Source organism: Macaca fascicularis, chromosome 10 (assembly GCF_037993035.2).
Source record: "Macaca fascicularis isolate 582-1 chromosome 10, T2T-MFA8v1.1".
NCBI classification, from domain to species: Eukaryota; Metazoa; Chordata; class Mammalia; order Primates; family Cercopithecidae; genus Macaca; species Macaca fascicularis.
In genome coordinates, this window is record NC_088384.1 from 13,078,967 (window position 1) to 13,196,391 (window position 117,425).

The 117,425-nt window shown below is 45.1% G+C and overlaps 3 protein-coding genes across 13 annotated transcripts; 2 read left to right on the forward strand and 1 right to left on the reverse strand.

Annotated features, from left to right (window-relative positions):
• The first annotated feature begins 1,965 nt into the window (after window positions 1–1,965).
• On the forward strand, window positions 1,966–54,689 carry DMC1 (DNA meiotic recombinase 1). 7 transcript variants are annotated; one of them, XM_005567289.5, is made up of 14 exons: window positions 1,966–2,142; window positions 4,216–4,299; window positions 4,882–4,926; window positions 6,111–6,257; window positions 10,488–10,570; window positions 18,016–18,068; window positions 20,348–20,389; window positions 22,714–22,786; window positions 33,414–33,505; window positions 34,854–34,927; window positions 35,057–35,171; window positions 36,477–36,537; window positions 48,664–48,780; window positions 53,551–54,195. In XM_005567289.5, exons 2-14 carry the CDS (start codon window positions 4,249–4,251, stop codon window positions 53,618–53,620), a joined length of 1,023 nt encoding a protein of 340 aa, XP_005567346.1. In that variant the 5' UTR covers window positions 1,966–2,142; window positions 4,216–4,248; the 3' UTR covers window positions 53,621–54,195. The 7 variants fall into 7 exon arrangements, with proteins under 7 accessions (XP_005567346.1, XP_005567347.1, XP_065378193.1 ...); XM_005567290.5 differs by having other exon boundaries at window positions 1,966–2,080; XM_065522121.2 differs by lacking the exon at window positions 48,664–48,780 and having other exon boundaries at window positions 53,551–53,768.
• A 12,039-nt stretch (window positions 54,690–66,728) lies between these two features.
• Window positions 66,729–89,720, forward strand: DDX17 (DEAD-box helicase 17). 4 transcript variants are annotated; one of them, XR_012418732.1, is made up of 14 exons: window positions 66,729–67,089; window positions 71,911–72,061; window positions 73,970–74,069; window positions 74,890–75,023; window positions 75,325–75,390; window positions 77,636–77,777; window positions 78,222–78,382; window positions 78,466–78,638; window positions 79,159–79,269; window positions 79,519–79,580; window positions 81,181–81,240; window positions 83,833–84,068; window positions 85,164–85,406; window positions 86,710–87,269. XR_012418732.1 is itself a non-coding variant. In XM_005567295.5 (13 exons), the coding sequence occupies exons 1-13, from the start codon at window positions 67,040–67,042 to the stop codon at window positions 87,213–87,215; spliced, it is 1,959 nt and encodes a 652-aa protein (XP_005567352.1). In that variant the 5' UTR covers window positions 66,729–67,039; the 3' UTR covers window positions 87,216–89,720. The 4 variants fall into 4 exon arrangements, 2 of the variants coding, with proteins under 2 accessions (XP_005567352.1, XP_005567353.1); XR_012418731.1 differs by having other exon boundaries at window positions 85,164–85,400; XM_005567295.5 differs by lacking the exon at window positions 83,833–84,068 and having other exon boundaries at window positions 86,710–89,720.
• KDELR3 (KDEL endoplasmic reticulum protein retention receptor 3) lies at window positions 89,721–105,765 on the reverse strand. 2 transcript variants are annotated; one of them, XM_005567293.4, is made up of 5 exons: window positions 105,514–105,765; window positions 99,243–99,343; window positions 93,652–93,810; window positions 91,647–91,899; window positions 89,721–90,677 (listed from the first exon to the last, which is right to left on the reverse strand). In XM_005567293.4, the coding sequence occupies exons 1-5, from the start codon at window positions 105,602–105,604 to the stop codon at window positions 90,637–90,639; spliced, it is 645 nt and encodes a 214-aa protein (XP_005567350.1). In that variant the 5' UTR covers window positions 105,605–105,765; the 3' UTR covers window positions 89,721–90,636. The 2 variants fall into 2 exon arrangements, with proteins under 2 accessions (XP_005567350.1, XP_073859868.1); XM_074003767.1 differs by lacking the exon at window positions 91,647–91,899.
• Window positions 105,766–117,425: the final 11,660 nt, after the last annotated feature.

Below are 117,425 nucleotides of genomic sequence, written 5' to 3' on the forward strand. Positions count from 1 at the left end.
TCGTGATCCACCTGCCTTGGACTCCCAAAGTGTTGGGATTACAGGCGTGAGCCTCCGCACCCAGCCACTTATTATCAGTCTTTCATGGCTTCTGAGTTTTGTATCATACTTAAAAAGATGTTCCTTATTACAAAGTAATTTTGAATGTCCCATATTTTCTTCTAGTACTTTTATTATTTTATTGTTCAGATTTAATTTTTTTATCTGTCTGGAATTTATTTTGGTATAATGTGTAAAGTGTGGTTCCAATTTTATTTTTCTTCCAGATGGTTACCTAGTTGTTCTAACACTATTCACTGAATTCATCATTTCTCCACTGATTTGAAATGCCACCTTCATGATATTCAGAGTTTTTGTATGATACGAAAGACTAATTTTTTTTGGTTCCGATTTGAGTGGAAAGGTCTTCATGTGCACTTTTTAACTGCCCCAGAGTTTGTTGTTGTTTTAAACATTTTAAAAGTTGTCTCTAACCATCAATATGATACCCAAATAAGATCTTTCTCCTCCCTTCATGAATTTGTCATTACCCAGCTCATTTTAGTTTCTTTAAGTGTACTGCACACAACCTTCAAATATTATGAACATTTCTCTCTCCCAGCTGTCACTACACCAAACTACATATGTTATATTTCCCTAAATCATCTTGCTGTGCTCTTTGCAGCTCTTCTGTAGACTGTTGATGTCTTCACCTAACGAGTTGCTCAAAAGTTCCCATAATTATTTAGGTGAGGCCTCAGAGTGAAAGCCTTTCATCACTATCCAGTTCCTTCCCCAAATGGGCATTCATTTCCATATAACAGGGACGGCTATGTTTGGGCGAAAATAACAGATTTGGAAGCACAATGGCAGTTATTTGTTGGATCTTGAAACGATCCACCTGTTGGGGGCGGGGGAGCGTCCTACACAAAAATGCCAACTGCTATTGTGGGAATGTTTTGCTATTTATTCCAGCAAAATGATTCAGACAGAAAAAACAAAAAAGGATCGCCCTGTACTAGGTCTTGAACCCAAAGAACTGTTTGCACAGAGATTCATCCAAGATACATCACAGCCTCCACCTCGGCAGCTGCTCTCTCAAATGTTTCCTGACTCTCCTCAAGTCAGTCTCCGCGTGAGGGGAGGAGGAGGACGCTGCCAGCGATGGCGCTGCTGGCACGAAGGCTGGCCTGCGACTTCTATTTAAAAGCCGAACCAAAATATACTTGGCGTCTGTGGTCTATTTAAAACTTCAAGTTAAGACAGAGAAAAAAATTACTCTCCATCCTGAATGGGCCTTGGGTATCTCAATCACAGACAAGAGTGGCAAATGGTGAGAGTCAGAAAGTGGGAAATTAGGAACGCTGAGGGAGCACGGCCAAACTCTGAAGCCAGGCATGAAAACCCGGAGGCGAAAGACAAGTCATGGGCAGCGGCGGCGGGGGGAAAGGGGCCCGGATTCGACCTTCTAACCCAAGGCTCCATCTGCGACCCTCGCGACCAAGACCTATTGCCAACGTCAGCCACCTCTGCTCAGCGCCCCTCCCCCGACTCAAGGCGTCCTCCTCAGAACCCTTGCCTCAGGGTCCTCTCCCGGACTTTAGCGAGGTGCTCAGTTCGAGGGACGCCCCAACTCAACGGTCTCCTCCCTTCAAGGCCCCGCTCCTCAGGGCGCTCCCTCCACAGCGCCCCTCCCTCACTCCCTCACCTCAGCGCGCCACGCGCCGGAGGCTCCTCTTGGTTTCCCGCCCCTCAGTCCTCGCCCCGCCCCCTCGCCCTGCGCCCTGCCCCGACTCTCCCCTCGCTACGCCCCCTGCAGGCCACGCCCTCTGGTTCCCCCAACTGTGAGCCCGCTCTTCCCCCGCCCCTCCTTCTTCGCCCCGCCCCCATAGCTCCCCTCCCCGCGTCGCCCCCTGTGGGCCCGCCCGCTCCCCGCCCTTCCACCCTCACCTCGCCTCCTCACCCTGCGCCCCGCCCCGGCCCCTTGGTCCTCGCCCCGCCTTCCTCATTTGGCGCCAAACCCTGTGGTCAACGGCGCGCGGGTTTCCAGGCTCCGCGTTCTGGGCCCGAGTTAGAATCCTGTCAGCTGAGGACTGGAAAGGTCGGGCGGGGGCAGAGGGGCTTCACCTTGAAAATCTCGGGGAGACTGTGGGTACGAGGGGGGTAAGTGGCATAAACGGACAGCGTGCGAAGACTGAGCGGACGCTCGTTTTGAGAAGGCGCGCTTCCCTTTCTCGCTCTTTTTTTTGGGGTTCCCGGGCTAGCGACTCTGAGCGTTCCGCTCCGACCCCTGGGGAGGAATTTTAGTGACCTTGAGGGATTTCCAACCTCCTTATTTTCAATCTAATCGGACCTAAGTCTAGGAGAGCCCGCCTCATCCTCCTGACCAGGGAATCCCCTGTCAGGAAAATGTCCGGCGGCCGCACGGGGTCTGCCCAGGCCTCCTGCTGAGGGAGGCGTCGAGGGCGACCCGACCGCGCTGCTGCCCCCACCAGAGGGGACAGCTGGGTGGTCTTAAACCGGGGGATTGGGGAGCCCTGCCTTCAAGCCAACCGTTCAGTCCATCGACGGCTCTTTGAGAGATGGGGGACAATCTTTTCATTTCATCACGGGGAGAAGAAATGGATGTTTTTTTCTTTGATGGGGACAGTAAATGTGGAATTGGGGTACTCATAGCTAGCCATCTGAAGGACAGTGTCCCCGAAGATCCCATCCGAACGGTCTCGGTTGCCTTCCATCCTTTGCGGTTTGAGGTGCTGGGTGGTAGGACCCTGCTCCTGCCTTCGTATTAATAGTTCGTTCCCTTTGTTCTAAGGTCCAACCCCTGACTTTGGTATCAAATGAGGAAATGGAATCGACCAAGAAAAATGATTATTTGTACCGCATTTTATTGTAATAAACACAATCACGCCTTGTGGATTCCTGAGATTTCTCTTTGGGTCTACAATGTTAAAAACTTTAACTGCTTATCAGCCTTACTATAATATTATGATCCACCAATTTTTTTTTTTTTTTTTTTTTTTTTGAGACTGAGCCTCTCACTGTCGCCCAGGCTGGAGTGCAGTGGCGCAATCTCGGCTCACCGCAACCTCCGCCTCCCAGGTTCAAGCGATTCTCCTGCCTCAGCCTCCCAAGTAGGTGGGATTACAGGCGCCCACCACCATGCCCGGCTAATTTTTTTTGTATTTTTAGTAGAGTGGGGGTTTGGCCAGGCTGGTCTCGAACTCCTGACCTTGTGATCTGCCCTTTTTGGCCTTCCAAAGTGCTGGGATTACAGGCAGTGAGCCGCCGCGCCCGGCCCACCATATTTTTAAATCTTAAAAAAAATCATGAAACTAGTAAATACTGTGAAAGAAAGTATAGCTAATGTTCTATGAAACAAAAAGGTAGGTGTTACAGGAGTACCCATTCATAATCAGCAGACAGGAAGGCATTCATCATAGATGAGAAAAATAAAATCCATTTATTGAGGACAAAGTTGGAGGTGCCAGGGAGGACACAAGGAAGAATGATATATTGTCAAGGTTCTTAGGGTTTTGTTGTTAAACATAAACAAGAAAGATTAAAAGCAATAAGCAATTTTAAATAACTTTTTTTTTTTTTTGAGACGGAGTCTCGCTCTGTCGCCCAGGCTGGAGTGCAGTGGCCGGATCTCAGCTCACTGCAAGCTCCGCCTCCGGGGTTTACGCCATTCTCCTGCCTCAGCCTCCCGAGTAGCTGGGACTACAGGCACCCGCCACCTCGCCTGGCTAGTTTTTTTGTATTTTTAGTAGAGACGGGGTTTCACCGTGTTAGCCAGGATGGTCTCGATCTCCTGACCTTGTGATCCGCCCGTCTCGGCCTCCCAAAGTGCTGGGATTACAGGCTTGAGCCACCGCGCCCGGCCTTAAATAACGTTTCAAGGCAGTAATAAAGTCATGATTAGCTGTGCAATGGAAACCAGATGATAAGTGATCACTATTGGGGAAAGAGACGAAACTAATCACCCCCCAATTTGCCCCTCAGGCACCTGTGTGCATGTGGGGACACGCACACACACACATGCACACACACACACACACAAACACACACACAAGAAATAATGCCACATGCCTCGCAGAAAGAAGATAGACTGGCCTAGTCTTTCCAAGTTAAATGCTTCTCTTATTGTCCTTCTAGTCCTTGGTGACTTTGAAATGAAATCAGAGGCCCCTGGACAAAGGACTACTTCTTACATAATACTTCTTTTTTTCCCAGAAGTGATTATTTTTCTTTTGCTCACCTTTCAACATGAAGGAGGATCAAGTTGTGGCGGAAGAACCAGGATTCCAAGATGAAGAGGTATGACTAGAATGTTGAAAGATACATAGATATTCGGTCATTCCACAAAAATCAAGTTCCTTCTCTGTTAGCTACTATTTTTAGAAACTGAAAGTAGAAATAACACATAGTTATATATTGCAAATATGCAACAACTTGTTTGGCAAGGATGCTAAGATTAGCTACTTAGCAACTGGTATGAAAGTATTTTAATAACTTAACAGCTGGTATGGCCATACTGATACCTGTATACACTGGTACCGAATAGCAGCCTGGTCCTAGAGGAAGGAGTTTAGGATCTGGAGGGGAAGAGGGTTGAGAAAACATATTTAAAATAGGTCAAATGTTGTTCCAGTCCTTTGGGTAAAGGTTTCAAAATTTTAGGGAGGACATGACAAAGGTAACTGGTTTCCCGGCCCTTTCAATGTTGGTGCTTCTAAGTATGTGTTTGAAAAACAGTATTGATCTTTCCTCAATCTCTAGAGAAGTGGAATTTGAGGCATTTTGGAGTGACTCATAGTATTGAATTACCTCTTTAAAAGATGTGAAATAGCTGGATATGAAGAATCAAAGCTTCATTTTTTTCTGTTTCATCTCCTTTAGGAATCTTTGTTTCAAGATATTGACCTGTTACAAAAACATGGAATTGTAAGTAGTTTTTCAATGCTGTGTTAAATTATCTGATTCAGGATTTCTCAGCATCAACCTTACGGACATTTGGGCCTGGATAATTCTTTGTTGCAAGGGGCCGTCCTGTACATTGTAGGGTGTTTGCAACATCCTTGGCCTCTACTTACTCACTGCATGCCAGTAGCACCCCTGCAGCTGTGACAATCAAAATGTCTCCAGACATTATCAAGTGTACCCAGAGGACAAAATTAAGTTCTATACGTCAGATGACTGGAATAAATGATGTTGGCAGAAATCCAGCCTTTGAATAATGAACTGGGTGGATTTCCTTTTTTTTTTTTTTTTTTTTTTTTAATTTTTTTTTTTTGAGACGGAGTCTCGCTCTGTCTCCCAGGCTGGAGTGCAGTGGCACGATCTCCACTCACTGCAAGCTCCGCCTCCTGGGTTCACGCCATTCTCCTGCCTCAGCCTCCCGTGTGGCTGGGACTACAGGCGCCCGCCACCGCGCCCGGCTAATTTTTGTATTTTTTTTTAGTAGAGACGGGGTTTCACCGTGTTAGTCAGGATGGTCTCGATCTCCTGACCTCGTGATCCGCCCATCTCGGCCTCCCAAAGTGCTGGGATTACAGGCGTGAGCCACCGCGCCCGACCGAACTGGGTGGATTTCAACAGCAATCAGTTGATAGAACTGTGCTGACATTATCTGTTGTAGCCCTAACATTTAATCTCTTTCAGTGGTTTTAGAAAATAGAAGCAAGAGAAAATCCTGGTCCTTTGGTGATGTAGTTATTTGCATTCTCCAGGGGCAGAAGAAAAAAAAAAAGTCTTTAAAAATTTAAAAGAACATGTTGGTAATGAAGTTCTGTAGAAGGAAGGAGCTGAACTGAGGGGGTGAATGTGTGATAAATTTGTTAGCTTTTCCACCAACAGACTTTTCTTTTGAATTCCTTGTTACATTGCCATGGTCTCACTAACATTCGTGGGAAATCAGGGCGCAGTCAGAACATTTGGCAGCCTGCTGAGTATGTTCTACTCAGATATTTCCAGAACATTTGGCTACATGGTGGGTGGGTTCCACCTGGCAGCTTGTATAAAATTGGCATCATGGTGGAAGGAGATGGACACAGAAACACATGACATAGTATGGGAGCCTTTCAGGCTGGCATCTTAGCAATCTGCTGTGCCCATTCTTTAATTTACAGAACGTGGCTGACATTAAGAAACTGAAATCAGTAGGAATCTGTACCATCAAAGGTATACAGATGACAACAAGAAGAGCTCTATGCAATGTCAAAGGACTCTCAGAAGCCAAAGTAGACAAGATTAAAGAGGCAGCGAACAAACTAATTGTAAGCAAAATCCATTCTTTGCTGTTTTAGCTTAGAAGGGCCTTGTGAATCTTTATAGGCTTTCTCATGAAAACTAGAAATTATTGTGGGAACTGAGTTCCTGTAGATCACAATATGTTATACTCCCAATGTTAACTTTTTATCAATTCAGTTTCAAAGCAAGAGCAATTGATTTCTGAAAGATGAAGGTAGGGATTAAGAGACCTGGAACACTAATGAAGGTAATTATTTTTGCCAAAACTTTTTTGTCTCCCTTTATATTCCTTTTTCTGGCTGTCTCTGCCTTTCCTTCTCCTTTCCCTTTTTTTTTTTTTTTTTTTGAGACAGAGTCTCGCTCTGTCGCCAGGCCTGAGTGCAGTGGCGTGATCTCGGCTCACTGCAACCTCTACCTCTGGGGTTCAAGCAATTCTCCTGCCTCAGCCTCGTGAGTAGCTGGGACTACAGGCACACACCACCACGCCTAGCTAATTTTTGTATTTTTAGTAGAGACGAGGTTTTACCATGTTGGCCAAGATGGTCTCGATCTCCTGACCTTGTGATCTGTCTGCCCCGGCCTCCCAAAGTGCTGGGATTATAGGCATGAGCCACTGCGCTTGGCCTTCATTTTTATTTTTTACCTTCCTCCTCCTCAGTTTTGTCTTGTCTCCTCAAATATCATACCTATGGCTGTTGTGAAGCACTCAGTACCAAAGAAGCTGCTCTCTCCTGGTATAGGAGATTGATATCTAGCCAATTGATAAGAGAGCATTGGGTTAGAAAAAGACCAACGGTGGTTGGATCTATATATGTGCAGTTGAGATAGATATGAATGTGCTCACTGAAGCAGCTGAGCTAAGCTAACCCGTACTGATATAGGGCAGGTGAGCCCCCAAACTGGGGCTTAACCTGGGAGGGTTCTTGGCTTTGCCCAAAAGTGAGCCAGTGGTGTTGGACAGTAACTTTTGTTGAAGTAGCCCAGTACAGCACAGCAGAGATACTGCTCCTTGCAGAGCAGGGCGACCCCATAGGCAGTGTGCCCAGAAGTAGCAGCTCAGAGGCAGTTTTGCCATTATAGTTATACCCACTTTTAATTACATGCAAATTAAGGGGCAGTCTATGCATAAGTTTCTAGGAAAAGAGTGGTAATTTCTGGGCCATTGGGTCATTGCCATGGAAAGGGGCAGTAACTTCCAGGTGTTGCCATAGCAATGGTAAACTGACATGGCACATTGGTGGGCATGTCTTATGGAAAGCTGCTTCTGCCCTGGACCTTGTTTTAGCTAGTTCTCAATTTGGTCTGGTGTCTGAGCCCCACCTCTGGAGTCAAATCCCACCTCCTACCTTACTACTTTCTAGCAGGGCTCACTGGCTGTGAGGGGCCTTTGCAACTGCCAGGCTACCAGACAAAAACATATATATACCTTTGACCCAAGCTTTTATGTAGAGCTTTTGGAAACCACTAGAGGTACCAGCTCTTGAAATAGGAAAGCAAAGAAAGGTAGTCACTAAGTCTTCCTCTTCATTTAAGAGCAGGCCTCTCCATTTCTCTATTGGTATATGAGGGTCTCATTCCCAGCGAGTCTGAGAAGCTCTCTTCACCAACAGCCATTTGGTTTCCTCTTCAGAGGCAGTCAAGGCAGGAGAGTGATGCAACTGGCAGTGTGATCCTGAACTTGGAGAGGACCCAACCGAACTGAATTACTCTGAACCCAGCTCAGTTGCTCTAGCTTCTGAGTACACTCAGGCAGTGTACCCACAAGTGAATTCCACAACTGCCAGGGTGTTTAAGAAAGCCCTGGAGCAGTACCCAGGGTTTGGGAAACTGCTCTATGAAATTAGAGTTGTTTTTTTTGGAAATTAAATCTTATTACCAAAGAAAAGAACCTCTCTCCTTCTCAAGCACCCACTACTGCACCAAGAATCTTCTCCTTTCTTAGCTTAAACTATTTGTCCTTTTTTATTTTTATTTTTTAAGAGAAGGGATTGGGCCAGGTACAGTGGCTTACACCTGTAATCCCAGCACTTTGGGAGGCCGAGGCAGGTGGATCATGAGGTCAGGAGTTCAAGACTAACATAGTGGTCAACATAGTGAAACCCTATCTTTACTAAAAATACAAAAATTAGTCGGGAAACATAGTGAAACCCCATCTCTCCTGAAAATACAAAAATTAGCCAGGCATGATGGCAGTTGCCTGTAGTCCCAGCTACTTGGGAGGCTGAGACAGGAGAATTGCTTGAAACCGAGAGGCAGAGGTTGCAGTGAGCCAAGATTGTACCACTACACTCCAGCCTGAGCAACACAGCGAGACTGTCCCAAAAAGAAAAAAAAAAGAGAAAGAGAAGGGTATCTCACTCTGTTGCCCAGTCTGGGCTTGAACTCCTGGGTTCAAGTGATCTTCCTGCCTCTGCTTCTGAAGTACATGGGACTACAGGAATATGCCACTGTGCCCAGCTTTATTTATTCATTTATTCATTTATTTTTGAGACAAGGTCTCACTCTGTCGCCCAGGCTGGAGTACAGTTTCTCAATCACAGTTCACTGAGGCCTTGACCTCCCAGGCTCAAGCGATCCTCCCACGTCAGCCTCCTGAGTAGCTGGGACTACAGGCACATGCTACCATGTCCAGCTAATTTTTTAAAATTTTTGTGGAGATGGGATCTTGCTATGTTGCCCAGGCTGGTCTTGAACTGCTGGCATCAAGCAGTTCCCGCCTCAGTGTCTCATAGTGCTGGGATTACAGGTGTGAGCCACTGCACCCAGTTGTTTATTCTTAGAGATAGAGAAAGAGATTTAGAGAGAGAGACAGAGAGAGAGGAGAGAAAGGAAGGAAGTTAATTTCATAGTACAGTGGTTCTAAACATTGATGTGTATCAGAATCACCTGGTGTGGCTAATAAAGAAAACAGAAGCCCAGACTTGGCTCACTGAAGTAGGATAGGACCTGGGCTTGGCTGTCCCCATTCTCCTAGTTCTCCAAAGTTTGAGAACCACAGTCATAGTATAAAACAACAAAGAGGGACACCCATTAGACTACATAGGTACCCATTTTCACTAGTCCTCCACTGCATCAGCTATACCTTTTTAATCAGTCAATAAGTAGTATATCTACCATGTGAAAAATGTTGTCTCAAGAATAATGAAAACTGGAATTTCTGTGCCCCTTGAAACTTCTACAGCTGGAAAAAAATGATTCTGTTGAATGAAAAAAAAAAGTGAATTGTTAGTAAAATACCCTCTGCTTTATGCCATAATTATATCTCATTTGGCTGGGCATGGTGGCTCATGCCTGTAATCCCAGCACTTTAGGAGGCCGAGGCGGGTGGATCACCTGAGGTCAGGAGTTTGAGACCGCCCTGGCCAACATTGTGAAACCCCATCTCTACTAAAAATACAAAAAATTAGCCGGGCATGGTGGCAAGTGCCTGTAATCCCAGCTACTTGGGAGGCTGAGGCAGGAGAATTACTTGAACCTGGGAGGTGGTGGTTGTAGTGAGCTGAGATCGCACCATTGCACTCCAGCCTGGGCAACAAGAGTGAAACTCCGTCTCAAAAAAAAAAAAAAAAAAAAAAAAAAAAAATATATATATATATATATATGTATAAAACTTAAGGGCGGGTGCAGTGGCTCATGCCTGTAATCCCAGCACTTTGGGAGGCTGAGGCGGGTGGATCACCTGAGGTCAGGAGTTCGAGACCAGCCTGGCCAACATGGTGAAACCCTGGCTCTACTAAAAATATAAAAATTAGCTGGGTGTGATGGCGGGCGCCTGTAATCTCAGCTACTCGGCAGGCTGAGGCAGGAGAATTGCTTGAACCTGGGAGGCAGAGATTGCAGTGATCCAAGACAGTGCCACTGTACTCCAGCCTGGGCAATAGAGCGAGACTCAGTCCCCCCCCCCAGAAAAAGAAGAAAAAAATATATATATATATAAAATTTAATTTTCACAGCTACTCTTTGAAGAAACACTGTTATCTGTTTGACTCAAAAGAAGAAGCTGAAGTACAGCAAGATTAAGTAGTTTACTCCATATCATACAACTAATAACTATTAGAGACATGATTTGAACCTAGAAAGGGCAGCTCTAAAGCCTGTGTTCCTAACCATAATCTTGTACTGCCTTCAAGGACAAGTGAACTGCAGCTTATACCAAATGATATCTTAATAATTGAGTATATCATTTTGGGCAACATTTGAAAATAAAACCATCATCTTTAAACCCTTTTTGAACATTTCGTTTTATCTTTCTGTAGGAACCAGGATTCTTGACTGCATTTGAGTATAGTGAAAAGAGGAAAATGGTTTTCCATATCACCACCGGGAGCCAGGAATTTGAGTGTGTATCTTACATTTTTTATAACCACTAAGCATAGTCTTTGGAATACCATGTTTCTTTTCCTCTTTCTGGTTATTTCTACTATAAGTAGTAGAAGTAGCTTCTTCATTTGAAGTTTGGGGGTGTGTGTGTGGTTTTTTTTTTTTTTCTAAATGCTATCAAAAAATTCCAGACTGCTTGGAGGAGCAAGATTAAATGTCTTACAAGAAATTCAGACCCAAAATCTAGTTTCTGAATCAGCCAATATTAATCTCAAACCACTTTTAAAAAATCAGTTTTTCATTTACTTTCCTTCTCCATTGATGAAGGAGGTTTCATTGCAAATTTTGATTTTACTCAAAAAGCAGTTGTTAGATTAAATATTTAAGAAATAATGCAGTTATTTTTGCTCTTCTGCAGAAGTTTTAATATCCCTTTTTATTTACTGTTTTATGATTCCCAAGACATATCATCATCTTCTCAATGCAAGTTTACTAAAATGTGGGGTTTTTTTCTCCCTCCCTTACTAGAAAGAATTAGCGTTTCATATGTTATAGCCGTGCCCAAGAGCAATTAGAACAAAAGCAGTATTTCCTCTAAGTATTCATCAAAACCCTGGACTCACAAGATACATTAAGAAAAAAAGGATTTCATAGTCAAATATACCTCCACTTGAATATCTAATTGATAGCTCAGACTTCACAGGTCCAAAAATCAAACTTCTGACCTTTGCCCCAAATCTACTTCTCCCAAAGGTTCCCTCATCTTAGATCTATCTCTTTCCTGATCCTCTGACCTAAAACCTGGGTGTCATTCTTGACATCTTTTTTCTCTCACACACCCTAACTCTAACCCATTAACAAATCATGTCTGTTCTACTTTCAAAATATATTTAGTCAGAACAAACCTCTTAGTTTCCTCAACAAATAAATTACAAGGAGGAAAAAAGAGATGGAGTCAGGGAGAAGACCTATAGATTAAAGAGATTTAAAAGACATATCACCTGGCCGGGTGCAGTTGGTGACACCTGTAATCCCTGCACCTTGGGAGGCCAAGGCTGGAGGTGGGGAGGGGATCTCTTGAGATCATCCTAGCAACAAAGTGAGAGCTTGTCTCTACAAAAAGAAAAAAAAAGTTCACACCTGTAGTTCTAACTGCTCAGGAGTCTTAGATGGAAGGCTTGCTTGAGCCCAGGAGGTAGAGGTTGAGGCTCTAGTAAGCCACGATCTTGCCAGTGCACTCTAGCCTTGGTGATGCACAGAGAAACCTTGTCTGGAAAAAAAAAATCAAGGAATTACTAAATTTTTAAGTGTGATAGTGGGAATATGGTTGTTAAAGATGAGAGTCTTCATCTCTTAGGGATACATACTGAAATATTTATAAAGAAATGATATGTTACTTAGTATATGCTTAAAATAATATGGGAAGGGAGGTAAATGGTTAGCCGTCTATATGAAAAAAGATTTACCCTGAGTTCATAGTTGACAATTGTTGAAGCTGAGTGATAGACATGATAGTTCATTATATTGTTTTTGTCTACATTTGTTTATGCTTAATATTTTCTATAATAAAAGATTAATATATAATATATATTATTTTATGTGTATATGTGTGTGTGTACACAGATAGAGTGAGAATATAATTCAACTATTTCTTACCACCTCTACTGTTACCTCATTGGACTAAACGACCACCTATTAATATCTCCCCTGGATTATTTTTTTTTATTTTTTTATTTTTTGAGATGGAGTCTCGCTCTGTCGCCCAGGCTGGGGTGCAGTGGCCAGATCTCAGCTCACTGCAAGCTCCGCCTCCCCAGTTTACACCATTCTCCTGCCTCAGCCTCCCGAGTAGCTGGGACTACAGGCACCCGCCACCTCGCCCGGCTAGTTTTTTTGTATTTTTTAGTAGAGACAGGGTTTCACCGTGTTAGCCAGGATGGTCTCAATCTCCTGACCTCGTGATCCGCCCGTCTCGGCCTCCCAAAGTGCTGGGATTACAGGCTTGAGCCACCGCACCCGGCCTCCCCTGGATTATTATAATAACCTCTAATTAACCTCCCTCCTTGAGACCTTGCCCCTACTGTTTTTTTTAATTCACAAAAGAGCCAGAATGGTCATTTTAAAACATACGTTAGGCTGGAGTGCAGTGGCTCATAACACCCTAATGATTCCCCCTCTCAGAAAAAAAGCTGAAGTCCTCTCCAATCTCTAATATTTCACTTTTCTGGTTTTCTACGTACCAGCCATAGTGACTTCTTTGCTATTCCCAGAACATGTCAGATACACTTCTGCATCAGGGCCTTTGCACTTTGTGTTGCCTCTGCCTACCATACTCTTTCCTCTTGGATCTACATGGCTTGCTGTCATCTCTTTCAGGTCTTTGCAAAAATGTCCACGTCTCAATGAGAACTTCTCTGATCACTTTATTTGACAATATAACCTCCTCACTTTCATACTCTGTCTTCCTTATCCCCTTTCCTGGCCTTATTTTTATCCATACCATTTAATAACATCTGACGTACCACATATTTTACATTTTTGTGTTTATTTTTTATTTTTTATTTAATTTTTTTTTTTGAGATGAAGTCTTGCTCTGTCACCCAGGCTGGAGTGCAGTGGTGCAATCTCAGCTCACTGCAACCTCCGCTGCCCAGGTTCAAGCGATTCTCCTGCCTCAGCCTCCCGAGTAGCTGGGATTACAGGTGCCCACCACCATGCCCAGCCAATTTTTGTACTTTTAGTAGAGACAGGGTTTCAGCATCTTGGCCAGGCTGGTCTTGAACTCCTGATCCCGTGATCCACCGCTTCAGCCTCCCAAAGTGCTGGGATTACAGGTGTGAGCTAACGGCGCCTGGCCTATTTGTGTTTATTATCTCATCTCCCACTAGATTGTAAACTTCGTGAGAGAAAAAATTTCGTCTCTTTTGTTCTCTACTTTATCCCAAGTGCACAAAACAGTCTCTGGCATAAACTAGGTGTGCAATAAATATTTGTTGAATGACTAAATGAATGAATAAACAAATAGTGAATAAGTTTGAGAAGTACTGTATACTATATATTCTTCTTGAAGATTCGCAGTGCACACTAGCCTGTGAAATCCTGCAGTGATACAAAACAGCTGTTTGGGCAGGGCACGGTGGCCCACGCCTGTAATCTCAGCACTTTGGGAGGCCAAGATGGGCAAATCATCTTAGGTCAGGAGTTCTAGACTAGCCTGGCCAACATGGTGAAACCCTGTCTCTACTAAAAATACAAAAAAAAAATGGCTGGGCGCAGTGGCTCACACCTTTAATCCCAGCAGTTTGGGAGGCCGAGGCGGGTGGATCACCTGAGGTCAGGAGTTCGAGACCAGCCTGATCAACATGGAGAAACCCCGTCTCTACTAAAAATACAAAAAATTAGCCAGGCATGGTGGTGCACGCCTGTAATCCCAGCCACTCAGGAGGCTAAGGCAGGAGAATTGCTTGAAACCAGGAGGCAGAGGTTGTGGTGAGCCAAGATTGCACCATTGCACTCTAGTCTGGGCAACAAGAGCGAAACTCTATCTCAAAAAAAAAAAAAAGAAAAGAAAAGAAAATTAGCCAAGCGTGGTGGCTTGTGCCTGTGGTTGCAGCTACTCGGGAGGCTGAGGCAGGAAAATCGCTTGAACCCGGGAGAAGGAGATTGTAGTGAGCCAAGATCATGCCACTGCACTCCAGCCTGGGCAATAGAGTGAGACTCAGTCTCAAAAAGAAAAAGAAAAAGAAAAAGAAAACATCTGTTTAACCCGGCATCGTCCCAGACTTTTAAAATCACAGACCCTTTTTTCAAGTAAAGTTAAGGAATAGTCTTGGGGAAATCCTACCCCTAGGCAAATTGGTCAAAATGAGGTTGATCAACAAAACACTTGATTCAAATGACAACTTGATTTTCTCTAGTCACTCTACCACATGGTGGTCTAAGAACCACTGGGCTAAAGAAATAATTACTGTCATTGTGAGTTTTCTGGTGCCCTTGATGTTTGCTCTTGAGAACAGAAAAGATCATTCAGGAGCTAGGTTTTTTTTGTTGTATGTTTGTTTTTGAGACAGAGTCTTGCTCTCTCGCCCAGGCTGGAGTGCAGTGGTGCGATCTCAGCTCACTGCAACCTCTGCCTCCCGGGTTTCCCCGGGAGAATCCCTCCTGGGATTCTTCTGCCTCAGCCTCCTGAGTAGCTGGGACTACAGGCGTGTGCCACCACACCCAGCTAATTTTTGTATTTTTAGTAGAGACGGAGTTTCACCATGTTGGCCAGGCAGGCCTCGAACTCCTGACCCAGATGATCCACCCACCTTGGCCTCCCAAACTACTGGGATTACAGGTGTAAGACACCAGGCCCAGCCAGGAGCTAGGTTTTTTAAAATTAATATTTAATTAATTAAAATATTACACATTTTTCCTTAAGCTTTAAGTCCCTTTATAAATCTATCACATTTTAAGGGAGCTTTTATAACAAGATTAACTAAATTATCTTAGACATTTTAATTATGTTCATACATTTAGTGTATTGTATTTTCTCTAAGAACTTTATTTGTCGGCCAGGTGTGGTTGCTCACGCCTGTAATCCCAGCACTTTGGGAGGCTGAGGCGGGTGGATCACAAGGTCAGGAGTTCAAGACCAGCCTGGCCAAGATGGCAAAACCCCGTCTCTACTAAAAATACAAAAATCAGCCGGGCATGGTGGTGGGTGCCTGTAATCCCAGCTATTCGGGAGGCTGATGCAGAGAATTGCTTGAACCCAGGAGGCAGAGGTTGCAGTGAGCCAAGATTGCGCCACTGCACTCCAGCCTGGGCCACAAAGCGAGACTCTGTCTCAAAAGAAAAAAGGAAAAAAAAAAAGAACTTTGTCTAATTATTAACAGCAAAATCTTCCCAATTACCTAAATATCTTTTGTAACTCAAATAAATTTAGAAGTATAGTGAGTTGTAGGCACCCTTAAACGTTCAAATACTGTTTATAAAATTAGTAATCCACTTGAAAATTGCAGGAATGTACCATTTAATCAGTCAGAAGCCAATCCATTACAAAAAGGTCAAATTATCTTAAATGTTAAAAGGTCTCAAATAGCAAATATGCACAGGTTATTACCAAATTTATTTATTTATTTATTTATTTATTTATATTCTATTTTATTTTTTGAGACAAGGTCTCACTCTGTCACCCAGGCTAAAATGCAGTGGCTCCATCACGGCTCACTGCAGCCTTGACCTCTCTGGGCTCCACGTGAGGTCTCCCACTTCAGTTTCCTGAGTAGCTGGGACTGCAGGCACAGGCCACCATGCCTGGCTAATTTTTGTATTTTTTGTAGAGACTGGATTTCGCCATGTTATCCAGGCTAGTCTTGAACTCTCCGGCTCAAGCGATCCACCTGCCTCGGCCTCCCAAAGTGCTGAGATTACAGACATGAGCCACCATGCCCATAGTGCCAAATTTAATATGAAAATAGTAATCTGTGTGTTTGATTTGTGTCTCTATTTTTAAATCTCCCTGTATTTAAAAAACAATATTTCTATACTTAATTCTAATTTTTCCTGAGTCTCAAAAAGGAAACAGTTGTGTTATCCCAAATAATTTGGGTTATCCTCACAGGTAAATTTTGGGGTTACCTTTTCAGCTGATTGAGATTACATATCAACAAGAAATTATGTCTGGGGTTTTCCAGAGCTTTTCCATAGCTTTCCAGGGTAATTTTTCTCAATAGTTGCTAGCCCCACCACCGTGGCACAAGTTTACCTATGTAATAAACCTGCACATCTGGCACATGTACCCCTGAATTTAAAGTCAAAGTTGAAGAAAAAAAAATAGTTGCTGGGCCTGTGAGATCTTCAAGTGTATTCCCTCCAAATGGGTTGATCGCTTAGCCCATGTCCTTTAGATTTAAGTTGTGCAGGTCACTATCTAGATTTTTCTTTTCCTCATTGAAGTCTGCAGCCCTCACTAAATTTGTGGATAACTTCCAACATTGTTTAAATTTACATTTAAATTGCTCTCTTAAACTATGTAAATGTAAATCTATTGGATTATCTATATATCTTAAATTTTTGTCTGACCTGTGATCATATCCCAAAAAGTCATACTAATAGAGACTACGTACAAGGTTTTTAAAGTGCCCCTACCAGGTCTTAGCACAATTAACACAATTGATATGTGTTGCATTTAATGAATGAATGTGATCATGACTTAAATTTAGGCCTTTTCATATTCAGAACTTTAAATGCACTACAACATTGGGTTACCAATTAAATATATGCTGTCAAAATCCGACAGTTATTCTTCTAACTGCTAGCATTACCTACAACATTTTTGAACATTTACTATTCTGACAGTTTCTCCATAAAATTTAGTTTATGTGAGATAACCTGACCATAATGACAATCACTGGATTTTCCTAATACCTGTTTTTCATATGTTTTCCAGTATATTAAAAATTGAAGCTGGGCATGATGGCTCATGTCTATAATCCCAGTACTTTGGAAGGCCAAGGTGGGCAGATCTCTTGAGCCTCAGGAGTTTGAGACCAGCCTGGGCAACATAGCAAGACCCCAGCCATACAAAAAATAAAAAATTAGCCCTGTGTCAGGCTACAGAACAAGATCCTGTCTCAAAAAAGAAAAAGAAAAAACACTGAAAATTCAATTGACTTTAGAAACATAGTTCCAGCACAATATTAAATACCCAATTAATAACTAAGATGGGCCAGACATGGTGGCTTATGCCTGTAATCCCAGCACTTTGGGAGGCCAAGGCAGGTGGATCACCTGAGGTCAGGACTTCGAGACCAACCTGGCCAATATGGTGAAACCCGTTTCTACTAAAAATACAAAAATTAGCCGGGCATGGTGGCAGGCACCTGTAATCCCAGCTACTTGTAAGGCTGAGGCAGGAGAATCTCTTGAATCTGGTAGGCGGAGGCTGCAGTGAGCCAAGATCATGCCACTGCACTCCAGCCTCGGTGACAGAGCAAGACTCCGTCTCAAAAAATAATAGTAATAATAAATAATAATAATAACTAAGATGATCTGTAACTCAATTCGATTCTAAAGACTAGTAAGACACAAAGCCTTGCTAACACATTTACTATTTTTAAATTTTTTTCTTAAAAGAATTTTTTTATTATTATTTGTTAAGCCTACAGCATGCAGTATTCCCAGGCCCCATTCACTATTGAAGTAAGAACAATAGGGTTTATCATTTGTTTTGCTGATCCACTTGCCCGTACACAATAGAACCTGTGATCTGAGCAAGTGGCATGCTATTTGTTCAGCCAAGAATTGCTGTTCATGTTCTGTAGATAGATAGGTAGATGATAGAATAGATAGATAGATAGATAGATAGATAGATAGATAGATAGATAGATAGGAAGGATACTAATGATATGAATACTTTCTCCTCCCTTAATATTTCTATTTCTGTTCCTGTTACTAATGCTTTCTTTCTATTTCTAGTAAGTTGCTAGGAGGTGGAATTGAAAGCATGGCAATTACAGAAGCTTTTGGAGGTAGGTAGAACCAAATATTTTGTTAAATGAAATTTTATACACACACACACATCTATGTGTATACATACACATATAATTAAATAAACAACCAACAATAAATTGTAACTATTTTGGAAATTATAAAATCTCAATTATCATAATGTGAGATCATTCTGTACTGCAACGAAAATATATACCAACATTAACAGATGGTTCTTATCGACATTTTTCATCTTTTGTGATTCTTATAGAAGATAATAGATTTTTTTTTTTTTTTTTTTTTGATGGCATCTCGCTCTGTCGCCCAGGCCCAGGCTGGAGTATAGTGGTGCGATCTTGGCTCACTGCAAGCTCCGCCTCCTGGGTTCATGCCATTCTCCTGCCTCAGCCTCCCGAGTAGCTGGGACTACAGGCGCCCACCACCACGCCCGGCTAATTTTTTTGTGTTTTTAGTAGAGATGGGGTTTCACTGTGTTAGTCAGGATGGTCTTGATCTCCTGACCTCGTGATCCACCCGCCTTGGCCTCCCAAAGTGCTGGGATTACAGGCGTGAGCCACTGAGCCAATAATAGATTTTTTTCACTTATTTGTTTAAAAGGTAATTGAATAATGAGGCTGATTTTATTTATAGGCAATAATGTTCCATGAACATAGAGACTAGATTCTCTCTTCCCCGATTATATCTTCTATCTTTTTAAAAAAATAATAGATACAAGGTCTCGTTATGTTGCCCAAGATGCTCTTGAACTCCTGGACTCAAGCATTCCTTCCAATTACAGGCATGAGCCACTGCACCTATCCTATTGTCTATTTTTAAAAAGCAATTCACGCATAGCTACACTGTGTGTCACATCTGGGAATTCCAGTATTTGCTATCCTTGGATAAGTAAATCTGTTTTTTGTTGTTTTTTTCTGTTGACTTGGGCATTAAATCTGGTTTTCATTATTTCTGTTGACTCATCTTAGTGGCTTACCTTCTTCTGTATTTATTGGTGTTTCTGAGCTTATTGTTTGATTTTAATCTATGAGAGTTCAATGGACCTGGACTGGTAAGTAGGAAAGTTTTCCTCCAGAAAGAATTTGCTTTTGCTGGTAACTAGGGGATGGCACCAATTTGAGACTACTTCAGCTCCCCTTTGAGGACCTCAGTTCAGTAGGGGAGCCCCAGGCTTTCTTTCCTGTGGTAGGGTATTTTACTTTATTTATTTATTTATTTGGAGATGGAGTCTTGCTCTGTCTCCCAGGCTGGAGTGCAGTGGTGCCATTTTGACTCACTGCAACCTCTGCCTCCTGGGTTCAAGCAATTCTGCCTCAGCTTCCTGAGTAACTGGGATTACAGGCACCTGCCACCATGCCTGGCTAAATTTTTTTTTTTTTTTTTTTTGGAGGTGGACTCTCGCTCTGTCGCCCAGGCTGGAGTGCAGTGGCCTGATCTCAGCTCACTGCAACCTCTGCCTCCTAGGTTCAAGCAGTTCTCCTGCCTCAGCCTCCCAAGTAGCTGGGACTACAGGTGCACGCCACCACACCCAGGTAATTATTTATGTTTTACTAGAGATGGCGTTTTACCATGTTGCCCAGGCTGGTCTCAAACTCCTGAGTTCATGCAGTCTGCCCGCCTTGGCCTCCCAAAGTGCTAGGATTACAGGCATGAGCCACCATGCCCAGCTAATTGTTTTATATTTGGTAGAGATGGGGTTTGCCAGGCTGGTCTCGAATTCCTGACCCCAAGTAATCCATTCATCTCATCCTCCCAAAGTGCTGGGATTACAGGTGTGAGTCACTGCACTTTACCCCATGTGGTAGGGTCTTAAACTTTAATTTATACAACTAAGGAAAACTTGGTTTAAATTAATTTATATTAAACAAATACAGGCTCACGCCTGTAATCCCAGCACTTTGGGAGGCTGAGGTGGGCGGATCACCTGAGTTCAGGAGTTTGAGACCAGCCTGGCCAATATGGTGAAACCCCATCTCTACTAAAAATACAAAAACTAGCCAGGCGTGGTGGCAGGCACCTGTAATCCCAGCTACTCAGGAGGCTGAGTCAGGAGAATCGCTTGAACCCGGGAGGCGGAGGTTGCAGTGAGCCAAGATCGTGCCACTGCACTCCAGCCTGAGTGACAGAGCGAGACTCTGTCTCAAAAAAAAAATAAAAAATAACACCCGAGATACTTTATAAGTAAGATGTGTCAGTTGGAAAAGAAAAAGAAAACAGTAATACTCTGAGGCCATGTTTTATTCTTTATGAAAATATCTAGAAATTACGCATTTTTTAAATCTTTTTTTTCTGTATTTCACAGAATTTCGTACTGGAAAAACCCAGCTCTCTCATACCCTCTGTGGTAAGGATATATAACAACAATAACAATAATAATCATAGCTATTATTTCTCAAACATCTACTATGTGCCTGATACTCTAAATAATCTCATATAATCTGAACATACTTGCAAGGAAACTAAAACATAGGCAGATTAAGTAAACTGCCCGTGGTTATACAGCTGGTCTTTGAATGTGTGATCCTTGAGGTGATGTATTTGCTACACTATGGACACCTGAGTAGAAATAGAGAGACGTTGAATGGGTATATGAATGTGTTGGTGAGGAATACACTGTCTCAATTTTTCCCATTCCATCTTTTCTATATCTTTTTTAGAAGAGTGACACAAAATCTATTGAGTCCTAGAATCTTTCACTTTCCATGGTGTAAAGTTGGCCCTAAGAGAGACTTAAAAACAAAATTGTTTTAAACAAAATAACCAAAGGTATCTCCTTTTCCACAAATACACTACTGTGCATTTCTTTGGGCTATGGAGAAGGAACTTGGCAAAGTGGTTAAGAAAGGAGTTCTGGAATCAAAATGCCTGACTTCAGTCCTGGCTCTATCACTAGTAGCTGTGTGACCTTGGGCAAGTTACTCTACTTCTCTAATTTCCCCCACCAATAAAATTCAAATGATAGTGCCAAATCTTAGGATTGTTTTGAAAAGTAAATGAAATAATGTATATACCTGGTATAAAGTAGCTCCTTAATGTTAACTACTACTACATAAAAAGTGATTGCAGTTGAGCATGGTGGCTCACACCTGTAATCCCAGCACTTTGGGAAGCCAAGGCAGGAGGATCTCCTGAAGTCAGGAGTTTGAGGCTGAGGCAGTAGGATCTCCCGAAGTCAGGAGTTTGAGAACAGGCTGGTCAACATGGTGAAACCCCGTCTCTACCAAAAAATAAAAAAATTAGCTAGGCCTGGTTGCACGTGCCTGTAATCCCAGCTACTGGGGAGGCTGAGGTGGGAGAATCACTTGAACCTGGGAGGTGGAGGGTGCAGTGGGCCAAGATCGTGCCACTGCATTCCAGCCTGGGTGACAAAGTGAGATCTGTCTCAAAAAAAAAAAGTAAATTCATTTTTAAAATTTGACATACAGTAATTGAAAGGTAACTTAATTTAGTTATATAGCATAAATTATATTTGTGACTATTTCTTTTTTTTTTTTTTTTTTGAGACAGAGTCTCGCTCTGTCACCCAGGCTGGAGTGCAGTGGCGTGATCTCGGCTCACTGCAACCTCTGCCTCCCGGGTTCAAGCTTTTCTCCTGCCTTAGCCTCCTGAGCAGCTGGGATTACAGGCATGCACCACCATACCCGGCTTTTTAAAATTTTTTTGTATTTTCAGTAGAGACGGGGTTTCACCATGCCTATTTGTGACTATTTCTTTCTTTTTTTTTTTTTTTTTTTTTGAGACGGAGTCTTGCTCTGTCACCCAGGCTAGAGTGCAGTGGCATGATCTCAGCTCACTGCAACCTCTGCCTCCCGGGTTCAAGCAATTCTCCTGCCTCAGCCTCCAGAGTAGCTGGGATTACAGGCATGCACCACCACACCCGGCTAATTTTTGTATTTTTAGTAGAGACAGGGTCTCACCATGTTGGTCAGGCTGGTCTCGAACCCTTGACCTCAAATGATCCACCCACCTTGGCCTCCCAAAGTGCTGGAATTACAGTCACGAGCCACCACGCCCGGCCATATTTGTGACTATTTCTTGTAGAAAGAAAGTTAGTAGGTTGGGCATGGTGGCTCAAGCCTGTAATACCAGCACTTTGGGAGGCAAAGGTGGGCAGATCATGAGGTCAGAAGATTGAGACCATACTGGCCAACATGGTGAAACCCCATCTCTACTAAAAGTACAAAAATTAGCTGGGCGTGGCAGCGCGTACCTGTAGACCCAGCTGCTTGGGAAGCTGAGGCAGGAGAATTGCTTGAACCTGGGAGGCGGAGATTGCAGTGAGCTGAGATTGCGCCACTGCACTCCAACCTGGCAACAGAGCTAGACTCCATCTCAAAAATAAATAAATAAATAAAAGAAAAAGAAAAAAAGAAAGTTAGTAATATTTAAATTTTATTTCCATTCTGTGGGAGAACTAACTTTCACGAATATCTTCCATTGTGAAAGATAGTGAAATTATTTGTAGAATTATGGCTATGCTGGCAGAATACTTATAATTTCACCACTGGTTAAGTAATATGAAAATATAACATGTTTAGAAACGAAAGGATCATGACTCTTTGTAAAATGTACTAAAGAGTTGCAACAGCAGATTCCATGTGTATTTATATAGTCATTTGTACAAAGTTTATTCACTCTTATTAATATAAATTTTTAATTGCTTCCTAGTGACAGCTCAACTTCCAGGAGCTGGTGGCTACCCAGGAGGAAAGATTATCTTCATTGATACAGAAAATACTTTGTAACCTTTTTATTTAAAGTTGCTAACATAATATTGTGATATAGGAATATTACCACTAAAGAGTTTGTCTGAGATATACCATCTTTGTAGTCATCCAGTAAACCAGTAGTAATGAGACAAACTAAAGGGAAAACAATTACTGGTTAAGTTCTCAAATCACTTTTTATTTAATGAGGTTTCACTTCTTCATATGGGTTTATGAGACAAAACAAATACATGAGAGGAAATTATGTCATCTTCATTTTGAATTCTCTTACTTCTCTAAAGATTTTGCTCAATAGTTAGAAGTTTTTTGTTTTTTTTGTTTTGAGACGTAGTCTCTCTCTGTCGCCTAGGCTGGGGTCCAGTGGGGCGATCTCGGCTCACTGCAACCTCCATCTCTCGGGTTTAAGCAATTCTCCTGCCTCAGCCTACCGAGTAGCTGGGATTACAGGTATGTGTCACCACACCTGGCTAATTTTTTTGTATTTTTAGTAGAGATGGGGTTTTGCCATGTTGGCCAGGCTGGTCTGGAACCCCTGACCTCAGGTGATCTGCCCGCCTTGGCCTCCCACAGTGCTGGGATTACAGGGGTGAGCCACTGCGCCTGGCTGAAAGATTATTGACTCACTGAAAGTCATGGTCCCAAATGAAGGGAAAGGTGTGAAGGGGGTGAAAGTTCATAGGGAAAACAGGCAGAACCTGTTTGGGTTACAGAAAGAATTGCAGTTTAATTAAAGTATAAGGTATTCCAGGATATGGGCTAGAAAGATGATTGGGATCTTAGACATGAAAGGCTTTGAAACAAGATGGTAGGTGTAAATTGGATACTTTAGCAATATTCTAGGCAAGTAATGAGAACTTGATCTAGGTTGGAAGTGGTAAGAATAAAAAGAAAAGTAAAAGAAGTATTAGAGAGGAAAATTGATAGGACTTGATGGCTATAGGTGGTAGACAAAGGAAAGAGAGGTTTGAGAAATCGCTCAGGTTTTTTGTCTAGATACTGGGAGAATAGTTATGCAATGCTAACAATAGAACTGGAAAGATCATGTTTCAGAGAAAAGGTGATGTTTCATTTTAATATACTAATTTTACTTTTTTTTTTTGAGACAGAGTCTTTCTCCATCACCCAGGCTGAAATGCAGTGGTGCAGTCTCGACTCACTGCAACCTCAGCTTCCCAAGTAGCTAAGTTTACAAATGTGCACCTCCACACCTGGCTAATTTTTGTGTTTTTAGTAGAGATGGAGTTTCGCCATGTTGGCCAGGATGGTTTCAAACTCCTGACCTCAAGTGATCCACCCACCTTGGCCTCCCAAAGTGCTGGAATTACAGGTGTGAACCATCACACCGGGCCTGATTTTTTTTCTTTTTTTGAGACAAGGTCTTGCTCTGTTCCCCAGACTGGAGTGCAGTGACCCAATTACACTCATTGCAGACTCGAACTCCCAGGGTCAAGTGATCCTCCCACTTCAGCCTTCTGAGTAGCTGGAACTACAGACACACACCACCACACCTGGCTAATTTTTTTTTTTTTTTTTTTTTTGAGACGGAGTCTTGCTCTGTCGCCCAAGCTGGAGTGCAGTGGCGCGATCCTGGCTCACTGCAAGCTCCGCCTCCTGGGTTCACGCCATTCTCCTGCCCCAGCCTCCCGAGTAGCTGGGACTACAGGCGCCCGCCACTGCGCCGGGCTCATTTTTTGTATTTTTAGTAGAGACGGGGTTTCACCGTGGTCTCGATCTCCTGACCTTGTGATCCGCCCGCCTCGGCCTCCCAAAGTGCTGGGATTACAGGCGTGAGCCACCGCGCCCGGCCGCTAATTTTTTTTTTTAATCTTTTGTAGAGACCAGGTTCCACCAGATTGCCCAGGGTGATCTCCAACTCCTGGGCTCAAGCGATCTGCCTACCTTGGCCTCCCAAAGTACTGAGATTACAGGCATGAGCCACTGCACCCAGCCGTCATTTTAATGTATTGAATATGATGTACATGAGGATATCCAGATGGCAGCTGGAAATATTGAATTCAGCTTGAGAAAGGGGTAGGCCCAGAGATATGGACGAATTAACCAAGTGGGAAAGAGAACTTATAGAGAGAGAAGAGAGGAGAATGGAGAACATAACTTTGAGGTATGTTTATATTTAGGAAGAGGACTAAAATGAGGAATCCAGAGACAGAGGAAGTAGAAGGAAATCTGGTTGTAAAAGTCAAGCAAAAGGAAAGTTTCAAGACGAAAAGAGTTGTCAGCAATGTTACACACACATGGATTTTAAGGATACAGCCTGAGAAAGATCACTGAAGTTCAAAATTAGGAGTTCAAGCAAACATTTGCCGTAGGGTGAGGTGATAGAAGCTTTATGTAAATAAACAATAAGGGAAGGAGGCAGTATGAAATTGACCAATGAAAGGAAGACGGCTTGGCACAGTGGCTCACGCCTGTAATCCCAGCACTTTGGGAGGCCGAGGCAGGTGAATCACCTGAGGTCAGGAGTTCGAGACCAACCTGATCAACATGGAGAAACCCCGTCTCTACTAAAAATACAAAATTAGCCAGGCGTGGTGGCACATGCCTGTAATCCCAGCTACTCAGGAGGCTGAGGCAGGAGAATCACTTGAACCGGGAGGCGGAGGTTGTGGTGAGCCGAGATCGTGCCATTGCACTCCAGCCTGGGCAACAAGAGCAAAACTCCATCTCAATAAAAAAAGAAAGGAAGAAAAAACATACTAGTTTGAGGAGGTATTCAGAGGAAATTATTTTTAATAACAAAGAAGACCTATGCACGTTTGTAAGGCCATTCACAGTGAAGCCCCAGCCTGCCTCTCCAAGCTCGTTACTCACCATTGTCACTATTAGAGGCAAAGAGATGAATCCGTTTTAGTCCATCCCATTGCCTGTAAACATGCTTTGTTATCAAAATTTGCACATATGTCTGGTCTTTCTCCAGTAATCCCAGAACTTCAGGAGGCCAAGGCAGGAGGATCACTTGAGGCCAGGAATTCACAGACCAGCCTGGGCAACATAGTGTCTCTATGAAAAAAATTTTAAATTAGCCGGGTGTGGTGGCTATAAATCCCAGCTACTTGGAAGGCTGAGGCAGGAGGATCATTTGAGGCCAGGAGTTCATGATTCACCTGGGCAACATAGCAAGACTCTGTCTCTACCAAAAGAAAAAAAAATCTAAAAACATTGTACATCAGCAGTTATTTAGATTTAACTATAAAGATTTTTGTTTTCTTTGTTCATTATGGTTTCTTGCATCCCAAATGTTATTCTTTCCTGTATTTTTGTTTTGCTATAATACTTAAGTATTTCTTTCAGAAATATAATCCAGGTGGTAAACTTTGAACCTTAATATGTCTGAAAGTGCCTTTATTTTGCTCTTACTTTTGGCTGTTAATTTGGCTGGTCACAGAGAACTTTGCATGGTATATTTCTATCTTCTTGGGTATTTGCTCCTTGCATCCCCATCTCACAGTCTTTCTGAATCATACAAATCATTTAAGGCTCTCATTTCAAGGTCTGCTTTTTCTAATCTTCCCTAATAACTCAATTTAGAAAATATTGTCCTTCTTGACCTATTATAGAATTTACTATCTAAAATACTCACTTCGAAAACAAAACAGAGAACTGTTTGCAGAAGTCCCTTTTCAGAAATGCCAGGCATGAGAAGACTCTGAAAGAGCCTTTTAACTTGGGGAAGGAAGGTGAAATGTTGTACAGGGCTTTAATATGGGGCTCAGCTGGAGTTCAGCCGGTTTCAGAAACAATTGATTAAGGATGATTCTCCTCTCAGAGAGGAAAGAATTGTTCTTGCAGATTAGCAGCCACTGTTTGGGCAATTTGGATTTTTTTTTTTCCCAAGACGGAGTTTCACTCTTGTTGCCCAGGCCAATGGCACGATCTTGGCTCACCACAACCTCCACCTCCCGGGTTCAAGCGATTCTCCTGCCTCAGCCTCCCGAGTAGCTGCAATTGCAGGTGCATGCTACCACGCCCTGCTAATTTTGTATTTTTAGTAGAGACAGGGTTTCTCCATGTTGGTCAGGCTGGTATAGAACTCCCGACTTCAGGTGATCCGCCCACCTCAGCCTCCCAAAGTGCTGGGATTACAGGCGTGAGTCGCCATGCCTGACCTGCAATTGGATTTTATTAAGAACAATAGGAATAGTTAGGAGTTAAGTCATATGCAAGAGAGAGTGGAGAAGAACAGCTGCATGGGGGTGCAGGGCACTGTGGCAAGGGCCATATCGGAATGTTCTCATTCTTTGGGTGTCTCATACTTACACTGCTGTCTCTTGATATTTTTCTTTTTATATGTTTATATTTTGCCTCCTTAATTATGTTTTAAATTTACCTAGGGCATAGGTTGTCTTAGGACTCCTTATATCCTCCATAATGCTTTACCTTGGTAATTGGTTAATATGGTAATTAATTCCATATGATAATTGGTTAATAAATATTTATAAACGATCTGAACTTCCCTTCAGCATAAGCCCAAGTTTTTTCATTTTAAATTGTTTTGTTTTGTTTTGTTTTTGAGACAGGGACTTGCTCTGTCGCCCAGGCTGGAGTGCAGTGACATGATCATGGATCACTGCTGCCCTCGACATCCAGGACTCAAGTGATCCTCCCACCTCAGCCTCCCAAGTAACTGGGACTACAGGCATGTGCCACCATGCCCAGCTAATTTTTGTATCTTTTTGGTAGAGACAGGGTCTCATCATGTTGCCCAGGTTTGTCTCCAACTCCTGAGCTCTAGTGATCCTCTCACCTGGGCTTCCCAAAGTGCTGGGATTATAGGCATAACCCACCATGCCTGGTTTTGTTTTTCCCTGTCTTTTTTATAAAAGCCATATTAACTGGGGTGAGATGATGTTTCATTGTAGTTTTGATTTGCATTTCTCTGATGATCAATGACATCGAGTACCTTTTCATATAGCTATTTGCCGTTTGTATGTCTTCTGTGAACCCAGAAAATCTGAGACAGGTCTCAGATAGTTTAGAAAGTTTATTTTGTGGCCGGGTGCAGTGGCTCACACCTGTAATCCCAGCACTTTGGGAGGCCAAGGTGGGCAGATCACAAGGTCAGGAGATCGAGACCATCCTGGCCACCATGGTGAAACCTTGTCTCTACTAAAATAAAAAAAAAAAAAAAATTAGCCGGGAATGGTGGCATGTGCCTGTAGTCCCAGCTACTCAGGAGGCTGAGGCAGGATTTTGTAATCACTTGATCCCAGGAGAGGGAGGTTGCAGTGAGCCGAGATTGTGCCACTGGACTTCAGCCTGGCAACAGAGCAAGAATCCATCTCAAAAAAAAAAAAGAAAGTTTATTTTGCCAAGGTTGAGGATGCACCCATGACACAGCCTCAGGAAGTCCTGACGACATGTGCCCGAGGTGGTTGGGGCACAGCTTGGTTCTACACATTTTAGGGAGACATGAGACATCTATCAGTATATGTAAGAAGAACAATGGTTCAGTCTGGAAAGGTGGGACAACTTGAAGCAAAGACAGGAAGACTCTAAGCAAAGTGGGGAGTGGGCTTCCATGTCACAGATAGGTGAGACACAAATGGTTGCATTCTTTTGAGTTTCTGATTAGCCTTTCCAAAGGAGGCAATCAGATATGCATCTATCTCAGTGAGCAGAGGAGTGACTTTGAATAGAATGAAAGGCAGGTTTGCCATAAGCAGTTTCCAGTTTGAGTTTTCCTTAGTGATTTTGGGGACCCAAGATATTTTCCTTTCACACTTCTTTTGAGAAATGCTTTTCAGATATTTTGCCCATTTTTAAATAAGATTATTAAATTTTTTTTCCCTATAGAGAGTTGTTTGAACTTTTTATATATTCTGGTTATTAATCCCTTGTCAGATGGATAGTTTGGAAATATTTTCTCAGCAAGGCAATTTTACTTCTATAAAAGGGTGTGACTCACTGATGAAGCAATGGTGAGAGCACACCTGAACAAGGGAGGGGAAGGGGTTTTTATTCCTGACTCAGATAGCCCCTACTGCTGTGTCATGCCCCTGTTGGCTAAGATTGGACTGCACAGTCTAAGTGAATTCCTATTGGCTATTGTTTTTTTGTTTTGTTTTGTTTTGAGACGGAGTCTCGCTCTGTTGCCCAGGCTGGAGTGCAGTGGCACGATCTCCACTCAGTGCAAGCTCTGCCTCCTGGGTTCACTCCATTCTCCTGCCTCAGCCTCCTGTGTAGCTGGGACTACAGGCGCCCGCCATCACGCCCGGCTAATTTTTGTATTTTTAGTAGAGACAGGGTTTCACTGTGTTAGCCAGGATGGTCTCGATCTCCTGACCTCGTGATCCGCCCGTCTCGGCCTCCCAAAGTGCTGGGATTACAGGCGTGAGCCACCATGCCCGGCCCCAATTGGCTATTCTAAAGAGCAGGGGTATGAGTCGGAGTGGTGGAGTGAGTAGTTTGGCGGGAAGGATGGTTAGGAACAGGTGACTAAAGGTGATTCACGCCAGAGCAGGTGACCAGGGGTGACTCAGGACAGAGCAGGTGACCAGGGGAACTGATGTGAACTACTGATTAGAACTGGTGGAAAAGGTTGTTTACTGAAACTAGGAGCAAGAAAGCAAGAAGAACAAGGCAGTTAAACTTTAAAATGGAGAACAAAGAACAGGGGAGCTGAACATACTGATACATCGGTTCCTTGGAGAGGATCTCAAAGCTCATTGTACTTAACAATTTACAGGCTAAAACCTTTCAAGAGGAATTTTTTATATCCACAGTTGCCTGTGCTTGTGTAGTATTACTCAAGAAATCTTTCTTTACCCAGTCCAATGTCCTATAGAGTTTCCCCAATGCTTCCTTTTAGTAGTTTCGTAGTTCAAGGTCTTAGATTTAAGTCTTTAATCCATTTTTATTTGATTTTTGTATATGATGAGAGATAGATGTCTAATTTCATTCATCTGCATATGAATATCCCATTTTCCCAGCACCATTTACTGAAGAGACTGTCCTTTCTCCAATGTTATTGGCACCTTTGTCGAAAATGAGTTCACTGTAGGTGTTTGGATTTGTTTCTGGGTGTTATCCTCTGTTCCATTGGTCTATGTGTCCGTTTTTATGCCCATACCTTGCTGTTTTGGATACTATAGCTCTATAGTATAATTTGAAGTCAAGTTATGTGATTCCTTTAGTTTTGTTCTTTTTGCTCAAGATAGCTTTGGCTATTCTGGGTCTTTTGCGATTCCATATAAATTTTGGGATTGTTTTTCTATTTCGCTGAAGAATGTCATTGGTATTTTGATAGGAATTGCATTGACTCTGTAGATTGCTTTGCGTAGTATGGACAGTTTAACAGTATTGATTCTTCCAACTCATGAACATGGAATATCTTTCTGGTTTTTGTGTGTCCTCTTCAATTTGTTTCATTAATGTTTTATAGTTTTCATTGTAGAGATCCTTCACTTCTTTGGTTAAGTTAATTTCTAGGTATTTAATTTTATTCATAGCTATTGTAAATGGGATTAATTTTTAAATTTCTTTTTCAGATTGTTCCCTGTTGGTATTTAGAAATTCTAATGATTTTTGTATGTTGATTTTGTATCCTGCAACTTTACTAAATTTGTTTATCAGTTCTAACAGTTTTTTGGTGAAGTCTGGATTTTTCCAAATATAAGATCTTATTATAGGCAAACAAGGATAATTTGACTTCTTCCTTTTCGATCTGGATGCCCTTTATTTATTTCTCTTGTCTGATTGCTCTAGCTAGGACTTCAAGTACTATGTTGAATAACAGTGGTGAAAGTGGGCATACTTGTTCCAGATCTTAGAGGAAAGACTTTCAGTTTTTTCCCATCCAGTATGATACTAGCTGTGGGTCTCTTGTATATGGCTTTTATGTTCAGTTATGTTCCTTCTATGCCCAATTTTTTGAGGTTTTTTTTTTAATCATAAAGGAATGTTGAATTTTATCAAATGCTTTTTTCAGCATCAATTGAAATGATCATATGTTTTTTGTCCATTCTGTTGATATGATATATCACATTGATTTGTGTATGTTGAACCATCTTTGCATCCCTGAGATGAATCCCAATTGGTCATGATGAATGATCTGTTTAATGTATTGTTGAATTGGTTTGCTAGTATTTTGTTGAGGATTTAAGCCCAATTTTTATACCCCTGTTCACATTGTTCTCAGACCAAACCGAGGATCAGGCTGCTTATTCTTGTGGCCCGATGATGAGATGCAGATGAACTGGGAAAGGAGGGAGTTTTTGTTTCTGTAACTGTTTACAGGGAGAAGACCTGGAAAATAACATCAGACCAACTCAAAATTACAAAGTCTTCCCGAGCTTATATACCTTCTCAGCTATATATTTACTTGTGAGTGTACATTCATCTAAAGACATAAGTCACTTTGGGAGGCCAAGGTGGGCGGATCACTTGAAGTCAGGAGTTGAAGACCATCCTGGCCAACATGGCGAAACCTTGTCTCTACTAAAAATACAAAAATAAGCCGGGCATTGTGGCACACGCCTATAGTCCCAGCTAGTCAGGATGCTGAGGCAAGAGAATCACTTGAACCTGGGAGGCAGAGGTTGCAGTTAGCCGAGATTGTGCCACTAGACTCCAGCCTGAGCAACAGAGCGAGACTCTATCTCAAAAAAATAAAATAAAATTTGTAAAAAAGATATAAGTGATTAACTTCTTTTAATCTATAACTAAGATCTGAATCCTAAAGACCTTCCTCTGGAGCCTCAGTAAATTTACTTAATCTAAATGGGTCCAGGTGCTGGAGTGATTGCCCTTATCTTGTCTCCTGCTAAATCATGGAGGTTTGGGGAGTTCCTTCAGACCCCCAATAACTTGTTTGTGGAGACCTGGGGAGTTCTTCAGACCCCCAATAAAACTCGTTTAATCCTAAACAGGTACTGTTAAGAATTCCTTCGTTAACTTGTCATGCTTCAAGACCCAGGAAAGGCCTGGGCCAAACTCTTGGTGGGCTTTTGTTACATTCCAGCCTTTGTATAAGGGCACTTTGAACTTTTAGTATTTAACTTAACCACTCAGTCAGTGCTGAAACAGTTGTTATGGAGGCCTGCATTAGTAAGACCTGGCCTGCCACAACATAGTGTCTGGGATTTGTAGAAGCTGACATGATAAAAATGTTTTTATTGACTCTTCCAATTCCCTGTCTTTAACTTGTCCACCAAAAACATCTACTGGGTATACTCAATAGCAATGGAAGATTTTTGTGGCCGTTACCAAAGCTCTAACAACAAGAACATATCTAGTGCATTAGGCTATAAATGACTGGGAAATCCTAACGACAATTCAACTAAACAGTTATTAAATTAATTGCAAACATCACAAATAAGATTATAAATAGTCCTTGATTTACAGTTACTTATACTAGGATCAGTGTTATGTAAACTCTATAAACAAAGTGAAATAAGGGCACAAACATGCATTTAATTTTACCTCATTTTACTTCAGACATATTGTTGGGATCACCAAAGACCTAAAAAAAAATGTTTATTACTCCTTTATAGTTTATAGATAGAAGTGATTATTAGCTTCTTCCAAAATACCTTTGCAGGTGCACTTAGTTTGCTTCCCTATGAATTTGCTAATTTCAGAAAGCTAACAACTCCTGGCTAGGCATGGTGGCTCATGCCTGTAATCCTAGCACTTTGGAAGGCCGAGGCAGGCAGATCGCTTGAGGTCAGGAGTTCGAAACCAGCCTGGCCAACATGGCAAAACCCCGTCTCCACTAAAAATACAAAAATTAGCTAGATATGATGGCTTACGCCTGTAATCACAGCTACTCAGGAGACTGAAGGAGGAGAATTGCTTGAACCCAGGAGGCAGAGGTTACCGTGAGCCGACATCATGCTACTGCACTCCAGCCTGGGCAACGGAGTGAGACTTCATCTCAAAAAAAAAAAAAAAGCTAACAATTCCTTTAGAAGAAAGTAGATTTTAAACTCTGTATACTTTCCAAGTAAGATTTGAAAAGAAAAAGAAAACCTGTGCAAACAAAAAAACCTTTGGTCTATATTTCTCTTCTGGACCCTTGAAGTTACCTTTTTGACCCTTTGGTTCATGTAGTCACATTTATCATTTAATAACACGTGATTAATGATATAGTAAACTATTTCATATTGAGCAAATGAGGGTTTTGAAGAGAGTGAATTAATCTACTTTGCAGTTACTGAATTATAATTCAGTGATATTATCTATTATAGGTCTATTATCTATTGTAGATCTGAGAACAAAAAGACTCACAAAGCTTAGTTTCCAGTTTTTCTCTTGTAACCGATTTGCTGCATAAGCTCAAGTCATTTGCCTAATCTCTGTTTCCCAGTGTCCTATGTTGTAAAATGTAAAATAGGCCATAAAAACTAGCTTCCAAGGTTATTGTAAAGATTTGATCATTTAATAGTTAAATTCATTACTGCCCCACATTTCTATGACCATTATCACTACCTATGGTAAGTTGAGGCACTTATGAAAAAACAAATCTTGTATAGACTTTAAATGGTTGCTAGCATCCTCTAGAATACCTTCACAGGTACATTGTTTGGCTTCTCTGTTAATTTATGTAAGATACTATGTTTTGTAGTGGTTGTCTAAGCTTTTTTATAATTGATTTATTGGATCCTTAATCTTGGCATACTCCAGCCGTCCAGATCGCCTTCGGGACATTGCTGATCGCTTCAATGTAGACCATGATGCAGTACTGGACAACGTACTTTATGCACGTGCATATACTAGTAAGAGCCCCATGCAGTTGGATGCTTGGGTCAATGTAAGGTTGGCAGCACTGATTTACTACTTGAGTGATATAACATTTTGATACTTTTTTTCTATTTTAATTTTCTCTAAATTAATTTACTCAGTCTATAAATTTTATCATCTGGTAGGTCCTTAGATAATAAAGTGCCCTTAAATTATTTATTATTCTTAGTCTTTGAAATGAAGAGTAACATTCTTTTTGGATAATGTAGCATTTGGTATATATGCTAAGGCAGAATATGCAATAATTTTTTTTTTTTTGAGATGGAGTCTCACTCTGTCACTCAGGCTGAAGTGCAGTGGTGCAGTCTCGGCTCACTGCAACCTCCACTTCCCGGCTTCAAGCGATTCTCCTACCTTAACCTCCCAAGTCGCTGGGATTACAGACACGTGCCACCACACCCAGCTAATTTTTGTATATTTTATATATATATATATATTTTTTTTTTTTTTTTTTTTTTTTGAGACGGAGTCTCGCTCTGTCGCCCAGGCTGGAGTGCAGTGGCCGGATCTCAGCTCACTGCAAGCTCCGCCTCCCGGGTTTACGCCATTCTCCTGCCTCAGCCTCCCGAGTAGCTGGGACTACAGGCGCCCGCCACCTCGCCCGGCTAGTTTTTTCTATTTTTTAGTAGAGACGGGGTTTCACCGTGTCAGCCAGGATGGTCTCAATCTCCTGACCTCGTGATCTGCCTGACTCGGCCTCCCAAAGTGCTGGGATTACAGGCTTGAGCCACCGCACCCGGCCATTATATATATTTTTTAAACGAGATAGAGTCTTGCTCTGTCGCCCAGGCTGGAGCATAGTGGTGCAATCACTGCTCACTGCAGCCTCAGCCTCCCAGGTTCAAGCGATTCTCCTGCCTCAGCCTCCCGAGTAGCTGGGATCACTGGCGCCCACCACCGTGCCCAGCTAATTTTTGTATTTTTCTTTTTTTAGTAGAGACAGGGTTTCACCATGTTGCCAGGCTGGTCTTGGACTCCTGACCTAATGATCCGCCTGCCTCGGCTTCCCAAAGTGCTGGGATTACAGGTATGAGCCACCGCGCCTGGCCTAATTTTCGTATTTTTTTAGTAGAGTCAAGGTTTCACCATGTTGGCCAGGCTGGTCTTGAACTCCTGACCTCAAGAAATCCACCCGCCTCGGCCTCCCAAAGTGTTGGGATTACAGGCATGAGCCACCATGCCAGGCTGCGATAATATTTAATAAAGTAATAAATAAGAGAATTCTTCAAGGACTTTCTTTTGCCTGGCTCCCAAGAATATGAATGATCTTAGCCTCTGCTTCTTTCAACTTTTATAACATTTTCTCACTGCATTTCCCACCAGGTGAACATCAGATGGAGCTACTTGATTATGTAGCAGCAAAGTTCCATGAAGAAGCTGGCATCTTCAAACTATTGGTACAAGCTTTTAAATACTGCTTTCACAGAGCTATTTAGCATAATATTTTTATTCTATTGATCTCTATTCAAATAACGTTTTCCTTCAATTTCCAAATGCATGTTTATTTTTACCTTAATCCTGTGTAGATTATCGATTCAATAATGGCACTTTTTCGAGTGGATTTCAGTGGCCGTGGAGAGTTGGCCGAACGGCAGCAAAAATTGGCCCAGATGTTGTCACGACTCCAAAAAATCTCAGAAGGTATATCTTTAAAATAAAATGGCATCTGTGACTATGTTTGTCAAGTATACTTTGCAGAGAAGCTTGGAATATAATGTCAGGAGGCAGTGGTTTGTTTTTTTTTTTTTTTTTTTAATAAAATTACCTTCATGAGAATACAACTCTTTTTTTTTTTTTTTTCTTTTTGAGGCAGTGTCTCGCACTGTTGCCCAGGCTGGAGTGCAGTGGCACGATCTCGGCTCACTGCAACCTCCGCCTCCCAGGTTCAAGCGATTCTTACTCCTTAGCCTCCTGAGTAGTTGGGATTATAGGCACCTGCCATCATGTCTGGCCAATTTTTTGTATTTTTAGTAGAGATGGGGTTTCACCACGTTGGCCAGGCTGGTCTCAAATTCCTGACCTCATGATCTGCCCACCTCAACCTCCAAAGTGCTGAGATTACAGGCATGAGCCACTGCACCCAGCTTTACAACTGTTTTTTTAAACCAAAAATATTTATTCTTTATTTTTATTTATTTATTTATTTATTTTTTGTCGCCGGGGCTGGAGTACAGTGGCCGGATCTCAGCTCACTGCAAGCTCCGCCTCCCGGGTTTACGCCATTCTCCTGCCTCAGCCTCCCAAGTAGCTGGGACTACAGGCGCCCGTCACCTCGCCCGGCTAGTTTTTTGTATTTTTTTAGTAGAGACGGGGTTTCACCGTGTTAGCCAGGATGGTCTCGATCTCCTGACCTCGTGATCCGCCCGTCTCGGCCTCCCAAAGTGCTGGGATTACAGGCTTGAGCCACCGTGCCCGGCCCAAAAATATTTATTCTAACCTTAATAATAATAATAACAAATAATTTTTGTTGTCAATGAAAAATAGGAATATGATGTTATTTATAAAATAAATTCATGATGCAATATTTCTAAACTCTAAAATCTAAACGATGAACTTTTAAATATCTATATTGCCTTTCTTGGCTCGCGCCTGTAATCCCAGCACTTTGGGAGGCCGAGGCGAGCGGATCACTTGAGGTCGGGAGTTCGGGAGTTCGAGACCAGCCTGACCAACATGGAGAAACCCCGTCTCTACTAAAAAATATAAAATTAGCCTGGTGTGGTGGCGCATGCCTCTAATCCCAGCTACTCGGGAGGCTGAAGCAGGAGAATCACTTGAACCCAGGAGGCGGAGGTTGTGGTGAGCCGAGATCACGCCATTGCACTACAGCCTAGGCAACAAGAGTGAAACTCCGTCTCCAAAAATAAATAAATAAATAATAAATAAATAAATATATATATATATATAGCCTTTCTCATAGTTTTAAAATTTTATCTCTTGATACAGAATATAATGTGGCTGTTTTTGTCACCAATCAAATGACTGCCGATCCAGGAGCAACTATGACGTAAGCCCCAATATTCTACTTTTTATTTCACAGAGGTTAACATAAAGAGGGTTAAGGGTAAAACAGAAAATAATTTCAAGGCTGGGCACAGTGGCTCATGCCTGTAATCCCAGCACTTTAGCACGCCAAGGCAGGCAGATCACGGGGTCAGGAGATTGAGACCAGCCTGACTAACATAATGAAACCATGTCTCTACTAAAAATACAAAAATTAGCCGGGTGTGGTGGCGCACACCTGTAATCCCAGCTACTCAGGAGGCTGAGGCAGAAGAATCACTTGAACGTGGGAGGCGGAGGTTGCAGTGAGCCGAGATCGTGCCATTGAACTCCTGCCTGGGCAACAGAGCAAGACTCCATCTCAAAAAAAAAAAAAAAGAAAGAAAGAAAAGAATTTCAAAATCATTAGTCTTTATGTGGACACAAATATATCACAAATCACTTTATTGCCGGGCGCAGTGGCTCACGCCTGTAATCGCAACACTTTGGGAGGCCGAGATGGGTGGATTACCTGAGGTCAGGAGTTCGAGACCAGCCTGGCCAACATGGTGAAGCCTCATCTCTACTAAAAATACAAAAATTAGCTGGGCGTGGTGGCATGCACCTGTAATCCCAGGTATTCGGGAGGCTGAGGTGGGAGAATCACTTGAACCCAGGAGGCAGAGGTTGCAGTGAGCCAAGATCACGCCATTGCACTCCAGCTTGGGCAACAAGAGCAAAACTCCATCTCAAAAAAAAAAAAATCACTGTATTGCACAGCGTATATTACTTCATAATTGTAAATATCACTTGATATCCAGAATCTATTTTTCTCTAGTTCTTTATAGAATAAAGCGATACTTTAATCATTTTCAGCAGTACTTTGGGCTTCTCTTTGGTCTAGGGCTAAAGGGGTATGGGAGGACGATAAGAAATAGATCCTAGGGAAATAAAAACTAATATTGCAGCTTATCAGTGCAATAAAAACCATACATAAAAACAAAAAAGTCATCATTCTACAGGATATATATGAGATATATTTATCAGAGGCCCTATGGGAGAAGTCTCCTGTTTGAAGAAAAAGAACTTCAGTTCACATTAGGCATATTCAGAATTTGTTGAAGTGTTGTGCACATGACATAACCATCGATGGCTCTGAAACACGGCAGTGAATAGAAAGACACAGAGAGCTAAAGTAGGATAATAAAAATAGAAAAATCAAAGAAAGGTTTGTTGCCACCATAACAAATTTTGAGCATTATGTGTCTGAATAAGCAATCAAAATAATCCTAAATTCACACCACTGCACTCCAGCCTGGGAGACAGAGCAAGACTGTCTCAAACAAAGCAAAACAAATCTAAATTCATGATAATGCTTTTTAAAAATGTTTTCTTTTTCTTTTTTCTTTTTTTTTTTTATGAGACAAAGTTTCACTCTGTCACCCAAGCTGCAATGCAGTGGCACCATCTCTGCTCACTGCAACCTCTGCCTCCCAGGCTCAGGTGATGCTCCTGCCTCAGCCTCCCGAGTAGCTGGAGGGTCACCACGCCTGGCTAATTTTTTAATTTTTAATAGAGACAGGGTTTCACCATGTTGGCCAGGCTGGTCTTGAACTCCTGACCTCAGGTGGTTCACCCACCTCAGCCTCCCAAAGTGCTGGGATTACAGGTGTGAGCCACCACGCCCAGCCTGTATATGTATTTTTTGTTGAGTCATTTGAGAAGTTTCTTCTGAACCACTGGAAATTATTGGCAGACATTATGACACTTCACCTCTTAATACTTCAGCATATCTCTTCTAAGAATGATGTTCTTCTACATAGCCACAATACAATTATCACATTCAGAAATTCTAGGCCGGGCGCGGTGGCTCAAGCCTGTAATCCCAGCACTTTGGGAGGCCAAGACGGGCGGATCACGAGGTCAGGAGATCGAGACCATCCTGGCTAACACGGTGAAACCCCGTCTCTACTAAAAAAAATACAAAAAACTAGCCGGGCGAGGTGGCGGGCGCCTGTAGTCCCAGCTACTCGGGAGGCTGAGGCAGGAGAATGGCGTGAACCCAGGAGGCGGAGCTTGCAGTGAGCTGAGATCCGGCCACTGCACTCCAGCCTGGGCGACAGAGCGAGACTCCGTCTCAAAAAAAAAAAACCAAAAAAAAAAAAAAAAAAAACAGAAATTCTAACATTGGCATAATAATGTTATCTAATATACAATTGTATTCAAGTGTCTCCAATTGCTCCAATAATGTCCTTTATAGTTGTTGGGGTTTTTTTGTTTTGCATTCAATTCAGGATCAATTAAAGAACATGCACTGCGTGTAACTGTCATGTCTCTTTAGTCTCCTTTAATCAGAACAGCTCTTCAAACTTTGTTAGACTTTTTTTTTTTTTGAGATGGAGTCTCACTCTGTTGCCCAGGCTGGAGTGCAGTGGCCAGATCTCAGCTCACTGCAAGCTCCGCCTCCCGGGTTTACGCCATTCTCCTGCCTCAGCCTCCCGAGTAGCTGGGACTACAGATGCCCACCACCTCGCCCGGCTAGTTTTTTGTATTTTTTAGTAGAGACGGGGTTTCACCATGTTAGCCAGGATGGCCTCGATCTCCTGACCTCGTGATCCGCCCGTCTCGGCCTCCCAAAGTGCTGGGATTACAGGCTTGAGCCACCGCGCCCGGCCACTTTGTTAGACTTTTGTGGCACTGACATTTTTGTAGAACACAGGCTGTTTTGCAATGTCCCTCAATTTGAAGTTGATTTTTTTCTTCATTATTTAAAATGTTAAACATTTTGACAGGAAAACTACATAAGCAATATTAAGCCCTTCTCAGTATATCATATCAGGAGGCACATGATGGCAGTTTGTCCCATTATTAGTGATATTAATTCTGATCATATGATTAAAATGATATTCACATGAGGTCTCCATTGTAAAAGAAAATTACAAAAATTCCGTTTTGCATTTAATTAGTAATTTGTGGGGTGATAATTTGAGACTGTGTAAATATCTTCCTCTGCAATCAGCTTTCATGTATTTATATTCGCATCCATTGAAGATTCTTGCCTAAATTAGAATAAATTAATTATTACTCTGATGGTTGCAATACAAAGTGCTATTACTTTAAAACAGAAGCAATACATCGTGTGGTAGCAGATTAAATGAATCATTGACATATATATATATAAAAAGATATTTGATATGCTGGAGTAAATTCTGTAAATTGTATTGAAATTAATGTGTCTCTCTTTAGGCATTTTCCAAACTTACCCTTAACCTTTTGCTTAATCTTTTGCAGTTTGATATCTATCTATCACTTTTCAAGGCCCCCTTTTCTTTTTTTTTTTTTTTGAGACGGAGTCTCGCTCTGTCACTCAGGCTGGAGTGCAATGGCACGATCTCGGCTCACTGCAAGCTCCGCCTCCCGGGTTCACGCCATTCTCTCACCTCAGCCTCCCTAGTAGCTGGAACTACAGGTGCCTGCCACCACGCCAGGCTAATTTTTTGTGTTTTTAGTAGAGATGGGGTTTCACCGAGTTAGCCAGGATAGTCTCAATCTCCTGACCTCGTGATCCGTCCGCCTTAGCCTCCCAAAGTGCTGGGATTACAAGCATGAGCCACCGCGCTTGGCCTCAAGACCATTTTATAAGTATTTTCTACTTAGTTACAAGAGATTCTTATGAAAAATATTAACTACTCAAATGGTATTAAGCAATTTAAAAGATTGAGGAGGGGAAATCAATCATTTATTCACTCAATGAATATTTATTGAAAATCTACTATGTAACAATATTCTGAGAATTCACTAGTGAACAAAAAAGACAAAAATCCTGGCCTCGGCCAAGCATGGTAGCTCACACCTGTAATCCCAGCACTTTGGGAGGCTGAGGCAGAAGGACTGCTTGAGCCCAGGAGCCTGGGCAACATAGAGAGACCTTATCTCTACAAAAAATAAAAAAATTAGCCAAGCATGGTGGCAAATGCCTGTAGTCCTAGCTACTTGCGAGGAGGCTGAGGCAGGAGGATTGCTTGAGCCTGGGAGGTCAAGGCTGCAGTGAGCCATGTTTGCACCACTACACTCCAGCCTGGGCAAGAGCGTGAGAAGCTGTCTCAAAAAAAAAATTATTGTGGCTGGGTGCGGTGGCTCACTCCTGTAATCCAGCACTTTGGGAGACCAAGGCAGGTAGATCACGAGGTCAGGAGATCGAGACCAGCCTGGCCAACATGGCGAAACCCCATCTCTACTAAAAACATAAAAATTAGCCGGGTGTAAAGACGTGTGCCTGTAATCCCAGCTGCTCAGGAGGCTGAGGCATAAGAATGGTTTGAACCCGGCAGGGGAGGTTACAGTGAGCTGAGATCTCACCCCTGCACTTCAGCCTGGGTGACAGAGTGAGACTCTGTCTCAAAAATAAAAAAAAGAAAGAAGGAAAATAAATGATGTCCGTTCAACTCAAAAGTTTAGTCTTGGTAAGTCACACATTGTCTATAGTGTCTATAGTATAGTCGTTGAGTGGTTAAGGCAATCATCTGTTTTATGGGGTGACTTTCATACACAGGACATGAAGTGCTTCACAAAGAGAATAATTTTAAACCGAAGAGAAATGGAAGATTTTTAAGGCTGACTTTAAAAAGAGAAAATGACTCATTGGCTCAGAGGGAGGAAGTGGGTTGCATTCAAATAAAACAGTACAAGTTAAAGAGCAATGTTCTTTCTTCAGGTGTCGGGAGGGAGCATTGAAGAGGCCAAAACTGTCACTCTAGAGTTAGAAGGCAAAGGAAATCAGTGGAAATTAGATCAGATAGGGGTTATTTTTCTTATATTTGTAGAAAGTTTCAAAAAGAGTAAAACAATTTTGAATTAATTCCAATAAGACAATGAAAGAAATGGAGAGGTGACAGATAATTGAAGAGGGAGTTGGAATGGGGAGGAGACTGAAAATGAAGAAGCTAAGTAAAGTGCTAGACAAAGTAACAAAGGCTAGTATTTTTACTGGGTAAGTCAACTCTGAAACATCATCTCCTCCACGTAGCTGAATTGTTAGGAAACAAGGTTCACTATAATTGGTATGTTAATAAAGTATATTAAATTATAACAATACAAATTAAATGCTTGTCTTTATATAAAGCATAAAAGTTGCCACAGCTAAATGGGGGAAAAAAAGGACAATTTTAAACTAAAAGATTTTAAATGCTATTAGGAAACCTCCCATAAAGAAAATATCTTTGTTTCTCAGTGTTGGGAAACTCCAAGCTGCAGCTCCTCTGGGGCCTGTCAGGGAAATATCACTATAATTGGTATGAGTCCGCAAGTACCCTGACAGTAATTGAGGGTTATATCCCATGTATTATACTTGATCGCACATTGTATTAAAAAGGAACGAAGTTATAGAGGCAAGGAGCTGCCATACAATACAGCAAGAGGAGTAGCTCCTAGATGAGGCTTACAAATACAGACTTTAGAACTGTAATGATCTAGTTGATGAAGACTTGGAGATAAAAAGTCAAAGTATCAGCCCATAAGGTCTCACACTGGGGCAAATAACAAGATGAACAACAAATAAGACCGTGATGTTGCCACCTACTTCATTTGTGTATTTGTTTTAGGAAAACAAAAAGTCACCTTAGAACACTGGCAGTCTTATAAATGTACAGTCAGTTTATTCTCTTAAGGATGTCACCTTCTTTTTTTTTGTTTGTTGTTGCCCAGGCTGGAGTGCAGTGGCATGATCTTGGCTCACTGCAACCTCCACCTCCCAGGTTCAAGAGATTCTCCTGCCTCAGCCTCCTGAGTAACTGGGATTACAGGAGCACTCCACCACACCTGGCTAATTTTTGTATTTTTAGTAGAGACAGGGTTTCACCATGTTGGCCAGGCTGGTCTTGAACTCCTGACCTCAGGCGATCCGCCTGCCTTGGCCTCCCAAAGTGCTGGGATTAGAGGTGTGAGCCACCACACCTGTCCTAAGGATGTCACCTTCTGATCCAACATCATTAGCATAAATTAGAGGCAACATGATTAGAGAAAAAACATTAAACCAGGGTCACTAGCATGGTGACCTTGTACAAGTGATTTGAACTATTGGAACTTCATTTTCCTCCCTCTCAAAATTAATTTATATTTATTGATTACTTACCATGTGCCAGGTGCTTTTATGCATCATCTTATCTAATTATCATGTGACCCAATGTAACTCACAGCCTCCTTGGAGGCTCCCTGTTGTTTTTGTGAAACCAATCTCAGTATGTTGTTGAATCCCTCCCCATCTCACCTCCCCACCAAAAAAAGAACCCAGAATTCCATCTTTAAAATGTTGAAAAAAGTATATATTTTCATGCATATTTTGGAAGAAGACAGAGGGGAGAATTACTTAATAAAACTTCTTAAGCATGTCCTTTTTTTTTTTAACCATCTCTTCTCTTTCCTCAAAATTCTTCTCCTTTGGCGGTACTCCCCTTTCCCCCGTCTTCCCAAAATCTCAAAGCCTCCCCTGCCAGGCATGGCTCACAACTGTAATCCCAGCACTTTGGGAGGCTGAGGCAGGTGGATCACCTGAGGTCAGGAGTTCGACACCAGCCTGGCCAACATGGCGAAACTGCATCTTTACTAAAAATACAAAAATTAGCCTGGTGCGGTGGCGGGTTCCTGTAATCCAGCTACTTGGGAGGCTAAGGCAGGGAGAATTGCTTGAACCCAGGAGGCAGAGGTTGCAGTGAGCCAAGATCCTGCCACTGCACTCTAGCCTGGGTGACAGAGCAAGGCTCCATCTCAAAAAAAAGCCTCCTCATTCTTGGGCAAGTTCAATCTTTCTCTCCTCAATGGACCACTTCTCGAAAATGCCATTTGTAACCTCACTCCTTAGCAAGTGAAAAGTACCAGGAGTACTTATTGTCCCTCAAGCTTGCCCTTGCTCATGCCCCTCAAGATCCACACTCCAATCAGTATTTAAGGTAGGCATAATGATTATTCCTAATTTATAAAGGTGGAAACAGAGGCTCAGAATACTTAGTGCTTGCCCAATCCCAGAATTTAAGAATGTGGGAGACAGGATTTGAACCCAGGTATCTTTGACATCAAAGTTAATGCTACTTGAACCTCACTGTACCATCCTCCCCATCCTATACCATAACTCTATATGTTTCATGACTCCAGCATCCTAATTTGACATTGCCAGGTCAGGCTGTTTTGGGTCTTACCCTCAACAAGGTAATATGCCATATCCTGTTCAACCAGAGGGGGAGAAATGAAATATTCTCATCCCCTCTTTATTACTAATATCCACCTCCATCTCTTCCCCCTCCTCGCCATACTCCCCAGTTCCCTGACAAAAGGAAGAGAGAAGAAGAGAAGAAAATATAAAAGTAGAGGAAATAAGACGATAGGCTCAAGGAGGGTTGTGGGTGGTTTTCTGAAGCTGTTTTTGCTTGGTCAGAAATAGAAGAAAATTAAAGCCCTCTAAAAGAATGTGGAATGCTATTACACCTTCTTGTACTTCACCTCAAGACTTGGTTATAACTGCTGTAATAGTCAGGAAGTTCAAAGAAACTTAAAGAAAAGTTTCCTGGTCTACTTTTCACTGACAGAGTGACTGTTTTAGCTGAATTGTTTAGTTAAATAATAGTTATCCTATGTATTATTTTAGTTTAGTTTAGTTTAGTTTAATTTTTGAGACAGCGTCTCTGTTGCCCAGGCTGGAGTGCAGTGGCATGATCTTAGCTCACTGCAGCCTTGGACTCCCAGGCTCAAGCGATCCTCCCACCTCAGCCTCCAAGACAGCACAGAACCAGGCACATGCCACCACACCGAGCTCATTTTTTGTATTTTTTGTACAGACAGGGTTTCACCCTGTTGCCAGCCTAGTCTCAAACTCGTGGGCCTCCAAGGGATCAAACAGGCGATCTGCCCACCTTGGCCTCCCAACATGCTGGGATTACAAGTGTGAGCCACTGTGCCCAGCCAATAATTATCCTTTATCGAGGATCTCTTATGTGCCAAGATTGCCGTAAGGATAGAACAAACGTATGTAAGTGAACAGGTATAGTTCCTGGCACATAGGAGGCTTTTATGTATGCTATTCGAGATTCAGGCCGGGTGCAGTGGCTCACACCTGTAATCCCAGCACTTTGGGAGGCTAAGGCAGGCGGATCATTTAAGGTCAGGAGTTTGAGACCATCCTGGCCAACATGGTGAAACTCCACATCCTAAAAATACAAAAAAATTAGCTCAGTGTGGTGGCACACACCTGCAATCCCAGCTACTCAGGAGGCTGAGGCAGGAGAATCACTTCAGCCTGGGTAGTGGAGTTTGCAATGAGCCAAGATCATGACACTGCACTCTAGCCTGGGTGACAGAGTGGACTCTGTCTCAAAAAAAAAAAAAAGATTCAATATATCTTGAATCCTCACAATGCCCTAAGAGGTAAAGTCTTTTTACTCTCATTTTATAGTGAAAGAAACTGAGGTTCATAAAGGTAGCCCAAGGTAATATAGGTAATAAATGTTTAAGTCAGGATTAGGAAAGCAGGTAAATAATTGTAGTCACTGAACTTATGCCTTACCCGAATTATTTCATTTTATTTTACAACTATTACAGTTATTATCCCCCATTAAAAATGAAGAAATAAGGCCAGGCATGGTGACTCACACCTGTAATCCCAGCACTTTGGGAGGCTGAGGCAGGCAGATCACCTGAGGTCAGGAGTTCAAGACCAGCCTGACTAACATGGCAAAATCCCAGCTACTTGGGAGGCTGAGGCAGGGATAATTGCCTGAACCCAGGAGGCAGAGTTTGCAGTGAACTGAGATTGTGCCACTGCACTCCAGCCTGGGTGACACAGCAAGACTCCGTCTCAAAAAAAAAAAAAAAGGAGAAGGAGGTCCAGTGCAGTGGCTCACACCTCTAATCCCAACACTTTGGGAGGCCGAGGTGGGTGGATCACTTGAGGTCAGGAGTTCAAAACCAGCCTGGCCAACATTGTGAATCTCTGTCTCTACTGAAAACACATAAATTAGCCGGGCATGATGGCAGGTGCCTGTAGTCCCAGCTACTCCAGAGGCTGAGGCAGGAGAATCGCTTGAACTTGGGAGGCTGAGGCTGCAGTGAGCTGAGATCCTGGCACTGAACTCTAGCCTGGGCAGCAGAGAAAGATGCCGTCTAAAAAAAAAAATAACAAAAGAAGAAACAGAGATTTAGAATGGTTAAACAATTTTCTTCAAGTCATATGGCTAAAAAGCCAGAATTTGAACCCAGGTCTAACTCCAGTGCTCATATCAGGGCTGCTTCTGCCTCGGGAATGGCTGGTATGCTGTCACCTGAGAGGTTTTGCAGGGATGTATCCATTTTTCCAGTGAATTGACCATAGTCCAGAGCCCTCAGCCTTGCAGGCAGAGGTTTGATTTGGTCAGCCTACTAAGAACCAATCTGTTTCTTGGGAGCAGACACACATTAATCAAGCTCATGAGACTGAATGAAGAACCAGGGGGCCAGTTTATTGATAATGAAAATGTAACTACATTCGAGATTCATGTGACCAGCACATTCTCTCCCTGTAAGTAGACCTCAATAGGAATCCAAATTTTGATCTGAAATTATTTACTAGATATGGAATTCAAGCAAAGGGAAAAATGTGATGACTTAGAAGAATGTCTGCCACGTAGCAAGGACTCAGTAAATCTTAGTTATTATTATTATTATTATTATTATTAATACCCATGTACACCAGAGAAGGGGTTATGAATTTCCTAGACTTACACAAAAATTTTTGTGTGTGTGTATATGTGCCTTTTTTTGGGGGGGGGAATGTTTTTATTAAATTATCAAAGTGTTAGTGACCTACAAGAAAGGTTAAGAGCCATAAATTTGGCCAGGCGTGGTCGTGGCTCATGCCTGTAATCCCAGCACTTTGGGAGGCTGAGGCGGGCAGATCATGAGGTCAGGTAGTTCAAGACCAGCCTGACTAACATGGTGAAACCCCATCTCTACTAAAAATACAAAAATTAGCCGGGCGTGGTGGCATGCGCCTGTAATCTACTACTAGCTACTCAGGAGGCTAAGCCAGGAGAATCACTTGAACCTGGGAGGTGGCGATTGCAGTGAGCTGCGATCACGGCACTGCACTCCAGCCTGGGCAACAGAGTAAGACTCCGTCTCAAAAAAAAAAAAAAAATCCATAAATTTGACACAAAATCCCGAACATCTTAGTGGAACAAACAAAATTTGTTTGTTTTCCTTTCTTTTTAACCTATGGATTATATCAAACAAACAAAATTTGAATTGGCTTGATATTCTCCTGGAGCTAAGGCTGCTATGTCACAGCCTATTTTGATTAAGTATAACTTCTTAGTTTATGAATCATTTGTTAAGACTTTTTTATCCCCATAATATCTTTCTTTTTCTTTTTTTTTTTTTATTTTGTATATTTTATTTTACTTTTGGGACAGGGTCTTGCTCTGTCACCCAGGCTGGAGTGACTGGAGTGCAGTGGCACAATCACGACTCACCGCAGCCTCAACTTCCTGGACTCGAGAGATCTTCCTGCGTCAGCCTCCTGAGTAGTCAGGACTACAGGCACGCACCACCCTGCCCAGCTAATTTTTGTATTTTTTTGTAGAGATGGGGTTTTACCATGTTGTCCAGATTGGTCTTGAACTCCTGGGCTCAAGGGATCCACCTGCCGCAGCCTCCCAAAGGGCTGGGATTACAGGCGTGAGCCACTGTGCCCAGCCTCATTCCTATATGTTTTCTTTGCCCTTTTGCAAATGCTATAATTTATTTCCCCATTCGGGTGATTCAAAATCATCTCCTTTTGGAAATAGTGTTCTTAACATTCAGGCTCTTCACCTACAGTAATGACAAACAATTGTCTCTATTCTTTTTTGCACATCGGGTACCACACTAGTAACAGCGAACAATAGTTTGCTAAGAAGAAAAATCATGACTACACATCTAGAAGCTCTAGCTTCCCAGTCTTGTTTAGGTTATCTATAATGGCATGGGAGGCATGGTGCTTCAACTGGGGGAATCTATCTTCTTTTATATTTGCCTCTGTCAGAACACTCTTCAAAAGTTCCCTGAATTGCAGTTTTGAAGATATGACACAAATCTGTGTCCAAGAAGGACCTAGACTAGGGAGTCCCAAATTGTCATCTCTGTATTTATTCCACAATATTTATGGAGTGCCCTGTATAGTATAGGCACTTTTCCAGGCACTGGAGTTTCAAAGATGAACAGAGATTTAGAGTATAGTTGGGGAATAAGACCCATACATTTAAAATTACCATGTAGTGTGCTTTATTATTTATTTATTTATTTATTTATTTATTTTTTGAGACGGAGTCTCGCTTTTGTTACCCAGGCTGGAATGCAATGGCGCCATCTCGGCTCACCACAACCTCCACCTCCCAGGTTCAAGCGATTCTCCTGCCTCAGCCTCCTGAGTAGCTGGGATTACAGGCATGTGCCACCACACCCAGCTAATTTTGTATTTTTGGTAGAGACAGGGTTTCTCCATGTTGGTCAAGCTGATCTTGAACTCCCAACCTCAGGTGATCCGCCCGCCTCGGCCTCCCAAAGTGGTGGGGTTACAGGCGTGAGCCACCTCACCCGGCCAGTAATCTCATTTTTAAAAGTCAGGCTGGGCGTGGTGGCTTGCGCTTGTAACCCCAGCACTTTGGGAGGCCGAGGCAGGCAGATCATGAGGTCAGGAGTTCAAGACCAGCCTGGCCAACACAGTGAAACCTTGGCTCTACTAAAAATGCAAAAAATTAGCTGGGCATGGTGGTGGGCGCCTGTAATCCCAGCTACCTGGGAGGCTGAGGCAGGAGAATTTCTTGAACCCAGGAGGCAGAGGTTGCAGTGAGCGAGAGCACACCACTGCACTCCAGCCTGGGCGACAGAGCTAGACTCCATCTCAAAAAAAAAGGAAAAAGTCAAACAAAATATAAACTATCATAGGAATCTCAGAAGCCTAGACTAGATGAGGTATATAGCAGCTCCAAAACTCACCCCACTCCTTAGTTTATGAACAAGCCTCTGCTTGTTTAGAATATACACTTACTCCAACTCCTGACATCCACCACAGAAAGGTTGCCTTGTAATGGCAGATATTGCCATATATAGTCCATATGATGAAACCTGAAAAGGTATTTTATTAATTCAGCTTTCAGGCAGATCCCAAAAAACCCATTGGGGGACACATTCTGGCTCATGCTTCAACAACAAGAATAAGCTTGCGAAAGGGAAGAGGAGAGCTCAGAATTGCCAAGATTTATGATAGGTAATTTTTTTTTTATTCTTTGTGTGTGTGTGTGTGTGTGTGTGTGTGTGTGTGTGTGTAGAGACGGGGTTTTGCCATGTTGCCCAAGCTGGTCTCAAACTCCTAGGCTCAAGCAGTTCTCCCACCTTGGCCACCCAAAGTGTTGTGACTATAGGTGTGAGCCACCGCAAGGCTATAATTATTACTGGCAGATGCTGTGTATTTGAATTTCCTTATAAAAAAAAGTATTCAATTTATTGGGAAGTCCCTACTGTGTGCTAGGTACTAGGGATTGAGGAATTCTGTTGACACGTTGACTTGCTCCCTGACCTTTCAAAGCATACACCTAGATAATGAAATCATCAATTCCAATTAAAGTGTAGTAAGTGCAAGGTAAGTATCAAGTATTTTTGCCAAGTTAACTCCATTTGTTTTTCAGGTTTCAGTTTAAACATCACTTTCTCGGGGAACCTTTCCCTAACCCTTACAGTCTAGGTTACTCAGTATATTATATGCTATATTCTTTCTCAGCACTTTATGTGTTTAATTAAGAATTACAGATTTTGGCCCGGCACAGTGGCTCACACCTGTAATCCTAGTACTTTGGGAGGCCAAGGTGGGCGGATCACCTGAGGCCAGGAGTTTGAGACCAGCCTGGCCAACACGGTGGAACACCATCTCTACTAAAACTACAAAAATTAGCCGGACGTGGTGGCAGGCGCCTGTAATCCCAACTACTCAGTAGGCTGAGGCAGGAGAATTGCTTGAACCCGGGAGGCGGAGGTTGCAGTGAGCCAAGATCGTGGCACTGCACTCCAGCCTGGGCAACAGAGCAAAACTCTGTCTTAAAAAAATAAAAAATACAAAATTTAAAAAAATAAAGAATTACAGATTTAATAAATTTTTACAGAGAAAAACTACTACATGTTAACTGTTCTAGGTTCTTGGGATAAAGCAGTGAACAAAACAAAAAGACTAGTTCATGCCCTCAAGGAACGTACTTTCATTTTATTGGTAATGATTTGTATAACATATGTCATCCCCTCTAGATAGTAATCCTAAGGGTTTGCTTCCTCACCGGTGTATTCCCAGTTCCTGGGACATGGTAGATGTGTCATATTTGTGACTGACTGATCAACCCCAAGCCACAAAGCAAAGATTTGCAGTAACTCTAGGGTAGCCTAGAGAGGGAAAAGCTGCTCCCTGAAGATCAGATGAGCTCTTAATCTGGTGTTTGCTATGAATCACAATAGTACTTATTATGTATTATTATTGAATAAATATTAAATAATCAGTTCCCCCATCTATCTAAGATGGTTTTTGTTCCAACCATTTTGTTTTTCACCATCTGTCTCTGTTAAAGATTATAATACATAAATGTTACATTTTTGTTGTTGTTGCTGTTGTTGTTGTTTTGTTTGTTTGTTTGGAGATGGAGTCTCGCTCTGTCGCCCAGGCTGGAGTGCAGTGGTGCGATCTCGGCTCACTGCAAGCTCTGCCTCCCAGTTCATGCCATTCTCCTGCCTCAGCCTCCCAAGTAGCTGGGACTACAGGCACCCACCACCACGCCCAGCTAATTTTTTTGTATTTTTAGTAGAGAAGGGGTTTCACTGTGTTAGCCAGGATAGTCTTGATCGCTTGACCTCGTGATCTGCCCGCCTCAGCCTCCCAAAGTGCTGGGATTACAGGTATGAGCCACCGCGCCTGGCCTGTTGTTGATTTTGTTTTTGAGAAGGAGTTTCGCTCTTGTTGTCCAGACTGGAGTGCAATGGAGTGATCTTGGCTCACTGCAATAGATTCTCCTGCCTCAGCCTCCCGAGTAGCTGGAATTGCTGGCATGCACTACCACATCTGCTAATTTTGTATTTTTAATAGAGACAGGGTTTCTCCATGTTGGTCAGGCTGGTCTTGAACTCCCGACCTCAGGTGATTCTCCCACCTTGGCCTCCCAAAGTGCTGGGATTACAGGCGTGAGCCACCGCACCCGGCCCATAAATGCTATGTTTTTTGTTTTTTGAGACGGAGTCTCGCTCTGTAGCCCAGGCTGGAGTGCATTGGCGCAATCTCTGCTCACTGCAAGCTCTGCCTCCCGTGTTCACACCATTCTCCTGCCTCAGTCTCCCGGGTAGCTGGGATTACAGGCGCCCACCACCAAAATGCTGTTTTATGGAGCTTTGGCAAGCTCTAGAAATTTGTGACAAATGTACTTCATTGGGCCAGGCGCAATGGCTCATGCCTGTAATCTCAGCACTTTGGGAGGCCGATGCAGGTAGATCACCTGAGGTCAGGAGCTCAAGACCAGCCTGGCCAACATGGTGAAACTCCGTCTCTATTAAAAATACAAAAATTAGCCGGGCGTGGTGGTGGGTGCCTGTAATCCCAGCTACTCAGGAGGCTGAGGCAGGAGAATCGCTTGAACCCAATAGGGGGAAGTTACAGTGAGCCGAGATTCTGCCACTGCACTCCAGCCTGGGCAACAGAGACTTTGTCTCAAAAAAACACCCCAAAAAACAAATGTACTTCGTCGAACTAAATGGTTTCATCTAGTCATATGTCTTAGCTCACCTGTTAGACACCTTAAAAGTAAAGATTCTGTCTCTTTTGTACAATCTATAGGGTCCAGTAACTGCTAAAATATGATTTTTAAAAAAATTAAAAACTTGACTTTCTTGCAAATAAATATAAAATGAACATGTATCAAAGATTTTATTCAACCCTTGAATTAAGGAGGAAACCAGTGATTCAAATGAACATTGTAGTCAATCAAAGGAATACTGAAATAATCTTTTTTTTTTTTTTTTTTGAGATGGAGCCTCCCTCTTTTGCCCAGGCTAGAGTGCAGTGGCACGATCTCAGCTCACTGCAACCTCCCCCTCCTGGGTTCAAGCAATTCTTCTGCCTCAGCCTCCTGAATAACTGGGATCACAGGCACCCACCACCATGCCCAGCTAATTTTTGTATTTTTAATAGAGAGGGGGTTTCACCATGTTGGCCAGGCTGGTCTCGAACTCCTGATGTCAAGTGATCCGCCCACCTCAGCCTCCCAAAGTGCTGGGATTACAGGCGTGAGCCACCACACCCAGCCTATTATTTTAAAGAGACAGTTTAACAACCACCTGACCATCACCTGATGGTTGCATTACATTCCTGGTGGGGTAGGGGGGCTCTCCTTCCCTGCTCATGTCTGCCTAACTACCTACTCTAACAAAATGAAATATAAATTGATGAAAAATGAGTCAATATCTATAGGAAAATAATCAATTGCATTTCACTTTACACGATTTACATCTCTCTGGACAAAACAATTTGCACTGCTCATAGTTCTCTACAACTTACGGAGTTATAAAATAGATCAAAGACAATGGAAGGCATACAGCCCTCACAGAATTGGATAACATGGGGGCCGAGCGCGGTGGCTCATACCTGTAATCCCCCAGCACTTTGGGAGGCCGAGGCAGGAAGGTCAGGAGTTCGAAACCAGGCTGACCAACATGGTGAAACCCCGTCTCTACTAAAAATACAAAAATTTGCCAGGTGTGGTGGTGGGCTCCTGTAGTCCCAGCTACTCAGGAGGCTGAGGCAGGAGAATCGCTTGAACCCGTGAGGCGGAGGTTGCAGTGAGCCAAGATCGCGCCACTGCACTCCAGCCTGGGCGACAGAGCGAGACTCTGTCTCAAAAAAAAAAAAAAAAGAGAATTGGATAACCTGGGAGGATATGCTAGACAACCTATGTTTCCACGGAAGGTACTCAGTAATCTTTTAATTTATTTCAAAGTCTTTTACAGCCGGGTGCGGTGGCTCACGCCTGTAATCCCTGCACTTTGGGAGGCCGAGGCGGGCGGATCACGAGGTCAGGAGATCGAGACCATCCTGGCTAACACGGTGAAACCCCGTCTCTACTAAAATACAAAAAATTAGCCGGGCGCGGTGGCGGGCGCCTGTAGTCCCAGCTACTCCGGAGGCTGAGGCAGGAGAATGGCGCGAACCCGGGAGGCGGAGCTTGCAGTGAGCCGAGATGGTGCCACTGCACTCCAGCCTGGGCGACAGAGTGAAGACTCCGCCTCAAAAAAAAAAAAAAAAAAACAAAGTCTTTTACAGTTTGCTCCTACATTAGTCCAGTCATGAGAAAGGTGCATACCCCTATAGAATCAGATAAACCCCGAAGGGGCTGCTATACAATACCTGACACTATACTAAAAGAATACCCAGTTGGCTAGATGCAGTGGTTTACACCTGTAATCCCAGCACTTTGGGAGGCCGAGGCAGGCAGATCACCTAAGGTCAGGAGTTCGAGACCAGCCTGGTCAACATGGTGAAACCCCGTCTCTACTAAAAATATGAAAATTAGGCGGGCGTGATGGCAGATGCCTGTAATCCCAGCTACTCGGGAGGCTGAGGCAGGAGAATTGTTTGAACCCAGGAGGCAGAGGTTGCAGTGAGCCGAGATCTCGCCATTGCACTCCAGCCTGGGGGACAAGAGCAAGACTTCATCTCAAAAAAAAAAAAAAAAAATTAAAATAAATAAATAAACACCCAGTTATCCTTTCATCTGTTTCCAAGTTTGGGGTAATTTTTCTTGACATTCAGAACTTTATATATAGAAGTTGCTCAATAAATGTTTGTGAGGGTTAATAATACTTGTGGGTAGGTTCTGTAGGCCACATTTGGTTGTACCAACTCTCAGATGTCTCTGGAGACTCAGACTGATGGGAGCATAATGCCTGTGACTTGAATACAGTATTTATAGAAATAGAGCTTTTTATAAACTTCTGTTCCCTTGTATTCTGTTAGTCCTGAGATGCCTGAAAATGAAGCCACCTTCGCAATAACTGCTGGAGGAATTGGGGATGCCAAGGAGTAGGTGGTGAATTGATGCAAATCGCTTCTTAGTGCTTATTAGGAGCTGAAGAAATGGAAAAGCAGTCTCCAATTTCACATCTTGAAATAGAGGTTTTTTCCCACATGTTACTAAAGGAAAGTCAGCAAAAGATATTTAAATCTTATATTTATCTTAAAAGTCCTTGATTTGTGATAACTATACATTGTATGTAAATTCAGGGATATGTATATATGTGTGTGTGCGTGCGTGTGTGTGTATACCTGACATATATAGTAGATATATGTACCTATTGAAATTCTCTCATTCTGTGTATGTATATATACCTATGTAAAACTAGTTGTTGGGAAAGGCGTACGTGATTCCCTCCCTTTCACTTTTCAAAGTGAGCCACTAAGCAAATGGAAAGTCTAAGAGTTCAGAAATGCCCCATTCTCCTAAGGACTTTGCCTTCACCATTTTTCTAGGGTATAGTGCCACTGACTTACAGAGCTGGATGTTTTTCCACAAGAAAAAAGCTCTTTCTATTTATAATACCAAACTGCATATTCACCTTTATAGCAACAGAAAACAAACATTAAAGTAAGCCAAATTTTAAATCATTTGACTTTGACAAGCAGAAATTACTTTTTAAAAATGTATTTATGGCTGGGCGTGGTGGCTCACACCTGTAATCCCATCACTTTGGGAGGCCGAGGCAGGTGGATCACTTGAGGTCAGGAGTTCAAGACCAGCCTGGCCAATATGGAGAAACCCTGTCTCTACTAAAAATACAAAAATTAGCCAAGCGCAGTGGCATGTGCCTGTAATCCCAGCTACTCTGCAGGCTGAGGTAAGAGTATCGCTTGAACTTGGGAGGCAGAGATTGCGCGAGCCAAGATGGTGCCACTGCACTCTAGCCTAGGTGACGGAGTGAGACTCCGTCTCAAAAATACATATCTTTTTTAATGTTAAAATTAATTTAAATGTAAAATTTCCAAATACTAGTCTTAGAAATGTGTAAAAGATTTTTTTTTGATTGTTAAACAAAAATAAAATCTTGTTTTCAAAATGCATGCATGGTGAAAATATGTAAAAATTAAAATACTAATGACAATATACAATGAAAAGTTTTATAGACTTCAATCTTTATAGACTTTAATGTTGCATTAACTTACATGAAAATTCCAGGGCTGAGCGTGGTGGCTCACACCTATAATCCCAGCACTTTGGGAGGCCAAGGAGAATGAATTGCTTGAGCCCAGGAGTTTGAAGACCAGCCTGGGCAATATGGCAAAACCCCATCTCTACAAAAAGTACAAAAAAATTAGCCAGGCATGGTGGTGTGTGCCTGTGGTCCCAGCTACTCAGGAAGCTGAAGTGGGAGGATCGCTGGAGCCCGGGAGGCGGAGGTTGCATTGAGCCAAGACAGAGCCACTGCACTCCAGCCTGGGTCACAGAGTGACACCCTGTCTCAAAAAAAAAAAAAAAAAAGAAGGAAAAAGAAGAAAATTGAAGTATTCAAAGTACCATTTGTTACAAAAGGTATTTGATTATTCATGAAATTATTCAGTCACTAATTATTATTAATGTTAAGGGCTAAAGAATAAACGAGGAAAATGTGGTTCCTACTCATAAAGAATGTATACATTAGTTAAGAGAAAAGACTAATAGTTAGGAAAACAAGAGAGCAAATGGTTATATCATTAATTCATAAGCAATGTAATCTTGGATTGACCCTTAAAGAAAGTAAAATTCTGCTGGGTGTGGTAGCTCACGCCTATAATCCCAGCACTTTGAGAGGCCGAGGTGGGTGGATCACTTGAGGTCAGAAATTCAAGACCAGGCTGGCCAACATAGTGAAACCCCATCTCCACTAAAAATATGAAATTAGCTGGGCGTGGTGACACACGTCTGTAATCCCAGCTACTCAGGAGGCTGAGGCAGGAAAATCGCATGAACCCGGGAGGCGGAGGTTGCAGTGAGCTGAGATTGTGCCACTGCACTCCAGCCTGGGCGACAGAGCGAGACTCCATCTCAAAAATAAATACATAAATAAGTAAAATTCCAAAAATGGGAGAGGAAAGGTTAAGCTGAGAGACTGCATATGCAAAGGTATAGGAGCTGGGATATGGAAAGAAAATGGAGACTAACTTGGCAAGCAGAAATTGTTCACAATGCAGGATACTGGGAAATAAGAGCTTTTTTTCTTCCTTTTACCTTTTGAAAACCACAGAAGCTACTTCTCTGAATAAGCAGAGATAAAGTCATCTAGGAGCAGATTTTCTGCATTCTGCAAAATCACTTAAATGGCGTATTTTCGTATGCAAATATAAAGGCATACTTTTGTCCTAGGGAAAGGAAGGCTTTGTTACTTGATTCATTGTGTATATTTTAAATTTTCTGTGTATTATGCTGTTTTAACTTTTTTTTTTTTTTTTTTTTTGAGAGACAGTTTCACTCTTGTTGCCCAGGCTGGAGTGCAATGGCGCAATCTCGGCTCACTGCAACCTCCTCCTCCCGGGTTCAAGCAATTCTCCTGCCTTAGCCTCCCGAGTAGCTGGGATTACAGTTGCCCACCACAATGCCCAGCTAATTTTTTGTATTTTCAGTAGAGATGGGGTTTCACCATGTTGGCCAGGCTGGTCTCGAACTCCTGACCTCAGGTGATCCACCTGCCTCAGCCTCCCAAAATGCTAGGATTACAGGCGTGAGCCACTGCACCCAGCCTGTTTTAACATCTTGAAAAATCTTTCCAGCTGGGGAGAGACTGCCCTTATCAGGGATAGCCAATATTAGAGATAGCAAAGGGACCAGCCAGGAGCATGCCTTTGATGCACAGACTAACTAATCTACAGCCATCCTAGCTCTATCTGGCCCTTATACTCCAGAAGAGAATATTCCTTTGCCTTAATCATCCCAGGCCCTGCTACCAGGCAACTAGGGGCCACCCATCTAACTTAGAGCCTATCAAAATTTCAGCCTGGGCAACATGGTGAAACCTGGTCTCAAAAAACAAACAAAAGTTAGCCAAGTGTGGTGGCACGTCTGTAGTCCCAGCTACTCAGAGGCTGAGATGGGAGAATCACTTAAACCCAGGAAATTGAGGCTACAATGAGCCGTGATGGCACCACTGTACTCCAGCGTGGGCAACAGTGAGACCCTGTCTCAAGAAAAAAAAAAAAAGAAAGAGAAAAAAATTACTCAATTCGCCACTCCTCAACTGTTTAACCTGCCCTGTCTCAGAAACTTCAATAAAGGCCATGGCCCAAGCTCTCTCCCATCCAGTGTTCTGCCTCCAGACCACCCCCGCATATTCCCCAGTGACCTCCGCATGGTGTGTGGTGACCCCCTCTTTAGGACCTGTGAGTATAGTAAACTTTCTTCTACAAGCCTCTCCTATCTTTCCTCCTGTGGCCACACCTGACTATCCTATAAATGTACAATTTAAATAGCTTTCACAACATCCTTGATAAAAACTGAGCATCTCCTAGAGATTCCCTGGTATGAGGAGCCCTGGAGAGGGGGTGGACCAATTTGCATAGCAGCCCAGAGCATTTTAGTAGAGACAGAAATAAAACTCCCAAGACTTGAAATTCAGAGAATTTGTCTGGGTTAAGCAGAATACCCCTGACAAAGGACAATTTAACAAGAAGTGGGCATTCGGGTTGGAAAACAGGGCCCAAAACAAAGGCCTAGAGTTCAGTGGAGAAGCTGGTTTCAATATGGCATCTGGCTAAGGCTGGAAATCTCTCTGGGTCCAGCCAGTCTTACATGTCCTGCTTTGGAGAACAGTGGCTGAGTGTGAGAATGTGAACTACTAAAAAGCTGTAACTTGGGGCCCAACTTTGGATAGCACTACGGATTGTGCAGGTATCTGGGCCAGCAGGAAAATCACCAGTGCCCACTGAGCTTTTCTAGGCCAGGGTTCAATTTTGTTACCTGTGAGCAAAGGACCATGGTTTTCCAGTACTCCACTCTCCATTTGCGTGCAGAAATAGGTCTGGTCTATTTCTGGCCTATATAGGGGAGATGAGCACTCAAAAAGGAGGGTTTATTGGTTAGGACTCTTGGTTGCAAGCCGTAGAAACATACGGTTACCAGAAAAGGGTCCTAATCCAGAGAGAGTTCTTGGACCTCACTCAAGAAAGAATTTGGGGTAAGTCCGCAGAGTAAAGCAAAAGCAAGTTTGTTTATTGATTGACTTATTTTGAGACGGCGTCTTCCTCTGCTACCCAGGCTGGGGTGCAGTGGCACAATCTTGGCTCACTGCAACCTCCACTACCAGGTTCAAGCGATTCTCCTACCTCAGCCTCCCAAGTAGCTGGGATTACAGGTGCCCGCCACTATACCTGGCTCAAACCTATAATACCAACACTTTGGGAGAACATGGCAGGAAGATCACTTGAGGCCTGGAGTTTAAGACCAGCCTGGGCAACACAGGGAAATCTTGTCTCTACAAAAATTTAAAAATAAGCCGGCAGTGGTGGTGCATGCCTGTAGTCCCAGATACTCAGGAGGCTGAGGTGGGAGTTTTGCTTGAGCCCAGGGGTTTGTGGTTGCAGTGAGCTATGACTGTGCCATTGCACTCCAGCGTGCGTGACAGAGCAAGGTCCTGTATCAAACAAACAAACACCTCATGAAGTAAAACATTACCAACACAACTGAAGACTCCTGAATAGCCCTAGGAGTAAATCTCTTTCCTCCCCATCAAATTCTTCATTTTGCTGAATTTGTTGTCAAATGATCCCATACATTTCTTTATTCTTACATTACATAGATATGTGGCCCTAAACAATAAAGCATACTGTCTTGCATTCAGCCAAAACTGAGACATCAGTGAGGTGCCAGCTGCAATGGATAGAGAAGTGACTAATCAAGAGAGTCCCTGGAGCCAGGTGCAGTGGCTCACGCCTGTAATCCCAGCACTTTGGGAGGCCGAGGCGGGCCGATCATGAGGTCAGGAGATCGAGACGATCCTGGCTAACACGGTGAAACCCCATCTCTACTAAAAATACAAAAAATTAGCCGGGCATGGTGGCAGGCGCCTGTAGTCCCAGCTACTCGGGAGGCTGAGGCAGGAGAATCTCTGCCAGGAGGCAGAGATTGCAGTGAGCCGAGATTGCACCACTGCACTCCAGCCTGGCTGACAGCGTGAGACTCCGTCTCAAAAAAAAAAAAAAAATTCCCTGGGACATGGAGTTGCAGGAATAATCACCTGAATAACCAATTACAATTGGGGTTAAGTCTACAAAGCAAAAGCACCGGCAGTTCTGAGAGTCCCCACTGAGAGAGCTGCCTAGTCTGGGGGTTAGCCTGACCCAGGTTTAGGGATGGTACAAAGGCACCAGGGACATTCACATTGTCTTGACAAGGCACCCTCTACCCTGGGTATCTCAGATGGCTGCATTGCCAACCTCCCCTCCACCATACTTCAATAAGTCCCTTCCTCCAAGGGATTTCACCCCTCTTTGGCAGAGAGCAAAAAGCCTGTCCTGAACACTACCATCCCAATTCAATTCACAAGTACTGCCAAGGGAGTCAACTTCTTCATTTTCCAATCTTAGAAATGGTCTTTGCAGTGATTCCAACGGTAAAGAAGGCATAGACAAAGCCACATGGATCTGCTCACACTGACTTATTTACTCTGAGCAGTAGCCAGTTGGGGAGGGGGTAATGGCCTGCAGAACCCCCATAACTTCTCAAACATACATGCCTGTAATTACATATTTATACAAAAGCAAAAGTCCTTCCTTTTGACTCCACCCAGTACCAATCTGAACCACCCTCAGATTAGGTAGGGGTGTGTGTGTGTGTGGGTGTGTGTGGGTGGGTGTGTATGGGTGTAGGCTTGGTGGTGTATTTATTTGGCACAGTCCTTCCTGGAGATGACTCTAATGCTAGTTACTTTTCCTCCAAATATGTGCACACTATATTTTGCCTCTATTATCAAAATTATGTAAATACCAGCACTTTTTTCATTATATCTTAGAGACACCAGTTGATGTTTAACTGACCTATTGCTGTTTTCACTTTGTCCTTATGTTCTGATTTTTGATGCCAGCCTGTTGTTCTTCACATTATTAAGTCTATGAGTCTATGTACTTCTTTTTTTTTTTTGAGACAGAGTCTTGCTCCGTCGCCAGGCTGGAGTGCAGTGGCACGATCTCGGCTCACTGCAACCTCTGCTGCCTGGATTCAAGCAATTCTCCTGCCTCAGCCTCCCGAGTAGCTGGGACTACAAGGCACCTGCCACCATGAGCAGCTAATTTTTGTATTTTTAGTAGAGATGGGGTTTCACTATGTTGGCCAGGATGGTCTCCATCTCTTGACCTCGTGATCCGCCCGCCTTGGCCTCCCAAAGTGCTAGGATTACAGGACTGAGCCACCATGCCCAGCAAGTCTATGTACTTCTAAAGTACAATAGACTGTAACATCATTACATTAATTACATACATTGTGGTCAGTTCACTTACTACTTTATTTCTCAGCAGGATGCTGCCAGATTTGCTCTCTGACTCTCTCAGCTCCATGTCTGATCAACAACCCTGTATCTGTCTGGGGAACACAAAGGAATCTATTTCTAAAAAGATGAAACTACTCTTAACTCCTGTTCAGAGGCTAGGCACAGTAGCTCATGGCTGTAATCTCAGCACTTTGGGAGGCTGAGGCAGGAGAATTGCTTGAGACCAAGAGTTCAAGGCCAATCTGGCCAACATAGAGAGACCCTGTCTCTAAAAAAAAAAAAAAAAAAAAGTGGGCCGGGTACGGTGGCTCATGCCTGTAATCCCAGCACTTTGGCAGGCAGATCGTCTGAGCTCAGGAGTTCGACACCAGCTTGGGCAACACGGTGAAACCTGATCTCTACTACAGCTACAAAAAAATTAGCTGGGCATAGCGGCGTGTGCCTGTAGTCCCAGGTACTCAGGAGGCTGAGGCAGCAGCATCATTTGAACCTGGGAGGCAGAGGTTGCAGTGAGCCGAGATCATGCCACTGCACTCCAGCCTGGGCGACAGAGCTGAAAGAAAAAAAAAAAAAGAAAAAAAATTTTTTTTGGCCAAGCAAGGTGGCTCATACCTGTAATCCCAGCAATTTGGGAGGCAGAGGCAGGAGGATCACTTGAGGTCAGGAGTTCGAGACCGGCCTGGCCAACATAGTGAAACCCTATCTCTCCTAAAAATAGAAAAATTAGCTGGGCATGGTGGCGCATGCCTGCAGCTACTCAGGAGGCTGAGGCAAGATAATTGCTTGAATTGGGGAGATTCAAGATTGCGCCACTGCATCCAGCCTAGGCAACAGAGTGAGATTTTGTCTCTAAAAATAAAAATAAAACTCTTGTTCAGCTACTATGAAATTTGGTCTGCAGTTTGGCATATACCTACTCCCTCCCCTCCAGCCTAAGAGGGCTGAATTTCCTGTTTGTGTTTGTCAAAAGCCAAACAAGAATCCCAATCATCTGTTCTTCTGAAAAGATGAAAGAACTGTTTGTGTCCACGTCAAAGACAAGGGCCTGCAGCAATTCAGGAGACTGTCAGGGCCTCCCGAGCACCAGCAGGCCTAGCCACACAGTCCTGGCAGGTCTGACCTTTAATGCTTGAGCCCCAACAAGAATGAGTGAATGCTCAGAGACGGGGCCCTGTAAGCGACAGAGCCGATGGTCTCTGGCCAAAGTGACCCAGTAGTTCTTTTGGGTCAGTGTTACGGCTTCTCCAGAACTGAAAAGCCGCCACTGAAGTGGCCTTGGTCCCTTAGTCTTTGGTCAGTCCAAGCCTGTGATACAGTCTTTAAATTCATTTATATCTAACAGGCCAAAGAGCTTTTATCTACTAGGATCCCCATGAGTTAGAAGGCTGCTAGAGTATTATAACAATTTTTTGTTACCAAAAAAATGTTTTCTTCGGCCGGATGCAGTGGCTCATGCCTGTAATCCCAGCACTTTAGGAGGCTGAGGTGGGTGGATCACGAGGTCAGGAGTTCAAAATCAGCCTGGCCAAGATAGTGAAACCCCGTCTCTACTAAAAATACAAAAAAAATTAGCCAGGTGTGGTGGCAGGCACCTGTAATCCCAGCTACTCAGGAATCTGAGGCAGAGAATTGCTTGAACCTGGGAGGCAGAAGTTGCAGTGAGCTGAGATCATGCCACTACACTTTAGCCAGACTCCACCTCAAATAACAAAATTATTTTTCTAATTAGAAAGGTCCATTTGCTGAAGCAAAGGGCAGGGTGGATGTATCATCCAGTGTGTTCCAAAAGATAAATATGAAGCATTTGTGTGTGGGGTGTAGCATTTGTCACATATTGTCAATTATAAGCCCCCCTTCTGATGTACATCTTTTTTTTTTTTTTGGAAACAGAGTCTCCCTGTGTCGCCCAGGCTGGAGTGCGTGGTGTGATCTTGGCTCACTGCAAGCTCCACCTCCTGTGTTCACACCATCCTCCTGCCTCAGCCTCCCAAGTAGCTGGGACTACAGGCGCACACCATAATGCCCAGCTAATTTTTTGTATTTTTAGCAGAGACGGGGTTTCACTGTGTTAGCCAGGATGGTCTCAATCTCCTGACCTTGTGATCTGCCCTCCTCGGCCTCCCAAAGTGTTGGGATTACAGGCGTGAGCCACCACGCCCAGCACATCTTGTCAATTACAAGCCCCCCTTTCTGATTTAGATCTTTAAGATGCATTAACACAGGGCCAGGCGCGGTGGGTGACAGAGAGTCCGTCTCAAAAAAAATAAATAAAGAGATGCATTAACACTTAATCTCTAGATTTGTGAGTCATTCAATTTATTTATGTATTTATTTATTTTTGAGATGGAGTTTCGCCCAGGCTGGAGTGCAATGGCGTGGTCTCAGCTCACTGCAATCTCCACCTCCCGGGTTCAAGCAACTCTCCTACCTCAGCCTCCTGAGTAGCTGGGAATACAGGCGCATGTCACCACGCCCGGCTACTTTTCTTGTATTTTTAGTACAGATGGGGTTTCATCAGGTTAGCCAGACTATTTCTATTAGGCCCGGCCTATTTTTATTATTATTACAGCATAATATATAGTGATGGCCAGGTGTGGTGGCCATGTAATCCCAGCACTTTGGGAGGCCAAGGTGGGTGGATCACTTGAGGTCAGCAGTTTGAAACCAGCCTGGTCAGTAATGGCAAAAGCCAGTCTTTACTAAAAATATAAAAATTAACTTTGTGTCGCGTGCTTGTAATCCCAGCTACTCAGAAGGCTGAGGCAGGAGAATTGCTTGAACCCAGGAGGCGGAAGTTGCAGTGAACCGAGATCGCACCATTGCAGCCTGGGCGACAGTGAGACTGTCTCTAAAAAAAAAAAGCTACATAGGCCTCTCACAATTTGCCCACAAAGAAATTCCTTGTGGGCCTCCAAGATCTTTACACCAAAACAGTTATGTGGAATTTCACCCTGACAATGTACATGGATGGTTTATCATCACAAGCACAGGACAAAGGACAAAACTAAAAAGTCATCCCTCTGCTCGCCTGAGACAAACACATATCTGACTGCTGCCCTCTGCTCTATGATTATTTTATCTTATGTGAAAATGCAGATTAACTGAGCATGAGCAGAAAGCATCCGTGAAGACTAATCAAAGACTCAGAAGAGGATACATGGACACATGGAGCAGGGAAACAACACACACGGGAACCTGTTGGGGGTTGGGGGAGGGAGAGCATCAGGAAGAATAGCTAATGGATGCTGGGCCTAATACCTAGGCAAGGGGTTGATCTGTGCAACAAACCACCATGACACACGTTTTCTCGTGTAACAAACCTGCATATCTTGCACATGTACCCCAGAACTTAAAATAAAGGTTGATGATAAAGGCCAGGTGTGGTGGCTCAAGCCTGTAATCCCAGCACTTTGAGAGGCCGAGGCGGGTGGATCACCTGAGGTTGGGAGTTTGAGACCAGCCTGGCCAACATGCTGAAATCTCATCTCTACTAAAAATACAAAAATTAACCGGGCGTGGTGGTGGGCGCCTGTAATCCCAGGTACTCAGGAGGCTGAGGCAGGAGAATCACTTGAACCTGGGAGGCAGAGGTTGCAAGGAGCCCAGATCATGCTACTGAACTCCAGTCTGGCCAACAGAGCAAGATTTTGTCTCAAAAAAACAAAACAAAACAAACAAAACAAACAAAAAACCCATTTGATGAAAGAAATCAACAACATCAACAAAAAAGACTCGGAAGAATGCAACTGCTTGCCTCTTTTATTTACCCTCCCTATACCTGCTTTTTTTCCTTTCTTCCCTTTAAAAATTGAGGTTCCCCAGACTCTTCTCAGAAAAGAAACATGGACCGCTGCTTTTTCTGTGGTTCTGTGTTCTTTTTCTCCAAGTGCGTTCTTAACCTTGGCAAATGAACCTCTTAAAGTGATTGAGACTCGCCTGGGTCATATTCTTTTTTTTTTCTTTTTCTTTTTTTTTGGCTGGAGTGCAGTGTCACCATCTCGGCTCACTGCAACCTCTGCCGCCCGGGGTTCAAGCAATTCTCTTGCCTCAGCCTCCCGTGTAGCTGGGATCACAGGTGCTTGCTCCCGCATTTGCCTAATTTTTGTAGTTTAGATGGGGTTTCACCATCTTGGCCAGGCTGGTCTTGAACTCCTGACCTCATGATCCACCCACCTCGACCTCCCAAAATGCTGGGATTACAGGCGTGAGCCACCGCCCCCGCACTGGGTCATGTTCTTTTATTTACCCTATTAACCCTTCGCAATCCTCATCATCTCTTGCCTGGATGACTGCACTTGCCTCTTTTTAATCTGCCTGCTCCTGCCCTCCCTCACTCTGAATTTATTCACACTGCAGTCATAGGGGTCCTTTTATTATGTCACTTTGCTTAAAATTTTTCAGAGGTTTCCACCTTACTGGAAAGAAAAGACAAAGGCCTTACAGCCGCCTACAAGCCCTTCAGGATACAGTCCCCTTCAGTCTTTCCTCCTTGTCCTACTTCAGCCACACTTGGCCTCACGGCCTTCGCACTTGCTCTTTCCTCTGTCAGCAAGGCTAGATACCTCACTTTAGGTCTGTGCTTGGATGTCACTGGATCAGGGAGGCCTCCCGAGACCCCAATGCAACACTGTGTAACCTGCATACTCTGCTCCTTCACATGCACACATGCATTCTCTTTTCCCTTTTTCTTTGCTTTCATTTTAGTTAGCAACTGCTTGACATAAACACTTTTTGTCTCCCTCCTAGAGTGTAAAATCTGTGAGTGCAGGAACTTGTTCACCACCTTGACCCGGTGCCTACCTGGCACAGTGCCTGGCCTTTTACTTATTCCACCCTTGACCGGTGAGTCCGTGACTGTCTCTTTGTGTTTCCGGGGCAACTGACATCTCAACGGCTTTTGTTTTTTGAGACAGAGTCTCACTCTGTCGCCCAGGCTGGAGTGCAGTTGGCTCGCTGCAACCTCCGCCTCCCGGTTTCAAGCGATTCTCATGCCTCAGCCTCCTGAGTAGCTGGGATTACAGGCATACGCCACCACGCCTGGCTACTTTTTGCATTTTTAGTAGAAACGGGGTTTCACCGTGTTGGCCAGACTGGTCTCGAACTCCTGACTTCAGGTGATCTGCCTGTCTCGGCCTCCCTAAGTGCTGGGATTACAGGCGTGAGCCACCTTGCCTGGCCTCAAGGGCCTTTTTGAAGCTCCTTTTTTAATGCTATGTTCCCAATAATCTGGGAAATACTCAGCACCCACACTGAGAGGCCACATCTCCCCGCTTCTAGCCATCTGTTGAATTGAGACGTTAGATGGGCTCGTCTCGAGGGCCCTAACAGCTCAACAGTTGTGTGACGCCATTTGGCCAAGATTGCGGGGCTTTAAAATGCAGTTTGAGAGGACAGGAAGCAGGTAAGGAGAGGGAAGCCAGTCTGGAAGGAATTGAGCGGAGAATGTGGGCTAGCCTGGTTAAACACTTGTCCTTAGCTTTCACTTTTTACGCATCTAAAAAGACCATTACTCTGAAACCTTGTTCTCCCGAGAGTGCTGGGGTCTTCTCCGGACCTTCTGAGGAGCGCCGTTTAACGGCAGCAAAGTGCCCACGGAGTCCACTGGGGCTCCAACCAATTTTTTTTTTTTTTTTGAGACATGGTCTCGCCCCGTCTCCAGGCTGGAGTGCAGTGGCAGGATCTCGGCTCACTGCGACCTCCGACTCCCAGGTTCAAGCGATTCTCCTGCCTCAGCCTCCCAAGTATCTGGGACTACAGGCGCCCGCCACCATGCCCTGCTAATTTTTGTATTTTTCGTAGAGACAGGGTTGTGCCATTTTGGCCAGGCTGGTCTCGAACTCCGGACCTCAGGTGATCCTCCCGCCTCGGCCTCCCAAAGTGCTGGTATTACAAGCGTGAGCCACCGTGCCCGGCCTCCAAGCACATTTTGTTTCTGTATTAGCAACAGCTGTGCTCGGCCAGAGACGGTGAAAATACACGGTTCAGAAAATGCACCTCGGTGTGAACCAAGTGTAGCTGAGGACCCTTTAACCTGGAGCGGACATCGCCACCTCATAAACTCCCGAAAGAAAGGGACACGGCGCATCCATCATGGCTGCCGGAGACAGAACAGCGAGAGGCAACGGAAAGGAAATGGCGCCGGGGCCCGCCGCCATTCTCAGCGGGCCGAGGGCTGCGGGGCGAGAGGGCTGCCGGCCCCATGTAGGAAGGCCAGCCAGGGAACTTAAGACCCTCCCGACTTCTGGCACCAGGAGGCCCTGAAACTTGATAACAATATGGAGGACGGTTATTGTCTCTGCAAAGCAACTTCCACAAGCCGGCCGCGGGGTCTGTCCCGAGATCGGAATCAGGCAAAATCCTCTATTCTCTAAACAGAATGCGTTACGCATACTGCGCATCTTCGCAACAGCGGGCCGGCTAACGACGCAAAGAATGTTACGTCGCACCAGAGGCGCTTCCTCCCACCGCACCCCACGTTCTAGTTCAGGTGGCGCGAGAACTCTACGCTCGCTCCGTACTTTGTTTTTCTTGTACAGACCGCAAAATACGCCGATCGTCGCAACTGACGTAAAGCGCTTCCAAGAATACCCGTAGTTCCCCGCGGAGCCCTCGGGCTATTCCGAGACGCTGTTTACGTATCGTCTCCGGCGTACGTAGCGTTAAGTTGGAGCCGACTCAGCTGCGGCCGCCATTTTGTGCAGTCGCTGGGAAGGAAGGAGACGCCTAAACCGCGGCACTGCCCGGTTTGAGCGTAGCCAAACCTGCCCGCCGGCTTTGTAGCCCCGATTCTCTGTGTTTTGCTCCCGTCTCCGACGAGAGAGGCGGCGACGGTGGCGTCTGCGACGGGAGACAGCGCGTCGGAGCGAGAGAGCGCTGCGCCTGCCGCCGCCCCAACAGCGGAGGCGCCGCCGCCATCGGTCGTCACCAGACCGGAGCCGCAGGCCCTCCCGAGCCCGGCCATCCGTGCCCCGCTCCCAGATCTCTATCCTTTTGGGACCATGCGCGGAGGAGGCTTTGGGGACCGGGACCGGGATCGTGACCGTGGAGGGTAAGGGTGGGGGAGGAGAGGAGAGGCCTGGCGTGGGGGTGGGGGTGGGGGAGTTGCTTTCTGGGGAGGCCCAGCGGACTGCGGGCCTGGGAGTCCTGCTCCTGACCCCGGGAGGCGAGGCGACTCGAGGCCAGACAGCGGTTTCGTGCGCGGGCCTCGGCTCCAGGGTCACTCGGGACCCAAGGAGGGCGGCGGCTTGGCGACGCTGGGCCTCTCTTTGCGAAAGGCAGTCGTGGCGCGGCCCGGCCTCGTCTCAGCCCCGCGGGGGATCGGGAGGGGCGGCCTGGCCGCAGCAGCCCCGGCCCGGGCTTAGGCGCCTCGCCTGGCGTCCCGGCTCTCGGGCCTGGCCGCTTGGAGCGGGCCGTTTGATGTCTTCAGGCCTCGGCGTTCATCTGGAAAAACACGGATCTTCCTAAGAGAAGACTTCAGCCCAGGAAAGCTTTACACGAAATGGCAGCCTTGACGTTCTCTCCCCAGAGTTCACTGTTTAAGACACGAGACGAAAAGACCAGCTTCTCATTTTTAAAAATAGGTTTTAATCCTCTTCAGTCGTATTTTAAGTCGAAGGAAATGCATTGGGATGTAAAGCAATGGAGTTGCTTGCCATCTAAATGACCGTGTTTGGGGGAAGGATTTTTTTTGGGTCGTTAATTTAGTTTTAATATTTCGGCGTTTTTTCTCTAATTGGACTGCAGCATCAACTATTCTGCCTCGCTAGAAAGTTCTTGGTATTGTGGGCCGGGCGCAGGCCTCAGGCCCGTAATCCCAACACCTTGGGAGGCCGAGGCGGGCGGATCACCAGAGGTCGGGAGTTCGAGACCAGCCTGGCCAACATGGAGAAACCCTGTCTCTACTGAAAATACAAAATTAACCTGGCTTGGTGGCGCATGTCTGTAATCCCAGCTGCTCGGGAGGCTGAGGCACGAGAATCGCTTGAACTCGGGAGGCAGAGGTTGCAGTGAGTGGAGATAGCGCCACTGCACTCCAGCCTGGGCAGCAGAGCGAAACTCCGATTGCCCGCTCCCTGCTTCCAAAAAGAGTAAAGTGACGCCACTTTATATGTGTGTGTGACCTTGGTCAAGATCCGTAACTTTTGTGAGCTTGTTTCCTTTGAGGAAGGTGATAATAATTGCATTTACTTTGGTGTGTTGTCAGGAATTAAGAGATAATGGATGTAATAGTCTCGCTGTAGTAGGCACTCTATTAACCGTACTTTCCCCAAACGTTTTGTCTTTCGTGGTTCAGATGCACAACTACTGGATTTACTAGTCACAAGCACTTCAGTTACCAGTTTTTACAAAATTATTTTGATTTATACCTTATTAGGAAGGAAAATATTTGATCTCATTGTTTAAAGGACGAGAGATGGAATGTTTGCTTGTGTTTGACAGTATTGCTGAGTTTAGAAGTGAATTTCAGTACAACCACTTAGAAAAAGAATTTAAGATTATCTAGAAAAATTGAAAACAGCCCAGTAATTCCTCCCTAAGCTTTACACCCTAGACTGTAATGCCTAGAGAAATCCTTGCACACGTGCCTCAGGATCCTTGTACAGAAAAGTTTATATACCAGCATTCCTGCTAACAGGATATTGGAAATAACTCAAATGTCTCCATAAATTGTGGGTATTCGTGCAATTGAATACAATTTAATCAGCTGTGAAAAAGAGAAAAGAACTTGGATTAATGTGGATAAGTCACAGACATGTTGAGTTAAAAAGCAAGTTGTGGTAGGGTGACACATTTAAGGATATGTGCAAATATGACAGGAAAGGGAATGGTTAACAAAATTCAAGGTAGTGGTTATTAGGGTGAAAGTTGTAAACTTGAAATAGGCACATAAAGGGGATACAAGGTACTAATAGTGTTCTGTTTCTTTACCATGGCTGTTTGGTTTAGTATTTCCTTTCACCATATATATGCTTTAATAAGTTATTTGAAAGGAAAAAAGTGAATTACTGATCCATACTTTAACTCTTTGTATCAGATGACATTTTTTAAAAATTTCAAACGAACTGGCCTTCTTTCATAAGATCTTTGTCACAACTCTCCCTTTCCCAAGAAATGTTCTTGATTATTTGAATTGCTGTTTTACTCTTAAATGTATGCTACACAGTTGAAGTGGTGGTTACTTTGAAAAAGGAATAGGTGAGGTCAGTTCATGTGTTTCACGTGTGTGATGCAAAAATGATATGCATTGTACATGTGATGGTTTTTAATGTTTAATATATGAATGTTAATATGTGGTTTTTAATGTTAATATATGAATCTTCAAAGGTGAATTTTTTTTTGCAAAGCCAAATTAAACTTATTACTGACTGGATAAAAACATTTGAGCAGCATAGTGTACCAGAGAGTATGATGTGCGTATTTAAAGATGGTATGGATAAGCTCAAAAGTAAGAGATTTTCTTGAATTTTGAGGTCGTTAATTATGTCAGCATTAATTATAAACATGGAAGACGGCATATTTTCCAAGAACCCCATGTTTCAAATTAATATGTTTAGTGTAGAATAGTATGTCTTGAATAAATAGCCAGGAAAATAAGGAGAGAGGAAAAAAAAATACATAAATGATAATCATCAGTTTAAAGCCTTAACAGGAATCTTTCAAAAGTTTTAGTTTTTCCTAAATCAGTAGGGTTTGGGTAGCATTGCAGTGCAGCAGTAACAATGAAGTATTTTATAATTTGCAAGAGTGATAATCCAAAGACTTTCTACCTCTTGAAAAGTACCTTATTTATCTGCTTCATTTGCAAGTGTGTTGGGAGTGGCAATTGAGGTGGCCTTTTGGTCTGTTCAGTAATGAGCCTTAAGCTGAGGATCATATTAAAGATGTTCCTGACACGTGTGTCCCTATGCTGTGTGCTCTTCCTGTTCTGATTCTTAATTTGTCTTACTCAGTAGTGGTATAAATGGAATTAGCCAAGTTCTGCCTGTTGAGTGTAGGTATCCAGTGATCCCAATAAAATCTCCTGCCATCAATTTTTGTTACGTGTGTTTTTAGAGGAATGTCTAGCTGGTTAAACCAGACTTCTAAAGGCTTTGAATTTCAGGAAATGATGCCCTGTAGAATAATACACCTAGTTGCCTATCAATGATAAAGTGGAACTTTATATAAGATGAAGTTACAAGTGGGTTAGAGTGGGAAAAGGAAACTAAATTCAGTACAATATTTTACACGGAGTAAAGAAACTGAGTAAAGAAATGGCTATACAGTTTGTGTATGCTGAAGACCTGTACTTCACAATAAAGAAATAGGGAAAATGAAGGCCATCTTAGTGTTAAGATTCTTCTAGGAAAAGTAGCTTGTGATTTCTTAAATTTTAGCTTTGGCCAGTGGTCATATTTGTATTCCCCTTGGGCTTGTCTGTTGTGAAAGTTTTATAAAAAGCCAGAAGTTGATCTTAAGTAATTAGTTGAGTGTTAAAGCCTTAAGTAAGTCTTGTTAGTGTTTTTTTTTTTTCTGCAAAAAAGTAAGTAAAGTAAGTAAAGCCTTAAGTAAGTCTTGTTAGTGTTTTTTTTTTTTTTTTCTGCATTTGGGAACAAGAAGGAGATAGAAGGTAAAAGTAGAGACCAAAGAAGGAAGGGTCATAAATCTATGTTCAGCTCTTTTTTTTTTTTTCTTTTTTTCTTTTCTTTCTGTCTTTTTCTGTCTTCCTTTCTTTCCTGTCTTTCTGTCTGTCTGTCTTGACGGAGCCTCTCTCTGTCTACCAGGCTGGAGTGCTGTGGTGCCATCTCAGCTTACTGCAACCTCCACCTCCCGAGTTCCAGCAGTTCTCCCGCCTCAGCCTCCCAAGTAGCTAGGGATTACAGGCGTGCGCCGCGACGCCCAGCTACTTTTTTGTGTTTTTAGTAAGAGATGGGTTTTCACCATGTTGGCCAGGCTGATCTCAAGTTCCTGACCTCAAGTGATCCGCCGGCCTCCGCCTCCCAGAGTGCTGGGATTACAGGCGTGAGCCACTGACCCCGGCAGGCTCAGCTCTTTTATTAGCGTAAGCTAAATATGAAGACCAGTCTACCAAGACCTTTCCAGGACCCAGTTTTGCTTTGCAGATTAGCAGACAAGTGGAGTGCTTATCACACGGAGGAGTGGGCCCAAGAAGCTATTCTAAGATTGAGGGACTTGCTTGGAGTATATTTTCCTGCTTGTCCACAATCTTGCCTTTAATTGAAACTTAAACTAATGTCATCCTTTGCCTGCATGTCTGTTACCCAAGAGCAGAGACTTGTTTCTGTTTTATTTAGTAACTCCAGCACAGTACCACTTAAAACAGTAACTGATACACACTTGGTTCCTAATAACTTGTTACCTAATAACTATTTATTTGTTGAATGAAATGATGCTAAATTGTACTGGGTGCTGGCTATGCCAGATAGTTTTATAGCACATTGCACATTATTAGGTCATTTTCTCAGCAGCCTCTGAAATAGGTGGTATTATTTCTGCTTTGCATAGGAAACTAAGGTGTGTAGAAGTTAAATAATTAGCTTCAAATTACACAGTAAGTGGCAGAATCAAAACTCAAAACCATGTCTGGATCCAGAATCTGTGATTGTAATCCCTAGGATGTATTTCTCTCAATAAAGGAGTTTTTAATTTTTCACCTATTGTAGACATACTCATAAAACAGTATTGTTGGGTAGTAAAGGAAGTTTTACACAGTTCTCCATACCTTTAAATAGGAGTAAATAAAATGGTCTTTTTGGAGGTAGGCTGGTAGTATCCTTAGAACTCCATCCTTTTTGAATGTTTTTATGGCATGTACGATACATTGCTTTGAAAATACTGATGAACTAACTAAAAATTCTGTTGTTCCTAGATTTGGAGCAAGAGGTGGTGGTGGCCTTCCCCCGAAGAAATTTGGTAATCCTGGGGAGCGTTTGCGTAAAAAAAAGTGGGATTTGAGTGAGCTCCCCAAGTTTGAGAAAAATTTTTATGTGGAACATCCGGAAGTAGCAAGACTGACACCAGTAAGCTTACATGTGTATTTTAATGTACAGATTATTGAACCAAGTAGATACATTGGTTAGAGTTTATTCATACGCTACTGTTGCTGTTTTACATTTTATTCCAGTGTGGTGGTATTTTTCTTACAAAAAACTTGGTTAATTTTTTTTTTCCTTTTTGTAGAGACTGGGTTTTGCCATGTTCCCCGGGCTGGTCTCGAACTCCCTATCTCAAGCAAACTACCCGCCTCGGCTTTTCAAAGTGCTGGGATTACAGGCATGAGCCACTGCACCCAGATGATTTTTTTTTTTTTTTTTTTTTTGAGACAGTTTCACTCTTGTTGCCCAGGCTAGACTACAATGGCATGATCTTGGCTCACTGCAACCTCCGCCTCGTGCGTTCAGGTGATCCTGCTGCCTCACGAGTAGCTGGGATTACAGGCACCCGCCACCATGCCTGGCTAACTTTTTGTAGTTTTAGTAGAGACGGAGTTTCACTATGTTGGGCAGGCTGGTCTCGAACTCCAGACCTTGGACCTCAGGCGATTAACCTGCCATGGCCTCTCAAAGTGCTGGAATTACACACGCCCAGCCTTTTTTTTTTTTTTTTTTTTTTTTTTTGGAGACAGAATCTTGCTCTGTCACCCAGGCTGGAGTGCGAGAGACAGGGTTTCACCATATTGGTCAGACTGGTCTCCATCTCATGATCACCTAGTGATCCACCCACCTCCGCCTCCCAAAGTGCTGGGATTACAGGTGTGAGCCACTGCACCCGGCCTTTCTTACATTCTTAACTAAGACCCCAATACTCATAAAAGGGGACCAGTTTCAATATGCATTGAATTTGTTCTCATTTGTTGATAATGCTTATTAATCTGTTTATTATATATGATTGAAACTACTGTATGTTAGGTCATGTCTTTTCATCTGCTAGTGAAAAATATCATATATTGGCCTTGTCTTTTTTTTTTTGAGATGAAGTCTCGCTGTGTTCCACAGGCTAGAGTGCTGTGGCATGATCTTGGCTTGCTGCAACCTCTGCCTCCCAGGTTCAAGCAATTCCCCTGCCTTAGCCTACCGAGTAGCTGGGATTACAGACGCGTGCCCCCACGCCTGTCTAATTTTATTTTTATTTTTTTGTTTTTTTTTTCAGTAGAGGCGGGGTTTCACCATGTTGGCCAGGCTGGTCTCAAACTCCTGACCTCAAGTGATCCACCCACCTCAGCCTTCCAAAGTGCTGGGATTATAGGTGGGAGCCACCGTGCCCAGCCAACATTGTCTATTCTTGTACCTCATTATCATTGTTTTTTGGACTCTACACATGAAATGGTTACTCTTTCAGAAGAAAGTGTAATGGAAAGAGTACTTGGGTCCAAGTTCCACTTTTTTCCTCCTCGTTCTGACCTTGGGCAAGTTACTTACCTGTTTTCTCCTGTAGAAAGTGGAACTCTTGGCCGGGCGTGGTGGCTCACGCCTGTAATCCCAGCACTTTGGGAGGCCGAGGCGGGCGGATCACAAGGTCAGGAGATCGAGACCACGGTGAAACCCCGTCTCTACTAAAAATACAAAAAATTAGCCAGGCACGGTGGCGGGCGCCTGTAGTCCCAGCTACTCCGGAGGCTGAGGCAGGAGAATGGCGTGAACCCAGGAGGCGGAGCTTGCAATGAGCCGAGATTGCGCCACTGCACTCCAGCCTGGGGGGCAGTGCCAGACTCCATCTCAAAAAAAAAAAGAAAGTGGAACTCTTAATCACCTACGTCGTTAATTAACTTGCAAAATTAAAGTGATACACATAAAAGTACCATGTAAACTATTAAACATTTGCCATCGTAGCTGTGGACTGGATAATTGCTCAGCTAGCTTGGAACATAAATTCTGAATGTTTAGAGTAACTAGTTTACTAACTTGTGTTATTTAATTTTTTTTCCGTAGTATGAGGTTGATGAGCTACGCCGAAAGAAAGAGATTACAGTGAGAGGGGGAGATGTTTGTCCTAAACCTGTGTTTGCCTTCCATCATGCTAACTTCCCACGTAAGTATTCTTCAGTCTAGAGCCTTAATTTGTTAAATTGGGTTGAATGGGAGACATGGGTATTAGGTTAAACTCTTTGAGCCAGGCTTGGGGTTTTGTTGAAAGGACAAGAGATTGTTTTATGGTTTTATGGTCGTCAGTTCTTTTGTTCTTGTATTTAGACTGAGAAATTTTTTTTTAAGGTTTTTATCTTTTTCTAGGGTTTTGCCCTCTGCCTTTTAGAAAACAGCAGAATGAAATTGCTTTCTAGCTGGACATGATGTGAATTTGGTAAACAATAAATGACTACCATGTTCCCATGTCCTGTTAGATGCTTTAGGGTAACGGTTTTTCAAATTTCTGAGAGAGGTAGACTATTATAGCAGCTTTTTTTTTTTTTTTTTAAACGGAGTCACAACTTTGTCACCCAGTTTGAAGTGCAGTGGCGTGATCTCAGCTCACTGCCTCCTCCGCCTCCTGGGTTCATGCGATTCTGCTTCACCTTCCCGAGTAGCTGGGTTTACAAGCGCCCGCCACCACTCCTGGCTAATTTTTGTATTTTTAGGAGAGACAGGGTTTCACCATGTTGACCAGGCTGGTCAACTCCTGACCTCCACTGGCCTCAGCCTCCCAAAGTGCTAGGATTACAAGCGTGAGCCACCTAGCCTGGCCCAGAGCAGCTTTACGGTAAGCTAGTCGGAGATCCAGTAGATAAAGAAAACACTGTGGAGAGATGAAGCTGGGTAAATCTTACTTTAGTGAGCTTAAAAGTTTTTTTAAAAACTCTTTTGGTTTGTGCCCTTAAACACAATAAAATGTGTAAAATAAAATTCTCTTACAGAATATGTAATGGATGTGTTGATGGATCAGCACTTTACAGAACCAACTCCAATTCAGTGCCAGGGATTTCCGTTGGCTCTTAGTGGCCGGGATATGGTGGGCATTGCTCAGACTGGCTCTGGGAAGACATTGGCGGTATGTATGAGCAAGAGAAGATCCTTGATATTGTGGTAACTTATTTTGCTATTCTGATTATCATGCGTTCTCAGTTCTTCATAGAAATGCTGTTCAGATAGTGTAGGTACTATTTTAGGTATTAAATATATGAAAGCATTTTATGTTCAAATTTGCATCGCCTGCTGTATGTGGCAATGGTGAGTTCTGTTTTTCACTTTCCTATTTATGCATTAATTCAGTAATTACTAAGATAGTATTAAGTATCTTAGTAAGATTGTACTTCTAAGTATAAGGTTGTCATTCTTTCCCTCCTCCACAGTATCTCCTGCCTGCGATTGTTCATATTAACCACCAGCCATACTTGGAAAGGGGAGATGGCCCAATCGTAAGTGTGTTTCAGTTTCTTTGTAATTCTAAGAAAAACTACAATTTAGCAACTATTTAGGCATGGTGGTTTACATTATCCATTTGTACTCTTCACCACACCCTCCATATATGGAAATGGTTTCATTCTCATCTTACTTGCAGTTAAATGACTTACCCAAGATCACTCAGCAGTTGAATAGCTGAGCTTACATTTGAACCAAAGTCTTACTCCTAAAGAAACTATGCATGCTATATGGGCACTTACTGTGCAGTAAAGTCAAGTGTTTTCTGGGTGTTTTTTTGTTTGTTTGTTTGTTTGTTTGGAGTTTCGCTCTTGTTGCCCAGTTGGAGTGCAATGGCGTGATCTTGGCTCACCGCAACCTCCACCTCCTGGGTTCAAGCGATTCTCCTGCCTCAGCCTCCTGAGTAGCTGGGATTACTGGCATGTGCCACCATGCCCAGCTAATTTTGTATTTTTACTAGAGATGGGTTTCTCCATGTTGGTCAGGCTGGTCTCAAACTCCTGACCTCAGGTGATCAGCCTGCCTCAGCCTCCCAAATTGCTGGAATTATGGGCATGAGCCACTGCATCCAGCTTTTTTTTGTTTTGTTTTGTTTTTTGTTTTTTTTTTTTGGGGCGACATAATCTCACTCTGTAGCCCAGGCTGGAGTACAGTGGCAAGATCTCAGCTCACTGCAACCTCTGCCTCCCAGGTTTGAGCCATTCTCCTGCCTCAGCCTCCTGAGTAGCTGGGATTACAGTGTACACCACCACGCCCGGCTAATGTTTGTATTTTTAGTAGAGATAGGGTTTCGCCATGTTGGCCAGGCTGGTCTGGAACTGTTGACTTCAGGTGATCTACCTGCCTCGGCCTCCCCAGGGTGCTGGGAGCCACCACGCCTGGCATTGAATGTGTACTTTTTTTTTTCTTTCTTTTGAGACGGAGTTTTGCTCTTGGTTGCCCACGCTGGAGTACATTGTTGGCACAATCTCAGCTCATTGCAACCTCTGCCTCCCAGGTTCAAGCGATTATCCTGTCTCAGCTTCCCAAGTAGCTGGGATTACAGGCATGTGCCACCACACGCGGCTAATTTTTGTTTTTTTAGTAGAGACGGGGTTTCACCATGTTGGCCAGACTGGTCTCGAACTCCTGACTTCAGGTGATCCTGCCTCGGCCTCCCAAAATAATGGGATTACAGGTGTGAGCCACCACGCCCGGCCTACTTTTTAACTTTAAGAATTAAGCTTGCATTTGTCGTATGTATTTATGAACATGTACAGTATGTCTCAAGATATTCACAAAAAGAAAGAATGCAGTACTTTATATAATACATAGTATATGTCTGATAGCATTATTAATTAATATCTAATGGATCAGTATACAAAGCAAGTTTCATAATTTGGTATATGATACCTTGATTTTTGTATTATTTGGCCAGATTGTACACAGTTTTGTCAGATTACATGTAAATTTTCATTGTTTTTGCCTTATCTGCCTGGTGAAGTGCTTAAACTAGAGGTCAGGAATGTGTCCTTCTGCCAGTTTTGTGACTTCTAGTTTAAGTCAGGTTGACCATCCAAAATTTCAAATTTTAGGCCAGGCACAGTGGCTCACACCTGTAATCCCAGCACTTTGGGAGGCCAAAGTGGGCAGATCACGTGAGGTCAGGAATTCGAGACTAGCCTGGCCAACATGGGGAAACCCCATCTCTACAAAAATACAATAATTAGCTGGGCGTGGTGGCGCATGCCTTCAGTCCCAGCTACTCAGGAGACTGAGGCGCAGGAGAATCATTTGAACCCAGGAGGCAGAGGTTACAATGAGTTGACATTGCACCACTGCCCTCCAGCCTGGGCGATAGAGTGAGACAAAACAAAACAAATCCAAATTTTGAGGACCAATATGATTCTCAAAGTAATGCTGGAACATTTTGGTTTTTCGGGTTTAGGGTGCTCAACCTGTAAATGAGAATTGTATACTTAAAATCAGGTAATACAATCTGTATACGTACTTAAAAGTACATATAAACTATAATGATTTGATAATGTGTCATAGTAAAAGTGACGAGGATACCAGTATCATTCCAAATGCTAAATATGAAGTTCTAATAATTTCTTCTACATTCCATTGTACTAATATTCCCTCCTTCTGATCTTCACCCCATCACTTTTAATGTACTAGATTAGACAACAAAGATTTTTGGTTTTTTTGTTTGTTTTTAAACCTTGGGTGGGGTCTCAAATGTCTTTTTGTTGATTTCAGTGTCTAGTTCTGGCTCCTACCAGAGAGCTTGCCCAGCAAGTACAGCAGGTGGCCGATGACTATGGCAAATGTTCTAGATTGAAGAGTACTTGTATTTATGGAGGTGCTCCTAAAGGTCCCCAGATTCGAGACTTGGAAAGAGGTAATAAAATAATATCGTGTAAAAGAATTGTTAGTTTATCTTTACCAATTCCTGTGGATGAAATTGGAGAAAAAAGTGGGTTCTTGTGAAAAACTGAGAATTTCAGCAGCTTAGAAATTCTCACATGTGACCAAAATAACTATTTTGAGAGAGAAAGTTCAACATGACTGGAAACTTTGTGAGGATTTGGTGATTGTACATAAATCCCGACATCATGCTTTTGCAGGTACTTTGTTAAAATTTAGCTTCTCTGCAGCATTGAGTACAGCCACCAGGGCTGGTGCTGCTGCGTTTTTGTAGAGTCGGGGTCTTGCTATGTTGACCAGGCTGGTTGTGAACTCCCGGCCTCAAGCTATCTTCGCGCCTCCACTTCCCGAAGTGCTGGAATACAGGTGTGAGCACTGCACCTAGCTGATTTGCTGGATCATTGGTTTTGTTTTACAGGTGTTGAGATCTGCATAGCCACTCCTGGACGTCTGATAGATTTCCTGGAGTCAGGAAAGACAAATCTTCGCCGATGTACTTACCTTGTGTTGGATGAAGCTGACAGAATGCTTGATATGGGATTTGAACCCCAGATCCGTAAAATTGTTGACCAAATCAGGGTGCGTAAAACTAATAATAAGCAGTCTTTATGCCATTTGTCCAAGCTCCTTAGCCTGAAAGAAAGCCTTTCCTTTTTTGATAGCCTGATAGGCAGACGTTGATGTGGAGCGCAACCTGGCCAAAAGAAGTAAGACAGCTTGCAGAGGATTTCCTTCGTGATTACACCCAGATCAACGTAGGCAATCTGGAGTTGAGTGCCAACCACAACATCCTCCAGATAGTGGATGTCTGCATGGAAAGTGAAAAAGACCACAAGTATGAAAGAGATTTTACTCTCTGATTTGATAATACCAATAAACCTTTTCTATTAATAACCCTCCAAAATCAGTATTACAGAAACCAGTATATTTTGAGGCCTGAAAGCATTAAAAGCATTGCTAACTTTCTGATAATCCATCTTTATGTCATTTGTCAGAGCATTATGGTTAAATGCAAGGATTCTGAATTCTTGAGTTTGAATCTCAGCTCTGCTGATTACCAGCTGTATAATTTTGCACAATTTTATGTCTTGGTGCCGCAGTTTCTTCATCTGGGACATGGGAATAATACCACTCACTTGAGACTTGCTGTGAGGATGGTATGAGTGGTATGAATTAGTATTTCTTGAGCACATAGCAGAACCTGACTCAGGACTCCATATTAATGTTGGTTTAAAATTTTAAAAACGTAATGTGCAAAGAAAGTACTATAGCTTTGGGAGTTGATATTGTAGACATAATCTTCCACATAATAGATACTTTCTGTGTGATGACTGCATTGTTGGTCTTGTTTTCAGATTGATCCAACTAATGGAAGAAATAATGGCTGAAAAGGAAAACAAAACAATAATATTTGTGGAGACAAAGAGACGCTGTGATGATCTGACTCGAAGGATGCGCAGAGATGGGTGAGTATAGCACCAAGGCAGTTAACCTCTGGTTTTATAGTTAACTGGAAATTTCTAAATTGGTATTCCAAATGCTGTGTAATATTTCAATAATGCCTATCCATGCAGTTTGCTCTTTAAATGAGCACAGTCATCTATTCATGAAGCCTGACAAACCTTAAAAAAATTGCATTATAGCATTTGGCTTTAAAGTTTGATTTTCCCCATTTTAAAATATTTTTTAAATATCGGTTATTTTTCTTCTGATAGTTGGCCAGCTATGTGTATCCATGGAGACAAGAGTCAACCAGAAAGAGATTGGGTACTTAATGGTAAGTTTAAGCATTTTTTGTTGATTTTTTTTTTTTTCCCACCATAAGTGAATGTCCATGCTCTATTTCAGGGATAGGCAAACTTTCTGTAAAGGGCCAGATAGTAAGTATGCTTGGCTTTGTAAACCAAATGGTGGTCTCTGTTATAGCCACTCAGCGCTGCTGTTTTAGGACAAAAGCTGTAGGCCATAGATAATATGTAAAGAAATGGCCTAGACTGGGCACTGTTGGCGGCTCATGCCTATAATCCCAACACTTTGGGAGGCCGAGGTGCATGGATCACCTGAGCCCAGGAGTTCAAGACCAGTCTGGGCAACATAGTGAAGTACTGTCTCTTTAAAAAAAAAAAAAAAAAAAAAGGCAAAACAAAACTTAGCCAAGCTTGGTGGTGCACGCCTGTAACCCCAGCTACTCCGGAGATTGAGGTGGGAGGATTGCTTGAGTCTAGGAGACAGAGGTTGGAGTGAGCCAAAATCGTGCCACTGCACTCCAGCCTGGGTAACAGAGTGGGACCATGTCTCAGAGATAACATGGCTGTGTTCCAACAATATTTATTTGCAAAAGTGGGTGTTGTGCCAGATGTGGCCCAAAGGCCTGTTTGTCTTGCCCCTGCTGTATAGTTAATTGAATTACTGAGGGCACTTTTAGTATGTGCTCATGGTCCATGATGCTGGCTCTTTCAACTTTGTCACAACTTTCACCACCCTCCCTTTATTAATAAAGTCTTCAATTTTTTCCTTCTGATTGTAAAAATATAACTATCATTTGGGGAGAATTAAACTGTTAGTGAAATATTTTTTTTAAAATGCTTCTCAATTATTGAGTCATATTTTAGCATATTTCCTTTCAGTCCTTTTTTTCAGGACTACTCTTAAGGGAAGCCATTGAGAAATGGAAGAGGCCATATCTTATTTAAGAAATAATATGCAGCTGGGCGCGGTGGTTCACGCCTGTAATCCCAGCAGTTTGGGAGGCTGAGGTGGGCGAATCACCTGAGGTTGAGAGTTTGAGACCAGCCTGACCAACAGGGAGAAACCCCATCTCTACTAAAATACAAAATTACCCTGGTGTGGTGGCACATGGCTGTAATCCCAGCTGCTTGGGAGGCTGAGGCAGGAGAATCGCTTGAACCCGGGAGGCGGAGGTTGCTGTGAGCCGAGATTGCGCCACTGCACTCCAGCCTCGGCAATAAGAGCGAAACTCCATCTCAAAAAAAAAAAGAGAGAAAAAGAAATAATATGCATACCTCTTGGGGGGAAATTCAGTTCTTTTCATTTCGTATCTTTTAAACTTGTTTCCTACCAAACCCCAGCTTTTGATTGTGTCTCATTTGGGAAATAACTTCAAGGGGAAAAAATTCTAGCTCATATTAATTATGTAACAAATTGCCACACTATCTTAACAGTATTTCGTTATTAGTAGAGGTGACTATTGTACTGCTGAAGATGAGTGTGATAAAGGTTTTCAAAAGAATAACTGTCTGTCATTATAAGAGCCTGGGATTTTCTGACACCATTATTTGAAATTTTAACATGATGATGTAAACAGATCAGATAGCTAGGAATGCTTATTTGATGATGATTATTGTTTGTTTTTACAGAGTTCCGTTCTGGAAAGGCACCCATCCTTATTGCTACAGATGTAGCCTCCCGTGGGCTAGGTTTGTATAGATAGGCGTCTCTGTCAATGGTATATGTATCTTTTGGTTTAAAGATTTGTCATTTCAAATTCAAACTTCAAGTTTAGAAAGTTGTATATACATGTGGTTAGATAAATATTTGAAAGAAAAGAATACAAAGCGTGATTCTCCCCGTTCCCCGCCCCCCACAATTTTTTTTAAAACCTTGGTTTCCCCCACCCCCCTTTTATTTTCAGATTCTCTTCCTGCTCCTAACAAACAGGCTTTGGTCTGCAGCAAGGCCTAGGCATGACTATACAAACAGGGAGAGGAGGCAGTCAGTTGAATGGCTCAACTTCTCTCTGGTGGTGTTTTCTGGCTGGATAGAATAAGCCTGACGAAACCTAGCTATTGTAAGCTAGTTTCTTCAGTTATTCTTTTCCCTATCCCTGTCTAAGTTAGATATATACAGAGGTCCAGTTTTATGAATGCTTACTAGATGGAATGTTATAAGTCTAATGCAGTATCAGAATAGCAATCAAATTTGTATTGCCCAGTTTAATTTACTGACGTCAAATTATCATGGGCACTTGGCTATCCCCTCCTCCTACCCATACACTTATCTATAGGTGTGTTATCCAACCGATAGTTTTCTGGAGTTTTTGACCCATTACCATTTAAGATATACAGAGAATTTTATGGTAGTTTAGCCCACTATTCTGAGCTAAACAGGTCTAACTCAGAACTTTTATATTAAAAAAAGATTATCTGTATTACAAGGAAATCCTTAAATCATTGACAAGTATTTAATTTGCCCAGTAAGGTGAGAAGTACCGTATTATTCCCTTATACTATTTAATATAAAGAGAACAGGTATTCAGACTGGAATACAAACGTAATGAAGCCTTTTTATGCATTGCACTCATCATTCCCTCCTTCAGAGGTGGTGACCTGCAGCCATGATGGAAAGTTCTCTCTGCCCCTCTGCCCTCTGAGGTCATGTCTGGATCTGTGCCATTAGAACTTGGGCCTGTTGGGAGAGGAGGCGGAGGCCTGAAAGCAGTTTACATAAAGCTTTCAGTAATGGTTGGTTTTTAAACAGGCTTGCTATGTGCTGGTAGCTTCTTTGTGCATCTTGCCTAGACAATTAAAAATATTTGCTCTACGTCCCCTTGCATTTCTAAACCAAATTAATTGGCTACCATTAGAATAACTTAGACTCTTCATCCCACCCCCACTCATCCAAGTGAGGGGAGAGGGAAGGTACCCGAGTCTGTTTCTTGTTACTCAACATCAGTGCTTGTTTTGGGCCCCTTTGTTTGCTGCCTTGTAAAAAATCAAAAGAGGGAGAAAACCCACCAAAATGGCAGAATTCTGACCAATGTCCTACAAGATCCTGGAAAGTGAAGGCTTCTACCTCATAGACAGGGGTGCAATTTTCAGCTGAGTCACCAGGCCTTTTTTCACTTCCTGTCAAGCGATGGTCTCTTAAATGTTCCCTTCAGGTAAGTTCTTTGATTCCCATAATTTTATAATAGTCATCCTTAGGCTCCCACTTCCCTTTCCACTGGGATATTTTTTATTTTTCCTTTTTTGTGTTTAAACTACACACTGTTAAACTAAAAGTATTGAATTTATTTTGTTTTGTTTTTTAACAGAAGCTTTGATATCAGCTGCAGATCACTCAATACATGGCCGAGACAAATCTACATTGGCCGGAAGCAGCTCTAGATGAGCCTCTTGGCTAGACTTAGTTCCTCCTAATTAGTGATTGGAGATTCAGGCCATGTCATAGGGCCTTTCAAACAAAAAGTTCCTATCCCAGTCAGCTGACCAAAACATTAACTTTCGATTTCTTACTCTGCTACAGCATCATCTAGAAAGGCAGCAAGATAATATTGTGGCAGTGCACAGATAACATCAGGGTAGACTTGACTGGAGAAAACCAAATTCTACGCTTGCTCATATGTGCCCCCATCCAGCTGTGTGTGCACACACAGGACACCTTTCTAGTATGAAGAACTTTGCATCATGTCTGCCCTCTATTGAACACCCCCAGAAATACTTCCAAGTATTAGCATGTGAACTGTTGACTCCAGCCCCTGGTGCTTTCTGCTAGGAAAGCACACTTACGCATCCAGTGTAGTAATTGAACTTGTTCTGCTGCCATGGTCATATGCAGTGGGATTGCATAAGGAGCGTTATCTTAGCTCTGAAGATACCATGGAGTAGAATTCCCCACCCCCCTGTCTTACATCCACCCTGGCCCTGTAAATTCTTTTTTCCTTTGTTGCGTCAACGACCCTAGCCGGAGACTCAAGCTGCCCCCTGTGATAAGTGCCTTCTCGTCTTTCTGGTGTGATTCAGGACTTTAGGGGTCAGTAAAGACCGAGGAGCCTTTATTGTAATAAGAAACAGACATAATGCCCCTTCTTCACAAGCCCTGTAACAACAGCTAATTTTTTTTTTTTAATCTCCCCTTTCTCCCTTGAAATTAATCCAGTCTGGGCAATAGATGCAGTCTGACCCTTTGGATGTAACTTACATTTTTTTTATTAATTATTTTTTTCTACAATCACCCCAATTATCCTTGGGGGAGGCGTTGGAGGACCTGAAATTTTTACCCGAACCCAGGTTCTCCGGCGCTTGGCAACCAAATGGGGCTACAGAGAAGCATCTAAGCCAGTTCACAGAGCGAGCGTGTGTGGGGACTTCTCACTGCCACGGACCCTTGATGCATGCTCCCCGCGCTCCAGTGGTCCCGTGTCAGAAGGCGGAGTTTTCGAAAGGAGGCCGCCAAAAATAAAAGGCAAAGAGACGGGATCGGCTGCAGCGGTTTCCCAAAGGAGGAGGGAGTGTGCATCGGTCTGGTAACAAACAGAGAATGTTTTTTAATTATTTATATCACAAAAATCTGTGTTTTATCTAGGATATTTTCTGAATATTCTTTGTAAAATGCAGATTTTTTTCCACAAAACAGTAGGATTCTTTGTTATATTCTTAAAATTGTTTGTTTAGGTAAAAATATACATTCAGCTGAAAGCATTACACTAACATTTACATTTTAAGCCTTAGGAGGTTATTCAGCCCAATTCCCAGCAGTGGAGAGAATACTAAACTTGTGTCTCAAGGTTTCATGGTTTTCCCACATTCTTTGGCTATTTAATTTCCCAGGTCACGTAGACAATCATTGATAATTGAAACAAGTCCTGAGTTGAAATAACCTTGAGTTGAGCAAAAATATCCTCATTTTGGCAGAAGCTGGGCTTGGTAGTACAGTAAAATTTTAGTGTAATGTGCTCTTGTAATTGAAAGGGGATAGATAATCTGGATGTTTCTGCAAAGGAAAATAGGTGTGTACTTAACAGCTTTGACTCTACTCAGTTTCTTAAAAATATAAGAGCAAAAAAACAAGTTAAATGTTTTGATTAAGTTTCCTTTAAATTGTAGTAATAAAATATATGAAGCTCCTTTTTTTACTTTGCTCTGTGACTGGTTTAAAGGTAAGTTTGTTATGTTGTTGGTAGATTTTGCCAGGCTTCTCCCAACAGAGTAGAAGTGATTAGGCCTTGTAACTTAACAGTGGTTTACCACTTTGTTCTACATTCCACTTTTGTAAAGGATAGTATTGGAATTTGCGTCTGAAGACCAATCTTGATGTAACTCCTGTCAGTATATTGGTAAAATGTAGCAGAGGCAGGAGTTTGGATGTTTGGATGGGATTCCCTTAGGATTCTACAGCCAATAAAGATGCTACTTCCCATGCATGTCCTAGGAATCAGTAATCCTCTTTTACTCTGTTGGGATGAGTCTTTTTTTGTTTCTGTTCAGAGTGGTTACTAACTTCACCTTCTTTCCTCTTGCTGTCATCTGCATTCGTGCTTCCCACCTGTTGTTGGCATGTCCTTTACCTTCTCTTTCCCTGCCACATCAACCTACACACTGACTCATCATTGACGTGGAAGATGTGGAAGATGTCAAGTTTGTAATCAACTATGACTATCCAAACAGCTCAGAGGATTATGTGCACCGTATTGGCCGAACAGCCCGTAGCACCAACAAGGGTACCGCCTATACCTTCTTCACCCCAGGGAACCTAAAACAGGCCAGAGAGCTTATCAAAGTGCTGGAAGAGGCCAATCAGGCTATCAATCCAAAACTGATGCAGCTTGTGGACCACAGAGGCGGCGGCGGAGGCGGGGGTAAGGGTAAGTCCTGGAGTTTTCCAGGTACTGCCAAGGTATCCCTTTATGCTTACTGTGCCTTGCTTTAGTTGCTGTTTTTAACCATGCGAAGGCTTTAAGTGTGTTGCTTCATAACAAAGGACACTGCCTAATGCTTCTTATAACCTTTTTCAACTAAGAAAATGTGAAGTTTGTTGTGATAGTTCTATCAGTTAAGCTAAATTGTGAATTTTTTTTTCCTTAGAGACTGGTCTGTGTTTTTTGTTGTTGTGTTTTGTTTTTTGTTGTTGTTTCTTTGAGACGGAGTCTTGCTCTGTCACCCAGGCTAAAGTGCAATGGTGCGATCTCGGCTCACTGCAGCCTCCGCCTCCCAGGTTCAAGTGATTCTCCTGCCTCAGCCTCCCAAGTAGCTGGGATTACAGGCGCCTGCCACCACACCCGGCTAATTTTTGTCTTTTTAGTAGAGTTGGGGTTTCACCATGTTGGCCAGGCTGGCCTCAAACTCCTGACCTCAGATGATCCACCTGTCTCGGCCTCCCAAAGTGCTGAGATTGCAGGAGTGAGCCACCACACCCCGCCGGGACTAGTCTGAGTTTTAATGTGGTTGCTTTGGCAGGGTGGGGGCAGAGACAAGAGTCTCTGTGTCTCCCAGACTGGAGTGCAGTGGCACGATCTCGGGTCACTTCAACCTTTGCCTCCTGGGTTCAAGCGATTCTCCTGCCTCAGCCTCCTAAGTAGCTGGTATTGCAGGCGTGTGCCACCATGCCCAGCTAATTTTTGTATTTTTTGTAGAGTACTGACCTCAAGTGACCCTCCTGCCTCAGTCTCCCAAAGTGCTCGGATTACAAGAGTGAGCCAGTGTGCCCCCGGTCATGGTTGCTTTTTTTTTTAATACTTTCAAAAATGCTTAGTAGTATATTAGGTTTACAGTTTTCCATACGGAGAGATCAGTCATTTTACACTGTTTAGTGGTGGGTAGAAACTGAGACAACATAGCAGTTGGATGTATAGTTGCAGAATATCCGAGGATCTGGGCTTCCTGACTCAAGGTTTCGTATTGTAACACCGTGTTTCTTGATCATCCTCAAGTAAAGGGACTAAAAGAGTGAAAAGGTCTAGTGTCCTTTGATATTTACTGTGCTTTTGAATGTGCCCCATTAAATAATCAAATTATGAGTATATTTTTACAGTACTAACTTAGAGGCTGGCCAGCATAACTAAGTATCAAGGAAACATGCTTAATACTTTTGTACCCAATAGAATTTTTATATTGTTATGTTTAGGTCATACATCTGGCATTAAAAATTCCCTTGTATCTTCCCATTAGGTGGTCGTTCTCGTTACCGGACCACTTCTTCAGCCAACAATCCCAATCTGATGTATCAGGATGAATGTGACCGAAGGCTTCGAGGAGTCAAGGATGGTGGCCGGAGAGACTCTGCAAGCTATCGGGATCGTAGTGAAACCGATAGAGCTGGTTATGCTAATGGCAGTGGCTATGGAAGTCCAAATTCTGCCTTTGGAGCACAAGCAGGCCAATACACCTATGGTCAAGGCACCTATGGGGCAGCTGCTTATGGCACCAGTAGCTATACGGCTCAAGAATATGGTGCTGGCACTTACGGAGCTAGTAGCACCACCTCAACTGGGAGAAGTTCGCAGAGCTCTAGCCAGCAGTTTAGTGGGATAGGCCGGTCTGGGCAGCAGCCACAGCCACTGATGTCACAACAGTTTGCACAGCCTCCGGGAGCTACCAATATGATAGGTTACATGGGGCAGACTGCCTACCAATACCCTCCTCCTCCTCCCCCTCCTCCTCCTTCACGTAAATGAAACCACTCAAGTGGTAGTGACTCCAGCAGACTTAAATTACATTTTAAGGAACACTCTTTCCTTTTTTTTCCTCTTCCCCTTTTCTTTTTTTTTTTTTTTTCCTTTTTCTTTTCTCTTTTTTTTTTTTTTATTAATTTTTCTCCCCAACCATCGTGATTTGTCTTTTCATGCAGATTAGCTAGAATTCACTGCCAGGTTTCTTCTGCCCGCCAAAATGATCCAGTCTATAATAACATTTTGTAAAAAAAAAAAAAAAAAAAAAATACATATATATATATATAGCTGACTGGAAGAGATTAATTTCTTCCCCCAACTTCTTGCATGTTGAAGATATTCGAGCTATTTTTCATCTTAAAGAGTAAGGTATTAGGCCCTTTTGTGGGAGCCCATCTTTTGTTTTTTTCTGAGTTGGTGGGGAGGGAGGGAGGGAGGGGGAGGGCTGAATCGTTTTGCAGAGGAAGATGGCATCTGTGCTTTAAATTTCTCATTACTGGGTTAGAAAACAAACAGGGATTTCCCTGCACATTTTCTTTTGTGCTTTTAAATGTTTCTCAAGTTGGAACAGGTTTCCTCAGGCCTGTTTTGACTGATTGCTTGAGTGCATTTGACAGTTAAAAATCACTAATTGGTTTTATCTCCCTTTACACTCTGCCTTTCCCCCGCCCCCATTACTGAAAAATAACATTTTAGTGTCAGGTTAGAAATTGAAATGCGGAGTCTTGTGTATCCTTTAAATTAAAAACCACAAGTGTTTATTGCAGTGGTTTAACTGTAGCATCTCAGCATCTGGGTGGAAGCTGCCTATATTTCCCGGTAAAACTGGGGACCATCTGTGAAATTAATTTTCCAGCCAGACAGCTGCTGTGAGCAAATGAACATAAATGCTCACTGGAAACTAACCAGTTTTTATATTGACCTGCAGTGTAAAAAGCACATTTAATTATAAACAATATATTCAAAATGGGCAGATTTTCTTTTGAAATGCAGTGTAGAGCTAGAATAAAAACAACTCTTTGCCAGCTACTCTGCCCTTTTGGCAAAGTTACCTTGAACAAAGAATCTTCAGGGTTTATTAAGAACTCTTATTTTCTTCATACCCTGTTCTCTGCAGTGCTTTCTAACAGCTTCTGGGTGCAGATTTTCTTCGGCATCCTTTTGCACTCAGCTTATTACAGGTAGGTAGTGCTTAAGAAAAGTCATGGAGGACTAAAGCCTAAGTCCTTTTCACTTTTCCTCCATCTGAAGGTAGGTGAGTTCATCCTCTTCATAGTAATGCTGTTTTACCAAGACTTTTTATATAGCAGATGAACCCAGAAAGAATTTTCTGCTATTGTGTTCACTACAACAGGGTAGAGACATCAGACAGCCCCAGAAACCCCTTTCAGATCTGATATGGGACTATTAATTTTTATGCTGTTAATTTGTATTCATTCACAATGCAGTTTAAGGCGGAAGGCTCCACTGCATTCTTTGGCTAAGGCTTGAATGCTTGCTGATTTGTAAGATCTATGTTCGAGGTTTTTGTTTTCCTTTTAAAATTCTTTAGGGAGAGAGGGATGCTTTCTGAGGGGTTCTGAAAGTATGATTCAATGTGCAACATACAGGTAGGTCTTCAGCATAAGCTGAAATGTATGCATGTAAAAACTTTGACATCTTTTTTTTAATTTTCCACTTTCTTCTTTCTTAACTTTACTTCTCTTTTTGTCCCCCCCATCTTATAGAAGTTGAGGCCAAGGGAGGATGGTAGGCACAGACGAAACGTGGCAAACTGCTCTGTGCTTTCAAACCAAAGTGTTCCCCCCTACCCCAAATTTGTCTAAGCACTGGCCAGTCTGTTGTGGGCATTGTTTTCTACAACCAAATTCTGGGTTTTTTTCTTCTTTCTTTAAACATAGAGGTTCCACCACAAGGGATGCCCTACTCTCTCGCAGCTCTTGAAAGCATCTGTTTGAGGGAAAGGTCTCTGCAAGCAAGTGGTTATTTGGATTGCTTGCTTCCCTTTTAAACACCTGGGACATTGTAATCACAAAATAACAGTAAAACCTTAAAAGCTATTATGGCCTGAGCACAGCTGAAATCTAGCAGAGTTTAACTCTTCTGTCTCCATGTCTGTCACTCATAATTCAGGTTCTGCTGTTGGCTTCAGAACATGAGCAGAAGAATCATTTTATGCTAGTTATTGCATTCATGGTTGAAACTCAACTTAGGGAAAGGGTTTCAATGTATTAAGCAATGGGCTGCTTCTCCCCCAATCCTCCCTAACAATTCGTTGTGTGGACTTCTCATCTAAAAGGTTAGTGGCTTTTGCTTGGGATCAGTGCTCTCTATTCATGTTCTTGCTGGTCTCCAAACATTCCTGTTGCATTAAGACTTGAAAGATTTGTAGATGTGTGATGTTCAGGCACAGGATGCTGAAAGCTATGTTACTATTCTTAGTTTGTAAATTGTCCTTTTGATACCATCTTGTTTTCTTTTTGTAGGTATAAATAAAAACACTGTTGACAATAAGGTGTAAGGTTTTATTGCTTAAAAATTCTCTGAATAGTTCAATGTAGACATCTTAAAACAGTTTTTGTTTCAAGACAAAGGTGGGGAATATTGGATTGACTGATTAGCACCTAAAACTGAAAGGAAAGTAGAATTGATTAAACTTAATACAAGAGTTGGAATCGAAAACCCTAGCAGGATACCTAGTAGGTAAGGGTTTGGATGTATCTGTATCTGCTTATAAGTAAAACAGTGATTGCGCAAATGGTACTCACCTAAGTACCATTAGGTTATTGGTATTAAGGTACTAAGTGCAAGGCAGGTATCAGTCACTGGTTTGAAAAAATTCAAACCGGTAAAAGATGAGGCACAAAACTCTTCCAGCCAAACCTGGTAAATTTGGTTTGCTTCTGTCCTGAAGGCAGTATGAAAGTGAAATACGTTTCACACTTAAAACTGTCACCTTTATATCTTGACCACCTAAATTTGGTCACCTACCTGGAAAGTGGAAATTCACAAGAGCGTACTCTAATATTTTAACTGGTCTTTAGTTGGGACATTCTTAAGAGGAGGGACATTGTTCCAGATTGGAGTTGACTTCCTCATCATGAGTCTTGCCCTTGGGCCTTGGAGAGCAATCATTTATTTGATCTTTTTCGTCGGTAAGGCACCTTAAGGTTTCTTGTTGCAGTCATTTTGAGGCACCGTATTTGTGCAGTTGGCCCAGGTTTTTATGACCTTACAATGAGTCTTTAAGGGCAGTCTATTGATGAGAAGGTCTTCTGGGTGGGATGATCAAGTTTTGCTGAAATCCACACTAAGCATTTTTTCTGGTTTTAACATTTGATCCCAGATTATGGATAAGTTGCCAAAGAACATTCAAAATAGTTTCCTTCATGTGCTTGTTAAAGGTGTAGACTATCTCAGAGCGTCCTCAGATTGGCATTGGAAGACTTAACTTCTTTCCTTTAAGGACTGGAAGAAAATGGAGATGAAATGAGAATTTACCATCTGATGAAAGGACTGCTTTATAACTTGGTGCATAATCTTATTATCATCTCTTAATGGCCGGCTCACAGTATATGTTCGATTGTTAAAGCAAAGGGGGAGTCTTCATCTCCGGTTGACTATGGACCTGCTGATCCCCGACTTGGTTACTGGCACCCTTCCCCACAGCTGTAAACTTAGTAGTTGGCCTCAAATTGTCTGTTGTACATCTCAAACAGTCCATCAGCAGTACCTCTCAAGTCCCAGAACTTGTGTCCACATCTCTTTCTACCTAGAGCCTTTTCCCTGAACAACTGCAACTGCCCCATAGCTAGTCACTGTACTTGGACTGCTTTTTACCCTACATAGCAGCTAGTGGGTTGGGTTTTTTAATGACACAATAGCCGCCCTTGGCAATCAGAACATAGTGCAAACCTCTTACCCTGGCCTATGAGGTGCTAGGTCAAGCTTGTCCAACCCGTGGCCCAGGATGGCTTTATGGCCCAACACAAATTTGTAAACTCTTAAAACATTGAGGGTTTTTTTTGTTCATAAGCTATCATTAGTGTATTAGCCAAAAGTTTGGACACCCCTGCCCTATGTGAACTGGTCTTGGTTGACCTGTTATCTCCAGGTTTATAGATTTTGACAGCGCTAGCCTTTTTGTCCATCACACCAAGCTGTTGCCTTGGGGCTTGTAATAAGTTCTGGAATGTTTTTCACTACTAACCAAGTATTCTGTCAAATGTCATCTCACAGCTGTCTTGCATAGTACACATAACCTATTGACCATGTTTTGATGGCATTTCTTGAAAATATTTGTCTTGCATTAGAACACAAGCACTGTGAATGGCAGAGACTTGACTGTTCATGTCTGTATCTGCTGGAATACTTATTGAATGTATGAGTAACTCCTTAGGCCAGTGCCAGCATCAGTGCTGTTATCCCAGGACCTACCTTTGGTCACATACAAGTAGAAGAAGTCACAGTAGAAGATGGTTTGTACTACTCCAGACACCACTGCGATTTGGTCATAGAAATTCTCAGTCTGGTACCGCCTGATCCAGTTAGCCAGGTAGAGTGCCCGGTACAGACCCAGAAAGAACAGGTAGTGAGTAGTAATGGTCTCAGCCTCTCCAGTCTTGCTGATCATGAAGAGCTGGGGCAGAATAGCCACTGACTCCAGGTAGATAGAGAAAGTCCAGAGGATCTGAGCCAAAGAGAAAGCGGCCAGAGACTGAGCAAGACCAAGAAGAGGCCCATCTCCTTAAAACATAATCACTAAAACAATAGCTTGCTGGGGAAGAGGTACAGTAAGGGGGAAAAAAGTTCTCAATAAAAATTATATTTTAATCAGTTTAATGTACCATCTCTAGGTAAATATAAGGGTTTTTTTGTTTTTGTTTTTTTTTTTTTTGAGATGGAGTCTTGCTCTTTCGCCCAGGCTGGAGTGCAGTGGCCGGATCTCAGCTCACTGCAAGCTCCGCCTCCCGGGTTCACGCCATTCTCCTGCCTCAGCCTCCCGAGTAGCTGGGACTACAGGCGCCCGCCACCTCGCCCAGCTAGTTTTTTGTATTTTTTAGTAGAGATGGGGTTTCACCGTGTTAGCCAGGATGGTCTTGATCTTCTGACCTCGTGATCCGCCCGTCTCGGCCTCCCAAAGTGCTGGGATTACAGGCTTGAGCCACCGCGCCCGGCCAGGGGTTTTTTTTTTTCTAATTTTTGAAAGATCATACAGTATACTGCTTTTTTTCCACAGTGTGGCATGAGCATTTATATAAAAAACTACTTTTAATTGTTTTTTAAAGATGGGGTCTTGCTGTGTCATCCAGGCTGGAGTGCAGTGGCATGATCATGGCGTCCTGCAGCCTCGACCTCCTAGGCTCAAGCAATCTTTCCATCTCACCTTCCCTAGTAGCTGGGACTACAGGCATGTGCCACCAAACCTGGCCAAAAATTTTTTTTTTTTTGAGATGGAGTCTCCCAGGCTGGAGTGCAGTGGTGCAATCTCAGCTCACTGCAAGCCCTGCCTCCTGGGTTCACGCCATTCTCCTGTCTCAGCCTCCCGAGTAGCTGGGACTACAGGCACCCGCCACCACACCCGGCTAATTATTTGTATTTTTTAGTAGAGACGGGGTTTCACCGTGTTAGCCAGGATGGTCTCGATTTCCTGACCTTGTGAGCCACCGTGTCCAGCCAAAAAGAACTTAAAATGATAGTTATATAGTATAAAATCATAAATGAAGCCACAATTTCTTAAAATCTAGTCATGTTGCCAGGCTCACACGTATAATCCCAGAACTTTGGGAGGCCGAGGTGGGTGGATCACTTGAGGTCAGGAGTTGGAGACCAGCCTGACCAACGTGGCGAAACCTTGTCTCAACTAAAAATACAAAAATTAGCTGGGTATGGTGGCTCGCACCTGTAATCCCAGTTACTCAGGAAGCTGAGACAGAAGAATCACCTGAACCCAGGAAGCGGAGGTTGCAGTGAGCTAAGATCGTGCCACTGCACTCCGGCCTGAGCAACAGAACAAGACTCCATCTCAAAAAATAAATAAATAAAAAAGTCATGTCCATAAAAACCAGCATCAGAATCTCCCAAGATGCTTGTTGCCTGCAGATTCATGGGCCACAGTCCAAACTTACTGAGCTGAAATTTCTGAGCCTGGACTGTGCTACAGGGATTCAGGGATCTGCTAATCATCTGTTGAAGAGAAGGTCTCAACAGCCAGAAGTAGGGCTGTGATGCCTGCTTGGTTTATGGGCATCATGACTATTTAGATGTGCTCATTTCCAAGTAAAGCATTGCAAATAGCCTGTCAATTTCTTCTCAACTTACAAGTGAAGGATACATGAGTAATGGTCACAGTTGTAAGCAGAAGGCAAGCCCAGGGTCTGGAGGGAAGGATACAGGGGAACATACTTCCCTTTGAGAATTGGTACTCAGTCCCTTCCCTTACCTCCAGTGGAGTGAAACTGTAGTTTTCAAGGAAGGAAAGGCCAATGACTGGGACCAGAAGAAACTCCAGGCGGAATGTGTCATTCTCACTGTCAAAAGTTTTACGAAATTTCCCATATATCATGTACACTGTAACATAGGCGCAGAGGAGAAAAACCACCTAAAAAGGGAGAGAGACATGGGAATCTATGAAGTCATTTCCCTGCGTATTTACTAGGCTCCTAGCCTACCAAACCTAAGGGTCAGTGTTCTGCCATAATGTAACATGAAGAGGTTAAATGTGTTTGCAATTTATCTTGAGTCCAGTTGCCTAGAATTTGAAGTCAATGACCCTTTCATTAAATAACTCCATGCTTCTATACTGGGACTGACAGTGCTACCATGAAGAGTCAAAGGTGCCCTTGTCATCCCCTTCAGTTGTGGAACACTAGGCGAAACAGGATTGGTGTATTTCAGGGGATTTCCCAGAGGCATTCCAGGGCTGTTGAAACAATTTTAAAACAATTTTCTGGATATGCATCAGTGACTTCTGAGCATTATTCCATAAGGACTAGCATCTTTATTATTTTTTTTTAAGGTTGCCCAGTCTGGCCTCTAACTCCTGGGGTCGAGTGATCCTCCTGCTTCAGCCTCCCTAGAATCTGGGACTACTTATGTGCCTGCTAACATTCCTTGAATTAACTGACCATTGCTCCCTCAGAAAAGCTCTCCATCTAATCACAGTAGCTGTCCTCTAGCATATAATGATTTCATTTTGATATAGCCTCTAACCTTCCAGGCCAGCAGTTCTCAAACAAGTATGCATCAAAACAGATGCTGGCCGGGCATGGTGGCTCACACCTATAATCCCAGCACTTTGGGAGGCCGAGGCGGGCGGATCACCTGAGGTCAGGAGTTCGAGACCAGCCTGGCCAACATGGTGAAACCCCATTTCTACTAAAAATACAAAAATTAGCCAGGCGTGGTGGCAGGCACCTGTAATCCCAGCTACTCGGGAGGCTGAGGCAGGAGGATCGCTTGAACCCGGGAGGCGGAGGCTGCAGTGAGCCGAGGTCATGCCATTGCACTCCAGCCTGGGAGATAAGAGTAAGACTTTGTCTCAAAAAAAAGAAACAAAAAAACCCACAGATGCTATCTCTTCCCTTGCCCCAAGAGCTTTTGATTTCATAGGTCTGGATGGACGTGAGAGTTTGTATTTCTTTCTTTTTCTTTTTTTTTTTTCTGAGATGGAGTCTTGCTCTGTTGCCCAGGCTGGAGTGCAGTGGTGTAATCTTGGCTCACTGCAACCTCCACCTCCTGGATTCAAGCGATTTTCCTGCCTCAGCCTCCCAAGTAGCTGGGATTACAGGTGCCCGCCACCATGCCTGGCTAATTTTTGTACGTTTAGTTTCACCATGTTGGTCAGGCTGGTCTCGAACTCCTGACCTCGTGATCCACCCGCCTCGGCCTCCCAAAGTGCTGGGATTACAGGCGTGAGCCACCGCGCCCGGCCTTAAAGTTTGTATTTCTAACAAGTTCCCAAGTGACGCTCATGCTGCCGGAGCAGGACCACACTGGCCTAGAACACTCCTATTTGTAGTCCTATTTGGAGTTATTTCCTCGAAACAATCCTTTTTTCTCTAGAATGAGGCACACATTCTGTCGCCAGAGCTCCATGTGAGCATGTTCATTTTCACCCGTGATCACATGCTTTGTAAATGTCTATGTACAAGTCCATCTTCCCTCTAAGAGAGGACTCCATGGCAGGGTCCACCTCTTAATCCCCAGCTCCTAAGTCAGTCCCTGGCACAAAACAAATGCTGGAATGAGTGAAAGAGGTGATCAATTTTTCATTTCAGAAATATAGAAACTAGCCTGTTTGAGCTTCCGAGAGCTCATTCAGCTATGCCAAGGGCTGAGTCTGCCGTCTCTGCCAGGAATGCCCAAGGCTGACTTAGGCTGAGAAATGAACTAGGCAGGTGATGTTTGATACATGTGTGAACTTAAGTAGATGGTGATTTCCAGTCCTCAGATTCACATTGACTAAATCTGAATGAGTTCAACACCTCACAAGTAACAGCAACCTCCACCCTACCAACTAGTAACAACATGCCTGAAATCCCAAAGGGATGTCTCTGATATGGAAGAGAAGGACAACCCGCTTTGGTTAAATATTTTCTAGGTGCTGTATGTTATCTCACGTGATCTTCTCAATAACCCTGCAAGATAGAATTCCCCCACGGAGCCCTTCTTTCTTAGAAATAAGACTCCTAGGCCGGGCGCGGTGGCTCAAGCCTGTAATCCCAGCACTTTGGGAGGCCGAGACGGGCGGATCACGAGGTCGGGAGATCGAGACCATCCTGGCTAACACGGTGAAACCCCGTCTCTACTAAAAAATACAAAAAACTAGCCGGGCGAGGTGGCGGGCGCCTGTAGTCCCAGCTACTCGGGAGGCTGAGGCAGGAGAATGGCGTAAACCCAGGAGGCGGAGCTTGCAGTGAGCTGAGATCCGGCCACCGCACTCCAGCCCAGGCGACAGAGCGAGACTCCGTCTCAGGAAAAAAAAAAAAGAAAAGAAATAAGACTCCTAGGCTGGGCACAGTGGCTCTCACCTGTAATCCCAGTACTTTGGGAGGGCAAGGAGGGCGGATCACAAGGTCAGGAGTTTGAGACCAGCCTGGCCAACATAGTGAAACCCCGCCTCTACTGAAAATACAAAAATTAGGCATGGTGGTGCGTGCCTGTAATCCCAGCTACTCAGGAGGCTGAGGCAGGAGAATCACTTCAACCCGGGAGGCGGAGGTTGCAATGAGCTGAGATCATGCCACTGGCACTCCAGCCTGGGCGACAGAGGGAGACTCTATCTCAAAAAAAAAAAAAAAAAAAAAAAAGGCTGGGCGTGGTGGCTCATGCCTGTAATCTCAACACTTTGGGAGGCCAAGGTGAGCGGCTCACAAGGTCAGGAGACCATGCTGGCTAATACGGTGAAACCTCGTCTTTATTAAAAATACAAAAAAAAAAAAAAAATTAGCCGGGCATGGTGGCATGCGTCTGTAATCCCAGCTACTCAGGAGCTGAGGCAGGAGAATCGCTTGAACTTGGGAGGCGGAGGTTGCAGTGAGCCAAGATCATGCCATTGCACTCCAGCCTGGGCGACAGAGCTAGATTCCATTAAAAAAAAAAAAAAAAAAAAAAAAAAAAAAAAAAAAAGCCAGGCATGGTGGCAGGTACATGCCTGTAATCTACTCAGGTGGCTAAGACATGAGAATAACTCGAACCCGGGAGGTGGAGGCTGCAGTGGAGCGAAGATTTCGCCACACCGCACACCAACCTGGGTGACAGAGGGAGACTCTGTCTCAAAAAAAAAAAAAAAAAGTGGGGGCAGTGGGGGCTGGGTGTGGTGGCTGCGGTGGGGTGGCTCACGCCTGTAATCCCAGCACTTTGGAAGGCCGAGGTGGGCGGATCACGAGGTCAGGAGTTTGAGACCAGCCTGGCCAACATAGTGAAACCCTGTCTCTATTAAAAAAATACAAAAAATTAGCCAGGTGTGGTGGCAGGCGCCTGTAATCCCAGCTACTTGGGAGGCTGAGTTAGAAGAATTGCTTGAACCCGGGAGGCAGAGGTTGCAGTGAGCTGAGATTGCGCCACTGCACTCCAGCCTAAGCGACAGTGCAAGACTCCATCTCAACAACAAAAAAGACTCCTAGCTGAGCATGATAATTCCAGAACTGGGGAGGCTGACACAGGCAGATCGCTTGAGCCCAGGGGTTTGAGACCAGCCTGGGCAACATGGCGAAACCTTGTCTCTATTAAAAATACAAAACAATTAGCCAGGCATGGTGGTGTGTGACTGTAGTCCCAGCTATTCAGGAGTCTGAGGTGGGAGGATCCCTTGAGCCTGGGAAGTTGAGGCTGCAGTGAGCCATGACCATACCACTGCACAAGAAATAAGATTCCTATTAGACATTATCTAATAGGAATCAACTAAAATCTACATTTTGGCTGGACGCGGTAGCTCACACCTGTAACCCCAGCCCTTTGGGAGGTCGAGGTGGGCGCACCACTTGAGGTCAGGAGTATGAGACCAGCCTGGTCAACATGGAGAAACCCCATCTCTCCTAAAAACACAAAAATTAGCTGGGCGTGGTGGCAGGCGCCTGTAGTCCCAGCTACTTCGGAGGCTGAGGCACAAGGCAAGCTCCCGGCTTGAAACCAGGAAGTGGAGGTTGCAGTGAGCTGAGACTGCGCTGCTGCGCTCCAGCCTGGGCAACAGGCAACAGTGAGAATCTGTCTTAAAAAAAAAGAAAAAAGGGCCGGGCGCGGTGGCTCAAGCCTGTAATCCCAGCACTTTGGGAGGCCGAGGCGGGTGGATCACGAGGTCAGGAGATCGAGACCATCCTGGCTAACATGGTGAAACCCCGTCTGTACTAAAAATACAAAAAACTAGCCGGGCGTGGTGGCGGGCGCCTGTAGTACCAGCTACTCGGAGGCTGAGGCAGGAGAATGGCGTGAACCTGGGAGGCGGAGCTTGCAGTGAGCCGAGATCGCGCCACTGCACTCCAGCCTGGGTGACACAGCGCGAGACTCCGTCTCAAAAAAAAAAAAAAAAAAAAGAAAAAAGTGTGTCCTTTGATTTTTACACGGCTAGTTCCTTGTCACTAAGCTGTCAGCTTATATGTCATCTCTTTGAAGAAGCCCTGACCACACTCCCTAAAGTAGCTCTCTAATCCTTCTCTATCACCTAAACCATTTTTTTTTTTGAGACAGGGTCTCGCTCTGTTGCCCAGACTGCACTGGCATGATCGTGGCTCACTGCAGCCTTGACCTATCAGGATCAGGTGATTGTCCCACCTCAGCCTCCTCAGTAGCTGGGACCACAGATGAGCACTACGCCCAGCTAAATTTCTTAAATTTTTTGTAGAGGCAGGGTCTCACTACATTGCCCAGGCTGGTCTCAGACTCCTGAGCTCAAGCGGTCCTCTCACCTCAGCCTCCCAAAGTGCTGGGATTACAGGTGTGACCCTTTATTGAATGTTTAATATATGGCAGGGTTTTTTACATTTACATTTATTATCTCGTTTAATGTTCCCAACCAAACCCTCTGAGCTAATGGTATTGTCCTTTTATTTTATTTATTTTATTTTATTTTATTGTTTTGAGACAGAGTCTCACTCTGCCACCCAGGGTGGAATGCAGTGGTGTGATCTCAGCTCACTGCAACCTCTGCCTCCCGGGTTCAAGCAATTCTCCTGCCTCAGCCTCCCGAGTAGCTGGGACTACAGGCATGTGCCACCACACCCGGCTAATTTTTTGTATTTTCAGTAGAGACAGGGTTTCACCATGTTAGCCAGGATGGTCTCCATCCACCCGACTCGGCCTCCCAAAGTGCTGGGATTACAGGCGTGAGCCACCGTGCCCGGCTCTGTCCTCATTTTTGCATGAGGACACTGATACACAAAGAGGCCCGATATGAGGTCATGTAGCCACTAAGCAGCAAAGTCAGGATTCAAACCCTGGTCGGCCTGGCTCCACACACTGAGTTTCCAAGCAGGCCACCTCACCGTTTGTGAGGGCTTGGTGGCCTCCCCCGACCATCATCACCCAGCCGCTCACCTTCATTACTGTGTTGTAGATGGAGATGAAGTTGGTGAACAGGTCCAGGTATCTGGTGGTGAAGACGAGAGCAAAAAGGATCTGGCTCTTCCCAGAGATGCCTGTGGCCAAGGGTAGACAGGAGACAATGAGGACACAGACTCCTAAGCCTTCCCACCCTCAAGAAGTGCACAGCCTGGAGCTGGGGAGGCCTTCAGAGTGTCCACTCCCACTCAAAGACCTCCTGTCCAGGGCACTGTCGCTCTCTAAGGGCCAGGAAACTCACCCTTCCCATCAGATCACTTGAGTCCTTGTTCCTCTCATTAAGCTGTAATCTGTCTCCCAGTCTCCAAATAAAGACACGAACACCGAGTTCCCAGTCCCCCTGCGTGTGCCTGCCTGGGCTCTTGCTCTGGGGAGGATGTCGGGGGTGGTGTGAGTCGGGCTTGGTGGGGGTTGTTGAGGCTTCTCTTCACTCCACCCCCAGAGTTCCACTGACAATCCCCAAAGCTCAGTCTCAGGGAGAACAACTCACTGACTTTACAAGGTGTTGATTCACCAGGAAGACCACAGCAAGCAGAGGAAGGTTCAGGGCCAGGGGAGTATTCTATTTTATTTTTCAAACTGTAAGATTTTAAAAGCCTTTTCTTTTTTCTTTTTTTTTTTTTTTTTTTGAGATGGAGTCTCACTCCGTTGCCCAGGCTGGAGTGCAGTGACGTGATCTCGGCTCACCACAACCTCTGCCTCCCAGGTTCAAGTGATTCTCCTGCCTCAGCCTCCCAAGTAGCTGGGATTACATGCGCCCACCACCACGCCTGGCTAATTTTTGAATTTTTAGTAGAGATGGAGTTTCGCCAGGTTGGCCATGGCTGGTCTCGAACTTCTGACTTCAGGTGATCTGCCCACCTTGGCCTCCCAAAGTGCTGGGATTACAGGCATGACCCACTGCACCCGGCCAAAAAGCCTTTTTTCTAGTTACAAAAGTTATGCCTATATTTACTCTTTGCAAAACAAAAATCAGACAATATATAAAGATGCAAAGACAGAAATATCCCAAAGCCCTAGGTTCATCCTTCCAGATCTTTGTGAACATGTACACACATGACACCTATGTGTACACATATGATGCACATGGATGCACTGAGTTGACAAAAAAGGTTTCATAATCTCCATGCAGTTTCTTCCTTTTTTATTTTTTCTTTTTAGAGACAGGGTCTTACTCTGTCTCCCAGGCTGGGGTGCAGTGGTGCAATCATAGCTCACTGCAGCCTCGATCTCCTGGACTCAAACAATTCTATCTCAGCTGGGAACTATAGACACAAACCATCAGACTGGCTAATTTTGTTGTTGTTATTATTATTATTATTATTATTATTAGTGAGACGGAGTTTCACTATGTTGCCCAGCCTGGTCTCAAACTCCTGGGCCCAAGTGATCCTCCTACCTCATTCTCCCAGTGTTGGAATTATAGGTGTGAGCCACCGCGCCCAGTCTAAATGCTGTTTCTTAACCTACTTTGGTCTCTTTCTTTTTTAACTTTTTATTTTAAAAGAATGTTAGATTTACAACAGAGTTGTAAGGACAATACAGAGAGTCCCATATATCCAGCTTCCTCTAATGTTAACATCGTATTTGGGCTAGGGGTAGTGGCTCATGCCTGTAATACCAACACTTTGGAAGGCCTAGGCGGGAGGATCACCTGAGGTTGGGAGTTTGAGACCAGGCTGACCAACATGGAGAAACCCTGTCTCTACTAAAAATACAAAATTAGCTGGGCATGGTGACGCATGCCTGTAATCCCATCTACTTGGGAGGCTGAAGCAGGAGAATCGCTTGAACCCAGGAGATGGAGGTTGCAGTGAGCCGAGATTGCGCCATTGCACTCCAGCCTGGGCAACAAGAGTGAAACTCTGTCTCAAAAAAAAAAACATCGTATTTAATGACAGTACTTTATCAAAACAAATAAATCAACATCAGTAGAGCACTGTTGACTGAACTCCAGGCTTTATTCTGATTTCACCAGTTTTCCCACTGCTGCCCTTTTTCCATTCCTAGGTTCTGTCCAGGAATCCATGCTGCATTCTGTTGTCATTCATGCTCTTTAGTGTCCTTTGGCCACTTTTTTTTTTTTTTTTGAGACAGAGTCTCACTCTGTCACCCAGGCTGGAGTGCAGTGGTGTGATCTCAGCTCACTGCAATGTCTGCCTCCCGGGTTCACGCCATTCTCCTGCCTTAGCCTCCCGAGTAGCTGGGACTACAGGCACCCGCCACCATGCCCGGCTAATTTTTGTGTTTTTAGTACAGATGGGTTTTCACCACGTTGCCTAGGCTGGTCTCGAACTCCTGACCTCAAGTGATCTGCCCACCTCAGCCTCCCAAAGTGCTGGGATTACAGGTGTGAGCCACTGCGCCCAACCAGCAGTCTTGGTTATCAGATGGAAGAAACAGTATATATATAGGGTTTGGTTTAACCCGTGGTTTCAGGCATCCACTGGCAGTCTTGGAACATATCCTCTGTGGATAAGAGGCAACTACTATGGTGTCTGATTCAGGTCTGGTTCCCCTGTACCCCTGAACTGTGCCTTCTCTAACCACTCCTCTGGTTCCAGACATTTGGGGTGGGAGAACTTTTTTTTTTCTTTTTTTGTGAGACAGGGTCTCACTTTGTCACCCAGGCTGGAGTACAGTGACACAATCACAGATCACTGCAGCCTCAACCTCCCCAGGCTTGGATGACTGTCCTACCTTAGCCTCCTGAGTAGCTGGAATTACAGGCAAATGCTACCATGCCCGGTTAATTTTTATATTTTTTCTAGAGACAAGATTTTTGCCATGTTGCCCAGGCTCGTCTCAAATTCCTGGGCTCAGGTGATCCTCCTCCTTCCCAAAGTGCTGGGATTACATGCGTGAGCCACTGCACCCAGCCTGGGGGAACATTTTTAATGAGCAAGAAGGAACACCCCTGAAGTCCCTAACATTCTGGAGAATGTGCTGGCTTGAGGGCGAGCCTGGGTCTCACATTCCTCACCTGCCAAACAGCCCCTCATGCAGAGTGGCAGGACTGAGGTGAGGAATACACAACGCTCAGTGAGAATCTGAGTCCCTTTGGGGGGTCTGGCTCGCGTGCACGTGCACTTGCCAGGGTGAGGGGGACAGTGGGGCTGGCAGTGGGTAATGAACCCCACTGGGGGAGGCCATACTGACCTGAGGCCAGCTCTGGGATGGCCTGATGTTCATCTCACTGAGCCCTCACACAGACTTTGCCAGAGAAGCCCTTGGCCCCACGTAGGACAGTCTGGGAGGTAGCCCTAGTAGGGGATGCTTGGCCACCTGCATGGGCCTTCCCCTACCCCTCTTTTCTCTTCATCCTCAGCCTGCCAGCCTCTTGGGTTTCACTCACATTTTCCTTAGCACTTTGGGAACCCTGGTGATCTTTTGTTTTGTTTTGTTTTGTTTTGTTTGTTTGTTTGAGACAGAGTTTCTCTCTTGTTACCCAGACTGGAGTGCAATGGCGTGATCTCGGCTCACTGCAGCCTCTGCCTCCCAGGTTCAAGCGATTCTCCTGCCTCAGCCTCACGAGTAAGTGGGATTACAGGCACCCACCACTATACCCAGCTATTTTTTTGTATTTTTAGTAGAGACAGGGTTTGCCATGTGCCAGGATGGTCTTGAACTCCTGACCTCAGGTGATCCACCTGCCTTGGCCTCCCAAAGTGCTGGGATTACAGGTGTGAGTCACCGCGCCCAGCCTTCTGGTGATCTTCAGCACGATAGTTTTCATACTTTTGAAAACAATCATTTCCACCAGGAAGCTGCACATGGAGACCCAGGACACAGAGGACAACGTGAGCCTGGACTGGCCAGAGTCCCTCCGGGGTCCACTGAGCACAGGTGGACCCCACTGCCGGGGCAGCCCTCACTCCCATTTGACAAATGGGAAAACAGAGTCCCAGGGTCACAGAGCAAGTCAAGGAGAGGAGCAAGAGTGAAGCTCAAGTCTCTGGCCTTTGGGACTGGCTCTGTTGAGGTCACCCCAGGCCCTGCCTCCATCCAGGCACCTCACCTCTGATTTCTCTCTGCGCACGCACAGGCCCATCCCTGCCACCCAGCTGCCCCTTTTTTGTTCCCATAGTATTCACTATGGCCTCTAACAAACCATGTCATTTGCTCAGTTTCCTAGGACTATTGTTTATCGATGGCTTCCTACCACTAGAAAGTCAGCTCCACCATTTGGCCGGGCATGGTGGCTCACACCTGTAACTTGAGCCCAGGAGTTCGAGACCAGCCTGGCCAATTTTAGTAGAGAGGCGAAACCCCGTCTCTACTAAAAATACAAAAATTAGCTGAGTGTGGTGGCGGGCATCTGTAATCCCAGCTACTCGGGAGGCTGAGGCAGGAGAATAGCTTGAACCCAGGAGGCAGATGTTGCAGTGAGCCGAGATTGCGCCACTGCACTCCAGCCTAGGGGATAGAACAAAACTCGGTCTCAAAAAAAAAGGTGGGTGCAGTGGCTCACGCCTATAATCCCAGCAATCTGAGAGGCCGAGGTGGGTGAATCACCTAAGGTCAAGAGTTCAAGACCAGCCTGGCCAACATGGCGAAACCCCGTCTCTACTAAAAATACAAAAATTAGCCGGGTGTGGTGGTGGGTCCCTGTAATTCCAACTACTCAGGAGGCTGAGGCAGGAGAATCGCTTGAACCTGGGAGGTGGAGGTTGCAGTGAGCTGAGATCGTTCCACTGCACTTCAGCTTCAGGGACAAAGCAAAACTCTGTCTCAAAAAAAATAAAAATAAAAAATAAAAGAAAGTCAACTCCACCAGGGCTGGGCCTCTGCTGTCCGGGCTGTATTCCAGGTGCCCAGCAGTGTCTGGCAGACAGCAGCCAGGTACCAGTGTCCCTTCTTGGTTATGGTTGCTCACTCCGTTCGGCCCTCAGCGAAAGTGCAGGGATAGGTCAGAGCTGATTCTCCCCTCACCAGGGCCTGCTGCTCCGGGTCCCCCACTCAGCATTCCTGGCCACCTCCCCTGAGGAAGAACCTGAAGAGACACCATCTCTGTACCTGTCTCTCCAGAGACCCCAAACCCAAATGGCCTCCAGGCCTAGAACCACTTCCTCCGCACTCTACTATTGTTCATGTCTGCACCGACCCCCACCCTGCCAGACCTCCCCCAGCTCTCTGTGCCTTCTCTCTCAAAGCTTCCAAAGCGACCTGCTTCAGGCCCCCTTCCAGGCCCCTTTCCTGCTCCCAAACCATGAAGGCTCCCCAGACCCAACTCCCTGGCCTGACAGAAAAGGCCCTTTCACATCTGGACCAGCCTCCCTCCTTTACTCATCTCCCTCCAGACCACCTCAAATCTGGCTGCCCACCCTTCCGGGGGGATGCCCGGTGCTTGGTGACCTCCGTGCCTCTGCATCCCTAGAGCCCTCCACAGCACACATTTCCTGGATGGACACCTGCTCGTCCTCCAGGACCAGCACCGAGCTGCTTCTTCCACAGGGCCTTCTGGGCCCACTCTCGGCCTCCTCAGCCCCGTGAGGAGCCTGAGTTCATTCCTGCATCCGCACACCCAGTGCCAGGCACAGGGCAGGCACCACGAGGACGCCGGTGGACAAAGATGGCTGCAGGAGGCTCTGGCAGCCTTTGGTGGCTCTGAATCTGTTTGGCGACCGTGAGTCCAGCCTCAACGTTTCTCCAAAGTCCCAGCAGGGCAGCCAGAATGCAAACAGGGTACCCCTCCAGCCCTCCCCGGCTTCCGTTCAGGGGCCGCTCCACACCCACCTAAGCCAGGCTGGTGCCCTCCTACCACATCACAGCCACCGATACCACACATGCAGGCAGGAGAGGGACGAGGGCTCAGTGTGGGGGTGGGGTGGGGGGGGTCTGGGAAGGGGCAGGAAAGAGAAGACCTTGAGAATCGTGGGCCGTTTCCTGAGTGCATACCAGCTTCTCCCCTCAATCGAGGGTGGAGGGAACAATGGGTGTAACTGGTGGGAGGGAGGGGTTGTGACCTCCCTCATACCCCTCCTCTTCCAACCATCAGTGACACTGCCAACCTGAGGGGGCGTCTGTGCAGGAACAAACCCACCCTCCTCCCATCATCTCGAGGGGTCCTCCTTTGATTTTATACAACTTTACATTATTTTTGGAAGTGGAGCTCTGCAAAGTTTCAAGGATCCCCATGCCGGAGTCCCCACCCTGAGCAGACACCGTGGAGCGCCCTACCCTGCACGCAGGGGCATGAGGCTGGCCAGAGAGGGGGTCCCGCACCTCCCTGCCCGGCGTCCCTCACCCGTGCAGCACTTGGACCTCCAGATCTTCCCCAGCAGCAAGATCATGGCCAGGAGGTGGCTTAGGTCGCCGAGGATTCGGAACACGTTCATGGTCCGGCCCGTCGGTCGTGCGCCCGCGCTCAGCAAACTTCTAGGAAACTTTCTAGCGGGCAGGGCGGCTGCCACGTCCTCGGCCCTGGTCTCTAGGTGCCCTAGAGCCCTGCCTGCGCCTCACAGCTCCGCGTTCGCACCCGCCGTGCCGCCGCCCACACACTCTTGGCCGGGCGGTGACGTGGCCAGGGCGGCCGCCGGCGCAGGGTGGGGAGCCAGGAAGCGGCGCGGCCTGGAGTTCCCGCCTCCCGCCCATCCCAGCGCCCGGCTCCCGGGCGGGGCGGGGCGGGGCGGGGCGGGGCGGCCCAGTGACGCGGGGGGCTTCTGACCTGCGCCCGGCTGCCGTGTGCGCCGGGTGCCCGCCACGACCCATGCCGCCCATGCCCCAAGTGTCCTCTGCCTTCCCTCCGCAGAAACCGGAGGCCTGCCACCAAGCCCCTGTCTCTGCCTCAGTTTCCTCATCTGTACACAGGCCCCATAACACTGGTGCCAGCGCTTGGCAGGAGCCAGCACGTGGAAGTGCCCTGTGGGGCGATCCCTGCTATTGTCCTCATTTTCCCAGAGCTGGAGCTCCCTCCTTGGGAGCGTGGGGTGGGGCGGGGCGAGCCGAAGGGGAGTCCCCACTTCTGTCTGTTAATTTGGATGTCCACACAGTCGGAACCCGACCTTGCTGCAGGTGGACAATGGTAATGGCACACCACTCAGCAGCGGAATCAGGCTGACCTCAGCTGCAGCCTGGGTCGGTGGGCCTTCCCCTCTCTAGGTCTCAATTTTCTCACCTGTAAAATGGGGTTGTTGTGAGTAGGAAGGAGGTCAAGTTGGTCAGGGAGATCCAGGGCCCTCTCTTCTTGGTGTTACTAGGATATTAAACAGGGATGCACAGGCCAGGAGAGACCCGGGAGGGCTGAGCGGCAGGAAGGGTGGGGAGTGAAGGGCCCCCTGGTGGGAGGGAGTCCTCCCAGAGCTGCGTGGTCTGAGCAGGCCCACCACCTTCTCTGGACATAAGTCTCTGCATCTGAAAGAGTGGGCCAGGTGAGCTGAGGGCCCTTAGACTCCCCTCCTTGACCTGAGTAAGCCCTCCTCCCACTCAGGGCCCTCATCTCTCTCTAAATAACAGACCTCCTCCTTTCACTCCCACCTCCTGCCACAGATAACCAGAGAGGATTTTCCATGACAAATGTAGTTAAACAGAGATGGGGTCTCACTATGTTGCCCAGGCTAGTCTCAAACTCTTGTGCTCAAGTCATCTGCCTGCCTCAGCCTTCCAAAGTGCTGGGATTACAGGCATAAGCTACTATGGCCAGCCCCTTTTCTGTGATAAAAATCTGTCACTCCAGTGGTCAAGACCCTTCTATGGCCCCCTATGTCCCCTACTTTCCCTACTTTGACTCCCAGGGAAAGGCAGTCCTTTTGTTTCCTTTTTCTTTTTCTTTTTTTTTTTTTTTGAGACAGAGTCTCACTCTGTGGCCCAGGCTGGAGTGCAGTGGCACAGTCTTGGCTCACTGCAATCTCTGCCTCCCGGGTTCAGGGGATTCTCATGCCTCAGCCTCCCAGGTAGCTGGGATTACAGGTGCCCGCCACCACGCCAGGCTAATTTTGTATTTTTAGTAGAGATAGGGTTTCACCATGTTGGCCAGGCTGGTCTCGAACTCCTGACCTCAGCTGATTCGCCTGCCTCAGCCTCCCAAAGTGCTGGGATTACAGGCGTGAGCCACCGCGCCCAGCCAAGGCAGTCCTTTGAGACCCCAAATGCAGTCCAAAGACCAGTAGCATTGCTACTGTTTGTTGGGAATGCAGAATCTCAGTTCCTCCCCAGGCATTCCGGGGTGAATCGGACTCTGATGTGCACACGAATGCCCTGGGGACCTTGTTTAACTATAAAGTTCCAAAGGCACTCATCTAAGCAACACTGTGAGGAAGCCCTGGCCTCATTCTCATTTTACACATGGGGAAAGCGAGGCAGGGAGGCGAAATAACTTGCTTGAGGTCACACAGACACTAAGTAGCCCAGATTCCAACACACGGTCTGCCATGAAATCACTACCTTACACTGTGGGTTGCCATGGCAGGTGATGAACACCCTGTCACGAGAGGTGGGTGAGCAGCGGGTGGGAGCTCATTTGTCGGAGATTCAGCAGCGGGCCCTCCTGCCCTGGCAGGGAGGTGGTGATCATAATAGCCATCAAGTATTGAGCATGGGTGCCAGGCATGGGTCAGGCCTGTTACTCAGGTTCTTTCCATCAATAGGCACACGGTTCCGTGGCCTTCAGAGACTCGCTTTGCAGGGGATGGACCTTGAGGTCCAGGGAGGTGAGATGCCTGGACCAGGTCCCTCTGGGAGGAGGAGCCAGGCGCTCATCCCTGGGCTGTGGCAGGTTCCAAACGGCCCCTCTGTTCCCTGCTCCCCTCCAACCCTGCCCAGATGCCTCCCCCTCAGCCGGTGCCCAGAGAAGGCGGAGGCTATTTAAATCCCTCAGGTGTGGCTGCGGTTCTCTCTGCCCAACCAGCTGGCACTTCCTTCTCAGCGCCCACCTCCTCCCCAAGCCAGGGAAAAGCACGTGCAAGTGCCATTTGGTGAAAACATCTGTCCTCCTGGGAAGCAGCCCCCACTGTGTGTGTTGGGGGGGAGGTGCGGTTGGAATGAGGCTGGATCCTCCCTTTCCCTTTATTTCCTCAAGACCACAGGGAACCTGGCCAAGGCCAGGGACGATTTGAGGAGGGACAGTGGTGCTGGAGGGGAAGAAACCCAAGCTGGATGGCTCCAGGGGCTAGACCTTGTCCCAGGCCTGCCACTGTGGCCTTGAGCCTGCCACGTCCCCTCTCTGGGCCTCAGCTTTTTCATCTGCTAAATGGGAAAAATAAAGACAGAAGTAGGCCAGTCACTTTAGGAGGCAGAGGCAGGGGGATCACTTGAGGCCAGGAGTACAAGACCAGGCAAGGCAACACAGCAAGACTCGTCTCTACGAAAAATTTAAAAAACAGAAAATAAGGCCGGGCGCGGTGGCTCAAGCCTGTAATCCCAGCACTTTGGGAGGCCGAGACGGGTGGATCACGAGGTCAGGAGTTCAAGACCATCCGGGCTAACACGGTGAAACCCCGTCTCTACTAAAAATACAAAAAATTAGCCGGGCGTGGTGGCGGGCGCATGTAGTCCCAGCTACTCGGGAGGCTGAGGCAGGAGAATGGCGTAAACCCGGGAGGCGGAGCTTGCAGTGAGCTGAGATCCAGCCACTGTACTCCAGCCTGGGTGACAGAGCGAGACTCCGTCTCAAAAAAAAAAAAAAAAAAAAAAAAGAAAATAAAGAATAACCAGGCATGGTGACATAAACCTGTGGCTCCAGCTACTTGAGACGCTGAAGCAGGAGGATCGCTTGAGCCCAGGAGTCGAATGCTGCAGGGAGCTATGATCACATCACCGTATTCCAAACTAAGTGACAGGGCAAAACAAAAACAAAAAAACAAAAACAAAAAACTAAAAAACAAAAACAAAAAAATAAAAAGAGGGCAGGCGCAGTGGCTCATGCCTGTAATCTCAGCACTCTGGGAGACCAGGCGGGCAAATCTCTTGAACCCAGGAGTTTGAGACAAACCTGGGCGACCTGGTGAAACTCTATTGCTACAAAAAAAAAGACAAAAATTATGGCCAGGAACAGTGGCTCATGCCTGTAATCTTAGCACTTTGGGAGGCTGAGGTGAGCAGATCACCTGAGGTCAGGAGTTTGAGACCAGCCTGACCAACATGGTGAAACCCCATCTCTACTAAAAAGACAAAAATTAGCTGGACTTAGTGGCGTGCGCCTGTAATCCAAGCTACTTGGGAGGCTGAGGCAGGAGAATTGCTTGAACCCAGGAGGCAGAGGTTGCAGTGAGCCAACATCAGGCCCTGCACTCCAGCCTGGGTGACAGAGCGGGACTCCATCTCCAAAAAAAAAAAAAAGACAAAAATTAGCCAGGCGTGGTAGCACGTGCCTACAGTTCCAGCTTCTTAAGAGGCTGAGGTGGGAGGATCACCTGAGCCTGGGAGGTCAAGGCTGCAGTGAACTGAGATCACGCTACTCTACTTGAACCTGGGCGTGGGTGACACAGTGAGACCTTGTCTCAAAATGAAATGAAGTATTGCAGGTGCGTAGTCATTGCTTTTTGCATCCAGTTTTCCTGATGTCCCTACTAAATGGATACTATGTCCTCATTTTACAGACGAGGAAATTGGGGCTCAAATTTGTCTATTGCTCCCCAAAGTCCTACCGCTCTGTCCTCAGTAATTAGCCCCGCCTCTTTCGTGTCCACTCGGCTCCCAGGTGGAGACTTTTCAAAGCTTCCCATGGAGAAAAGGGGAAACCTTTACTCACGGAAAACATTTGGCTCTAGCCCCTGCCAGCACTCTGGCCACCTGCACGGTCATTCACTATCTGTGACTGCTGCTGGGTGGATCCCGGCAAGTCCCTCACGTCTCTGAGCTTCAATTTCCCAACATTCAAAAATGTGCCCTGCTGCAGAGGAAAGCAAAGAGGGAAATTTCCTTTAGCTCAAAGAGCAAGGACTGTCTTCTTCTAACAAAGCAAATTCTACGTTCAAAGTCAGATGTATGGGAGAGAGAATGGGGGACTTGCTCAAATATTTTTAAAAATAGGTATATATAATCTCTCTCGCTCGCTTTCTTTTTCTGGTCCCAGCCCTTTCTTATATTTCACCAGTTTGGAATATCCTGCAAACTGCCTCCAATTCTGTGTGGAAGGAAATAGGGGTGTAAAGTGAAAATCACTCCACTTAATCGGCTGTCTCTCACCGGGCAGGGGCCTGGAAGGAAAGCTATGTCCCGGGTTTCCGGGGCTCCCCTGGAGCTTCCTCTAGGCCGCTAAGTCTTCCTCTAGCCTAAGCGAGTGGACGCTCCCCGTAGCAGGAATGACCTCTTCCCAGGCAGCCCCTGAGGTCCCGCCCGCCCGGAGGCGCGGACGAGTCCATTTCCTAATCCAGCGCGGGGTGGGCCCAGCCTTCCTCTCCCTGCGGTTCCACCCCAGGTGTTCGGGAAGCTCTTTCCCCGGCTCAATATCTTTGGAGTGACAGGAGGCAGGGGCAGCGAGGGCTGCATTTTACTGAGACACCAAGGTTACAAACACCAAGGGTCAAAACCTCTCTTTTAGTTCCAAGCACATTTACCAGAGACCAGTTGGGCACCAGGCGCCTTGCGAGTTGAACTTAGGTGCAGCCTCCAGGAGCCTTTCTGGTGCTGTGGGAGGCGGTGCCTGTGCACGGACGGGACCGCACAGAGGAAAAAGGGCAATCTCTCTGGGTTGGAGGGAGTCCCTGGGAGGATTGCTCTTAAGGCAGGCTTTGGGGGAAATGATGCTCTAGTGGGCTTTGGAGGGTGAATAGGAGCTTGCCTCGGAGACAAAACCTGGGGGAAGAGAGGAGAGTCCCCAGTAGAAACTACTAATTGCACAAAGGCGCGGAGATAAGACAAGGCCTGCCCCCGCCCCCAGTGCTTTTTACTTGTACCATTATTTATTTATCATGATTATTATCATGATTATTATTTTCAGACGGAGTCTCACTCTATCACCGAGGTGGAGTGCATTGGCGCCATCTCAGTTGACTGCAACCTCCACCTCCCGGGTTCAAGCGATTCTCCTGCCTCAGCCTCCGGAGTAGCTGGGATTACAGGCGCCTGCCACCACGCCCGGCTAATTTTTTGATTTTTAGTAGAGGCGGTGTTTTGCCATGTTGGTCAGGCAGGTCTCTAACTCCTGACATCAGGTGATCCACCTGCCTCGGCCTCCCAAAGTGCTGGGATTACAGGCATGGGCCACTGCGCCCGGTCTGTAGAAGCCAACGAAGGGAAGAAGGAAGAGATGACCGTCAAGGTCTAGACAGATGAGTTAGACCCTCAAACTCCACCATGTAAGAGCTGTCTGAATTTAGAATCTCTCTAAGTTACAGTGTTCAAATCGTTAACCTGGGTATAAACCAACTACTGACCTCATACAACAGTTATGTGGGTTAAAGTTAGCTAAAGATCTTTTTTTTTTTTTTTTTTTTGAGACGGAGTCTTGCTCTGTCGCCCAGGCTGGAGTGTAGTGGCGCCATGTCTGCTCACTGCAAGTTCCGCCTCCCGGGTACGCGCCATTCTCCTGCCTCAGCCTCCAGAGTAGCTGAGACTACAGGCGCCTGCCACCACACCAGGCTAATTTTTTGTATTTTTAGTAGAGACGGGGTTTCACTGTGTTAGCCACGATGGTCTCGATCTCCGGATCTCGTGATCCACCCGCCTCAGCCTCCCAAAGTGCTGAGATTATGGGCGTGAGCTACCACGCCCGGCCAAAGTTAGCTAAATATGTAAAGCGATTTGCAAGATATAAACCACGCAATGCATGTCACCTCAGCTCCTTGTTTGCCTTCAGAGCCAACTGAGGCCCAAAGAGGGTCTGCCAGAGCAGAGGGGGGCAAAAACCAACAACTCCAGGGTTTCAGATGGTGACCTCTCCCTCACCGGTTTATTCCTGAAGATGTGAGACTTCTAGGGCCTGGAAGTCTTCTGTCTTGATCACGGTGGTGGTAACACGAGTTTTGAGTATGTCTGAAAAATTAATCGGGCTGTATCTTTTTTTTTTTTTTTTTTTTTGAGACGGAGTCTCGCTGTGTCTCCCAGGCTGGAGTGCAGTGGCGTGATCTCGGCTCACTGCAAGCTCCGCCTCCCGGGTTCCCGCCATTCTCCCACCTCAGCCTCCCAAGTAGCTGGGACTACAGGCGCCCGCCACCACGCCCGGCTAGTTTTTTGTATTTTTAGTAGAGACGGGGTTTCACCATGTTAGCCAGGATAGTCTCGATCTCCTGACCTCGTGATCCACCCGCCTCGGCCTCCCAAAGTGCTGAGATTACAGGCTTGAGCCACCGCGCCCGGCCTTTTTTTTCTTTTTAAGAGGCGGGGTCTGGCTTTGTTGCTCTGGCTGGAGTAGGAGTGCAGCGACAGGAATGATAGCTCACTGCAGCCTCGAACTCCTGGGCCCAAGCCATCCTCCCGGCTCGGCCTCCCGAGTTGCTGGGACTACAGGTGCTCGCCACTACACTGTTATTTTTTTCTAAAAAACAGGGTCTCGCTATGTTGCCCAGGCTGGTCTCGAACTCCTGGGCTCAAGGGAGCCTCCCGCCTCGGCCTCCCAAAGTGCTGGATTACAGGCGTGCGCCCCCGCGCCCCGCAGAGCTGTACTCTTAAGATATTCGCTGTACTGTTTGTAAGTTACACCTCAATTAAAAAGAAAAGCATAATAACCCGGGCCGCGACGCCCCTACCCCTCGCCGCTGGCGACAGGTGTCTCTCGGTGACCGAAACGCGGCTCTCAGCGCTTGGAGTCGTGCGCCGAGCGGAGGCCCTGGCGAGGTTCCTACGGCAACCGCAAGCGGCTCGCAGCGTCTCCAGAGTGACGAGGCGCGAACGAAGACCCGGAGCCCGGATTTAAGAGTCACAGAGCGAGGCTGGAGAGAGACCGCGGCTGGCCAAACGAGAAGGGAAGCGGCTGGGCCACCCTTCGTCCTTGCGCTGGCATTCCGAGGACTTCCAGCAAACACCACTCCCCAGCCCTGACGGCACAAGCCGCTGCTTGAAAACACCCCTGGGGATTCATTCTCAGCTTTCCAGGTGGGAAGATGGAGGGCCTGGCTGCCCCCCAGTAACTCGGGGCTCATCAGGGGCAGAGCTAGGCCCTGCACCCGGTGGCCTCGTTCCAAGCTCGTGCAGTGCAGCCAAGTGCAAGGCACTGGGGCTGGGTGCTGGCACCCCCTTGGGTTCCGGGTCCAGCTCTTCTAGTAACTTACTGTGTGGCCATGGAGTTCTCTCTCCTCTCTGAGACTCAGACATGGGGACACCTCCACCAGTATCTCAGAGTAGCTGTTACCAAGTGTGTGAAATAATGCAGTGTAAAAGCGGCTCACCAACTGGAAAGTGCCTTGCGCATGCCACAGACCATCACAGTTGCCACCCAATTGCCATCTTGTCCTCTTTATCACCCCAGCCCCTGGGGCTCAGAAATCTCCATGCCCAGAGGTTTCCAGTCTGCAGGTGAGAGTCCACTTCACTTTCCCCTTGGAGAAGTGGGTCCAGGGCAGCTCTCTTGAGCACCAGGCATCATCTGGTCCCCAGACGTAAAGGGGTTCACAGAGACACAACCCTCCATCCACCTGCCTGCCACCTCCTTACCTTCTGCCCTGTGGTTGGATTGTAGAAGTTCCCCACTAAGTGAGGATTTCTGGAAACCCTAAGACACAGCACCCCGGACAGAGCCTACTGGGTAACACCACTAACTGCCCTTTAGGTGCCACAGGCTGGGCATGTGTTTGGACAGTTGTGTTTATCTGTGAATATGTGTGTCCATGTGCTGTGAGGGTATATGTACACTGGTGTGTGTGTGTGCCCGTGTGCCTGGCATGCATGTATTGGTGTACGTGTGTATTTGGGATGGGTGTGTGAATATGTGGATATAAAAGCATGTCTTTGCAGCTCCATGGTGTGTGTATGCAGGTGGATGTGGTGTAGTTGTGGCATATGTTTACCCGTGCATCTAAGGCATCTTTGCTGATGTGTGTGTACCCCTCGGTGGGCATGCACGGGACTGTATTCGTGGTGTGTACAGTGGATGTGGAGAACTGTGATAATCTGTAATTGTGTATGTGTGGGAGTGTGCTGGGGGGTCCTGGGTGCCGGGAATTCTGCTCCCCTATCTCCTATCACCTGAGTGACCTTCTTCCCCAGCTGAGGACTGTGACTGAAGTCACAGGCACGCATGGGACAGCTCCTGCCCTTCCACAGACCTGTGGCTGCCCAGGTCTTGGGCCAGGGTGGGCACCAGGGGCCAGGATGGGTGGGTGAGCCTGGGGCGAGGACTCATGTGCCACCTCCTCCCTCCCTGGTCTCCTCCCCTCCCCACAGCAGGAGCAGCAGCGGGAAAGGTTGGCGGAGGGGGGCTATTTTGGGAGCGTCTCCTTAGCAACAGCTGCCACGGCCGTCTGTGGCGGTTTTTCTATAGGTGCTAAAATATTCCACCCTGGTGACTACTGAGTGCTGGGGGGTGGGCGAGGGTGGAGGTGGAGGGCAGGAGAGACCCCTACAGTCCTCTGTCCCCAGGGCACAGCCTGCTGGGATGGGTTCTGGGCCTCTGGCCCCCCAGTGTCCCTTTAATCACCTCTGGACCTCACCCCCTGGGAGCTGCTGGGACTTTAGAGTTCCGAGGCCGGCCAGCTGTGTCCTGATCTGATTTCTAATCTAAGTAGCTAGGCTACCTCAGTTTGCCTCATCCGCAGAATGGGCTGGCTGGACTTTTTTTTTTTTTTTTTGAGATGGAGTCTTGCTCTGTAGCCCAGGCTGGAGTGCAGTGGTGCAATCTCAGCTACACTGCAACCTCTGCCTCCCAGGTTCAAGCCTCAGCCTCTGGAGTAGCTGGGATTACAGGTGCGAGCCACAATGCCTGGCTAACTTTTATATTTTTAGTAGGGATTTCACCATGTTAGCCAGGCTGGCCTCAAACTCATGACCTCAAGTGATCTGCCTGCCTCGGCCTCCCAAAGTGCTGGGATTACAGGCATGAGCCACCGCGCCCAGCCCTGGCTGAACTTTAAGACACTCTAGGCCAAAAACCTCTGGACTCTGTGACTCTAGCATTTTGAAGTAGTCTTTTCCCTCTCTTCCCCAGCTGTCCACCTGCCTGGCCCAAGTTGCCCTCCCTTCCACTCCTCTCAGCCCTCTACACAGGCTCTCAGGGCCCCTGTAGGACTCAGGAGGTGTGAGCAGGCCCCCAGAGTAAATCGGTTAGTGAGTGCTCTGCTAGCCTGGAATGACCTTTCCCCAGAAAGTGGAAGTTGAGCCTGGTTCAAATCCTGGCCCAGACAGTTGCTTATTGCCTGACTGACCCCAGACAAGCCACTTCCCCTCTCTGTGTGTCAGTTCAGAGTCCTCAGCTGTGACATAAAGACAGGCATAGCCTGTACCCCACAGAGATCTTGTGAGGATCAAAGGAGAGAATGGAGAATGGAGATGGCCAGGACATTTTGCCAAAGTGTATGGATGGACAGAGGTTTTACCAGCATTCTCCTCCAAACTTCAGAGCGAACCTCATTCCTCCAGACCATTGTTCCTGGTCACCCCAGCCATGCCACTCATGGCAGTACTGTCTGTGCCTCAGTTTCCCCATTGGTAACAGGTGCCTAGAGAGATCTTGCAAGAATCAAAGGAGACAATCCCTGCAAAGGTCTGGATAGTGCTGAGCTAGGGGTACAAGCACAGGGGAAGTGGGTTGTCCTCATTCCATCCGGGGGGCACGTCTGTGCTGAATCATGACAAAGCCACTTGCCCTTGGGAGACCTAGTCCACACTGTCCCATTACAGACGAGGCCTCTGAGGTCCAGAGAGGACACGCATCTTGCCCAGGGTCACACAGGTTCTGACACCAAAGCCTTTCCTCAACTCCCTCACACTGCCCCCAGGCCTCTGCATGCCCATTTCCATCTCCACCTCCCACCTCACACAGGGCTAGAAGCTACTCATGCATAAGGTGAACAATGTGAAGTGTTCCTTTAGTCTTCGATTATCCTCAAAACAGCTGCTCGACCACGTGCGGTGGCTCACGCCTATAGTCCTAGCACGTTGGGAGGCCAAGGCAGGTGGATCGCTTGAGCTCAAGAGTTTGAGACCATCCTGGACAACATGACAAAACCCCATCTCTACAAAAAATACAACCTGGCATGGTGGCACACGCCTGTGGTCCTAGCTACTCAGGAGGCTGAGGTGGTAGGATGGCTTAAGCCTGGGAGGTGGAAGTTGCAGTGAGCCGAGATGGTGCCACTGCACTCCAGCCTGGGCCACAGAGCCAGACCCCATCTAAAAACCAAAACAAACAAACACACACACATACAGATGCTCAAAGTGGATATTAGATTTGTCACTTTACATATGAGGAAACAAAGGCCCAGAGAGGAGAGTTGAGCTGCCCAGGGTCACACAGGTCTGGAGAGGAAAGGACTCTTTCCTGGGGCTTCCGAACCTCTCCCGGCCTGGAGCTCCTCTGCTTGCCTCTCCCTACCTCCTTCCAGTCCAGTTTCCTTGCAGGATGAGCAGCTGCCCCAGGGTGCGGCCCAGGCCCGGCAAGGTGACCCTCCTTGCCCTAGAACCCCCATGCCATCTTCAAGTTTGTGCCCAGGGACTTGGCATCAGGAGACTGATTCTGTGACAGTAGATGCTTTGGATCATCTATCTCCATTTTCCCCTCCTGCCTGCCCCTTCCTCCTCTCCCTGCACCCCACACTCCCAGGACAGCCCCCAGGTCAGGCCTGTGGCCAGGCAGGTCATTTGTCTCCCCGCATCCTCCCACTTTCAATCCATGGAAAAGACTGAAAAAGATCAGGCACACATCTGTTGCCGACAGGGCACTCAGGCTGCTTGAGTCTCCTCTGCATCCACGCACTGAGCGTTCATGTGATGGAACATCAGTCCTGGCTGTCTGCCTGTGAAGACACAGCAGGGTAACCAGGGAGAGGCGTGGAACAGGACGTGCGTTCTGGAGGTCTGCACAGTCGGAGAGAGCCGTGAGAAACGATGGCCACATTTATTGAGCGCCTACCATGATCTGTGCATCCACCTCACTTAATCTACCCCTGGGGAATGGAGGACATTAGGGTCCTCAATTTACAGACAGATTAAATAAAAAGTTGTTCAAGGTCAAGTAGCTCCTAGGTGCTTTTGAGCCTAGGTTAGCCTGACTCCTCATCCCACTAAGCAAGAACCATACTTGTGCCCAGCCCAGGGACTGGTACGTGGTGGGTGCCTAGTGCTGGTTGA

What these genes read in the sequence shown, in the direction of transcription:
- DMC1 (XM_005567289.5), top strand. Translation starts at nt 4,249, where the DNA reads ATGAAGGAGGATCAAGTTGTGGCGGAAGAACCAGGATTCCAAGATGAA. An exon ending in GCTCTCTCATACCCTCTGTG is followed by an intron (nt 20,390 to 22,713) that starts GTAAGGATATAT and finishes ATTGCTTCCTAG; the next exon opens with TGACAGCTCAACTTCCAGGA. An exon ending in GATCCAGGAGCAACTATGAC is followed by an intron (nt 36,538 to 48,663) that starts GTAAGCCCCAAT and finishes TTATTAATTCAG; the next exon opens with CTTTCAGGCAGATCCCAAAA.
- DDX17 (XM_005567295.5), top strand. Translation starts at nt 67,040, where the DNA reads ATGCGCGGAGGAGGCTTTGGGGACCGGGACCGGGATCGTGACCGTGGA. An exon ending in GATTCGAGACTTGGAAAGAG is followed by an intron (nt 77,778 to 78,221) that starts GTAATAAAATAA and finishes TTTGTTTTACAG; the next exon opens with GTGTTGAGATCTGCATAGCC. An exon ending in CGGCGGAGGCGGGGGTAAGG is followed by an intron (nt 85,407 to 86,709) that starts GTAAGTCCTGGA and finishes TCTTCCCATTAG; the next exon opens with GTGGTCGTTCTCGTTACCGG.
- KDELR3 (XM_005567293.4), bottom strand. Translation starts at nt 105,604, where the DNA reads ATGAACGTGTTCCGAATCCTCGGCGACCTAAGCCACCTCCTGGCCATG. An exon ending in ACAGTTTCACTCCACTGGAG is followed by an intron (nt 91,900 to 93,651) that starts GTAAGGGAAGGG and finishes TCTTTGGCTCAG; the next exon opens with ATCCTCTGGACTTTCTCTAT. An exon ending in CTACTTGTATGTGACCAAAG is followed by an intron (nt 90,678 to 91,646) that starts GTAGGTCCTGGG and finishes ATTTTCTTCCAG; the next exon opens with TCCTTAAAGGAAAGAAGTTA.